General features: G+C 33.0%; 2 protein-coding genes across 6 annotated transcripts; one reads left to right on the top strand and one right to left on the bottom strand.

The window, feature by feature from the left end:
* Positions 1-41,581: 41,581 nt before the first annotated feature.
* LOC124364357 (2',5'-phosphodiesterase 12-like) lies at positions 41,582-106,293 on the bottom strand. 3 transcript variants are annotated; one of them, XM_046819756.1, is made up of 9 exons: positions 106,158-106,293; positions 104,965-105,768; positions 99,815-99,954; positions 96,090-96,249; positions 95,779-95,911; positions 93,482-93,637; positions 90,540-90,660; positions 85,395-85,546; positions 83,302-83,443 (listed from the first exon to the last, which is right to left on the bottom strand). In XM_046819756.1, the coding sequence occupies exons 2-9, from the start codon at positions 105,741-105,743 to the stop codon at positions 83,333-83,335; spliced, it is 1,752 nt and encodes a 583-aa protein (XP_046675712.1). In that variant the 5' UTR covers positions 105,744-105,768; positions 106,158-106,293; the 3' UTR covers positions 83,302-83,332. The 3 variants fall into 3 exon arrangements, with proteins under 3 accessions (XP_046675711.1, XP_046675712.1, XP_046675710.1); XM_046819755.1 differs by lacking the exons at positions 83,302-83,443; positions 85,395-85,546; positions 106,158-106,293 and adding exons at positions 41,582-41,720; positions 43,855-44,006 and having other exon boundaries at positions 104,965-106,114; XM_046819754.1 differs by lacking the exon at positions 106,158-106,293 and having other exon boundaries at positions 104,965-106,110.
* A 6,336-nt stretch (positions 106,294-112,629) lies between these two features.
* LOC124364356 (homocysteine S-methyltransferase YbgG-like) lies at positions 112,630-135,239 on the top strand. Of its 3 annotated transcripts, none has more exons than XM_046819750.1 (6): positions 112,630-112,788; positions 117,277-117,434; positions 121,244-121,393; positions 131,020-131,291; positions 132,037-132,248; positions 134,834-135,239. In XM_046819750.1, exons 2-6 carry the CDS (start codon positions 117,284-117,286, stop codon positions 134,988-134,990), a joined length of 942 nt encoding a protein of 313 aa, XP_046675706.1. In that variant the 5' UTR covers positions 112,630-112,788; positions 117,277-117,283; the 3' UTR covers positions 134,991-135,239. The 3 variants fall into 3 exon arrangements, with proteins under 3 accessions (XP_046675706.1, XP_046675708.1, XP_046675707.1); XM_046819752.1 differs by having other exon boundaries at positions 112,643-112,748; XM_046819751.1 differs by lacking the exon at positions 112,630-112,788 and adding an exon at positions 112,869-113,009.
* The last annotated feature ends 8,940 nt before the right edge of the window (positions 135,240-144,179 follow it).

Here is a 144,179-nt window from a genome sequence, read left to right as displayed (position 1 = left end):
GATTCCTGTTTTTCTCAATAGTTAATAGGTAAAATTTTAAATTCCTTAATTGGTTTAGTAAAATAATTAATTTTTATTGTTATATACATAGAGACAGTGAAAAGGCCTTGGAATATCATGTTAAAAATGTTTTATTATTCATATGTGACAATTATAAAATGTAATTCTCTCCCGGGACAGTCAGAAGAAGGGCAGATTCCTCGTAAATTGTCCAGTGAAATATCGTATTGAAGGATAGTCACGACAAGTTTTGGATATATTGTTTATTTAATGGCTGGTACTATAAAACGATTAGGATTATTTTTTTTTGTAAATAAAACATGGATAGGCAATCGCGGGACTGACCGACAGAAATGACTACTTCTTATAACGGGCTGTGAATATATATCTTGATACTAATTATTAAAAGGTTACTTTTTATATTTTAAAATAATACGATACACTCATAATACGTCTTTAACATAACAATTTTTATATTTTATACTAATTTTATACATATTTATGTGATTTTTTTTACATTTCATATAATATTAAACTGATCACTGACTCCTAAATATTAAAGTTTATTTTTATAAATTTTCATTATTATCGTTTATATTAGTTTCTATAACGTTTTCAGTATCATTTTCACTAAATTTAATAATATAATACATTTTGTTAACCCGATATGTAAAACAAATATGTATGATTTGTATTTTTATTATCAAGTAAGATTAATTACCCTTTGCTTTGGTAAATACATGTAGATTATGGACTCTAAATCTATGCATTTAATATCTGAAGACTTTTACCTCAGTTAAAATGCATTTTTTTAATACCAAGAACAATTTCTTTTCTTAAATTATTTATAAGACAGGAATGAAAGTGGGATACATCCGTGCTGGTGTTATGTTTCTCGTACTCGTGACTTGTGCTCGGGACATGCATTCTCTGCAGTGACAACGCCTGGACTAGACTCCAAGCAGAAATAATTGAAAAAAGGTAAAAAAAACTACACATATACAGTAAAACTCAATTACTGAAATGAGCTTATTTCAACGCCCGTAATAGTTCTTTATGGTCAAAACGAATAAAAAATTACCTAATAGTATTTACCACCCAAGTTACCACACCTGGAGTATAGACAAGATTACTGTGTGTAAATGTTGGCCCCTTGTAGATTGAGGGATGCACTACAGGATGGGGTAAAGATCTCTATAGGGCATTGTTGGAGTAAGCAAGAGTTGTACAATGGAAAGAAAGCTAAGGTTCCAGCGTTATCAGTGAAATACGTTTCTTTAAATTTGGAACTGAGTACAAAAATATAATCTGCTTAAAATACAAAACACTTGTATTATCTATAAAATATTATAATCAGTTTTACAGCTTACTTTACTAATTAAATTATATTTGAGTACAGTTCACTATAGTATGCAATAAACTTATATGTAAAGAGTAAGCCAGAGCCAAAACAATATTTCAATTGAAAAAAGTTGTGTTGTTTTTACAAAAACTGAAATGTTCAATTAAAAATAATAAAATATTTATTTTTAAAGCTGTCAACTAGATTTAAGAAATTTACTAGAGAATCAAAATGGTTTTACTGTTTTCTTTTTTTTTTTAACTCGTCCATTCCTGAAAGTTTTATAAAAAGTAATTATAATACTCGTCATGAAATCGAAAAGTTAATATAAAATCACTTTACAACTAATAATCACGGTTTACAAATTACGCTGTTGGAACTATTTTTTGACCGAATCAGCATCTTAAGTATCCTAAGTAAATAAATAGTTACCGCTCTATTTTAGCGTTTTTAATGAATTTATTTTATTTTTTTTTAATGATTGCTTTCTTTACAAAATAAGAAGGAGCTAGATAAGGACTTCAAACACATTTTTAATGTAAAACAAAATGGTTTTGAATCACGTAAAATAATAATTAAGAACACAAACTATTTTGTAATGAGAAAAAGCTAACCCCTTATCTTGGTAGATTGCGTATAAAAAGCTTAAATCAACCCCCGTCTTTAAACTTTGCTTGGCCAACAATCAAGGTTGTGTTAACAATCAAACACTAACAGACATAAATTTTTCGAGGTATTTCACCAATTATATATCCCCAATAAAAATTAATAACACTACTTTTGACCAATAAGTATTGATTGCACAAGCCTGCCAGTTAAGTAAGTATGGTCAGAAAAGTAAATAACTTTAATAAACATAAACCTAAGTTAAATATAGTTAATTCACTTATCTAAATCGTGTATATATATATATATATATATATATATATATATATATATATAAACACACACACAAGTAATACAGTACTTAACATTGTCTTGAATCTTAAAGTGATCAGCTTGCAATCAACAAACTATATGTAATACGCAATCAGCTTGTATTATTGTAAAAAAATACTATATTAATTGTGGCAGAAATAATTGAAAAAAGGTAAAAAAACTACACATATACAGTAAAACTCAATTACTGAAATGAGCTTATTTCGCGACTCTACATTGAATTATTTGATTAAGTATATCTTTTTATATCAGATTATATAAATATTTCCTTTAGTGTTCTGATGTTAAAAATTGATTTTAATTCTATTTTGCAACACAAAAAGTGTAAAATTGAACATTATTTCATCTTAGGACTAAATATACAATCTATAACACGTTATCTGTCAATTCTTGTTCTTTTACAACCAATAATTTTATCGAAAAGAAAACAAACTTCAGTCTCTCAATTAACTGTTTTACAATTAACTGAATCTTGTATATGTACACACAAAAAAACAAAAAACAAAAACAGGACAGATAGAGAGAACTTAAGATTTTACCTTGAAAGTCAACTAGAGAGAAGGCTGTAGAAGAAACATTTCACCTTCCTTAACAAGCTTTTCTGCTCCATCCGAGTAATTCTGCCAAGACAATGTTTTTAAATTGCGGTTCAACGCTAAGAACACTTTACTGTTCCCTTTTCCTTCTTGTATCATAAACAAATTAATATAGTGGGCTTATCGGACCTTATTTGGTATTAAACATGGTTGATAACACTGAATTATTTTCTAGCACGTATCATTATATTTTAAAAATATTGTATAAAAGTTTGAAGCCCTTTTATCAGCAAAAAGAAACTAAACTAAAATGTCTTTCTTGTTTAGGTAGAATGTAATTTTAAATATCTCATCAAGAAAAAATTATTAACTTTTTAGTTTAAATTATAACTAAATTCACTTACAATTCGACTGAAAACTAATATAGCAATTAACTTTTCATAATTTACGGCATTAATTAAAGTATGTTCAAAATTAAGAAAACCTGTTTCCAGTGTAACCCTCTTGAGTTATTTAAATGTTTTAAAAATAATTCAAAAATTAATCTGCAGGCAAAATTAAATTAAACAATTCAAAGTATTCAAACATATGATATTACTAATGGTCAAGAAATGCAAGAAGGCATCTCAAAACCTAGTAGCAAAGTGACAGTGTTTGGGTTCTTTTTTACCAGTCCCACTTACAGGTATATTCTTGGTCACTTAACATACAGCTATTTCTAATGACCCATTCTAGTAAACATCAAAACCTAGGAGTAAAGTGACAATGTTTGGGTTCTTTTTTACCAGTCTGACTTACAGGTATATTCTTGGATATTTAACATACAGCTGGTTCTGATGATCAATTTCTAGATAAAAAATTGATCAATCAATTAAAGAGCCTATTCGTGATAGGCGGTTTTGGTCTTAGTTCAAAGATACAAAATTCTAAATCAATCCCTTCTCCCGCCAACATTCAAATATCACTAATGAAAAATATGATGGACTTTGATTGGATTTTTGTATGGTATTTCAAAACTTACTATTAACACACTGTTCTCTATTATGTATAAACATGTATCACTCTTTAACCTTAACTTAGAATCTTGAGATTTGAAACGTAGCTTGGAACTGAAGAATAATACAATAATATGTTATTTTCTGCTATGCATGGAATGCGTATATTACACGAAGATGTATAAGGAAATTTTAAAGTTAATTTATTGATTGTAAAAAGTAGGTTCAGCTCTATACTCTTGGCATTGCGAAGTTTAACTGACAGAGCGTTTAGCTTTTTCCCCCTCACCACTTGATGATGAAAGTATATTTCCGTCTTTGTGTATGTTTATATGTATATATACAATATCTGTGGAATTAAATAACTTGGAAAGTTGAACGTTGTATGGAAACTTCACGTCTACTACAGCTATATATAAAGTAAAAACGGTGAACATCGGTCCTTTGGAAGTCGCTCTCCGAGTGAGTCTGTTGTCCTCTGTGGGTGAACGCGAAAGCTCCCTCGCTGATCCGAAGTCTGGCATGCGTCTGATCTTGTTTAAAGTATTGGCGAAACATTATGCAAAGTATCCCTAAGTATATGGACTTAATCGCGTCAAAATTATCTCTAACCTAAATTACCACATGAAGTGCTAATATTTACTTCATAGATAAAAAAATCTAAAATACACGTCTATAGTAGTTGCTGCTGTAAAATAAACTTTGTCTTTTTACTGCTTTACAATTTTATACCTTACTATAAGAGACCTTTAGGCCTAAATTTCTTAAGGTTAAAACTAATTGATGGCGTTTCATTGATAAAAGTTAGCAGAGCTGACATTTAATAAAACGAGTTGTATGAAAGAAGGCCGTATTTAACCCCTCTTCACTCGCTTACCCCAATTTTAATATAGCAGAGAGTCACTTTTGTCAACCTTTTTGTATTATATGTCATCCTTAATGACTTTAAAACATCGACAAGGAACTCAGATTCCACATGTAAAGTAGATATTCAAAACAAGTTCATTAACGTTATTTTTAATACTGGAAAACAAATATTACTTTTGTGTACAAGGTTGAGTACACCACACTACAATTTGCGTAACAGACTTAGCTGAGGTTGCATGCAAAATTTCAAGTCAAATCATATTTTTTAAAGACTTGCATACATGGAACATTGTAATAACATTTTTTTACTATATAATATCAGAAATATGTCTTATATAGTAGTATTAAATGTTATAAATACCATTAACTACAATAATGATTGCTAGCATACAAACAATGCCATTAAGACTAACATTGATAAACAATTACGCATTATTTAATGGCCTAGACTAAGGAGTTCCGTTAAACAGGTAGTCCACAGAGTAAAAATAATTTTTTATTAAGTACTTATTTAAATTGTTTTTAAAACATGCCTCAGTTGAAGAAGTTTTCAAACTATTCGGCAGAGCATTGAATATTTTGGGACCAACATATGACATGGACCTTTTGAATATGTTGACGTGGTGATGCAGATTGATAAGTGTATCTGTTTCTGGTGGAATACAGGCGATTATATGTTGGCAGACTTTGAAGGTTTTAAGCATCGAGAAAATATAAGCAGAAGGCAAAGTCAAAAGGTGAACACTTCTCGACAACAGTCATGACTACCCAGCACACTTTAACGGCTTTTCATGCAGTTTAAAAACTCTCCTAACAGTGCTAACTGATGCCGTTCCCCCAAAAATAGGAACAAAATATCCCCAATAAACTAACTTAAGTGTTTTAGTACAGAAAAACTATATATCAAACAATACGATCAGGGAATAAAATAGTTCATACTACTACGGAAAAATACGTTCATGGAACTATGAATAAGGAACAAACATGAAATAATATTGCCTAGAAATCGTTCTATTATCGAGCAACACGATTATGGAACTAAACTGCGAGTGACATGGAACACGTGATCATTACATTTTACATGTAAACATGTGATCGTGTAACCATGCGGTCTTAGAGCCATACTAACATGGAACAATGCGATCGAGTATGATCGAGTATACTACCACGACATCATACGATCATGAAACCACTCTAGCATTGAACCATAAAATCAGTTTAATTAGATGAAAAGGTCATAGAATTAAATTTATATCTCATCCAAATTATAAAAGCCTACAAGATATGATTACCTATTAAGGTAATCATATTTTGTAAGCTTTAGAAATTAGTTTTTTATTATTTTATTTATTTATTACTATTTTATCTTTGTAAAGCATTTATGGATGTCTTTTTATTTTTTATCTCAGCATAAAAATTTCGTACGATCAGCAGTTTACAAACAATTTACTAATTAGTTTTATTTCTTATTTCAGATATTATAAAAATTTAATAATTATGGTGGTCTTGTTTTAATTATCTTCTTAGACGTCGCTTTGGCGTTGTTTAAAACAAAACAATAACATGCAAATCTTTATTCAGTATCTCTAATACATATCAGGATTAAAAATAAATAAATAAATATCCAAAATATCTTATGTATGTCTTAATGTATGTTTTCATGACGTAATTCAATCACGTCAATTAAATTAATAACCACTTTTAATTACTTATATTAACGTCTCCTTTTACATTTTCAAAACTACTTGTCATTTTCAGTTAGTTAGTAGTAGTTAATATAATATAAATATGATTATAACATAACACTGATCATATAGTGTACATGTTAAATCTTCATACTAGCTTCATGGATACTCAAATCCAAAGTTAAACAAAGTTACATGTACTGCGTGCTTAAACATTACTGTACATGCATTAATTTACACCGCATGCATGAAACCCGTCTTTCTTTTATTTTTTTGCTGGTAAAATTTTTATTATAAGAGCGATTCCAACATCTATGAAAGTATTAACGCATTTAATGGAGGTTTTATGTTACAACTAATTCCAAGAAATGCACGATTCTGCAAAATTTGTGTTGTATTTACGGGTTTTTTAAGTATAACCCAATTTAATAAATGAAGTTCAACAAGTATTCATACAAAATATTAAGAAACTATCGAGTCTGCATGGCAGGTTATTCCAACTTTAAACTCGATCCTGTAAGCAGTTCGAAATCAAAGGTTGTTGTTAAAGCACGTGTGTTGTGCTCATCCCTGAGCCCTTTACCCTTCAAACCTAACAAGGGCAACTGCTGATTGGCTTCTGTAGCTTGTTATCGGATTACCTTTACTGTCGTTACAATAAATTATTCGCAATAGTTCGTCCTGAGGTACCTTTTCGGGGTGAAAGGACTCAAATGGAATTCTATTCACGCGTTTTCTCACATATATGCATTATAACTTCAAAGACTCACTATTTTATTCATGAAAATATGTTGTCTGTAATTCATTAAAATATCTTCATCTGGTACTGTATTTTCTTAATTTTCTGAGCATTAAGCCGATTCGAGAAACTGAAAAATGTGTCTGTCTATCTATGTGTCTGTTAGCAAGATATCTCGGAAACTAGCTGACTCTATAAATTTTAAAGTTGTACATAAAGCTACATTTCTATGTGAGGTACACCAGTACTAATTATTAGAATTCCCTTAGCGAATATGAGCGTTTGTGGGAACACATAAGCCCTGAAGCGATAAACTTAAACGATGTATTTTAATACTGATTTGATAGAATTGCTTGATAGAACAGCTGCTTTACAGATCAAACCTTACGTCATTTTGTAATTCGCTCACTTATCTTCCTGTATGAATTATTGTGAATGTAGCGCTTGTAAAATTATATTCAAAACTTAAGGATTTTATTTCGTAAAACTTCCAGTATTAGGAATTTTCGTTGGCTATATTAACAAACCCAAAATGTAAAAACAAAAACTGATTAGGCCTTTCAATGTATATCGATTACATTTCTCGAAAATGTTTATTTGAACTGGTCTGAATGTCTCACTGAATGGTGACTGTAGTGTATGTCTCAGTACATTAATTTATTTTTAATGTTTCAATTTCTGTTTTAATGGAAACATTTTTGGTGTTACGAATGAAAGAATTGAGTTAACATTTTGAATATATACATAATAAAATATAGCTATATCAATTAATAATATGCGTTCTTAAGAATAGAATAACAAATAACAATAGATATTTTATGTTTTATAGGTTTTTTTAAAGAACGGCTGTAAAATATGAAATGTACGTCAAAATTTAAAGTATTAATAAAGTAAGCACTAGGAGGGTTATAAGGTTTTATAACAAGAAACATATTTATTTCTATGAAAAATATAGTTTTTCTAAGACTCGTAGCCCTATAGATTAAAACGAATTCATGAAAACACTTTCTATTTCCTATTTGAGTAACGAAACACAATTTTGTGAAATTTCAACTTTCGGACATTGGAAAGATGGAAAAACTAAAATTATGTACATCTGGGGGTTGCGACAACATTTCAACCACTGTAGGTTTGACTGTCATAACGATTTTTATTTTTCTTATAAAAGCATAAGATACGTGTGTGTCAAATTCTTTCTAGAACAATGAGAAGTTGTAAAATAAATTATAGTTTTTATAGGGTTTTCAACTCTATCCAATTCCTATGGATGTTTTACCATGAAAATGCTTTTGTTTTTCAACTTAAGTCATGAGACATTCTGTGCCAAATTTCAACTTTTTGAGTGATGACTGAGTGAGTGATTGGGGACGTTCGCTTTTATATATAGAGATTAGCTGCTACTGATACATTTTTTAAAATAGCTTATTAAACATTATATTTGAATTTAAAATTTTATAATCTTTCAATTTATAAACAAATACAGCTAGTAAGCAAATATTAGAACTTCATAAAGTGGTTGTTTATAAGTTTGTACTTCATTTAGATGTGTTTGTAAACCGGGCTGATTTATATCTCTCAAATGTATTGTTTTATAAATGTAGTATTTTTCCTTTTTATATTGTTTGATGTAACTTGCAGTATTTAAATATAAAAAAGTAATAACCTACTACCTAAAATACGGTAAATATAAACATCAGTTTTTAAAATAAATTAATTCCATCATTGATATTTTTATGTTAAAATGCGCCAAAACCAATGTTGATGCTTAATTTTTTGATATTTCGAGGAGTTCATCTTCAAACCCTTCTCCCACGAAAATCTAAAGTCTATCTTTTCAACAGTAGAATATGGCAACACATAAAACAGATTATATGAGACATTTTCAGAAAAGTTATAAGTAAGTGGATTTCAACTGCTCTATATATATATATATATATATATATATATATATATATATATATATATATATATATATATATACATAACATTATATATATATATAACATTAAAATTGAATTCAGTAATATAAACATATAAACGTATTGAACAAACATACAAACGCTCGGTTCTTACAAGGGATTATACTCGCCCCAGTAACACCGCACTACCAGAGATAATTACGTATTACAAGACTACGTAGTGTAACTTACATAACACAGTAGCTTTGTATTTAATCGCGTTACATTAGAAGAGATGCTGCTTAAACACGTCTCTTCTCGCTGTCAGCGCTCGGTTCTTACAAGGGATTATACTCGCCCCAGTAACACCGCACTACCAGAGATAATTACGGATCTTCTCTCGTTTGTGCAGTAATGTGGGAATCATTGTGCGTAAAATGATGTACAGGCTTTTTATTTCCTCTTATAAACATTACAAAGTGCACGTATACAATCAAAAAACTAAAAAATTTAACTAGTACGTTGTTTAGAAAAAATACTGTTTTAAAAATCTGTGCCGGTTGCTACGAATAAAAGTAAGAGACACTCTCAGCACACATACAAGGCAGGAATGCCTAAGTTCACTCAGTTTAAGAATAATTTCAATAATCTAACTGATTTCATTATTGAGATGCCCCACATACAATCGGACAGAATATAAGATTTTACTCACCCATTTGGACGCTCTGCTAAATTGCATAGGGACTAATACATAGAACTCAATCGTGTCTATTGAGATATAAAGTTCCATGCTTAATTTAAAATTTACAATCTTTCTCAAGGTAACTTGTATTTACTTTTTAGTTAGGCTGCGTATGCTACTACACCATATTAGCAACCAATGGCGAAATAAAGGGTTTATAAGGAAAGTCAATGAACGGAAAAAATTAACTATAGGAAATTGTTTGGGGTACCTGGCATTGTACTTACTAAAAGATCCTCAACCCTAGGAGTGGAGGAAGAGGAGGGAGGATGTTTGAAAGGTCCCTATTTTGGTTTATTCACCCATATAGAGGTTGGTCCTACGGAAAATTTACACGTGTACAAAATTAAAGCTTGTAAAATTTTCCACATCTTTACAAATACAATCATAAAATACAAATACAATATAAATTTCATGGCAGCAACACGAGATTACGCACTGCCTTTTCTGGCCATAAAGGCTGATTTACCTTGGCCATTTTTTATGAATATATTGGATATGAATTATTTTTTTTTCAAAATTTAAGTGAGTTTATGAACTTAAATATATTTTCAACACCTTGTACAATGTACATGATAGTACGTAATTTTCAGTCATGATCAGAAGAGTGTAGGGTTGAATTGGATTGCCGATGGGGGGCGGCATAAAGAAGAGAAAATGGTATTAATGAATATAATTACGGTATAGTGTTGAAGTATTAAACGTGTCAATGTTAAATTCAGATGTGCCAACGTTGCAGACTTGCAAACGTTAGACATATCACCGGTAAGATTGTGGGAGTGAAATTTTTCATGATAATGCCATAAACGGTGGAGTATGTCATTATTCAAGCTTACAGCAATATACGAGTAGCACAGAGGGAAGATTAATGATACTCTTACTGTGTGTGAGAATGTATATTAGGTACGGACTTACGGTTTGTTAGATATATCACTGGTAAGAATGTGGGATATAAATTTTTCATGGTAATGTCATAAACGATGGAGTATGTCATTATTCAAGCTTACAGCAATACACGAGTAGCACAGAGGGAAGATTAATGATACTCTTACTGTGTGTGAGAATGTATATTAGTTACGGACTTACGGTTTGTTAGATATATCACTGGTAAGAATGTGGGATATAAATTTTTTATGGTAATGTCATAAACGATGGAGTATGGCATTATTCAAGCTTACAGCAATATACGAGTAGCACAGAGGGAAAATTAATGACACTCTTACTGTGTGTGAGAATATATTAGTTACGGACTTACGGTTTGTTAGATATATCACTGGTAAGAATGTGGGATATAAATTTTTCATTGTAATGTCATAAACGATGGAGTATGTCTTTATTCAAGCTTACAGCAATATACGAGTAGCACAGAGGGAAGATTAATGACACTCTTACTGTGTGTGAGAATGTATATTAGGTACGGACTTACGGTTTGTTAGATATATCACTGGTAAGAATGTGGGATATAAATTTTTCATTGTAATGTCATAAACGGTGGAGTATGTCTTTATTCAAGCTTACAGCAATATACGAGTAGCACAGAGGGAAGATTAATGACACTCTTACTGTGTGTGAGAATGTATATTAGTTATAAGCCTTATTCAGTGGCACTATAGCTACAAGACGTGAATCTTCTCCTTCCTATTTTTACTCCAACATGTTTTATTTTCAACAAGTTCCCTTCTCCGAAAAGTGTTCATTTTGAAAAGACATTATTTTCATAATACATTTTCATAACATTTAACTTTACAATTAAGTTACAATTATTTCATTGGTTTTTTTGTTCAATACTAATATTTAAGCATTAATGCATAGCTCGTACATAATCTTATTTATCCTACGGCTACCGTAGGTTTGACGAGTAAATGTCTATACGAAATAAACAGCTTAGGAGTATGCCTGACTGCATGCGAATCACGATTAGCAGCAGTTGCATGCAAAATTGTAAGTCTATATCTCATGTCATTCTCGAAATGTCCAGTGGACAGACAGAATTAGACAGAAAAGAAATTTTTACAGGCCTCAGGCAGATAAAACGGAATAACGTGCTTCAGTAACTCGTGCTTGAATAATACGCTCAGTAAAATTGTATCGAATGGCTTAAATCGCCCTTGAACTAATTCTTGTCCATGTAGAAATGAAGTTTAGTACAAATTGTAAAGTACACAGATGAAACCCTTAATTGGATTTCCTGCAGATAGTTGAGCTACGCAAACGCTATAACATATAATGCTCAATAATATATCTAAATTCATAGAGGGAATTAGCCATCACCAAACACAACATTGAAGATTATAACATTTCAATAAACATACATAATATAACTCATAACATAACATAACATTAACATTCATAACATAACATTTAATTTTTTTAATTTTTAAATTTTTTCCATTTATAACATTTTTTGGAAGGGGGCATATTGCAATGCGTCCTTCAGATATCAGCGAAACACTTACGTTAATAGTATGGATAGATAGTGTAAATAAATAAATAGACAAGGAGACAGAAGAGGAAATTTTCGAGACCCTTCTATCTCATCATTGCCAATGGCGTAGTGTAGCGGGTACGGCGGTAGCATCAAGCAACGTCGAGCGCGGCTGCTGCTTGGATGGGTGACTGCTGAGCAACCCTGTCCTTGCAAGCAGCCCGCCTGCCCGGCCATTGATGGTGGTTCGGAAGTCACCTTTAAGCCTTTGGTCCCCAGGTTAAGTGTTAGAGAGGGCTTATTAGCCCTAACTTCACCTGGTAAAATAAGACATTCTTTACTTTACTTTTTTACTTTTTTATCTCCCAGATATCTGAGCAATATATATATATATTGTTTATTTTATTCTGTGTTATTATTGTGTACTTGAAAAAGTTGTTAATACAACGAAATATTGTACAAGATAATTGTAGTTTTCTTTTGAACTGCTTAAGAGACTATATATATATATATATATATATATATATAATATATAATTATAATAATATAATATAAATTGTTGTTGCATGTATAGAAATTCGTTCAAATCTTTCAATTCGTTCTACAAATAGACAGAAGGGAAATTGTTCTAGCCCCTAAAGTGATAGACTTGGCCAAATCTCAGCCTACAAAGTAAGTATATTGTTAGATTTGAGGACTCATAAATAATATCATACATATTTCACCAATACATTTCAACAACGCTATCGGAATTTAATACGTTTTATTAAACCATTTACGGAATTAAAAACCACCTGACTTGAAGTATTATATTTCGTTCTTCATTTATCCAATTAAGGGTTGAAAATCTGTCATTTTGATACATTGTATTGATTTCTGTGTTCCACAGTGCCCTATTTATATTACCCATCTTTTTTAACTATGCTGGAAAAGGTTTTACCCACGAAAATAGTTTAATTACCGTTTTAACCTTTAAGGATTTCTTGGAGTACAGTAATGTATTTATTGCATTCTAAAATGCATATCAAAAGCTGTTTTGTATAGAGCATTAATTCTAAAACATGTACGAATTTCAACGGCCTTTTGGTATTTTAACGTACTTATATCAAACACAAATAACGACGTTATTACTGTTTTAAACGGTTTACTTAAACATTTTTGAAGATTTCTTTTAATTTACCAACATTACTATATTATTAAATTGCAATATTTTACTATAAATATAGGACACAATTTTTTACTAAAAGGATGCATTCTAGATAAAACAGATAAAATTGCCATGACTTTGAAGCAGAGTATAATAAAAAAACTCGGCGTTTTATACGCTACAACTGCTGAGTCTGCTGATTCCTCAATTTATATCGATCCTATCAGCACCTACAAAGCGTTTTACAGGAAGTCAGGTTTCGCAAGGTTTAATCGAGCAAGACGTTTTAAATCAAGATACTGTATCATTGTACAGCATTGTTTATTTAAAATTAAATAGTTTTCAATATGAAAAATGGGTATTGAATGAATATATTGAAATCCTGAACATGTAATTTTATATTTTAATACACCTCCGAACAATTCATGTGGCAATGATCGCAGGTCATTTTGGGAGGTTTGTATATACTAAAAGCAACTGACGTTAGCTTGAACGTTCCATCTTGATCTTTTATTACATTTTTGGTTCGTAAACAATTGCCATGAGTAAGAGAACCTTACCTAAAAGGTTGAGTTCTGGACCAATCGGAGAATTCGAAATTACATATTCTGGAAAGGTAGTAGAAGGATGGATTTTTCGTTCAAGCAATAAAGTCGTCGAGATCATATTTACGGTGTATCGAAGTGTACCAAGAGCGAGTTTAGATGTCTAGGACCGTGAGGAAATTTGAGTTAGTATAAATTATTTGGGATTTTTCGAATTTAAGATAAGGGTTCTCTTGCACATCCAATTTGATGTTTTTGCATTGGTTTTCCTCAATAATAGATTTGTAAACAATTACAATTACAATTTATTTGCAATTTGAGCGAAATCTATTAACATTTAAGATAGAATACCGGATTAACACGATTTAAGTAAATAATCGGATGAAACCTGCAAGGCAATAAATTTCCTGTTGGATCTGGATCTGGATTTTCTGAGGAAATGTATAATTAATTAGGTTTATTTTAGCTATTTTTAGCGTTACCTAGTAGGAATTTACAGTGATGAACTTGGTAAAATTTTTAAACTTTATAGTACATAGTACAGTGGATATACATAGACAATTAATTACTGAGATAGCCATTTGTACCTAGAGAAAGTATTTATTTTATTTTGATAGAAATAATATTTTTTGTTTTAAAGTGAACTATACAGATTTTTTGTTGGGCCAACTTAAATCAAGTTAACTCAAGTTTTAAATTTTAGATTTTCAATAGGATAAACTTTTAGTTCGTTTTTAAATTTATTTTAAAGTTTGAGTTAAGGAAAATCTTATTTTTTTGCCGTGGATTCCTTTTATAAAAAATGGTGATTATTTAATCTTGTTTGAATTAAATTTAAAATCTTAAAAGAACAGTGGAATTTTAATGCCAAATTGCACCTCACTTCTGACATGTATTATTTAAATTTTAATAATTTTATTAAATAAACAGTGCTATAGAAATATTATTCTTTTACTATATCCCTCCACTATATTGTAACAGAAAGTGAATTATCAGCTATAATATCACATAATGCTGAAAATAAACTAATAAAAAATAAAAAAAGATATTCGTATCCAATAATGCTATAGATGCAAAAAGTTCATCCCTCAAAACCTAGTTATCCCACGGCTAAAAATTCATTAACGGTATACCAATTCGAGCGTAGTAAAATAATAAAATTCTGTAAGAAAGTGTGAACTTAACGTCTAAAAAAACAGAGTCTCCTGATCAAATTTAGTTTAGTGATTTCACCAGAAATTGCCACAGAGGAAATTTGATTACGATGTGGATCGTCGTTTGGTTGGCTGCTCCCCAACGCATGACCGATATCCATCTTTTCCCTCATTTCACATTACATTGACCGACACAAGTACGGAAGTTCATAAATCAGGCACTATATATATAAGGTTCATTAGAACGGAAGTGATTATTCAGAAAAAATCCCCTGTAGGGGAGGCTCTTTACCACTGCAACAGTGCCAAATATCAATATGTTGTTTAATCGTGGAACAAATCAGAAACTGCCAACGATCTGGGATTTATAGAAGTAATAAGCTACTCCTTACTTTGCAAATAAGAAGGTGGAGGGTAGGAAGTGAGCTTATTTATCCAATTCTTACAGGAAGAACTAGTGAGGATTTATACAAAACATTATTTCATGAGTTTTATTTATAACATCAAGTTTTATTTAGTTTATAATTTCACAATCTAACAAACATCATGGCTGCGGCTGCTAGACTAGATTAAGACACATGTTGTATTGGTGCAATAAAGAGAACATTATGGTAAGTGACGTCATTACGATTCTGTGTAATGATCTCCATTTAAAACAATGCCAAGTACGCAGCGGCGTAACTTTCAGCAATCAAGCTGCCAGCTGTGATAGCGGCTTGTACATTCCTTTGGGTCATTTATATTCGTGGCGAGCACGGAGCTGGCCGAGGGTTCAGCTGCGTATTGTCTACCAAGTTTACTTCTCCTATACTTAGTTTAATTTATAGGTTGTTTCTTGCTTAGCTTTAATAGAAGGTCATATAATTTTAATACCTTAAACATTTCTTGCACGTCAAGAACGTAGCCAGGAAAAATTTTAGGGGGGGGGGATACAGACAACTGGTATTTTGCACCGTAATGTGCAGAGATTAAGGCTCCAGTTTCTTCCTTAAAAAGTTCTTGATCCGTTTCTTTATTGACCACGATCTTTCAGCAGTACATTTCAGTAATACTGAATTATTTAATTAATAATATTGTTATAAAAAAAGTAACTGAAAAAATTAAAATTTGGGAGGGGGTCTGTAACCCCTTTGTCCCCTCGTTGGCTACGTCCTTGTTGTACGATACTGAATTTATCTATAAAACAAACTTTTGCTGTTTCTACACATTTTTCTGGTTTAAATATATGAAAAGCAACCAATTTTAAATCTTGCTGAAGATGCTATTGAATATAAAAGGTAGCAAAGATCGAGTTTTAGGTCTAGGGTGTTTTGCATATCCCGGTAATATTCCATCCATATCAAATTTTCCATCCAGCATATCCGCTGCTTGTTACGGTCATGAGGTCAAGAGTGACTGAATATTTCTTCTTGTTCTTCATTTTGAATTTTTCGTGTTTTTATATACAATATATATATATACACTTTTTTCTTTTGTATTTTTAAGTTTTGAATTCATTTCAATATAGAGATTTTTACTTTAAATCCATTTAATTTTTTATCAGTTAAGCAATTTTGTTATTTTATTTTTAAAGTGTAAGCTAATAATTTACCGCAATTGTATCATGCTATTGTAATTTACTGTAAACGATACGAGGTTTAAAGACATTTTCATTTCATTTCCAATATGCACGTTGTGATTTTTCCTCCTGTTTCTTTTATGCATAACGACAGTGTGTCACTTAAGCGTACTATCCATGGTTTATTGTGATTTTATACTGTACTAATATGAAGATAGTTATAAAAGTGTATTTCTACCTATATAATTACAAATACTTGACACAATTAATAAATAAAGTGTCTTTTATAAGCATTCTTACACTTTAATAATATTCTTCAGGTGCTATAACACAATCTCCTTGACAATAGGAAAACATATAATAACTGCATAGCAAAATATCTACAGCTATAAATATTACCCCTGAACAAACAACATGCAATACAAATTTAAGATTTTACAATAAAAAATACTAGTCATATACACGTATGTAGCCTACTGTTCGATAAAATGCAATATATTTCTTGCTGATAAGAAATCATCGATACATGTACGTTTATATTCATTATATATCCTGATAAATTGAGATTTTCTGTTTCACAACCTCAGAGAAGAAGAGCACACTAAAGATGGGGTTAAGTCTTCTCTAAGGCATTGTTAAGGAGTCAAGAGTCAAGTGTCTTATAATAGAAGACAAAGAGGAAGTTGAAAATTTGTAGTAAATGGTACAATGCATTTTATTTACTTTTATTAAAGTATTTAATATTTATTTGAATCGTTTTTCCAATTTTTTGAATCTTTAAACATTAACTTTGTATTGAAACTATTTAAACATAAAATATCAAAATATGTTTTTTATTGTCTTTAAAGCCGATAAGAGAACACAAATTAAAAATAGGTATTCTTCTCAAAGCCATACATTTTTTCACTTTAGAAACGTAGATTTTTGTGCCTCATCACTAATGCATTGTTAATAATACAATATATCAGTTATAGTATACTATAGAAAACAGTATTAAAAAACAACTATTACGTTAAACATTCCTTTTTACCCATGGTTAAGTTAAACACCCACTTCCGGTAATAAGTGTGGGGACATCCAGTTGTTTTAGACATTAATTTTGCATCATATAATTAGTCTCAGTCGGAAGCCAAATCCCACGTTAATCATTTTATGCTGTAATCTTAATGTTTTAAGTATTATGTATGCCTTTGCGTTATTTATTATAGTCAGTTTGTGGTGAGGGGAATTGTTCAGCAGAAATCCAATGGAGAATGTGCCGTGTTTACGAAAAAAACAAAGATCTTTGCTGACACTCACAAAAACCGCCGAATGGCTTCAGCTTTCACATTTCTCGAATTGGTGAATTTGACATCCAGCCATCATTAAAAGTTTGACCTGATTCACTCACAACACCATCACTCCGGACCATTGCACATTTTCCAATGGAATTTTTCCTCCACTATACTCTTCCTTTGGCAGGAAAACAAATAAAACTCCTCAATTAACATTTGGCGGGGAATAAATACAGGCGACCATGTTCATGCGACATCAGCTCAGCCCAAACTGACTACTTGAACATGAGATGAGCGCAATCGACTACTGCGTCCACCGCGGACCTCCCACCTTATCTGGACGTCATGGCGTGACATCGGAGATTGAAAAAGAACTGCCCTTATAATATCATCAAGGTGTTATATAAGATTGTCAGCTCTGAAAGCTAAGATTTATTTACTAGTGCACACCACCTTTACTTCGGTATAACAAGTCGCTGCTTAGACTAATTGTTTATGAACTAACATTCGGTTTAAAGTTTCCCATAAGAAGTTCTGTTTTGAACATAAACCATAGTACTTTTAAAACAATTTTATTCATTGTAGACTCTTGGAGCAATTGGAAAATTCTTTAAATATTACTAAATGTTTAATAAAAACACTACTTTTTTCCAAATTGTTTATTTTTTGGACATTATAGTTTGTTTATTTTAAATATTTATTTGTGGAGTTGCCTGAAGATGAAACCTTTGGTTTCGAAAGGCCTCGTCCAAAAATAAACAATTTGGAAAAAAGTAGTGTTTTTAATTAACATTAGTAATATTTTAAATTTTACTCATGTTAAAGCAATCTTTCGCAAACCATCAGCAATTTAGATGCATTTCATGGATAGTAGATTACATGCTCTTTACTTTTCACACAGTGTTCTTTATTAATTTGTCCGTGTTTTATATTTTCCTTTGATTATTTTTTAAGATACTCTTAAGATAAATCACCATAATGTGACACGTTAGCGCTAAGATGTTGTGTACTATAAAAGAATTTCTAGGGACATTTTATAACTAAACTATGATATTTAATAAGTAAAAGGCAAATTAACTAATACAATTTTATAAAATATCCTAGCAGTACTATAGTGTTGAAATAGAAATGATTTCATTGTTTTCAGTCACTATACAATATAAACAGACTGGCTTTATACACAAAGTAGATCAGTTGATGTTGAATGAAACAGGTGTGTACAGAACAGGATTGAGGTATTGAAATATTGCTGGCCAGTGGGAATTGAATATTGCTTATTTATTTGGAAGCTAACACTACCTGACAGTGCATTCAGGGCTGTATTGTACCTGACAAACAACATGGATTTGTGTACATGATCTACTCTATTGTATTGTCTTTTCGGTTGAAATAAACAATTTTTCTATATTGCGAAAAAAACTTACATTGATCGAGGCAGAAGAATAATATTTACACTCTGAAAATGGACTTGATTCAAATGAATTACAACTCTTACACAAAATGTTTATCGTAATAACGCTATTTATAAGTCGCAAAACAGAATTTTTGACTCACAATCTTCTAATTTGTTCAGTGACTTGAATTCTCCCCGTGGTTTTGAGTTACTTCGTTATTTAAAGTAACACTAATATATCTTTGGCAATTTTTAAATATTCTTATGAAGTGCAGTTTCCATATTATTATGAATTATTTAATGGCTATCAATGGTAAACAGTTTAATGTCAAAAGTCAATTAAAACTAATCTTTGCGTTTACAATAATAATATCTAACAGTAGGTAATTAAAAATGTAAACAACATATCTTTAAAACTATTTTTTGTGGTGTATCTAATTTAAAATTAAATGCTGAATTTCATTAAAATCAGAATGTCATCTCTTCTATTACTGGTTTTAATTGTATTTTATCCAATATATATATATATATATATATATATATATATACATACTAAATGTAAACTGTTAACATATTCCAGTGAATATCGCAATATGTGGGGTTGACAGTGCTTGTAATTAACAAAATTTATCTATCAAATTACTATTCTATGCGACATTTGGAATTTATATCACACTTTGAATATAAAATAATAATTATTGTAAACCGAATCATTGTTGTGTTCTGCTATAATATATAAACAATTATTATATTTATGTTATTTATTATTTATATATATATATTTTATTTATATATATAAATTTTGAACAAAAATTTCAAGATATGCATGTGCCAGTTTGTTACGCATATAAAAAGATATTAAAAATAAACATTCGATAAGGATATCTAAAGCTTTCTTTAATAATAACAATAATAACACTATTATTTTACAGACACATTTGGAATCACTTAGAAGCTCGTAGATTTGCCTTTTGCTGAATTTAAATACATCCGACAATAAGGACCTGCCCCTTGACTATTATAAAACAATATTTACTTGATAATTTTTCCGTCCCTTCCTTCATACTCACTTGGGGTACTCACTGTTATTACATTAACTTTTTGAACAAAAGCAGAGTTGTGTGAATTCCATTTACACTGGCCAGGCAATTAGAAAGCTTTCAACAAAGTAAATGTCATCTCCAACAACCTTTACCCTTAGATAACAAAGTGTGACATCACGATTTATACATTAACATACAATACCATCAATAAATCTATGCTTCCTTTACTTATATTATACTCAGTATTGTGGTAGTATTTAGACAAAAAGACCTAAATATAAAACATTTATAAACATAAAAAAACTCTTGACATTAATTAACTAATAATTATTAACGTACGATGATAAAGTACAGGTTTAAAGAAAGGTGTAAGTGATATTATTATCATGTTCATTTATTTTTGTCTATTCTACAAAAACATTATGAGGAAATTCTGGCTTACAATATTCTTAAGATTCAACATTTCAAGGTTAAAATTAAAATATTGACTGTGATGGTTACACATTCCCGGCTGTCCTGAAGTCGGTACAAGAGTTGTCCCAGTAAAGGTATTGAAACTATAGTACATAACAGTGGTCAATTACGAAAAATGTTTAAATATTTTAGGTTTAATCTAAATAACTTTTTTAATATTTACTTATCGCCAATTATAAATGACGCAAATTGCGGCAAAAGGCAATCATTTGACTGACCAGTACTATAACTAAAACATGCACTGATAAACAGCTCATGAGTTTTTCTTCATGTTTAAATTATTTTTGGTCTCAATCTATAATGTTTTTACCAGCTATTATTATGAGTGAACCTTGCATCAGTCTGCAATGTTCATTGTTGTGTGAAACTAGCACATTTGTTATGTTTAAAATTGGTACTGGTTGAAATGTATATATATTTTTTTTTATTTCCGGAACATATATTTTTATATTGTATATCCAATAAAAGCTAAATAAAAATACATCATTACATGAGAATCAGATTTGGTTTTAATGCTTAGCAACTGCTACCAGACAAACAGTTACAATTTAGTATTTTACTCTATAAACCTAAACAACTATCAATTTAATTGCAGAACCGTAACACACTAAACATATTTATATTTTTAACACATCTATAATAAAAAGGGTTGATTTAGTGAGAATTTTGTGTTTATATCCAGTTCACATCACTCTTAGTGCAACTTCTTTAAATTTTTTACACGTTGTTATTAATTGCAGTTTCTATGTTTTGAACTATTTAATGGACTATAAATAAATTGCAAACAAAAGTTTAATTAGCTGAGCATTTAGCGTAGTCTTCTCCACCACTTGAAAGCAGATTTCTGCTTAAGCGTGTTTATGTGTATACACAATAAATCTGGAATTAATTAAGATGACAAGTGTATACTTGGTTTAAACTTCACCTCTACTACATCTATATTGAAATTGAAAACTGTAAACATCAGTCTTTTGAATGTCGCTCTCCGCGTAAGTCACTTGTCCTTTGGGTGAACGCGAAAGCTCCAAATTTGATGATTTTACATGTTACAACTAATTCTAGTAAATAAATTTGTAATCATCAATTTGTATAAAATATGTATTGTGTGTATTGCTGTTTTTCAAGTATATCCCAATCTTTGTTCCATAAATTGGAAAGTAATGAGTTCAGTTGTGCTGACTATCTTAATTTCACTTGTTGACAAAATTAAATAAATCACGTTTCATAGCTTTATATGTCTCTTAGCACTAAATAGTTAATAAATAAAGTTGAGCAAATAATCATAAAAAGTATTAAGGCACTATTATAGAGTCTGCATATCAGGTTATTCCAAGTTTAAACTCCATCCTGAAAGCAGTTCGAAATCAAAGGTTGTTGTTAGCGCACATGTGTTGTGCTCATCCCCAAGCCCTTTACCCTTCAAATCTAACAAGGGCAACTGCTGATTGGCTTCTGTAGTTCGTTATCGGATTACCATTACCGGTGTTACAATTAGTCGCTATAGTACGTCCTGTGGTACCTTTTCGGAGTTAAAGGACTCAAATGGAATTCTATTCACGCGTTTTCTCCCATCTATTAATTATAACTTCAAATACTCGCGTTATGAAAATACGTAAGCTTTGATTAATAAAACTATCTTCAGCTGTACTTGTAAACTCTTAATTTTTTGAACGTTAGTAAAGCCTATCATTCAAAAGGCTGAAAAATTCATTTATGCCTGTCCATCCGTCAGCAAGATATCTTGAAAACGAGCTGACTCTATAAGCTTGTTAAATCCAATATAAAGTAGAAAGTAATTTCGCAAAACGTCCGGTGTTACCAATTTTCGTAAGGAAAAAGAATTAATAACTAAATAGAGAAATAGTTGTTCTTCAGTGTATAATGATGAAATTTCAATATAAGGGTTATGTGAACCGGACTAAATGTATCAATAAATAGTGACTGTTAGTGAATTTCTTAGCATTTAAAGTGAATGTTAATACCTTACAATTACGACCTTCACTTAAATATTCACAAGCCTTTAAAGATTTTAAAACAAGAACAATATTTGTTTCTATCATTTTTGAGATGTATGTAATCCCTGATCAAAACTAAATAACAATTGTGTATTGTGTATCCAAACATCCCACATAGGAAAAACAAAAAGTATTTTGATTCTACAATAATTTATTTATAGAATTGTCACCTTCTCCCACGATAGCGGCTTGTCTGCTAAAATCTGTTTTTTTTTTCATCACTATGGCAACCTATGGTAATGACGAGCAGTATAGATTATGTCGTGAAATTTTCATAAAATCACAAATAGGTGAATTTTAACATGTTTATAAAATATTAAAGTTTAATTCACTAATATTATCATCAACATTCTTTGAAAAAAAAAAGCAAAGTTAACTGTTCTTAAATATACATATTTCGTGATTTTATTACATACACAAAATTAAGTACAAGTATGTGTTTGAAGCACGCTTAGCTGCTTTATGAAACAGCTTTCCTACAAGTCACGTACGTATTACAAGACTACATAATGTAACTTACATAACATAGTAGCCGTGTATTTAATCACGTTACATTGGAAGAGATGCTGCTTAAACGAGCCTCTTCTCGCTGTCAGCTCTTACAAGGGATTATACTCGCCCCAGTAATGCCGCGCTACCCGAGATAATTAGACTTATTAGACTTCCTCTCGTTTTTGGAGTAATTTAGGAGCACATAAAATTATTTTGAGACTTGTTTTAGTGCACTTTACTAACATTACATACTTTATGTTTATAATAGAAAAAGGGAAAATAATGACATTTCCGAAAAAATTGCTCACTACTCCATATTCTATTTGGAAACATGTATCAGTCGCTACAAAATAAAAGTAAGAGACACTTACGACACATTTACAAGACAGGAAAGAGTCCGCTACACCACGTGTCACAGAGCAGAGTTTGCTAAGGTTGGATTTATACATTTTAAATGGATCTCATGATTGAGATGCCTCGCGGACTGGCAGTCAGACAATCAGAAAGTCAAACTTTATATTCCCATTTGGACGCTCAGCTGAGTTCCATAGAAGGACTGACCATCATAGAACTCAATCTTGTCAATGTGTTAATGGTTTCATGCAAAATTTAAAGTCTACAGATTAAATCTATTATAGTTAGGTCACATATGGTACTATGTATATTAGTGCCGTCAACGAATAGCCAAATGTGAGTTCTAGAAGGGAAATCAATAAGTGGAAACCCCAACTACGAGACATAGTCCTCAACCCTAGAGGTGGCGGAAGAGGGGAAAGGTTGGTTCAATCCCAAAGTTTTGGGATTTTTGCATATCGCTGTAGAGATTACTCCTACTGAAAATTTACACAGTACCAAAACGTTTGAAGCCCCCTACCCCGTAGGGTTATGGAATGTTAGTGTGTTTATTTGCTAGCAACCCCGAATAATGTCTCGTAGTAGGTTATTTCGTTTATTTACATTCCTTCTAGAACCATTCGTTGACTGGACTATATGTCAAAATCTCATATAATTGTATTTAGTTTGTATACAAAATTATTTATCCTAATCGCTGAAATTTAAAATGGCGTTTAAATATTTATTATCCTTTGGAGAAAGTACTTACTATAAATTGAAACAAATTGAAAATAATAAACAATGTTTACACAGAACATTTGATTACATTATACATACTTTTTTTAATTAATGTTTTACAAGATTAGAAACTAAGATGGGATTTTTCGCTACGGTCAAGGCCAGTGGGGGGGCGTAACCCGGAGGAGTTTCGAATTAATAATATACCTATATTCATCCTAGGGGCCTTGACAATGTTCATGCAAGGTTTCAGTACAATGGATTGAATAATTTGCGCATGAAAACAAAACATACAAACAAAGGTACTTTCATATTTATAGTATTATTAGGATTAGGATAATTATTCATTTCCATCATGCTTGCCCAAAACAGCAATATAAAAATGTTTGTTGTCATGAAGCATAATCGAACTCAACATAAGGTATGTCTAAATTACGAAGCATGCAAATGTTAAGTCTATAGACGTACTCGAAATTTCGTGCGAAGAAACATAGAGAAATAAATAAAATTTATACAACTCCTCGAAAGATAGGCTTCACTAACCCTCATCCAATCACCGTAGTTATAAAATGAAGCAATTTAAAAGTTAGGATTCTTTTTCATTGATAAATTAGTATTAAACGCGTCAGTGCTAAATTCAGATACTTGCGGTTTATTAGACATATACCGGAATGTGGGATGTGAATTGTTCATGGTAATGTCATAAACGGTGGAGTATGTGCTGCAGTCAAGCTTTTAAAGCAATATAGCAACCATTAAAGATTAATGATACTCTTGCTATGTATGTGTGTATGTATATCAGTTAATGGCCTGCGGTTTGTTACATATAACACCGGTAAGAATGTGGGTTGTGAATTGTTCAAAGTAATCTCATAAACGATGGAGTATGTCATTATTCAAGCCTGCAGCAATATAGTCCCTGCGAAGATTAATGATACTCTTACTGTGTGTGTATGTATATCAGTTAATGGCCTGCGGTTGGTTAGACATATCACCGGTAAGAATGTGGGATGTGAATTGTTCAAAGTAATCTCATAAACGATGGAGTATGTCATTATTCAAGCCTGCAGCAATATAGTCCCTGCGAAGATTAATGATACTCTTACTGTGTGTGTATGTATATCAGTTAATGGCCTGCGGTTTGTTAGACATATCACCGGTAAGAATGTGGGATGTGAATTGTTCAAGGTAATCTCATATACGGTGGAGTATGTCATTATTCAAGCTTATAGCAATATAGCACCGACACCGAGTGGGGATTAATGATACTCCTACTGTGTGATACTCCATACTCTTATTTATTTGAATTTATTCAAACACTAGAGTATATTTAACGAGTGATCGTCCATACTAACAATGAGGGAGAAGTAAGTCGGACTGAATGCATAACATGTTTCGTGGTAGTTCCATGCAATCTAGTATAAAGATTAGTATAAAGATGCAATCTTCCAACAATTAGTATAAAGAGGATACTAATTGTTATGTTGTTTTTACTGTTAATATTAGATAATTTTTATTCTGACATTATATGGATAAGTAATTACTAGTTATTTTTATATTGGTTATATTTTTTGTATTCTTATTTTTAGTTCATTTGTAGTTTCAGGCACCTCGGAGAGTGGCCAGCATGTAATTTAATGCAAACTGAACTCTAAAAGTAATATTAAGTTTATTTTATTTTGTTAATCCTAATCACGCTACTGGACATGTGATTAGGCTATTCCTAAGATTTTATTTTTGTACTGTTTTTGTAATTTTGTTAAGGAATAAATCATTATTCTCATTATTCTCAATCTTTCAGGTCTGTAGTTTCATTCTCGGTATGTAGTGTGGACAGACGGACAGTCAGACATATAATGAATGTTTATAGGAATCGTGTTGACAGAAGAGAATGTTTTCCAACCTATTGACTAATACGCTTCAATAACACTCAGCAAAATCGCATGGGTGGACATAACACCATCACCGTACTCATTCTTGTACAAAATTTAAAATTTTTAGATGAAATCTTCTTGTGATATTTTGAAGATAGTTAGCCCACGCAAACGCTCAGCCAAATCTCAAGAGGGAATTTCCTATACCAAACAGGACGTTGCGTATGCAGATGTGAAGATACATGTATAATTCCATGGTTCAAGTCGTTCTTGAGATGTACAGCGGAAAACAGACAACCAGGCAGATAGATAAATAGACAATGAGACAGAAGAAAAATGTTTCAAAGATCCGTAGTTATATCTAAGTAAAATATACAAAATTTCAAGTACATAGCTAAACCTAATTCTCGAATTCTAAGGGACTTTCTTAATGTTCTACGAAAACAGAGCGTCATGCACTATCATCGTAATCGTGGTTGCACAAATGAAGCTTCATCCAGAATTAGAAATTAATAGATCAATTTGTTCTCGAGATACCGTGTGAACAGACATATAGAAAGGACATTTTTACAGCCCCTTGAGTGATAAGGCTTCGCTAACACTCAGCCAACAAATTAGGCATATTGTCGAATTTAAGGACGGACTCATTTTGATAACATCACACACCTTAAGAAAATAAATTTTAACTAAAACTTGATACTGTAATTGAATACGTTTCATTAATTACTTTACGGAATTAAAAAGCACTTGACTGAAAGTATTATATTTCGTTCTTCATTTAAGACAATAAAGGGTTGGAAGGCTGTCATTTTGATAAATTGCGTTGACCTCCGCCCAACAAAAGCTCCGCAGTGCCCTAATTATATTAACTCGTCTTTTTTTAACTTTGCTGGCAAAGGTTTTACCCACAAAAATAGTTAAATTACCGTTTTAACTACTAGCTATTTCATAGAATACAGTATATGTATGTTTTGCATTTTAAAGTGGGTATCAAAAGCAGTTTTAAATAGAGTAATAATGTCGAGAAATATAAGGAATTACAACTCCTTTTTCGGAATTTTAACACAAAGAACGATTTATTAAACGTCTTGTGAAATATTATTGAAGATTTATTTTAATTAACTAACATTATTATTATATTATAACTTTGTAATGTTTTACTACAGGTCTATACTGCAGTTTCTTATAAGAAGAGCGTATTCGATAAGAGAACTACCAAAATTACTACGGCTTTTAAAGCATAGTACAACAGTCAACTCGGCGTTTTATACTCTACAACTGCTGAGTCTGCTGATTCCTCTATGATAACAGTGTCAGCAGCAGATACAAAGAGTTTTACAGGAAGTCAGACTTCGCATTTAATCAAGCAAGGTGAATTTAATCAAGATACTGTAGTATTCTGCTACTTTGTTTTTTAAAATTAAATAAGTTTCTACAATTTACAAAGAGTAATGAATGAAAACATTAGAATCCTGAAGAAAGTTTGGTAGTCGCAAATTATTATTGTATGGACAGGTTTAAACATGCTATGTATTTCTGCAACAAGGATCGAAGTACCTACAGATCAGAGCTATGCATAAATAAAAGGCAGTTCACTTAGACAGATCCGGCTTCCACGAACTTGAATTAACGTTGAACGGTCCGTCTAAATTCATGCATTATATTGTTGGCTCAACGAGTGAGAGAACCTTGCCTGAAAGGTTGAGTGCTGGACCAATCTGAAGGCTCAAAATTACGTATTCTGGAAGGAAATTACAAGGAGGGAGATTTTTCGTACCAGCAATAGGATCGTCTCGGTCATTTTTGTAGATGTGTTCAAGTGAAATAAGCAAGATAGAGTGAAATTGGATAATCAATGACCGGGAATTTATTTCCGTTTTTTCGAATATAAGGATTCTCTTACTCGACCAACTTTTTTGCAGGGTTTATTATCTTTGATGTTTAGATGTGTAAACATTTATTTGCAATTTTTGTGAAGTTGATTCATAATTTAAGACATAATACCAGATTAACATGATTAAAGGTGGATAATAGGATGAAACCTGAGAGGCGAAATACCTTGGTGGATCTGGAAAGAAATTCTGAAGACCTTAATATTAAATTTAGTTTATTTTATCTATTGATGTCCTTTAAAAAAACAAATTTTAAATTATATAATATACATGAAAATTATAGTGATGAACTTGTCAACATTTGAAACTTTATAGTACATAGTATAATGGGTGGATGGATATACAGGCATTGTACGTAGACGTTTAATGACTGATAAACACTTGAATCTAGATAAAGTAGGTAAAAGGTATTTTCTTACTACCCACATCCTGTCCTAAGGTGTGTGTGTTGCAATGAAAATCTGCTGCTTCTACGCACGAACTCCTTAGCTGAAGAGACGGAACGAAGGCGAAACAGAAAATCCGCAAATATGACAAGAGCGTTAGCTCAAAGACTAAGTTTGTATTGACACACAATCCAAAAGCGTTTAGACGTTTTTATAAGCTAATATTACTAACTTCGGTTGTCATCTTATTTTAACATTGGATGGTAACACTTAGACTAGAGCCTTCTGTAACAGGCACTACCAGTGATCAATTTTAATAATCGATTACTACATTGTCAAATGTTATAAATCGATTACTAGAATATTCGTTGTCATTTAGGTAAAGTCTATTTTTAATAATGAAACATTTTTTATCCAAATTCAATATGTCCAAACAACAAAAAGATGCTCCAATCTAGCACTAATTACAAAGCATTTAAATAAAAGGAAGCAAACTAGAAATATCTACGAAAATATAGTGTAATTATTCAATCTTCCCAATTTTTAATCCAAATGTCGAAATTTTTACTGTTAATCCATTAACAATTTAAACTTTTGCGTATCAAGAATAATATACTCAGACATTTCAATGTTCTTGGAAGTCCCTTGATAAAGTATAATATTGCTACAATCCTTGTAGAAATCGTTGTGAAAATCTCTAAAAAAAGATACGTTTGCACAAAACCAGCCACCTAGGTATAATTGAGTTTTGTCTTGCTAATTTAATTGTGGTTTCTTTTATGTTTCCTTTTAAACACGAATTTTAAAAGTCCTGACGATAAATTAATATTTAAGAAATTATTATAAAGTGATTGAGTATAATAATCAATTATTTAAGATCACCCGTTACCGAAGTTTCCCCTTAATGTTAAATGACAAAAGAAATATTGTTAGATAACCATTCTAGCAATAATATCAAACCAATGTACGTAGTCTAAACGAGACACAATACGCTTTTTACCCAATAAAGCCATTTTCTTTATACTTGTGATACATAAAATTTATCTTTTCTTAAGGAGATTATAATTTAATTTTCTTGTATTTTACTCAATTTCATAATATTTCTTCATATTTGGCTTTGTGACTTTGAAATATTTCTAAAATTTTGTTTTAATAGTAAAGAGCAATATGTCTCGATTGAGAATATTTATATTTTACAATTTTTGAAAGATACTTGATAGGCCTACATAACATTGCATGTACAAGCGATTTGAAGTGAGGTTTATACTTCTTGGATAAAATAACTCTGAAACATGAGTGAACATACCACTAGTTTCCAGGTTCAGATCCCAAACCCAGCATTCTGGCAAGTGACCTTATATTGCGTCCAAAGTGGAAGTGGTAGAGAAAAATAGTTACCAATCAATTACCACTTTTGGTAAAAACAAATGGTGCAAATTTTCACGTAATATTTAAATGCCGAGTTTCCAGTCTGCGCTACTAATTAGCAAGTCTTTGAGATATTATAAACTGACCAAACGTCGAGTTATTATTCATAAATTGAAATAATTACAATTGTTTCAGCAGATTTTATCAATGCTTGTTGTTTTTTTCCTAACAACTAATTGTATGAATAAGAAAACTTTCAATCAAAATAAACTAAATAACATTTTTAATATCTGGTTTATACAATACCAAATTGCTAGGTTTAATCTGACTAAATATTTCTTACACATCGCCCCATTTGTAAGGGCGTGATTTGTAATCTTCTTGGCCTTTGCTTTCAACGTCTCGTGTTCGTATGATTCACTGTCAAGCCCTACGACTAATGTCACCATAATCTAGTTCCTTGAATAATTAATGCAGTCAGAGTATTAATGTCTTCTGCCTTAACGAGACCTTAATGACAGTCGACACGTAACTGCATAGCATTAGTGCAAACAAAGACGCCAAACTAAGTCATAACTAATTTATTACATATTTATTTATTTAAAAGGAAGATTAATTTACAAAAATTACTTGTCCTGACGGAACTTGAATCGTCAATTACCTAGTAATCATACTGCTATCTACCTTTTTCTCAATCGTTTTTTTCTCAATTTTTTTTCAGTTGTTCTCTACTAGGTTGTTTTTCTACGCATTTAATTTCCTCCCAAGCGAGTAATTTTGTGAGGAAATCTTGTAGTGTCCATACAACCAGTGACGTAACTATTATACCTCTGAGAGTCCTAAAAATAAATAAAATATTCATATAACAATAATATAAATTGTTTTAAATACAGCATTAAAATGTAATTATTTTTAATTAGGCCTATATAATTTACTCAAATTTAGATTTACTCGGATTTTCTTCCCCGACCCCCTAAACTACTGGCGTGGTGTGCTTTTCAATCACATTCACCCCCCAAACCAAGTCTTAGCTACGCCACGACTTAGAAGCCGTTAAAGTTATATGGAGTCGAGTGTAATAAAGGAATAAAATCCTGTCAGAAATTGCAGGAAACGCCTGAGAAAACAAAGATTCCTAACCAAATTCAGTTATGTAATTTTGCCTTAACATACCACAAAGGACATTCGATTACGGTTTGGATCATCGCTTGGTTACCTGCTCTACAAATCAGGACTGATTCCGGCTTCCCCCAATTTCAACTACCAATGAAAACACAAACACCCCCCAGACATCTGAGGGGTTTTAGACTTCTGGTCTTGTACATTGACCGACAAAAGTCATGTTAACTAAAGTATCTCCTAAAACACGACTTCTCGGACTTCATAACCAGGCTTTGGTATGATTGATAATGGAAAAAGCGCCATGTTTCAGGAATTTCCCCACCTCCGAATCTGGGGGCAGCGGTGACTTCTCAGACCTCAAACGCCAAATGAGGAGACACAGCCAATCCTTCGTTGGAAAAAACATTCGAGAGGAACTTGGGAGCAGAGTGAAAAGGTTTATTTAAGTTTTAGTTCATAATGTATGTGGGTTGAAAAATAAGATTAGTGATTTCTTTTTTGAAAGCTTATTAATAGTTATGATTTAGTTTTTTGTTAGAAACTTTTATTACATAGAAAGATTATAATATATCCTCGTTTTCAAATACAAACTACATTTAACATTTAATTTAGTTTTATTGGGTCATGGGGGCATTGGTGAAGAACAATATTTATCAAAATCAATCATAGGATTTGAAAATTGTGCTTTAAATCGCAAAGAAACTCAAATAATGTAGTAGTCAATAGTACAGGTCGCAAGCTATTACATTTATTGGATAATGAGGAACTTGTGAAGGAAAAAGGATTTTTCCGGACATTTTCCATCGTTCAGTGAAACAAAACATAAGTAACACTTCGTTTCGAGATCTGAAATCTGACTCTTCTTCAGGTGAATAACTAACCTAACACATAATTACAAACTAGGCTAAATTAAACAAATCATACCAGAGCGTTGTGGCATGCCTAAGTCAGAGATCACAACCATTATGTTGTATGTCAACTTCATTTACTTTAAAACATGCACTGTCCCGCTGCCCCAGACGACTCAAAGCCCTCTTTTGTTGGAAGAAAATTCTATTAAACAATGCTGTATTGTAATAGATCCAGAATTCAAGGCATTATCTAAGCCTCGATTCAAATAAGCCAAAATAACACAGTTTGAGAACTTCTTGTGATGAAAATGAGGAAAAGCACCTTAGGGCAAATGTACACAATAACGTTGCTGAGTTATACATCCACTTCCGGTATAAGTTTGGTGGTAACCGTTAGACAAATTTGCCTGACTAAACCAAGAAGCCAAATTCCTGCGAGGTGTGTCCACAAGTATTAATTTTGGGTTAAATATAATTTTAAGTTATTAAGCCGAGAACTAATATTGTAAATATTAATCTCAGTGAATAATACAGTAATATAGGACTATGTGTTGTTTTTAATGGCTGTATAGTTATTAAGGCGGTCAGCGGTTCATACTTGATAAATGTCAGTTCATAATATCATCGGAATGTAACAATACATTTTTTCCAGTTCTGAAGGATGATTTATTTACTCGTGTACAACCCCCTATACTAATTGTATGCTAAGACTAATGGTCTATTTATATTTAATTTAGAGTTTCCAATAAGAAATTCAATTTGGAATATAAATAATAAACCATTAGTAGTTTAAAACAATTCTATTCGTGTTAACTGTAACTATATCTTTTCCAAATCAGCACATTAGATGCATAACGTAGATAGTAGATTAAATGCTCTGGACGTTTCAGAGAGTGTCCGTCTTTATTAATTTGTGATAGTCATCTTTTATGTTTCTTATAATTAATTACTCTTTAAGATACTCTTAAGATACATTACTAACTACTTTATCTATAATTTGATATCAAACATTGAAATGCTACACACAGTAATGAACCTCCCTGTATTTATAAAAATGATACTATGGTATTTTAACAACTAAAGTATATTTAATATGTAAAAGGCCCATTGACCAATAAAATTGTATAAATCTCCTATCAATGTCGTAGTGCTTAAATATAAATGTTTTTATGGTTTTCAGTCAATGTACAGTACAAAGAGACTGGCTTTATACACAAAGTAAATCAGCTGATGTTGAATGAAACAGGTGTGTACAGAACAGGATTGAGATATTGAAATATTGCTGGCCAGTGGAAATTGAATATTGCATATTTATTTGGAAGCTTACACTACCTGACACTGCATTCAGGACTGTATTGTACCTCACAAACAACGTGAATTTGTTCAAATGATCTACTCTATTGTATTGTATTTTCTGTTGAAAAACACCTTTTGTCTGTATTGCTAAATAACTTATATTGATCATCTCGAGTACAAGTGTAGTTATTTAAAATTAAATTGTTTATTTATTAGAAATAACAAATTGTGTATGCATACCAATATTTGTTTGGATTTCTTTCATTACTTATAGATGGTTCTTAAAATATTTCATGTAATTTTGGAAGGAAATATCCTTATTTACATACATTTACTTAATTAATTACTTCAAAATCCGTATTTATTTTACAAGTGTCATCATGTATTTAATAAGAGACATATAGTGTTCTGCTGACTGGGAGGTTTATTGAAATGGCCACTGCCAGACGATATAGCTGGCTGTCACCACAATTCCCACACTCCTTGTTCACATAAACCCGCGATATTGTATTGCCTTCGTACTAGCTCAGATGTTAATTGCTGCATAACTCTTGCAAACTGCCCTAGCCTCTTCGTATAATGGATGTTTTTTATTGTGATGTACAGATCCAAACAAAAAAAATTATGAATTAAAAAACTCAATTGATTAAACATAATATGATTATCTTCTATTATGTGCTAGACCAAAAATTATTTTAAATATTTTAATGTAGTTAAAAAATTATTAGAGACAAAATCTAGAGACATCCCTACTACAGCCAATCTGTAATCTCAGAACATGTTATAAGCATATTAAGAAAGGCAATAATTTGCAGTATATTAGTATCCAAAAGGATGGTTAGTCTATGACAAAAAGCTTTAGATGTAAGGATATGTCACATTGAAAATAATTTTGGAGCTGAGGTGACAAGAAACATTCATTTGCAGGTTTGCGTGATCTTAACCAAATTGCAGCTTTGAGGTGTTTTAAAATGCTAGCTTTTGTTCATCGGATACTCCGTGGAACATTGTGTCGAACATTGTAAATATTACGTATACAAACATTGATTTGAAATGTATACTTCACTCAAAAAGTGACAACTTCCAATCATTGTACTCTACTTCCAGTTTATTATATTTCTGGTTGAGTACACAATACACGTGTGTCAAATTTCTTTCTAGGGCAGCGGGAAATTGGAAAACAAAATATAGTCTTCTAGGAGATTGCTAACCTATTTCAGCCCCAATGGATAGTTGATCTTCATGAAACAATTTTAATATGTCTGTAGAGATCTTAAGCTATGTATATTTCAAATTTAATTGTTATAGGCCATCAGGAAGTTTAAAAACAAAAATGTGGTTTTTCTAGGGATGCAACGCTTTTAAAATCCCTATGGATGGTTGAACTTCTTGAAAATGATTTGGTATTTCTTTATAAATTATGTAAAGAATTCAAATTTCATCTTTCTACAGCATTGAGAGATTGTGTACCAAGGAGTGTGATGACAAACTTCCAAACCAACCAAATAAATAATTTTTTTTAAAGTAGCACAAACAGTACCCAAGATTGTAAAATAGGACGCAAGTGTGGGGTGCATGTCCAAAACAATTCTGCAAAACAACAAATTCTACTAAAAAAAAACCAAATTCAAATTTTTGCATCAGAACTCTCAGGCCACTACAATTAAAACTGATATTTTAAATCTAGCTGATGAAGTAACGCCACAAGCAATAGTTATTACAGAAGATCACTTTAATAATGACACCGTTCAACAATTTCGGCTGTAAAACTATTTTGCTTGAGTAAGCTTGGGTAATTATTTTGCTCGAAGTCAATGTAAAGGTGAAAGTGTTGCTTTGTTTGTGAAGGAGGGAATTAAATATGAAAGAGAATGTAATTTAGAAGATTAGATTATTTAGAATATAATAGATATATATAACAGATAGAAGATTTAGATAATTTAGATCATTTTGAAGATTTTGAATTTGCTTCCATATCAATAAGAACAGAAAACAAAAAGAATTTTGATCGGCCTCTATAGATTCTCTAATAGAGACATTGATAAACCAAATTACCTTCTTTAGCTATTCTTTTTTAAAACAGCAGCTCTTTCATTATTGCAAATCCTCGCAGCCACTTCTCCTTCTGTAACAGCAGTTAACATCATCAACGCTGCTGGGCCGTTTGACCCTCTGCAGCAGAAGCACTGCCACTCATCACCGCTAAATAAACAACAAAATTATTCAATATTTCGGCAACCAAAATGGAGTCTTTGATAGTATTTCCTTCTACAGTCAGTTCTATAGAAAGTACAGACTTTATATTTTTGCTTTCTTTGTTGATAGTACTCCAAGCAATTTTGAATTTATTAGACGATTTCATTTTTTTATTTACTTCATAAGCCATAGCCGCCTTAAAAAATGTCGAAAATGTTTTGTAGTTTTTTAAATGCTCATTGTTGATATTTTTTTTTAACATAGATCTTGAAACTAATATTCTGGGTGTAATCCAACTTGATTTTTTGTGTTTGAGCTATTTTTATAAGAGGACACGCAATACCCACATAGCAGCCTACTACAATAATCCTTTATTAAATGCTCCAAACATTTTATCAGCTCCAAAACAATTGTCGGACAATCCCAAGTCTCGCCCTTAATGCGCATAACATGGAAATATTCTCGGGTCGGGTAGTAGTCTGAGGCGTGAGAGTGGCTGGTGCACGTTCATTCGAGGAACCAGCTGGACATCATGGTCAGAGACAGCCGTGACAATCCACAGATACATACATACATCCACAGATGAAATGTTAGTGACAACATTGTCAATTACGGTGGCAGTGGTAGCCGTCACCCTTGTTGGCGAGTTCACAGGCCATTGCAGGTTGTAAGTTTTCATCAGATCCCCTAATCATCTTGTTTTAATACCAATTCCATTAAATACATCTATGTTAAAATCACTCATAATAACGAAAGAGCTGTCGTTTTGAAAAAGAATTTGCAAAAAAAGGTTCATTTGGTCTATAAAATTATCCAAAATTTTCAAAATGAAGTGTTTTATTTTTTTAAACATAGACGATGGCAATTTCCAGAAATCCTGTTGCCTACATTGTCGTAGTCTTTAACCTAAAACTTGTTACCATGGAATATTCTGTGACTCTGTCGACAGAATACTTAATTATACTTCCCTGGAATCTCTTCATACTCTTATACAGTATTAAATTTAGTAATTTAGTAGTGAGTGTGTGTATATGTGTGTATAATTAAGTTTTAGGACAACAATATAATATTATTTTTGTAGGAATTTTTAGTGTTATCTATGTTGTATACAGTATAAGTAATAATTGATTTATTCATGTTTAACAAGTAGTATTTTGTTTACAACTTTTTGAAAAGTTTATTATTTCAATTTGTTTTATTTACATACCATTTTCACACTTAATACTATTTCAATTTTATCAGGTATCAATTATTTAGATGTTCATTTTATTTTACTCTCTCTCCTATTTTATTTTAGTACCACTGTATATATTTATTATACAGTGCAAGGCTGTGTGTATTTTGTTCTCTTCGTATCTAAACATGGAATATTTGTTTATTTTTTTCATAGTGATGTATTGTGTTGAAATGAAAGGATTGTATGAATGTGTGTGTATGTGTGTCTGTAGCAGCGTGTCTGGTGGCGGGGCGGTGCGCGGCGGTCGCGGCTCAGCTGTGGGGATGTCGGCGGCTGACAGTGACTCCGACCCGGCTTCTCCTTCACCTCCCCCATCCACTCCTCCGCCTGATACCGCTCAAGTCCTGCTACATGAAGTGTCCCCTTATCCCAAACAACTAAAAGCTGCCCATATTAATGCTCAGTCATTGAGGGGGCACGTGGACGATATCATGTGCTATATTTCGGCAGCAAACTTTTGACATTATTTTAATATCAGAGTCATGGCTAAAGCCGAGTATTCCCAGTAGTGAGGTATCAATAAGTGGATACGTCCTCCACAGAAACGACAGAATCAATAAAGGGGGTGGAGGTGTTGCGGTATACACCAGACAAACTTTAAGGGTTAAATTACTGGATTGCTTCACCTCAGGAGTACTCGGCTAGACCAGAATATCTGTTTTTAGAAATTGGATTGTCTGGTTCGGATGCCCTACTTCTGGGAGTTTATTACCAGCCCTCCTAAGAATTGGACATCTGACTGACTTTGAGGATGTTCTCTTGCGCCTGATGCCGTGCTACGGTCGTTGTCCTAATCATGGTGACATGAACACTGATTTACTCATGAAAACACAGAACAATGATTACAAACAACTGACGACTATGTTTAACTGTTGCAACATGACTATTGTACCACTGGACGCTACACACCACACTGCTGAATCCCACACCCTCTTAGACATTATAGCAGTTAGCGATCTTAATGATATTGTTCACAAAGGGCAACTTCCAATCCCTGCAGTTTCAAATACACGATCTTATTTTCTGTGTGCTTTCCTATAAAACGCCTAAGCCTTTTTGAAAGATTCTTGAAATATAGGGATTTTAGGCGTTTGAATGAGGATGTCTTCCTAGAAGATGTACTTCAAGCAGCATGGCACTCTGTAGAAACTCAGTCGACCGTTAATGAAATGGTTGCCACATTAAACTCATTTGATTCTGTCACTCTTCAACAAGCATGCTCCAATTGTTAAAAAACGAGTGAATAAAAGGCGCAGTGCCTGCTTGGCTCACTCAAGAAATTTTAATTTAATGGCTCAACGAGACGCAGTCTACCGGAAAGCCAGGAGGACTGGTGATGCGGTGGCCATGGATCAGTATCGCCGACTCCGAAACAGGGTTAAGCAGAGCCTTCAAAATTCTAGATTGAGATACATCAATACGTTATTTGCTAATAAGAAACAGACTTCAACGATCATGTGGCGTAATGTGAAAAAGTTGGGCTTTGGCAAGCAGCCCTCTTCAGTCCCAGTCCAAGTTCCCTTGAATGATTTAAATGATTACTTTCTCTTAATTTCTCAACCAAATAATAATGTTGCTCTGCAAAATTACATAAACCAACTACAAAGTCTGCCCCCCACGGAGCATGCATATCCTCTATTCCAATTTAAGCCAGTGATGCAGTTGGATGTCCCGCATGTAAATCAACAGAATCAGTACCAATGCAACTGGTGCTGATGACATATCAATTCGACTGGTGAAACGTGTGTCTTGTTCGCTATACTTCCATCTCTTACTTTAATTTTTAATGAATCTTTGCGAACTGGTATTTTTCCTGATATATGGAAGGACTTCCCAAATCCGTCCACTAAACAAGATCCCATCACCTGCTTTTCCGCAAGACTACAGGCCTATCAGCATCTTGCCTGCTTTATCTAAAGGTCTTGAACGAATAGTGCATTGCCAAATTACTCAGTTTCTACAATCGCAAAATATTCTTAACATTTATCAGTCTGGATTTCAAACAGTATCACAGTACTGAAACTGTGTTATTGAGAATTACAGATGACATCGGTTTGCCATGGATCAAAGGCAGGTGCACTGTATTAGTACAGTTTGACTATTCTAAAGCTTTCGATACTGTTAATCACACTTTATTAGTAGAAAAATTGAGAGACATATAGGATTTTCCACGAGGTTCTTACATGGATGGGATCTTATCTAGGTGGAAGACAGCAGTGTGTGTTATGATTGATGACATTAGATCTGACTGGAAGCCTGTTACGTGTGGTGTTCCACAAGGATCCATTCTTGGCCCTTTACTTTTTTCACTATATGTTAACGATATAAAGCAAGGTACTGACACATACGAAGTTTCACTCTTATGCTGATGACTTACAGATATATGCTCACAGCAATGTTAGTAACATTAACCAAACTATTGAAAACATTAACTTGGACATTCAACAGATTGTACTTTGGGACTGAAAAAGCACGGACTGAAATTCAACACTCGGACAAAACTAAACCCATAATAATTGGGCATTTTAGACTTTTGAATACAGTTTGACTTTAACAATGTACGTGAAATATTGGTTAAACGGAGAGGCTGTGGCATACTGTAGTAGTGTCAGAAGTTTGGGATTGACAATTACGAAAAAGTTTGGACTGGACTGACTACGTTGTAGGTACCTGTAAAAAGATATTTGCAGCAGTTCATACGCTGAAAAGAATGCAACGATTTCTACCACACCACATAAATCTTTTACTGATTAAATCACTCGTATTTCCCCACTTTCCTCTACTGTTGTGCCGTGGTTAATGACATGACTGTGGTTTTGAATAATAGATAGCAGAAAACCCAAAATTATTGTTTACGATTTTTGTTTAATATAAAGCGAGATGAGCATATCTCACCTTATTATGTACTAATGTCAACGTTAAAATTGCAAGATCTAAGAGCTTTCCGAATCCTAATTTTACTTTTTTCTATCCTTAAAACCGGGTTTCCAAAATACTTTACAAACGATTTTGAGTTCATTGCTATTGGAGAAGGCGTAAGGAACACCCGCACTGGCTCGTCGACGTTGCGAATCCCCCACCACAGAACGACTGTCTTTAATAAATCATTTGTAGTGTCTGCTTGCCGTTTGTGGAATTCTCTTCCAGATCCTTTAAAATCTTTGGAGAGCCGGGATCGGTTTGCTTCGGCTGTTAAGTTGTATTTTTTGCAGCGGATGTCCGCGGCCGTGGTGCCCGAGGATCGCTAGTCATGGTTTGTTACAGACAGAATGAATGAATGTGTGAGTGTAAGTAAATAATTTTTATAAAAATAGAATGTTTTAATTGTAATGTTGTATATTTTGACTAAGTTTTTGTTTAAAATGTATCATTAATATTATTTTATAATCAAATATTAGTTTTATACACAGTATAAATTTAAGAGTGCAATCTTGTTTTTTTTTTGTTAAGTGATTTGTTGTTAGTTTTAGAATTCATTAGCAAAATATTCATTTTATTTTATAAACGCTGTTGATTTAATTTTTATTTTGAAGATTACAAATGGCTTGTACTTACATTATACTAATAATCAGGTTAAGTGTAAGAAAGGACTATGTAGTCCTAAACTTCGCCTGAAAAAAATAAAGAGAATTTTCATTTCATTTCATACAGCGTGAATAAAAAGTCAGGAACCCACTCTCTATTTTGTTTTAAAGTTTATATAAGGAAATATCCTTTGGGTAGTTGTGGAATGTGGAAAGGAAGTTTCATTTGTTGATTTTGAAAATAATTGTGTCCCCCAAAACTGCGGAATTTGGTGTTAACTCAGAAATTTCAATTGTGAACTCCTCTTAAGTGACCCCTCATTTTGAAGAGCATCAAAACTTAAAGGATTGTGAAAACTAGAAATCGCTATATCTTTCCCATCAAAATAATAATTTTAATTAAAACTTTGACGACCTATTATTTTGTATGGGAAAGAGAGGTTCTTGAGAGGAACTTACATTAAATTTGTTTTAATTGCCTCCAAAATCCCGCATTTTTTGGGGACACAAGTTTTCAAAAACACCAAATGAAACTTTATTTCCAAATTCCACCACTATCTAAAGGATATCTCCTTATATAAACTTTAAAACAGAACAGAGGGGGGATCCTGACTTTTTATTCAATCTGCATAAGTCTAGCATAGTACAAACTGGCAATAATTGAAGTAGACTAATTAACTATAGTAATTCTCTCCCTTTGTTATCTTATCTAGAGCAAATCAGTTGATTTGAAGTATTGAATGTTAGCTTACCAGTCTAGGAAAGATAAACATGCTCCTTCTACCCTATGTAAATTCTTAAGTTACTCTTAAGTTTATTTACTTAATAGTTATTTTTATTATTATATATCATTGGAATCAAGACCAATTTTGGTGTTGATATTAAAATATTTGTTGTATTGACCCATCCCTAATGAAAATAGTAATAGTATTTTTCAGAATCATACTATATTGTTCTTTCTTAGCAAGAAATAGCAAAAAAAAAACCATTGTCAAGACCACAATTTTGGTAGGTATCAAGAATCTGAATTTAATTTTGTTTGGAATCAGCCCATCATTACTTTTAACAATAATATTCTAGATTGTTGAATCTCAATTGGACATGCAGTTCAATTACTCTTTGTTTATTTTAAAAAAACTCAAAAATGACTAGGCAATTACTCATTTTAAACAGTCCGGTTATGTCAATACAACACAACAGCAATTGTTTGTAACAGCTAAGTGGAACAATGAAAATAGAGACAGTAAAATAATGCTTAAACATGATTAACAAGATAAAAATAAACTAAATATCACAAAACGAGTAGCTTATAATGTTGAATAGCTGTGTATAAAATGTTACTGACATAAGGACAATAAGAAAGTCAGTAAAAACATAATTTCATACATACAAAATTAACTAAAATGTTAAAGTAACTTACTTTATATGAAGTCAATCAAAAAAATATTACAGTTAAAGACACAAAAATATGTGAGATATGGATAAAAAATTAAACAGTTTAAAAAAAATAACAACGTATATATTTTTTATCAGGGTAGCCAACATAAATCAGCGATAAGAGCTACATGATCTGATGGAAATACGACACTCGGAATGGCAGTGTGTTGTCGTAACTCCTCCTCGGATGGCAGAGGAACCACCTGCACAGACAAATGTAGCATTTATTAGTTGAATCTACAAACAAACAGCGTCAGATTTTAAATTCAATATCCATCAACTACAATTCTCTATGAGAATATTACTGATCTCATTAGAAATCAACCTTCACCTTGCCATGTACAACATCAGAAGATTTTTATTTTCACCAGATTTATTGAGTCAGTTGCCATTTGTCTTCTTGTTCAATTTTTAGTAATTGAACGTTGGGTTTAAAGCGTTGAATTTATGAACACATTTAGATAGCTAGCTCAAAGATAACTAATTACAATTACTTACATAACATTTTCAGTAGGTGTTCACAACAATATGGACAGCAGATTGCTTTTCAAATTTAGCAATTTTGACAAAAGTTTGCATTTAATATTAAAAAATTAAATGTTTCATTCCTGTCCTAGCAACAAATGATAAAACATTGTGTACCCATACATTGGCTGGTTTGGCAGGGGGTGGGAGAGGATAGAGATCTTGGTGAAATTGTGAAATCAGTACTGTTGTGTCAGTGCCTTCAGAAAGTAATACAGCGCAACAGAAGTAGTGCACTTACTATCAATAACTATACTGTCTATATTACAATTCCTTATCTGACTTTAACAATTTCCGGCCTATCCTGAGAACACTTATGCAGGATGTGACAGATTTCACTATAAAACTAATTTTATTTTAATTACAAAACAAAACACATCATTTGTTTTCAATTACTCAAAGAAAAAGTAGCGTAGTTGCATATGCTAGTATTTGTTGTGAATTACAGACCATTGACAGATGGTGTGCGTGAGGAGCATCTGCGCTTATAGTGCATATGCAGATGACCGAGATGCAGCAATGGTAGCCTGCATATGAACTGAGAGCATGTGTGCAGCTCCTCACACACTCATTCACTTGCATCCTAGCATCATAGTCTATCACTGGTTCAAAATTCACAGTGCACAAACACTAGCATATTTGACTTCAATTTTGTTCTTTTGTTTTTGGGTACTCCGAATCAAGTGAAACCTTTTTAAGTCAGTGAATACTTGTTAATTATTTCATGTAAATAAATGGCACCATCTTTGAGCTAGCTACTTTTTATCAAAACATAAATAGATTCACAAATACCACAAAAAAAGACTATTCACGAGTTAAAACTCTTTGATTTTGTATAGTAAAATGTTACATAAATCATTTCATGTATTTAGCACTAACTTCGTTTGTAAAAAAGTGAAAATATGAACATGTGGTTACATAGTACAAAATGTCAGATTTTGTCAGTATAGAGTTTGTTCAAAAATATGTGTTGTTTAAAACCATTTTTTATGAAAAATTTTACAAAAACGGAAGCGTAAAAGTTCTTTTTTTTCCCCTATACTGTCAGCTAAGAATATCACCTTTACAACATCTTTTTGTGTTTAAGGTGCTAAGGCTCTTCTATTTAAGAAGTGGTAATACAGGCACAATACATTTAATGTATAGAACGAGAAACTTAGTACAAAACTTTTTTAGAATTCTTTTAAATATGTTGGGCCGAAATACTTTAATCAACTGCCTTCTGAAGTTAAAGACTGTAGCACAGTAAAATTGTTTAGTATTAAGTTGAAAAAATGGTTATTTGAAAATAGTAATATCAGTTTCTTAAACAATAGTCTTGTATAATTATTTATTATTTGTTGGCTTATTTATTGGTTTCTCGTCGTTACATTTATTTTGTTAAACTGTAAATAGTATGTGTATTTATTTATTACCTCATTATTATATTATTTATTTGTATATGTGTATTATATTTATTTTTATATTTGTTGCTGTTAAATGTTTAATGTTCGTTTCCTTAATATAGTAACAAGACAAAGTTTTAATATCTAATCAATCAAAAGTACATTAGTCAAATAAGGCAATTTGTAATGATAAGATTAAGTACATTGATTAGCATGCGGCATGGAGTGAGCAGTCTATAAAGAAGAGTTTGGACTCTCGCTAATAAACATTATTTTTCTATTATTGCGCTGCCACACTACTGGATGAAGTGGCAGTGTATATTCCTAGAATGTAGATTGTTGCTGATCTGTATTTTTGTGGAGGAATAAGCTCATTATTTCATTTCATTATTTCATAGTAGGATTAACATTAGGACTGTGTACTCACAGCTTCAACCTTGAGTCGATCTGTCTGGTAGTAGATGTAATCTAGGCAATCTGCGAACCCGACAGTGAAGTTGGTGTACTTGGGTGTCCCGCAGGCACTCTGCATCTTGTACGGCTGGCTGAGGCTCAGTTCCTTCACCTCCTCCTCAGGTTCTAATTTTAAAAATAAATATTTATTACTTGTAAGTTATCCACAACTATTTTAAGATTGTTTCCTGATGAATCCTCTTCAGAAGACACAATTCTATGAGGGATTTCCTAAAAGTTATTAAATTAGATAGTGAACGGTTATAATAGTTATATGCATTTACATCTCTTGGCGATGCCAAGACCATGTTTCCCTCTAGAAAAAAGGTGTAAAGTTGCAACAATAATTGACAGACTGTAGTATTCCTCTTTATAAAACTCATAAAAAGTACTGATGATTTTAGAAATTAATAAAAAAGTCTTTAATTCTAATACCTTACCACTTCCATCAAATATACAATGCAGAAGTACTGATGATTTCGATTTTTGACACAAAATCATTGGCTTTCTTTGCTCATTAATTATTATGAACAGTCCTCTTAAATAATTGATGCTCACTAACAATGACCCATATGAATTAACTTTTCTCCATCAGCATAAACCTACATAGCTCAAAATAAACTTCTGATGCAGATTCATTTTTGTGAATGAAAAGAGAATACACTGCTAATACTACAACTAGAATCTCTATTGCAATTGGCTATAATAGGACAATTATCACAATACCAGCACACCCTTACAAAATAAACTGCTATAGGACTATCTTTTGTTACGCTTTAGGTTGAAAGGCAAAAATAGGGAAACTTATTTTTTTAATATCCCTCATATAAAACAATATACTTAATATGTAGTACAGTACACCCCCTTAGGTTGGACCAAAGCCAATCCAACATTGTGAAATCCACTGTACCTCTACAGACTCCAAGAACAGTAGGGTTACACAAAATAATAATGTGTATATGTACTATTGAAAACAGTTAGATCCAAGGAGTAAAAAAAAACCAGCTTTTTGTTAGCCTTTATGGTCTTTCTCACTATGGGAAAAGAGGCAAGTTGCTGACCCTGTACATCAACTCTAACCATGCCATTATTGTAGTGAATGACACATCATGGTTTTACTACTTCAATAACCTCACCCACACTGACAACTTGTTTAGCGACTGCCATTTCGATATCATTATGGACAATTAATTTTACAAGACTTTCATCAATTTCTTTCCACATTCTATATGAGCATAAATTTTGCTTCCAACTAAGACAACACAGGTCTTAATTTTCTGAATTTGTCATTGGGATTTGTAAACACATAATCCAGGAAGTACATATATCAGGAAATTTATCTAAATCTTTTCAATCTTTATTTATGTATGTCATTACTTATGAGAAGATTTTTGTCTCTATTATTATCTTGTGCTCCAATACATTTGATCAGAGAGCTTCCTTACCTGCCCTATTATCATGTATATATATATATATATATATATATATATATATATATATATATATATATATATATATATATATATTATCATCCCACATTCTTATCGGTAATATGTCTAACAAACCGCAGGCCATTAACAAACATACGTACAAAAACAGTAAGATTAACATTAATCTTCTCTCAGTGCTATATTGCTATAAGCTTGAAAAATGACATACTCCACCGTTTATGACATTACCATGAACAATTCACATCCCACATTCTTATTGGTAAAATGTCTAACAAACTGCAAGTCTTCAACTTTGACACATCTGAATTTAAAATTGACGTTAATTAATTCAATTTTCTCTTCTTTTTACCGTCCCCCATCGGCAATCCAAATTAACGCTCACACTCTTTTGGTCATGACTGAAAATTACGTACTATCATCTACATTGTACAAGGTGTTCAAAATATATTGAAGTTCATAAACTCACTTAAATTGTAAAAAAAAATAATTCGTATACAACATATTAATAAAAAATGACGTAGGTAAATCAGTTTTTATGGCCAGAAAAGGCAGTGCGTAATCTCGGGTTGCTGCCATGAAATTTGTAGACGGATTGTATTTGTATGAACTAAAGATGTGGAAAATGTTATAAGCTTTAATTTTGTACACGTGCAAATTTTCCGTAGGACCAACCCCTGTATGGGTGAATAACCCAAAATAGGTGAATAACCCAAACAATTTCCTATAATTAATTTTTCCGTTAATTGACTTTATTTATAAACCCTTTATTTCGCCATTGGTTGCTAATATGGTGTAGTAGCATACGCAGCCTAACTAATAAGTAAATACAAGTTACCTTGAGAAAGATTGCATCTGTAAATTTTAAATTTAGCATGGAACTTTATATCTAAATAGACACGATTGAGTTCTATGTATTAGTCCCTAAGCAATTTGGCAGAGCGTCCAAATGGGTGAGTAAAATCTTATATTCTGTCCGATTGTATGTGGGGCATCTCAATAACAAAATCAGCTAGAATCTTGAAATTATTCTCAAACCGAGTGAACTCAGCCATTTCTGCCTCGCATGTGTGCGAAGAGTGTCTCTTACTTTTATTCGTAGCAACCGATACATGTTTTCAAATAGAGTATGGATGAGTAAGTATTTTTTTCTAAAACACCGTAACAATTTTTAATTTTCGATTATACACGTGCACTATGTAATGTTTATGAAATGGAATTAAAAAACCTTTAAAGAATTTTACGCACAATGATTTTTAAACTACTCCACAAACAAGATAGGGTCTGTAATTATCTCGGGTAGCGCGGTGTTACTGGGGAGAGTATACGAGTAATCTCTTGTAAGAACCGAGCGCTGACAGCGAGAAGAGACGGGTTTAGGTAGCATCTCTTCTAGTGCAACGCGATTAAATACAAAGCTACTGCGTTCTGTAAGTTACACTACGTAGTCTTGTAATACATAATTATCTGGAGTAGCGCGGTGTTATTGGGGCGAGTATAATCTCTCGTAAGAACCGAGCGCTGACAGCGAGAAGAGACGGGTTTATGTAGCATCTCTTCTAGTGTAACGCGATTAAATACAAAGCCTCTGCGTTCTGTAATTTACACTACGTAGTCTTGTAATACATAATTATCTGGAGTAGCGCAGTGTTATTGGGGCAAGTATAATCTCTTGTAAGAACCGAGCTCTGACAGCGAGAAGAGACGGGTTTATGTAGCATCTCTTCTAGTGTAACGCGATTAAATACAAACCTGCAGTGTTCTGTAAGTTACACTACGTAGTCTTGTAATACATAATTATCTGGAGTAGCGCGGTGTTATTGGGGCGAGTATAATCTCTCGTAAGAACCAAGCGCTGACAGCGAGAAGAGACGGGTTTAGGTAGCATCTCTTCTAGTGTAACGCGATTAAATACAAACCTGCAGTGTTCTGTAAGTTACACTACGTAGTCTTGTAATACATAATTATCTGGAGTAGCGTGGTGTTATTGGGGCGAGTATAATCTCTCGTAAGAACCGAGCGCTGACAGCGAGAAGAGACGGGTTTATGTAGCATCTCTTCTAGTGTAACGCGATTAAATACAAAGCCTCTGCGTTTCTGTAATTTACACTACGTAGTCTTTTAATACATAATTATCTGGAGTAGCGCAGTGTTATTGGGGCAAGTATAATCTCTTGTAAGAACCGAGCTCTGACAGCGAGAAGAGACGGGTTTATGTAGCATCTCTTCTAGTGTAACGCGATTAAATACAAAGCTACTGCGTTCTGTAATTTACACTACGTAGCCTTGTAATACATAATTATCTACAGTAGCGCGGTGTTATTGGGGCGAGTATAATCTCTTGTAAGAACCGAGCTCTGACAGCGAGAAGAGACGGGTTTAGGTAGCATCTCTTCTAGTGTAACGCGATTAAATACAAAGCTACTGCGTTCTGTACGTTACACTACGTAGTCTTGTTATACCTGATTTGTAAGAAAATTGTTTCATAAATTAGCTAGGCGTTCATCTAATGAAACATTTACTTGTACTTAATTTTGTTTATGTTATAAAATCACGAAATATATTTTAAGTACAATAAAACTTGCTTTTTTCAATACGTTTTAATGTTTACATTACTGAATTAAGTTTTGATCTAATAAAAAACAGCTTAAATCCACTTATTTATAACTTTTCTGAAAATGTTGCATAGAATCTGTACTTGTTGCCATATTCTACTGTTGAAAAGAGAGACTTTATATTTTCGTGGGAGAGGGGTTTTGAGGATGAACTCCTCGAAATTTCAAAAAAATTAAGCTTAACATTGGTTTTAGCGCATTTTAACATAAAAATATCATGGATGGAATAAATTTATTTTCAAAACTTACGTTTATATTTCCCGTATTTTAGGTAGTAGGTTATTAGGCCTACTTGTTTTCATCTTTAAATAGTGCAAGTTACATAAAACAATATAAAAAGGGGACATACCAAATTTATAAAACAATATGCATGTATTTATAATATAAAAACAATATATTGCAAAGACTTTTGAGAGAAATAAATCAGCCCGGTTTACAAACACTTCTTAATGAAGTAAAAACTTATAAACAACCGCTTTATGAGATTCGAATATTTGCTTACTAGCTTCATTTGTTTATAAATAGCATAAGCAAGAGTAGAAAAATGTGAAATTCAAATATAATGTTTAATAAGCTATTTTAATACTTTTATCAGTAGCAACTAATCTCTATATATAAAAGCCAGCGTCCCCAATCACTCACTCAAAATGTTGTAATTTGGCTGAGATAAAAAATAAAAATAAAAATCGTTATGTAAAGTCGATTTTTACAGTGGTTGAAATGTTGGTGCAACCCCCCAGATGTACATCATTTTTGTTTTTCCATCTTTCCGAGGTCCGAAAGTTGAAATTTCACAAAATTGTGTTTCGTTACTCAAATAGGAAAACGAAAGTGTTTTCATGAATTCTTTTCAGTCTATAGGGTTGCGACTCTTAGAAAACTATATTTTTCATAGAAATAAATATGTTTCTTGTTCTAAAACCTTATAACTCTCCCAGTGCTCACTGTACTACTTTAAATTTTGGCGTATATTTCATATTTTACGGCCGTTCTTTAAAAAAACCTACAAAACATAAAATATCTATTGTTATTTGTTATTCTATTCTTAAGAACGCATATTATTAATTGATGTAGCTATATTTTATTATGTATATATTCAAAATGTTAACTCAATTCTTTCATTCGTAACACCAAAAATGTTTCCATTAAAACAGAAATTGAAACATTCAAAATAAATTAATGTACTGAGACATACACTACAGTCACCATTCAGTGAGACATTCAGACCAGTTCAAATAACCATTTTCGAAAAATGTAATCGATATACATTGAAAGGCCTAATCAGTTTTTGTTTTTAAATTTTGGATTCGTTAATATAGCCAACGAAAATTCCTAATACTGGAAGTTTTACGAAATACAAATAAATTTTGAATAGAATTTTGCAAGTTAGCGCATTCATGCACAATAATTTATACAGGAAGATAAGTGAGCGAATTACAAAATGACGTAAGGTTTGATCTGTAAAGCAGCTCTTCTATCAAGCAACTCTATCAAATCAGTATTAAAATACATCGTTTAATTTTATCGCTTCAGGGCTTATGTGTTCCCACAAACGCTCATATTCGCTAAGGGAATTCTAATAATTTGTACTGGTGTACCTCATATAAAAATGTAGCTTTATGTACAACTTTTAAATTTATAGAGTCAGCTAGTTTCCGAGATATCTTGACAGACAGATAGATAGATAGACAGAAAATAAATTTTCAGCCTCTCGAATTGGCTTAATGCTTAGAAAATTAAGAAATTACAGTACCAGATGAAGATATTTTTATGAATTACAGACAACATATTTTCATAAATAAAATAGTCAGCCTTGAAGCTATAATGCATATATGTGAGAAAACGCGTGAATAGAATTCCATTTGAGTCCTTTCACCCCGAAAAGGTACCTCAGGACGAACTATTGCGACTAATTTATTGTAACGACGGTAAAGGTAATCCGATAACAAACTACAGAGTCCAATCAGCAGTTGCCCTTGTTAGGTTGGAAGGGTAAAGGGCTCAGGGATGAGCACAACACACGTGCTTTAACAACAACCTTTGATTTCGAACTGCTTACAGGATCGAGTTTAAAGTTGGAATAACCTGCCATGCAGACTCGATAGTTTCTTAATATTTTGTATGAATACTTGTTGAACTTCATTTATTAAATTGGGTTATACTTAAAAAAACCCGTAAATACAACACAAATTTTGCAGAATCGTGCATTTCTTGGAATTAGTTGTAACATAAAACCTCGCATTAACTGCGTTAATACTTTCATGCATGTTGGAATCGCTCTTATATAATAAAAATTTTACCAGCAAAAAAATAAAAGAAAGACGGGTTTCATGCATGCGGTGTAAATTTAAGTAATGTTTAAGCACGCAGTACATGTAACTTTGTTTAACTTTGGATTTGAGTATCCATGAAGCTAGTATGAAGATTTAACATGTACACTATATGACCAGTGTTATGTTATAATCATATTTATATTATATTAACTACTACTAACTAACTGAAAATGACAAGTAGTTTTGAAAATGTAAAAGGAGACGTTAATATAAGTAATTAAAAGTGATTATTAATTTAATTGACGTGATTGAATTACGTCATGAAAACATACATTAAGACATACATAAGATATTTTGGATATTTATTTATTTATTTTTAATCCTGATATGTATTAGAGATACTGAATAAAGATTTGCATGTTATTGTTTTGTTTTAAACAACGCCAAAGCGACGTCTAAGAAGATAATTAAAACAAGACCACCATAATTATTAAATTTTTATAATATCTGAAATAAGAAATAAAACTAATTAGTAAATTGTTTGTAAACTGCTGATCGTACGAAATTTTTATGCTGAGATAAAAAATAAAAAGACATCCATAAATGCTTTACAAAGATAAAATAATAATAAATTAATTAATTAATAAAAAAAACTAATGTCTAAAGCTTACAAGATATGAAAGCTTAATAGGTAATCATATCTTGTAGACTTTTATAATTTGGATGAGATATAAATTTAATTGTATGACCTTTTTATCTAATTAAACTGATTTTATGGTTCAATGCTAGAGTGGTTTCATGATCGTATGATGTCGTGGTAGTATACTCGATCATACTCGATCGCATTGTTCCATGTTAGTATGGCTCTAAGACCGCATGGTTACACGATCACATGTTTACATGTAAAATGTCATGATCACGTGTTCCATGTCACTCGTAGTATAGTTCCATAATCGTGTTGCTCTATAATAGAACGATTTCTAGGCAATATTATTTCATGTTTGTTCCTTATTCATAGTTCCATGAACGTATTTTTCCGTAGTAGTATGAACTATTTTATTCCCTGATCGTATTGTTTTATATATAGTTTTTCTGTACTAAAACACTTAAGTTAGTTTATTGGGGATATTTTGTTCCTATTTTTGGGGGAACGGCATCAGTTAGCACTGTTAGGAGAGTTTTTAAACTGCATGAAAAGCCGTTAAAGTGTGCTGGGTAGTCATGACTGTTGTCGAGCAGTGTTCACCTTTTGACTTTGCCTTCTGCTTATATTTTCTCGATGCTCAAAACCTTCAAAGTCTGCCAACATATAATCGCCTGTATTCCACCAGAAACAGATACACTTATCAATCTGCATCACCACATCAACATATTCAAAAGGTCCATGTCATATGTTGGTCCCAAAATATTCAATGCTCTGCCGAATAGTTTGAAAACTTCTTCAACTGAGGCATCTTTAAAAACAATTTAAATAAGTACTTAATAAAAAATTATTTTTACTCTGTGGACTACCTGTTTAACGGAACTCCTTAGTCTAGGCCATTAAATAATGCGTAATTGTTTATCAATGTTAGTCTTAATGGCATTGTTTGTATGCTAGCAATCATTATTGTAGTTAATGGTATTTATAACATTTAATACTACTATATAAGACATATTTCTGATATTATATAGTAAAAAAATGTTATTACAATGTTCCATGTATGCAAGTCTTTAAAAAATATGATTTGACTTGAAATTTTGCATGCAACCTCAGCTAAGTCTGTTACGCAAATTGTAGTGTGGTGTACTCAACCTTGTACACAAAAGTAATATTTGTTTTCCAGTATTAAATATAACGTTAATGAACTTGTTTTGAATATCTACTTTACATGTGGAATCTGAGTTCCTTGTCGATGTTTTAAAGTCATTAAGGATGACATATAATACAAAAAGGTTGACAAAAGTGACTCTCTGCTATATTAAAATTGGGGTAAGCGAGTGAAGAGGGGTTAAATACGGCCTTCTTTCATACAACTCGTTTTATTAAATGTCAGCTCTGCTAACTTTTATCAATGAAACGCCACCAATTAGTTTTAACCTTAAGAAATTTAGGCCTAAAGGTCTCTTATAGTAAGGTATAAAATTGTAAAGCAGTAAAAAGACAAAGTTTATTTTACAGCAGCAACTACTATAGACGTGTATTTTAGATTTTTTTATCTATGAAGTAAATATTAGCACTTCATGTGGTAATTTCGGTTAAAGATAATTTTGACGCGATTAAGTCCATATACTTAGGGATACTTTGCATAATGTTTCGCCAATACTTTAAACAAGGTCAGATGCATGCCAGACTTCGGATCAGCGAGGGAGCTTTCGCGTTCACCCCCAGAGGAGAACAGACTCACTCGGAGAGCGACTTCCAAAGGACCGATGTTCACCGTTTTTACTTTATATATAGCTGTAGTAGAGGTGAAGTTTCCATACAACGTTCAACTTTCCAAGTTATTTAATTCCACAGATGCCGTATATACATATAACCATACGCAAAGACGGAAATATGCTTTCATCATCAAGTGGTGGGGGAAATTACGCAAAACGCTCTGTCAGTTAAACTTCGCAATGCCGACAGTATAGGGCTGAACCTACTTTTTACAATGAATAAATTAGCTTTAAATTTCCTTATACATCTTCTTAGTATAATATACGCATACCATGCAAAGCAGAAAGTAGCATATCATTGTATTGATCTTTAGTTCCATGCTACGTTTCAAAGTTCAAGATTCTAAGTTAAGGTTAAAAAGTGATAAATGTTTTTACATAATAGAGAACAAAGTGTGTTAATAGTAAGTTTTGAAATACCGTACAAAAATCCATGCAAAGTCCATCATATTTTTCATTAGTAATATTTGAATGTTGGCGGGAGAAGGGATTGATTTAGAATTGTGTATCTCTGAACTAATATCAAAACCGCCTATCACGAATTTTTGATCTAGAAATTGATCATCAGAACCAGCTGTATGTTAAATATCCAAGAATATACCTGTAAGTCAGACTTGTAAGAAACAACCCAAACATTGTCACTTCGCTTCTGAGTTTTGATATTTACTAGAATGGGTCATTAGAAATAGCTGTATGTTAAGTGACCAAGAATATACCTGTAAGTGGGAATTAGTGGGAATTTAGTGGGAATTATTGGGAAATTAGTGGGAAAAAGTGGGAATACTTGTAAGAAAGAACCCAAAAATTGTCAATTTGTTGCTAGGTTTTGAGATTTATTTCTTGCATTTCTTGATAATTAGCAATAAATGTGTTTCAATACGTTGAATTATGTAATTTAATTTTCCCTGCGGATTAATTTTTAAATTATATTTACAACATTAAAATAACTCAAGAGGTTCACACTGGAATTCTTAATTTTGAACATACTTTAATTAATGCCATAAATTATTAAGAGTGACTGTCATTTAATAAACTTTATTACGTTAGAGTACTTAATATAAATTGTTATATTAGTTTTCAGTCGAATTATAATAGAATTTAGTTATAATTCAAACTAAAATGCTAATAATCTTTTCATGATGAGATATTTTAAATTACATTTTGCCTACACAAGAAACACATTTTCGTTAAGTTTCTTTTTGCTGATAAAAGGGCTTCAAACTTTTATAAAATCTGTTTAAAATATAATGATACGTACTAGAAAATAGTTCAGTGTTATCAACCATGTTTAAAACCAAATAAGGTCCAATAAGAGATTATATTAATTTGTTTATGATACAAGAAGGAAAAGGGAACAGTAAAGTGTTCTTAGCGTTGAACCGCAATTTAAAAACATTGTCTTGGCAGAATTACTCGGATGGAGCAGAAAAGCTTGTTAAGGAAGGTGAAATGTTTCTTCTACAGCTTTCTCTCCAGTTGACTTTCAAGGTAAAATCTTTAAGTTCTCTCTATCTGTCCTGTTTTTGTTTTGTTTTTTGTGTGTACATATACAAGATTCAGTTAATTGTAAAACAACTTCCTAAACGACCAGATAATTACGGTAAATGTGCATATCAGTTCATAAAATACGAAAAAAGAAAAACAGTTGCAACATTAGAAAAAAAATTGAAAGACTGAAGTTTGTTATTTTTTCGAGAACATTACTGGTTATAAAAGAACAAGAATTGACACATAAAGTAATATAAGTTGTATATTTAGTCCTAAGATGAAATAATGTTCAATTTTATAATTTTTGTGTTGCAAAATAGAATTAAAATCAATTTTTAAAATCAGAACACCATAGGAAATAAATATTTATATAATCTGATATTAAAAAAATATACTTAATCAAATAATTCAATTTTGGGTCGCGAAATAAGCTCATTTCAGTAATTGAGTTTAACTACATATGTGTAGTTTTTTCCTTTTTTGAAATTCTTTCTACCAAAATTAATATGGTATTTTTTTACAATAATACAAGCTGATTGCGTATTACATATAGTTGATTGCAAGCTGATCACTTTAAAATTCAAGACAATGGTAAGTATAGTAGAGAATTTATAGCATGACCGGTGACTTCGAGATGCGCCGTAGGCAAAGACGGAACTAAAGTGGTGGGGGGTGGAACGGCTCAGTCTCTTGCCGTATTTAGCCTTGTGAACTTCGGTCTCCAGTCTTCTATACGTGCCGCCCAAAAAACATTCGCTTGTGCCAATTCACGAGTTGTAATACTATTTGTGAATTAATTGCGTTGTGCTCATTACGTTTTAAGTAAAGAGTTTGAGATGGATGATAATGTAAAAAGTAAAATTGGAGGTAGAAAGGTTATACACGGCCAAGCAAGAGAAGTGCTTCCCATTTTATGAAACGGGAAGCAGAAACCAACATACTTATAAATTTGAAGAAAGTTCAACAGCGTGTCGTAGAGGCAACTGGAATTTCTGAAAGTACGCTGAGACGAATTTTGAAGGAGGAAAAAAAATAAGTCCCAATTGGCAATTCTTTTAGTACGCCCAACAAAGTAAGAAAACGCAAACATACTAAAAGTAATCTGGACAATTTTGATTTAGGTGTAGTTCGAAGAACAATAAATAATTTTAATCGACAACGGGGTTTTGTTATGTTAACTATTGCGTGTGGATCGTTGGCGTTATTGTTATTTTAAGTATACATAATTAAATTAACTTGATACAAGTTGGTAGATAAAACTGAGTTTTTTCTTATTCTACTGTGTTTATTGACAAATTAGTTTAACCAGTTTTATATTAATTTTTAATTTAGCAGCTAGGCTATGTCAGTTGAAAATTTTGTAGTGTATAATTGTATCTACTATCGTAAATCCTGAAGCTTACACGGTTAGTATATGATAAATTGAATTTTAATGGCTATAAAGCGTAACAATTACAATTCTGAACTGTTGTCGTCGTTGGAGATCAAGAATAATGTAAATTCCTACTCTTTCCCAATTTATGAGAACCCTTTCTTACCACCAGGTATCTCTACTGCGAACTCATTAAGACGGGTGAGCTATGAACACAATTTCGGCAGAACATAGTCATTGTTAAGATCACGTACATCCAGTCCCAATATTTCTCCTATAGTCCCAATATTTCTCCAAAGGTCTCCTATACTAAATTGCTCATCATAAAAGACCACCGTGGTAAGAACATAAGGGTCTAGAAATGTTGGCAAACACTACAATATTCGGCTCCCGCCACCACTATGAGCCGGGAGCCGAAAACTCTCAGTAGGGTTAGTAGCACCGTATTCCCACCCCTACTTTAGATTGTGCCCCCACGCGCTCAACTCCTCCACTCCTCACGCGCATCCCACCGGTCATGCTATAACTTCCCTAGAGTACTGTATTACTTGTGTGTGTGTGGGTGGGTGTGTGTGTGTGTGTTATATAACTATACGATTTAGATAAGTGAATTAACTATATTTAACCTAGGTTTATGTTTATTAAAGTTATTTACTTTTCTGACCATACTTACCTAACCGGCAGGCATGTGCAACCAATACTTATTGGTCAAAAGTAGTGTCATTCATTTATTTATGGGGCTATGTAATTGGTGAAATACCCCAAAATATTCACGTATATAAGTGTTTGATTTATGTTTATTAAAGTTATTTACTTTTCTGACCATACTTACCTAACCGGCAGGCATGTGCAACCAATACTTATTGGTCAAAAGTAGTGTCATTCATTTATTTATGGGGCTATGTAATTGGTGAAAATACCCCGAAAGATTCACGTATATAAGTGTTTGATTGCTAACAGATCATTAATTGTTGGCCAAGCAATGTTTAAGGGGAAAATGGGTTGTTTTAAGCTTTTTATACGCAATCTACCAAGATAAGAGGTTAGCTTTTTCCTCATTACAAAATAGTTTGTGTTTTTAATTATTATTTTACGTGATTCAAAACAATTTTGTTTTACATTAAAAATGTGTTTGAAGCCCTTATCTATCTCCTTATTATTTTGTAAAGAAAGCAATCATTAAAAATAAAATAAATTCATTAAAAACGCTAAAATAGAGCGGTAACTATTTATTTACTTAGCATACTTAAGATGCTGATTCGGTCAAAAAATAGTTCCAACAGCGTAATTTGTAAACCGTGATTATTAGTTGTAAAGTGATTTTATATTAACTTTTAGATTTCATGGAGTATTATAATTACTTTTTATAAAACTTTCAGCAATGAACAAGTTTACAAAAACAGTAAAACAATTTTTATTCTCTAGTAAATTTCTTAAATATAGTTGACAGCTTTTAAAATCAATATTCCACTATCTTCCAGCATTTTAGTTTCTGTACAAACTACATCATTTTTCAATATTAATATTGTTTTGGTCCTGGATTACATTTTATAGATATGTTGTATTGTATACTATAGTTAACTGTACTCAAATAATTTAATTAGTAAAGTAAGCTGTAAAACTACTTATACTATTTTATAGATAATAAAAGTGTTTTTTTATTTCAAGCAGATTATATTTTTGTACTCAGTTCCAAATTTAAAGAAACGTATTTCAATGATACGCTGGAACCTTAGCTTTCTTCCCATTGTACAACTCTGGCTTACTCCAACAATGCCCTATAGAGATCTTCACCCCATCATTCAGTGCGTCCCTCCCTCTACAAGTGGCCAACATTTACACACAGTAATCTTGACATACTCCAGGTGTAGTAACTAGGGGTAAATACTATTGGGTAATCTTTTATTCGTTTTGGCCATAAAGATCTATTATGGGCGTTTTATCAGCTAACTTTGTGTAATCTGGGTTTAGTAGTATTTTCTGTCGAGAGTTTTCATGTTGCCATCATTCACAGATTTACTATTAAAAATTAATTAATATTTCATATTTGAATTTACACTGTGAAAGTGAAAATTACAAGGAACTATATAGCCTGTGTTACATTTTAACCATTTATGTTACATTCTTTCTTAGTAAACACCGTTTACATAAACCCCTTTATTTTTACATTAAAACCATGTATTTCTAAAATATTTCAGTGAATATGCCTGACATATATTTATACTCGCCTGGAAATCATACATAACCCTGGTCGCCTCAGAGTGTCGTTATTATTCTCTGATGATACGAAATGAGTTCAATGAGCGAGATAAAAATAGTAAGATAGATAATCAACAAACCAGGATTCATTGTTTAAAGTTGTGTTATTGACAACAGAGCGTTTAAAAAGATAACAGGATTCTGGATATTTGCCACCGTTATGTATTACAAAGTGTAGAACACGACATTTTGAGAATAAAACAAATATCTAGACATTTTAACTGTCTAGATATTTTTGTGACTTATTTAATGGACATTTAGTAATTGGTAAGCTTTGTAAGAGCGTTTTAGCGTTTGAAAAAACTCCAAAGGCATGTGGATGCGAATGAGATACAACTTGTACCTCATTAAAAAAAACGAAGCAACAAGTCTTTGATAAAGAAAGATATAGAATTAGCGTGTTTAAGTTTAACAATGATTAATAGAGATTAAGATCTATCATCTTGTCTTATCTAGCTCGTTCTCGTTTAAATACTCTAGTTTATATAACCTAAGGATTATGATGAATTAATTTGACTATGATAGATGCGGGATGATTAAGGATGATTCGCATTTTATTGCAAATACAAATGGAAATGAAGGGAAAAGGGATGCAAATGTCAGAGGAATCGTAGGAATCAAAGAATTCTTCTAGCACTTGTTGTTTAGCTAATAACCACAATCTGGTTTTTCTTGAAAGCGATGGATAACTGATTTCTAAGTAACAAATTGATCTAAAAAAAACTAAAAAAACATCGGTATTTATTGTGTTATAAATTTATGACATAATTTGCTAATTAAAAAAAGTCCGTGAAAACACATTGGTTAGTAGAGTGAAACGCCGCCAACCGCATCAGAATACGACGATCCAGTCAGAAATGGCAGCGCATAATGTACTTCACAATGTGTACCTAAAACAACCCGCCATTTCTGATTGGATAAACCTTTCGAGTTGCGGTTTGCGGCATTCAACTCTACTAAGTGAGCTCTTTCAAATGAGGTATCACTCGACCCATGCTTCAATTTAAGCTTTCCATGTTTTCCTCTGTGGGCCGTCCCCCCATGGTTGGCATGTCATGGTAATAGCAAGGAAAAATAGTTTACATAGCCATATGACACTGTGCAAAGTTTATAGATGTTATCTCCTATGGTTTTTAAAATATTAAGCCGTACCCATACTTTTCAAACACCCTGTATATTCACAGCCCGTTATAAGAAGTAGTCACTTCTGTCGGTCAGTCCCGCGACTGCCTATCCAATTTTTATTTACAAAAGATTAATCCTAATCGTTTTATAGTACCAGCCATTAAATAAAAAAATATATCCAAAACTTGTCGTGACTATCCTTCAATATTTCACTAGACAATTTACGAGAAATCTGCCCTTCTTCTGACTGAGAGAATTACATTTTATAGTTGTCACATATGAATAATAAAACTTTTTTACATGATATTCCAAGGCTTTTTTCACTGTCTCTGTGTATAGGGTAACAAAATAAAATTTATTTTTTTACTAAACTAATTAAGCAATTTAAAATTTTACTTATTAACTATTGAGAAAAACAGGAATCACTTCATGTTTTTGAAATAATTCACTTTTATGTTTGATAGTAGGCTACCCTTTACTTAACTAGCAAACTTTAACTCAGTAAAGCTGGTTGTAGCTGTTGATGACACTGTTATCAGTAGAAGGATCAGCAGACTCAGCAGTTGTAGAGTACAAAGCGTCGACTTGTTTATTATCGTACGAGACTTCCTTTGAGATTAAGACAGTCTTAGTTGTTCTCTTATCGTGATGTCGTGCTGTTGTGTTATTTGAGCTACGGTATTTCCTCCAATTACAGTAATAATTTTATTACTGTTTATTTAAACTGCAAATTGCGAAGAACGAATAATAAAATATGAAGAATAAATTGGTATAGTATTGTTCGACTTAAAATGCCCATAAAAAAGGAACTTTCCACTTCATTTAACTTTGAGATTAATTTATTGTGTAATCTATATATTTTATAAAATGTTGTTAATCACCAATTGTAGAATTGGTTATGAATGTATAGTTGTCTCTCATTAAAAATTATCTTTTTACTTCCAACTCGCTGATTTGTTACTATCATTGTTTCAGGTTTTTAAACTTGGTTTGTTTTTAATTATTTTATTTTATTTTTGATTTATTACTTACTAATAAAAACTTAAACTTTGATGTGAAATAGAATCACCTGATGTATTGAACGGTATGAATATAACGTTACTAATGAAGAACTTTTTACTCGAGTTATTTACAAATGCAACGTAAATGACGGTAAGGGAAATAAGGTTTTCCTTTAGGGTATTTATTTAACCCATTGATCTTTCTATTTATAAAAACTTGTAGCTTGTATATAATATAACAAAGCGGTATTTCATAGTCTAAAGTAAATTAATTAGTTTGAAATTCCTTCTGAGAAGCTGTTACTAGTAACATATTGATTTAAGGGATTCTTGTTGATTTCTACGTAAGGGTGATCCTTAATCATGTTTTGTACTCTTAAATAATATTTACTTTTATCTAGTATAAAAATTATGTTACTTTGATCTGCTTTCAGATTTGAAGCTTCTTATTTTTTATGCTTTTATTACATTATTGTTATTTATTAAGACGTATTGAGGTGATTGAAAAAACTCGGAAATGCCTGTATAACTGAAAGGTATTATAATTAACTAAAGTCACCTAGAACTTTGTCTATCAGGAATGAACTGCAGGCAAATTTAAATCCTTCAATAATTATTTCAGATTTTGAGGAAACGTTGTGTGTACATATATGTGACTAAATTGTATGTAGGCCCTACATATATGTTTAATGTTATGTTGTAAGAACAAGACAAATAATATAAAACATTACACTTCGTAATTACTTTAAAAAAATTACTAACTCAGGGTAATCGGATATTTTATGAACCGCCACAGCCATATAATTTAATTGAATTTGAACTTAAATAGCATAAAACAACACCAATAGATGTGTAATAAATTTGTAAACAAAATGAGCACAATCAGATGACATTATAAATGTAATATAGTAACCAATGAGGCCTAATAATACGAGGTATAGACTTGAAAGTTTGCATACGACCTCAGAGAAGCTTCTAATACGGCAAATGGTGTAACGTATTCTTTCATTGTTGTAAAAAAGGGAGTAAAGCCACTCAAATGTGTAGAAGAAAAGTAGCGTGAAGCGATTGACATTGGCCGACGGCAAAAAACACGGGTAGGGGGGAGGACCGGCAGGACAAAATATAGCCTGAAATAAAGTAACTGTCTCCAATATATCAAGCTCTCTGGGGATCTTTCCGCAACAATTATTTCCTACCAAAAGGCTTCCTCTCTTGGATGGGTCCGGGAATTGCAAAATCGTATTGACAATTAAAGCAATACATATATGTAACATTGTTTTGTATGATAAAATGAGTAAATTGAAATTCATAAGATAGACAAATGCATTTTTGAAAAATAACAGAGAATATTTCTTAATGGCATGGACAGAAATCAATCATAAAGTTATTTTCCGCTCTAGGGTTATATGGTAGTTAATTGGCTATCCTCTTTTGCATACTTAGTAATTTTAAATTAAATGCATCCTAATTTTTCTCTTTAATTGAAATTAGAATAAATCAAGACGAATGCTGAGTTTACGTATACTTGACCCTCCGCTTAGTGCAGAGTCTGTGATCTGACACCTCCAATGACCTCTTGAACCCTGGAATGTGTGTCCGTCTGAAGGGATCCAACAGAACGAAACAATAGAGTACTTTAGCAATACCACTTAGTGCTTGCCATCAAGTTTCAACATCATAGACAAATAATCTACAAAAGAGTTCCATTCGGATTACCCGGAGATACTGAGAGTTCTACAAATAACCTATTCGTTATGTGTACAATCCAGTTCAGTTTCACAACTGTTAGTTAAACAATGAAATGTTGAATTTGTAATAAAACTATTTGTTGAAACAGTCTAAATTTGATTTATTGTTATTGATAATAAACGCTATACGTGTTGGAACACATTGGAATAAATGATGAGGAACATTTCAGAACATTAAAAATTAAATATTTGAATCGTAGCTGAGTACGAACAATAAATAAAAAGTCATTCCGAAGTCTTAATACGCTTGGATATATTCCACACTGATTGAGACATCAATGCACAACCTTCACCATACTTATTAAATTATTTGTTTTGGATTTTTTGAGAACAACAAAATTCATCCCCTTTTTGAAAGAGGGGTAGAAGGGGGTAACTTTAGATTTTCAAACTGCAAAATCTTGTGACATGTAATATTAAAGGGTTTATTCAATACAAACACAATGACACTAAGAAAGCACCTCTATGCCGTTTCTAGCAAACGTTTTGGGCAAATAACGCAAAAAGCAATAATCTGTAAGTACAATGCCAATGTTTTGCGCATATCAACACAATGCATGTGTGATATCTTTTAGTAAGACTTTGGGGAGGGGACAGCTTACCCCTTATAATTAGTATAAAATGTTTCTGGTGTGTATAGTTTTGATAAGAGGTGTATTTTTCTAGGTGACAATGTAAGGAATGATGTACCCTTAACTTTTACTACGATCGTCGTAGATACGTTTTATTCATGTCACTGTGTTTATTTTGAATTTAACTTTCAAATGATATGTCACAAAATAGGGATTGCAATTAGAAAATTTAAAGTGACCCCCCTCTATCCTCCTTTGAAAAAGGGGGGAGGGGAATATGTTTATCCTTAAAAAAGTCATAAAAAGTATTTAAATAATTATGGTGAAGATTATACATCGATATCTCAATCCGTTTGAAATATATCTAGGCGTATCAGGAAATTAATTTACACCCTGCATAATTTTGGCCCAATGTGAAAATAATACATGAATTAGCTATATTGAATAAAACGTTAGTGTATGAATAATGTTTTCAGTAGATATAAATGTATGCTTGTGAGTTTACTTATAGATAAGAATAAAACTTTGTTACAATGTGTCCAGTTTGCCCAAGAGCTCTAGAAAAATCTGTCTCAAACTTGAGATTGTGACGCAAATATTTTGTTTTGATTTTAATCAAACATGTAAATTGTGGAATAATAATAATAATAATTGTGGAACTATTTCACACAATGGGTAGTGTAACAGGGTTCGGTGAGGCAGCGTGTGAAATTTCAACAGCCATAGTATATAATGTTTCTCTAGCAAAATATGCAATTTGTCACATCATAAAATGTCTTATGTTTGTACTTAGGTGATTTGGAAATTAATTTATACTGCAATTTTCTCATTTCCATTATGTTTACCGATAAGACAAATATAAATATTTTAAATAACGTTACCTATGAAGCGTAACGCAACAAATCAAGTGTATTAGTTTCTTTCAGAAATATCATGCGGACAGACTGAGAGAAATGAAATGTTTACAACTCCTCGGTTGATAGAATTCGCTAATGTTCAGCCAAGAAGAGTTATGATAGTAAAAGCCTTTTCTAAAAATGTATACAATCAGTTACAGATGGGCGGAATCTACAAAATCAAAGTAATCAGCCCTTCAGGCTCGCACTGGTAATTGAATATAGTTATTAGGTTCTGCTTCATTGGCTCGGAAAATATTGCACCGACATGCCTCTAGAGTAGAGCCACCCGGTTTAACTTCACTGTGATATTTATACTGTGTGTATAAAGCAGTAGACTAAATATCTACAGTATCATGCATGATTCAAACATACATTACATCTGATCACGTTCTCTCCTAGTAGATATAGTTTATATTTTCGAAAGTAACATGCGTTCAATGTTTCATCCTCTAGCTATTCTCAGCACACCTATTTTCTCTACGAGTTATTAAAATAATAGACAAATGTGTTCTCTATTAGTTATTAAAATAATAGACTAATTTGTTCTCTACGAGTTATTACAATAATTTACTAATGTGTTATACTACGTGTTATTAAAATAATAGACTAATTTGTACTCTACGAGTTAGTAAAGTAATAGACTAATTTGTTCGATACGAGCTATTAAAATAATAGACCAATTTGTTCTCTACGAGTTATTACAATAATTGACTAACGTGTTCTCTACGAGTTATTACAATAATTGACTAATGTGTTCTCTACGAGTTATTACAATAATTGACTAACGTGTTCTCTACGAGTTATTACAATAATTGACTAATGTGTTCTCTACGAGTTATTACAATAATTGACTAATGTGTTCTCTACGAGTTATTACAATGATTGACTAATTTGTTCTCTACGAGTTATTACAATAATTGACAAATGAGTTCTCTACGTGTTATTAAAATAATAGACTAATTTGTACTCTACGAGTTATTAAAGTAATAGACTAATTTGCTAAACTAGTCATACGAAATAAATTATTGCGTCGAATACATGGTACACATAAATCAATATAACTTCATATAAAATCACATAAGTAATTTTCTAAAGACATTTTTTTTTCTTAAAATATTTTTGATCTTTCTTTTGTAAACAAATATTTGTTGGTTCTCTAAATCTAAAATAATAGTGGGGTATTTTATTTTAAAATAAAATGCAAATACATTTGTAGTTTGAATTATTGGTTTTTAAAGGTAAACATTTGGAAAACCTAATTATAAATTATAATGATATATATTCGTAGGAATTAGGTTAATACACAAGTATATTTATTAACTTATATATACCAATTTAATCTAAAAATTGTTTTATGTAAAAGAATTTTAGGGTATCTAAAGTAGTAATAAGATAAAACCTTGCTCGCTTCAGGGAATATAATTTGTTTTATGGAGTTGTTTGTTTGGATCCGACATTTGATGGAGAAAAGCCATTGAACCGCCCGTAAAACCGAATGTCAACAGAATCTTATCGTAATACAAAAGAGAAAATAATACATATAAATGCTATCGTAATCGTATTTGAAAGTACATATGATGAAAGGATGACAATTAATCACATGATTAATAATTATATCTTCATGATTATATTAATCAGTTCTGTAACAAACTGTTGTCACCGTCACTATACACCACGTCATTCTACAGTCACAGTGATCTTCAATCATCAGTGAATAAATGGGACAGCTGATTGTTAAGCATGGCGCACACTGCAGACGCGCCGCGCCGCGCCGAACCGCGCCGCCTTTTGGAAAATTCCCGCTGACCGTCGCACATACTGGGCGCGCTGGGCGCGCCGAACTCCTTCCCTCACCACAGCTGCAGTGCTATCAATTAGTGTGCAGTCGTATGGTTATGTTGTGTCCGTTTTGTTTAATAATTTACACGATGAGCAGCTCTGAAGATGAAGATCTGTTTTTTATTTTGTCTTCTTCAATCAGAGGGGAGAAGAGACAAAAAAACAATGTGGGTTCATCCTATAAATGAGAAAAGGAAAAAAAATACGGGGAATTTCACCACCTTTTTCCCCCGATTTATTAAAGGACAAACGTAAATTTTTCCAAATATTTTAGAATGTCCCCCGAAAAGTTTTATGAGCTATTGACATGCTTAGGCCTTTCATTGAAAAAACAAGACACATATTTTAGACCAATACAAACAAGACCAGTTTTTCACCTGAAGAAAGGCTTGCGGTTTGTTTAAGGTAAGTTATTAACTAAGTCTTTATTAAATACAAAAATATGGATAAACTTACAATAAAGTCGTTTTTATTAAATATATGCAAATAATGTTTTGTAAATTTTAATATTTTTCTGAAACCACAATTTACTCATTAATTTTTTTTCTTCTTCGGTTAGAAAACATAAACATCAAATGTGTTTTCAGCAATAAATTATTATTTAACAATGTATCGCTGGTCAGGGCTTTTTTAATAAGGAATAGGGCTATTTGTTTCAAAAATGTAATGTATTTTATCTGTAAGAAAGCATAGTTTCAAAAATAACAACACAAATTATGCATACACAGTACTTCCTACATATTACAATAAGTTTTATCATGTGATGTTGTATCACTTGACCGCTGCTGAGTTTGAGGTGTATGGACAGTTACTGGATCCATCAGGTGAAACCAGCAAACCGTCCCTCTTGTGCCCCTGGGTATTGTCCCATCTGACCAATAGGAGTTGGTAGTTGCGGCATATATTGGGTAGTCTGAAAAGGAACTAGTGCTGGTGGGTGTAGGATCTGAGCGTAGAAATGAATGAGCGGTGTTATATGACCCAGAAATGGCGTCTCCGCCGCGGAATAATTCCGCTGCCAGAACTCTTGGGAGAAGTCGAGCGGAATTTTGTTTCCGCTGGGGCGGCGCGGCGCGGCGCGGCGCGTCTACAGTGTGCGTAGGCAGCGGAACCATTTTCTTAGCCGCGGTTATCTTCGGGTGTCTTCGTACTACCTCGGCCATCGTCGGTGAGGTATAACAATCGACGTAAAAATCTAACATTTCCAGAATAATTCATGATGCAGAGCTAGAGGCCATTTCTGGGTCATATAACACCGCTCATTCATTTCTACGCGCAGATCCTACACCCAGTATTGCACAGTTCCTTTTCAGACAACCCAATATATGCCGCAACTACCAACTCCTATTGGTCAGATGGGACAATACCCAGGGGTACAAGAGGGACGGTTTGGCTGTTTCACCTGATGGATCCAGTAACTATTCATACACCTCAAACTCAGCAGGGTCAAGTGATACAACGTCACATGATAAAACTTTATTGTAATATGTAGGAAGTACTGTATGCAATAATTTGTGTGTTATTTTTGAAACTTTGCTTTCTTACAGATAAAATACATTACATTTTTGGAACAAATAGCCTATTGCTTATTAAAAAAGCCCTGACCAGCGATACATTGTTAAATAGTAATTTATTGCCGAAAAACATTTGATGTTATGTTTTCTAACCGAAGAAAAAAAAAATTTATGAGTAAATTGTGGTTTCTGAAATTATTAAAATTTACAAAAACATTTATTTGCATATATTTAATAAAAACTACTTTATTGTAAGTTTATCCATATTTTGGTAAATTTAGTAAAGACTTAGTTAATAACAAACCGCAAGCCTTTCTTCAGGTGAAACTTGTCTTCTAAAATGTGTGTCTTGTTTTTCAATTAAAGGCCTAAGCATGTTCAATAGCTCATAAAACTTTTCGGGGGACATTCTAAAATATTGGAAAAATTTCCGTTTGTCCTTTAATAAATCGGGGAAGAGGTGGTGAAATTCCTCGTATTTTTTCCTTTTCTCATTTATAGTATGAATCCACATTGTTTTTGTCTCTTCTCCTCTTCTGATTGAAGAAGACAAAATAAAAACAGATCTTGATCTTCAGAGCTGCTCATCGTAAATTATTAAACAAAACGACACAACATAACCATACGACTGCACACTAACTGATAGCACTGCAGCTGTGGTGAGGGAAGGAGTTCGGCGCGCCCAGCGCGCCCAGTATGTGCGACGGTCAGCGGAACTTTCCAAAAGGCGGCGCGGTTCGGCGCGGCGCGGCGCGTCTGCAGTGTGCGCCATGCTTTACACTACACTGATACATCAGTCATTTTATCATTTACTGTACCTATTTATTTACGAGTATTTATTCCAACGGATACCCCAATTACTGCTTGATTTGTTATAGGAATATTTTGGTGTCCTATTTATTTATAAAACATTTATATTGCAAATGTTCATTTTAATTAGTTATTACATGTATACGAACTATTATTACTATGTACGAATAAATCCAGTAATTAAGTATAAACTCGCATAATTAAGTTATACATATTGTAAGATTTTGGGCCGCGATACAAAATGCATTGTATCACAGTTTCACTACTTAACGAAAATTTTGATCTAAATCTGTAAAGTTCTTTAGATACATTTACTAACTGTGTACCAAAAGTGCAAACTGTTAAAAAATGTTTAGTAACTAATAATAGTTTGTATAAGTTAAACATCCAGTGGACAGATATCACGGTTACTTTACATGACATCGAAACTCCAATTATGAGGATAAACATAGTTAATTAACAAGCAAATCGGAAAGTGGTGTTTAATTTAATTAGTTTAATTCTAAAACCAACTTTCATTCCGGAAACAATCAAACGCCCAATAGGATTAAATTTAAATTGGAATACACGATTTGTCATTGCTGGACTATTCGTTTCTGTCGTGAACACTTTGTAACGCTAATTAAAGCAAATCAAAATGTGAACTGTGTTAATACTCGTATTACAGGTACTTTTAAAGATGGGATTAAATTAATAAAAGCACTATAATGCATTTTTTTCAGTATTTAAGTGTTTTTGCTGCTTGAAATATAAAACGATATTATTTTTAGAAAAATAAATGACAATTTTTATAATTTATCCTAGAGTATGCGACACACTGTAATATTTAGCTATTTTTTATTGTGTATACTAAATTGATTTATTAACATTTCATTTAATGATATTTAATGAACACAAAGAACATGTTTTAAGAACATGGTTTTGTGCATGTTATAAAACACAATTGTTTGTACAATAAACTTAACTAGAGGTCTAAGGATGGCATACTTGGTCAGAAAACCAAACCTACTTTGCATTCCTTGTAAGGCCCAGCGAGATACAAGTTAATTTATCCCTCAGAAAAATAAATTTGAAATGTGATATCTTTTTGAATGAGCTATTTGTAAAAGTATTTTACAAAATAAGTTGGGCAGGTTTAAGTATGTTTACTCTGTCTTACTAAGAGAACTTTTAGCAAAGTATATAGTATTTAGATAATTATTGCTTAGGACTGTTGACCTAGGGATGGATGATTTAACGGATGTCCTTGAAAATATAGAAAATACGGGTTGAGAATACACTCGAAATTAATTAATTATTTTGGAACTAGGATGGGCTTTATATAAGTTAAAAAGGTTTGTTTATTTTAATTTAAAAAATAGGAGTACACTACGCCATATATGACGTAATAGGCTTCGTTGAGGTTGGATGTATAATGAGAATGAACCTCATGTGATTCTTGAGATGTCCTGGGGACAGACATAAAATGCAAAAAATTATATATATATATATCGTATGGGGGACAAAGGCCATAAATCCATAAATATCCATAAATATTTAAATAAATATCCATATATCCATAAATAAATAAATTAAAAATTACAATTATTAAAAAGTACGTAAGAACAAAGTTCTTGAGTCATAAATTAAAAATAATATTAAGATCTCCCGTCACAAAGCTAAATCCAAATTACTGAGCCAGTTTAGAGACCCATCCTCTAAACCACTCAGACCAGCCAGACCACCAGAAAACAATCGCAAAGGGCAGTCGTTTACAATGTGCTCCATTGTCTGAGAGTTTGCGCCACACGTCTGGTCGTCAGTAATACCCCACTTAAATTTCCAGTGATTGCTTCTCCCAACCCCAGTTCGAAAACGATTCAATAAAACCCATTCCTTTCGAGGAATTTCCAAGCCACCCGCTGCTTTCGTAGAATCGGATATCAAGAACTAACTAACTAACTATCAAGATATCGGATACGCAGAAAATTAATGTATACAGTCTCAAGAATAAATTAGAGAAATTGTGCCAGACTACTGAATGGTTTCAATGACTCTCAACCAAAACCCATGGATGCATATCCACCCCCATAGAACTCAACTTTGCATGTATAGAAATTAAGCCTAATGGAAAATTTTAAATCTGCACGTTGGTTCTTTCTCAAGATATAGTTCGGATAGACAGAAAGGCAGAAACGAAATTTTGCACCTTATCGTGTAAATAGGCTTTGCTAACGCTCAGCCAGTAAGTAATAATCATTTCATTGTTTGATTGTTTTATCGAGATAGAATTTTACTTCTACATTTTAGGCCTATTAAAGTAATTAAAATTTATTATAAATCTCAATCGTTATTTCTGACTAACGAAATATAATTTTACTTCCACATTTTACGCCTATTAAAAGTAGTTGAAATGTATTATAAATCTCAATCGTGATTTCTGACTGACAATTATGAATAATGCAATTAAAAATACAATTACTTCTACGATAGTCTAACATTTGTGAATTTAGATAAAGGAAGAGACCAGATGAGGGATCTTGGGTGCAACATACTTAATAAGAATAAATATTTTATGATATATTATTTGAGCCCAGATCTTGATAATAAATCATGTCTGACATTTGTGATTTACAAACGAGAATATATCTCTGATTGTTTGTCATGTATCCAGTGAGGCTTGCTAGCATGTAATATATGTGATTTTTTAACTACCCTCAGATAATTATATTTAGAAACCTTAGAATCGTAAAACGTTTTATGATGGGTTTCAAAATATTTTTACATTTTTCTTTAAATAATCTTGTAAGTTTTTATTTCTGAATTTACCTAGATGAATTCACCAATCTACCACAAATAAATGTGTGAGAAGGGTTTGCTGGATCTCTTTAAATTAAGTTGCTGTCATCATTAACAAACTTTAAACCGAATATTGGATGGAGTTAATGAAAATTTTATTGTTTGAGCACATTGCTCTTTAAAACACCTTAATTAAAAATCTGTAAATTTTAAGATAGACAGTAATATAACAGTATGTAGTTTTAAACTATATAATAAGATTATTTACACAATAAAAAATAAACAGTAATTTAGTAGCACTATGTAGTTAGTACTTAGGTATTTTATATCAAAGTACTATCAATTTAAAAGTTATAACAATGCTGAAGTTTCATAAAAGTAAACTAGAAAACGTCTGCATACATTTGAGGAGTTCTAAAACCCACTGCATTATCTGGTGACAGAGAAAGTAAGATTTCTTAACTGGAGTATTAGTAGAGTGTTGAAGAATTGAAGAACCTTTCAGGTTAATTTACAAAGTCTATTTCTTTAAATTACTAGTTCTGAGCATTTCAACTTTCCATAGACCTAATAAAAAGTGAAGAAATATTACGGATAGTACAACTAATTAAAAACCAATACCTGTAAAATAAGTGGAGATGTATGGTTTTTAGACTAAAAAATCTGCCTAATTCACTAATCGATATGGCTGAATTTCCAGAAGAATTTTTTCATTTTACCATCATGACTCTCATATAACCAAACCAATCTTTTGAGAACATATACATTACATTTTTTGTAGTAATTATTCAAAATACGGACATTTAGCTCCGGGATTACTTACTGGCGTATGACTAATAATGTATTGTGTACCCCACAATTTTGATAAAAACATAAGATAGCAAAAATAACCGAAAACATTTAAAACAGATATGCCTATCTTATTAGATTAGTAAGAACAAAAAAATGCGTTAAAACTTATGGCATTGCCGGAAGTCGACTGCTGGTATACTGATTATCGTCTATAAACGTTAACTGTAACCTAAGAGAACATTCAAAGACTAATTAAGTGTATATACTCTACCAAGTTCTTATGATATTTCCCCAGGAGGGCTCACTGCTGGCTGGTTTATATACTGGGCACAGCAAAAGCCAATGTGTAACTCAAATCTCGGCAACATTATAGATGTTGAGGAGCGGCACATCACTAACCGCAGTCTCGAGATAATTAATGTATAAAGGGAGGTCGTTAGGTATGGTTTCCCGTTAATGATGATGTTGATGGGCTGCCTTGATGTTATAGTGATTTCCTATTGGGACAGGTTGTATTAGAGCTATCCTTGCCTCCATCCAAAAGGACATGCCTGAGATATTGCCTTCATCCCGAGGGATCTCGACAGGAGGAGTCCACACCCATCCCAATCATCCTGTAACTCTGGAAGCAGCGTAAATGTCCTTTTAGGCCTAAGCAAAAGGTTTAGGACCTTTTAGAAAGTTTTATCATATTCTTTCCCTAAGTGATTGATATGCTTCACAAGTGGATATGCCACTTTAATTATAAACCTGTGAACTTTGTTAAATTCTTTCAATTTCGATTTAAAAGGATGGCTGCTTTGAAGAAATAAAAATATTTAGAAAATAAGTAAATTAAGTTTATATGCAGTGAACTATTTCAAGGAAGCGAAGAAATCACAAGAAAAGTAAGAAGTAAGTAAATCCCTCGTTGTACGTTACTTGTACAGGAGCAGAAAAATATTTTGCATTGAATAAGAACACAACTTAGGTTTTCTTGAAATCAATAAAGATATACGTCTCCTAATAAATGAATAATATATAGTCAGCCTATCTAGTCTTAAGTTGGTCGAAAAGGTAGGGTATCAATATGAACGGTTATAAATTTTACAAGACCGTATATTTTAAGTCCCACGCACTTAAAATATTGTTGTAAACGTAAGTTAATGTAAAGTCACCATTGGCTAACCATTTATAGGATCTGCAAGTTGTAACGTTTTTTTCTTTATCTGATTGTCTAAAGATAATATGACTATTATGTATGTGCCTAACGATTTATAAAAAATATACCAAAGACATGCAGCCAGAGAAAATATATTTTAAACCTTTTTGATACCTTCTTATTTTGTCCTCAAGTAAAACTAGCGTGGATGATTAACGATTTATTTTTAAAAACAATTCTCTTATTGATTTAAAAAAAAAAAGGAATAGGTTATGTGCCATGCAAATTAGCTCTGGGATCCTAGACTTTACGCCTTTAGAATTATGTATTCTTAAACGTCATATCTTAAAGTTTCTTTAAAACCTTAAGAAGAGGGTGAATTCCATTCCTGAAATTTTATCCCAGCTTGGCCTTTGATTGATACCACGCCAAATGGCTTACCAGTAATTATTTCTGGACATCACTGGAAAATGTTTTTTGTAATAACATTCCAAATGCTAAAACAAAATATTAAATTATGTTTCTCCCAAGCCTGAAGAAGAGGGTGAATACCATTCCTGAAATTTTATCGCAGCTTGGCCTTTGATTGACACCACGCCAAATGGCTTGCCAGTTATCTCTGGACATCACTGGAAAGTGGTTCATATAAAATCATTTCAAATAATAAAATACATATTAAATTATTTTCTTTCAAACCTGAAAAAGAGGATAAATACAAATCCTCGAAACGTATTATCTTTTTTGTAACATCTAACGATAGCATATATCCGAAATCCCACTATCCTTTGTCAATAACTAATGTTCAACTAAGAATTATGTTGAGTAAAAGAAGCAGATACAATTTTAGTGATAACTTAGTGGAGTATATTCATATATACACTTATATAAGTGATACAATAGTGAAGGCTAAACATAACAGATACAGTTAACGACCCAACAGCTATTGTAGTGCAGTTGTGTAATTAACTTTTTGTCGGAAATAACAGCAGCGCTACGTGCTAACAATCTCAACATTGTTAATCTTTCCTTAATGTGAGCTCTAGTAATATCTTAACTGTTTTAGAGAGTCTTCAGCCTCCAGCAATAATCTTTTGTCTCTGGCGTAGAATATTTTACGGAAAATGGTTTATTCATATTCACGACGTACTGTCTCGTACAACGATGCTACTGTTATTACTTTATTACATCTACACTAAATATTTCTAGAACTATTTTATTAATGCCATATTCAAATACTCTGATAGTAGCGACTATTTATCAGCCTCTTATCTAGTTGTCTGATATTATTAGTACTTCATTAGCAATTCAAATTTCTAGATATATTTTATTAAATTAATTGCATCGCTCTCAATCTTTATTTTATTAAAAGACGTGTAAAACACCTTAGCAGCATTTTTACGCTTTACAAATAAGTTTAATTTTATATGTAAAATATTACTAATAACTTTTATTGGAAATCCAATTGTATTAGCTGAGCGACAACTAAAGCTTTTATTTTATGTTGGTTGGAAACATGGTGAGGGGGGGTTTTTTCTCAATGCTTATTTTTCTAACGTTCATACTATAGTGCCCGAACTCACTGAGAAAATACCTTCTTACAGGAATTTACACTTTGGAAAATTGCAAACAATTGAGAGTATCCTAAATTTATTGTTTTTGTCCCCCACTAGTGCGGGACAAAAACCACTAGTAGTCTAAGCACATCTCGTCCATGTTTGTTCCGAAATGTCAAAAGGTTCCAACGTCTGAAAAGGTGTCAAAGGGAACTCAAGCCATTAAAAAAGTCTAAACCCAAAACTCCATTCTATATTGCTACACGAATCCATGAAGTAAATGTTTAGAAACCAATAAATGCTTTTCTGTTGCACTTACTGTGTGATGAGTATTTCTCAACACAAACGAAGAATTTTTAAAAGATTCGACATGTTTATATGCCATGTATAATTGTCACACACATGTGTATACTTTATGTGACTACATATAGACTATACAATTATCAAAATAATGCAGTTAGTTTTGTTCAGCAGTATATGTCCAAGGGTATTTTCTGACGCTGTATTCATCTTACTAAAGAGAGAATGACAGACATTTTTGTAAACGTTCCATAACGAAGGTTAATTTCTAAAAGGCGAAAACCATTTTACGGTGCTTTAATGACAAATAAAAAACAAGTTAATAAAAGTTATTTGTTAGTCAATTGTGTGGTTGAATTACGTTGTCTAAGAGAAAATTATATTCCAGACAAACCTCGTTACTTTAGCGGTTGAGTTTCTTTACGTTTCTCTCTACAAGACTATTTTGTAATCTACATGATTTATTCTTTTTCCTTATTTTTTTAACTCTAACAAATTTAAATTGAAAAGATGTTTTGCACAATAATGTAGTACAAGACAATTTAGTACTAATTTTAAAGCATTACAGCTGGAAGTGTAATCTCCATCTTGAATAAAATGTGTGATAATATAGAACAATACAAATTTACAATATTGTAATTTGAAAAATCATAAATTTTAAAATGAAATTACAAATAATTAGTCAGATACCAAACAACAAAGAACGAACGTGAGAAAGAACACAAGTGTAGATCGTATGTCCATTTTCTTCGTATTTTGTCTTTGTGATAACTGTTGTTAAAATGATCCTAGAGACTTATAGTGTCTTCTTGATCCTAAGAAGAACTCTATAGATTTTGAAATCAAAAGGTCAAATGACGGTCTATCTGTCTGTATGTCTGTTCGTCAAATCTATAAATATACACATACTAAAATTAAACTATCATTACATTACCACAATAAGCAAGAATTGTTCATTAACCAGCCGCCATTTATTAAATTTATTTCTGGTGATAGTAAAAATACCACATACATACATTTCATAAATGTATGTAGGAGCAAAAACGTTATATTCAGGGAAAGTTTAACACTTTTCTAAATTAAGGTCTGTGGACGGTAATTAAATTTCTTGAAATGTCAACATGGCCTATTCTGGCCCGGAGCTATTAAACTTGTAAAACTTTGAGAAAACAGAATGTTTTACCAAGTTCAAAGAGATTCGCTAACAAGCGATGGTCCCTAGAAACTTGTCAGTGCTGAGATAAATTAAGGATTCATGTTCTAATAATAAACCTATTTACGATTTAGAAAATTGGTTCATTTTTATTGTAATCAATGACGGAAAAGTTTCTAGTAACAATAACTTAGTTGTGAAATATAATACCTATCTCATTATTTATACGATACGTTTTTTATAATATCAGTTTAACTTTCAAAACTACAAATTTGAGCTTGGCACAATTAATCTTTAATATTTTGTCCACAATTTATTAAACAATCTGATCTTGGCCGTCTCACGACCGCGGTACGAAGCTGACAGGGGTTGGAAGCGGTCAGCTGTTTACTGGTTTGGTTGAGGTTCTTGTATTATTTGTCTCCATTTTAAAACTGTGTAAGTTTGTGTTAATCGCAGCTTCCACCTTTTACCATTTGAGGACCGACATCCTTAACTGTGCTAAGATTAATCAAGTGAGACAGCTGATTAATATTATTGATTTGTGATTTGCGTCTCACTAATCAATATTTACATCGGCCGATTATTTGATGTTATTTAGTTTTGAAATTCTGTAGTTTGTTCTTTTATAAAATCTGCTCGAAATCGCGTAAGATTGTCGTAGGTTTGTAGTAATATGTTGTAAAACTAAACACAACACTAATTATTAAAACTGATATACAGAATATAGGTCACAATACGTCTGCATTCGTCGAGCAACCTCCTACGACTGAATCCGTCCTTTTTGTATTAAGTGCATGTTTTAGAGTTAGTGAAGTTGACACACAACATGGTGGATGTGATTCCTACCTTAGGCGTATCACAACGCTCTGGTATGAATTGTTCATTTTAGCCTAGTTTGCAATTATGTGTTAGGTTAGTCATTTACCTGAAAAAGAGATCAGATTGCAGATCTCGAAACGTAGTGTTACTGATGTTTTGTTTCACTGAATGATGGCAAATATACGGAAAAATCCTGTTTCCTTCACAATCCATCCATCGTCAAAAATAAACTTCAAACAAAGGAATGAGGGACATGTTGTTTTGAATGGTAGGACTTTAGGACACTAAAAATGAGAATATACATTTTTAGGGGTGATGAGTTGCTCTGTAATCGATTCTGCTGTCTCTCATACATACATACAGTTCGAGGACTTTACCTGCGCGCGTGACCTTGAGTGTGTGGTGATAGTCGGGAGGGGTGGCAGGGTAGCGATATGCGCTACGTCTCGAAAACATATCCTGTGACTCATGAGCAACAGCCTTCTTTCAGGAATCGTATTGGCCCAAATAACTTATCACACTCGCTAAAATCAGTCTGTTTTGTGACAGTGTTGAGTGTTGTAGTAGCTTGTGCTTCGCTTTTATAGATAGTTTCTATTGAGTTCCACCTAAGTCGAAAGTCAAAGGTGGAACTATTCATAGTCAGGATCATGAAATTGTGAGTAATGTTTATACATTTATGAAGGAAGGGGCAGACCATCAAACTGTTAAAATTCCGTTGTCAAAGGCTCGCCAAAGAACTGCTGCAGCAACTGGAGTGTCAGAGCGAGTTGTGACTCAAATAAACAGTGAGCTTAAAAAGTTGAAGGTTAGTAACCTGTGTGAGGCAAGTTTTACTACTCCAAACAAAAACCGTCCACGACGTAGACTGCAAAACTATTGAGAGAGGCACTAAGGGACAAAATAAATCTCCAGGGTTGTGAGAAAAGTTTAGGTAGGTATTAAAGGACCTGGAATTTACTTGGAGAAGGACAGCAAACAATAGGAAATTATTAATTGAAAAGCCACAAATCCAAGAAAAAAGGATAACATACTTGAGAGCATTGAAAAGTTACAGGGAGCAAGGACGCCCAATAATTTATTTAGATTAATCTTATATACTATTGTCTCACGTATCTAACCAAACTTGGTCTGATGGCTCAAATAAAGTGTTACACGTGCCTTTAATGGTTGTATAGTTATTAAGTCAGTCAGCGGTTCATACTTGATAAATGTCAGTTCATAATATCATCAGGATGTTACAATAAATGATTGCCAGTTCTGAAGGATGATTTATTTACTGGTGTACAACCCCCTATACTAATTGTATGCTAAGACTAACGGTCTATTTATATTCAATTTAGAGTTTCCCATAAGAAATTCAATTTGGAATATAAATAATAAACCATTAGTAGTTTAAAACAATTCTATTCGTGTTAACTGTAACTATATCTTTTCCAAATCAGCACATTAGATGCATAACGTAGATAGTAGATTAAATGCTCTGGACATTTCAGAGATTGTCCGTCTATATTAATTTGTGGTAGTCATCTTTTATGTTTCTTATAATTAATTACTCTCTAAGATACTCTTAAGATACATTACTAACTACTTTATCTTTAATTTGATATTAAAAATTGAAATGCTACACACAGTACTGAACCTCTCTGTATTTATAAAATGATACTATGGCATTTTTACTACTTAAGTATATTTAATACTGACTAATGAAATTGTATAAATCTCCTATCATTGCCGTAGTGTTTAAATATAAATGTTTTTATGATTTTCAGTCAATGTACAGTACAAAGAGACTGGCTTTATTACACAAAGTAAATCAGCTGATGTTGAATGAAACAGGTGTGTACAGAACAGGATTGAGGTATTGAAATATTGCTGGCCAGTGGGAATTGAATATTGCATATTTATTTGGAAGCTAACACTACCTGACACTGCATTCAGGGCTGTATTGTACCTCACAAACAACGTGAATTTGTTCAAATGATCTACTCTATTGTATTGTATTTTCTGTTGAAAAACACCTGTTGTCTGTATTGCTAAATAACTTATATTGATCATCTCGAGTTCAAGTGTACGTTATTTAAAATTAAATTCTTTATTTATTTGAAATAACAAATTGTGTATGCATACCAATATTTGTTTGGATTTCATTCATTACTTATAGATGGTTTGTAAAATATTTCATGTAATTTTGGAAGGAAATATCCTTATTTACTTACATTTACTTAATTAATTACTTCAAAATCCGTATTTATTTTACAAGTGTCATCATGTATTAAATAAGAGACATATAGTGTTCTGCTGACTGGGAGGTTTATTGAAATGGCCACTGCCAGACGATATAGCTGGCTGTCACCACAATTCCCACACTCCTTGTTCACATAAACCCGCGATATTGTATTGCCTTCGTACTAGCTCAGATGTTAACTGCTGCATAACTCTTGCAAACTGCCCTAGCCTCTTCTTATCATGGATGTTTTTATTGTGATGTACAGATCCAACAAAAAAAATATGAATTAAAAACTCAATTGATTAAACATAATAGGATCTTGTATTATGTGCTAGCTAGACCAAAAATTATTTAAAATATTTTAATGTAATTAAAAAATTATTAGAGACAAAATCTAATCCCTACATTCATCCCTACTTCATCCAATCTGTAATCTTAGAATATGTTAGAAGCTTATTAAGAAAGACAATAATTTGCAGTATACAGAGTGTCCAAAAAGTCCCGGGTCGGTTAAATATTTTTCAAAATATTTAAAATAGAGCTACAAAACCTTACACAATGTTACTGGACATAAAAATCTACTTTATCACATACTCAGTGATCCGCTACTTCCTCAGGGGGGCGGCCCGCTAGGAGTCAGAAGAAAATCTTAAATGTAAGCATAGGTTGATATGCATATCTAATAAAAGGTCTTTATTAATAGAGTACATGGCCGTAAACCTGATCTCAAATGGATAACCGAGTCAAAAATTACAGCCGATCAAAGATGGCTAGAGTTTGCAACTTAAGGTTAATGTAAAAAAATACACATCTTTGAACGGCTGTCATTTTGGACCGACCCGGGACTTTTTGGACACCCTGTATAAGTAACCTCAAGGATGGTTAGTCTATGACAAAAAGCTTTAGATGTAAGGATATGTCACATTAAAAATAATTTTGGAGCTGAGGAGACAGGAAACATTAATTTATTATTGATTCTTTTTTATTCTTGATTTTGATTCCATATTGATTCTTTGTGTCATCAGCTGAGCACAGCAGTGTTTGCCCTAAGAAGAATAAAATCTGTAAGTACCCCAGAAGCCACCCGAACAGCTTATCATGCAATATTTGAGAGCAGAGCCCGATACGGAATTGTACTATGGGGAGCATCCTCAAACAACAACCTTCAACGAGTCATGGTTCTTCAGAAATGGGCGGTAAGAATAATGGCTGACATTGCACCGTGGGACAGCTGCAGAGATGCATACAAAAACCTACATTTACTGACCATCACATCTCTTTACATACTTGAAGTCATCATGCTTGCTGCTAACTTAAACTTGACAAGAAACAATCATCACAGTCGAACCACATGACATGGACTTGACTACAACTTACCTGCTCACAGGACCGCTCTGTTCGCAAAGAAACCCTCATATGCTGGAGCTAGACTATATAATGCTTTACCTATGAGCTCAAGACAATTGAAAAAAAAAACTAAAAAAGGACTGTATTCCTGGCTTGTGAAAAAATCAATTTACACAATCAATGAATTCCTTGAACATGCAAATAGCTGCAACAACTATTAAAAACTTACAAGGAACTAAAGACAATTTATTTCCATTACATTGTCTTGATTTTCATTTATATTATTTTGTATTTGACACCTGATCTAAACTTGATGTTTATGAATAAAGCTTTCTGTATTCTGTATTAAGAAAATTGCAGGTTTGCGTGATCTTAACCAAATTGCAGCTTTGAGGTGTTTTAAAATGCTAGCTTTTGTTCATCGGATACTCCGTGGAACATTGTGTCGAACATTGTAAATATTACGTATACAAACGTTGATTTGAAATGTATACTTCACTCAAAAAGTGACAACTTCCAATCATTGTACTCTACTTCCAGTTTATTGTATTTCCGGTTGAGTACACAATACACGTGTGTCAAATTTCTTTCTATGGCAGCGGGAAATTGGAAAATAAAATATAGTCTTCTAGGAGATTGCTAACCTATTTCAGCCCCAATGGATAGTTGATCTTCATGAAACAATTTTAATATGTCTGTAGAGATCTTAAGCTATGTATATTTCAAATTTAATTGTTTTAGGCCATCAGGAAGTTTAATAACAAAAATGTGGTTTTTCTAGGGATGCAACGCTTTTAAAATCCCTATGGATGGTTGAACTTCTTGAAAATGAGTTGGTATTTCTTTATAAATTATGTAAAGAATTCAAATTTCATCTTTCTACAGCATTGAGAGATTGTGTACCAAGGAGTGTGATGACAAACTGCCAACCAACCAAATAAATAAATTTTTTTAAAGTAGCACAAACAGTACCCAAGATTGTAAAATAGGACGCAAGTGTGGGGTGCATGTCCAAAACAATTCTGCAAAACAACAAATTCTACTAAAAAAAAACCAAATTCAAATTTTTGCATCAGAACTCTCAGGCCACTACAATTAAAACTGATATTTTAAATCTAGCTGATGAAGTAACGCCACAAGCGATAGTTATTACAGAAGATCACTTTAATAATGACACGGTTCAACAATTTCGGCTGTAAAACTATTTTGCTTGAGTAAGCTTGGGTAATTATTTTGCTCGAAGTCAATGTAAAGGTGAAGGTGTTGCTTTGTTTGTGAAGGAGGGAATTAAATATGAAAGAGAATGTAATTTAGAAGATTAGATTATTTAGAATATAATAGATATATATAACAGATAGAAGATTTAGATAATTTAGATCATTTTGAAGATTTTGAATTTGCTTCCATATCAATAAGAACAGAAAACAAAAAGAATTTTGATCGGCCTCTATAGATTCTCTAATAGAGACATTGATAAACCAAATTACCTTCTTTAGCTATTCTTTTTTAAAACAGCAGCTCTTTTATTATTGCAAATCCTCGCAGCCACTTCTCCTTCTGTAACAGCAGTTAACATCATCAACGCTGCTGGGCCGTTTGACCCTCTGCAGCAGAAGCACTGCCACTCATTACTGCTAAATAAACAACAAAATTATTCAATATTTCGGCAACCAAAATGGAGTCTTTGATAGTATTTCCTTCTACAGTCAGTTCTATAGAAAGTACAGACTTTATATTTTTGCTTTCTTTGTTGATAGTACTCCAAGCAATTTTGAATTTATTAGACGATTTCATTTTGTTATTTACTTCATAAGCCATAGCCGCCTTAAAAAATGTTGAAAATGTTTTGTAGTTTTTTAAATGCTCATTGTTGATATTTTTTTTAACATAGATCTTGAAACTAATATTCTGGGTGTAATCCAACTTGATTTTTTGTGTTTGAGCTATTTTTATAAGAGGACACGCAATACCCACATAGCAGCCTACTACAATAATCCTTTATTAAATGCTCCAAACATTTTATCAGCTCCGAAACAATGGTCAGACAATCCCAAGTCTCGCCCTTAATGCGCATAACATGGAAATATTCTCGGGTCGGGTAATAGTCTGAGGCGTGAGAGTGGCTGGTGCACGTTCTTTCAGAGTAACCAGCTAGACATCATGGTCAGAGACAGCCGTGACAATCAATGATACATCCACAGATGAAATCTTAGTGACAACATTATCAATTACGGTGGCAGTGGTAGCTGTCACCCTTGGCGAGTTCACAGGCCATTGCAGGTTGTAAGTTTTCATCAGATCCCCTAATCATCTTGTTTTAATACCTGTTCCATTAAATACATTTATGTTAAAATCACTCATAATAACGAAAGAGCTGTCGTTTTGAAAAAGAATTTGCAAAAAAAGGTTCATTTGGTCTATAAAATTATCCAAAATTTTCAAGAAGTGTTTTATTTTTTAAACATAGACGATGGCAATTTCCAGAAATCCTATTGCCTAAATTGTCGTAGTCTTTAACCTAAAACTTGTTACCATGGAATATTCTGTGACTCTGTCGACAGAATACTTAATTATACTTCCCTGGAATCTCTTCATACTCTTATACAGCGTGAATAAAAAGTCAGGAACCCACTCTCTATTTTGTTTTAAAGTTTATATAAGGAAATATCCTTTGGGTAGTTGTGGAATGTGGAAAGGAAGTTTCATTTGTTGATTTTGAAAATAATTGTGTCCCCCAAAACTGCGGAATTTGGTGTTAACTCTGAAATTTCAATTGTGAACTCCTCTTAAGTGACCCCTCATTTTGAAGAGCATCAAAACTTAAAGGATTTTGAAAACTAGAAATCGCTATATCTTTCCCATCAAAATAATAATTTTAATTAAAACGTTGACGACCTATTATTTTGTACGGGAAAGAGAGGTTCTTGAGAGGAACTTACATTAAATTTGTTTTAATTGCCTCCAAAATCCCGCATTTTTTGGGGACACAAGTTTTTAAAAACACCAAATGAAACTTTATTTCCAAATTCCACCACTATCTAAAGGATATCTCCTTATATAAACTTTAAAACAGAACAGAGGGGTACAAACTGGCAATAATTGAAGTAGACTAATTAACTATAGTAATTCTCTACCTTTGTTATCTTATCTAGAGCAAATCAGTTGATTTGAAGTATTGAATGTTAGCTTTCCAGTTTAGGAAAGATAAGCATGCTCCTTCTACCCTATGTAAATTCTTAAGTTACTATTTACTTAATAGTTATTTTTATTATTATATATCATTGGAATTAAGACCAATTTTGGTGTTGATATTAAAATATTATTATATTGACCCATCCCTAATGAAAATAGTATTTTTCAGAATCATACTATATTGTTATTTCTTAGCAAGAAATAACAAAAAAAACCATTGTCAAGACCCCAATTTTGGTAGGTATCAAGAATCTGAATTTAATTTTGTTTGGAATCAGCCCATCATTGCTTTTAACAATAATATTCTAGATTGTTGAATCTCAATTGGACATGCAGTTCAATTACTCTTTGTTTATTTTAAAAAAACTAAAAAATTACTAGGCAATTACTCATTTTAAACAGTCCGGTTATGTCAATACAACACAACAGCAATTGTTTGTAACAGCTAAGTGGAACAATGCAAATAGAGACAGTAAAATAATGCTTAAACATGATTAACAAGATAAAAATAAACTAAATATCACAAAACGAGTAGCTTATAATGTTGAATAGCTGTGTATAAAATGTTACTGACATAAGGACAATAAGAAAGTCAGTAAAAACATAATTTCATACATACAAAATTAACTAAAATGTTAAAGTAACTTACTTTATATGAAGTCAATCAAAAATATATTACAGTTAAAGACACAAAAATATGTGAGATATGGATAAAAGATTAAACAGTTTAAAAAAATAACAACGTATATATTTTTTATCAGGGTAGCCAACATAAATCAGCGATAAGGGCTACATGATCTGATGGAAATACGACACTCGGAATGGCAGTGTGTTGTCGTAACTCCTCCTCGGATGGCAGAGGAACCACCTGCACAGACAAATGTAGCATTTATTAGTTGAATCTACAAACAAACAGCGTCATATTTTAAATTCAATATCCATCAACTACAATTCTCTATGAGAATATTACTGATCTCATTAGAAATCAACCTTCACCTTGCCATGTACAACATCAGAAGATTTTTATTTTCACCAGATTTATTGAGTCAGTTGCCATTTGTCTTCTTGTTCAATTTTTAGTAATTGAACGTTGGGTTTAAAGCGTTGAATTTATGAACACATTTAGATAGCTAGTTCAAAGATAACTAATTACAATTACTTACATAACATTTTCAGTAGGTGTTCACAACAATATGGACAGCAGATTGCTTTTCAAATTTAGCAATTTTGACAAAAGTTTGCATTTAATATTAAAAAATTAAATGTTTCATTCCTGTCCTAGTAACAAATGATAAAACATTGTGTACCCATACATTGGCTGATTTGGCAGGGGGTGGGAGAGGATAGAGATCTTGGTGAAATTGTGAAATCAGTACTGTTGTGTCAGTGCCTTCAGAAAGTAATACAGCGCAACAGAAGTAGTGCACTTACTATCAATAACTATACTGTCTATATTACAATTCCTTATCTGACTTTAACAATTTCCGGCCTATCCTGAGAACACTTATGCAGGATGTGACAGATTTCACTATAAAACTAATTATTTTAATTACAAAACAAAACACATCATTTGTTTTCAATTACTCAAAGAAAAAGTAGCGTAGTTGCATATGCTAGTATTTGTTGTGAATTTACAGACCATTGACAGATGGTGTGCGTGAGGAGCATCTGCGCTTATAGTGCATATGCAGATGACCGAGATGTAGCAATGGTAGCCTGCATATGAACTGAGAGCATGTGTGCAGCTCCTCACACACTCATTCACTTGCATCCTAGCATCATAGTCTATCACTGGTTCAAAATTCAAAGTGCACAAACACTAGCATATTTGACTTCAATTTTGTTCTTTTGTTTTTGGGTAGTCTGAATCAAGTGAAACCTTTTTAAGTCAGTGAATACTTGTTAATTATTTCATGTAAATAAATGGCACCATCTTTGAGCTAGCTACTTTTTATCAAAACATAAAAAGATTCACAAATACCACAAAAAAAGACTATTCACGAGTTAAAACTCTTTGATTTTGTATAGTAAAATGTTACATAAATCATTTCATGTATTTAGCACTAACTTTGTTTGTAAAAAAGTGAAAATATAAACATGTGGTTACATATTACAAAATGTCAGATTTTGTCAGTATAGAGTTTGTTCAAAAATACGTGTTGTTCAGAACCATTTTTTATGAAAAATTTTACAAAAACAGAAGCGTAAAAGTTCTTTTCCCCTATACTGTCAGCTAAGAATATTACCTTTACAACATCTTTTTTGTGTTTAAGGTGCTAAGGCTCTTCTATTTAAGAAGTGGTAATACAGGCACAATACATTTAATGTATAGAACGAGAAACTTCATACAAAACTTTTTTAGAATTCTTTTAAATATGTTGGGCCAAAATACTTTAATCAACTGCCTTCTGAAGTTAAAGACTGTAGCACAGTAAAATTGTTTAGTATTAAGTTGAAAAAATGGTTATTTGAAAATAGTAATATCAGTTTCTTAAACAATAGTCTTGTATAATTAATTATTATTTGTTGGCTTATTTATTGGTTTCTCGTCGTTATATTTATTTTGTTAAACTGTAAATAGTATGTGTATTTATTTATTACCTCATTATTATATTATTTATTTGTATATGTGTATTATATTTATTTTTATATTTGTTGCTGTTAAATGTTTAATGTCCGTTTCCTTCCCTACTGGATGAAGTGGCAGTGTATATTCCTAGAATGTAGATTGTTGCTGATCTGTATTTTTGTGGAGGAATAAACTCATTATTTCATTTCATTATTTCATAGTAGGATTAACATTAGAACTGTGTACTCACAGCTTCAACCTTGAGTCGATCTGTCTGGTAGTAGATGTAATCTAGGCAATCTGCGAACCCGACAGTGAAGTTGGTGTACTTGGGTGTCCCGCAGGCACTCTGCATCTTGTACGGCTGGCTGAGGCTCAATTCCTTCACCTCCTCCTCAGGTTCTAATTTTAAAAATAAATATTTATTACTTGTAAGTTATCCACAACTATTTTAAGATTGTTTCCTGATGAATCCTCTTCTGAAGACACAATTCTATGAGGGATTTCCTAAAAGTTATTAAATTAGATAGTGAACGGTTATAATAGTTATATGCATTTACATCTCTCGGCGATGCCAAGACCATGTTTCCCTCTAGAAAAAAGGTGTAAAGTTGCAACAATAATTGACAGACTGTAGTATTCCTCTTTATAAAACTCATAAAAAGTACTGATGATTTTAGAAATTAATAAAAAAGTCTTTAATTTTAATACCTACCTTACCACTTCCATCAAATATACAATGCAGAAGTACTGATGATTTCAATTTTTGACACAAGACCATTGGCTTTCTTTGCTCATTAATTATTATGAACAGTCCTCTTAAATAATTGATGCTCACTAACAATGACCCATATGAATTAACTTTTCTCCATCAGCATAAACCTACATAGCTCAAAATCAACTTCTGATGCAGATTCATTTTTGTGAATGAAAAGAGAATACACTGGTAATACTACAACTAGAATCTCTATTGCAATTGGCTATAATAGGACAATTATCACAATACCAGCACACCCTTACAAAATAAACTGCTATAGGACTATCTTTTGTTACGCTTTAGGTTGAAAGGCAAAAATAGGGAAACTTATTTTTTTAATATCCCTCATATAAAACAATATACTTAATATGTAGTACAGTACACCCCCTTAGGTTGGACCAAAGCCAATCCAACATTGTGAAATCCACTGTACCTCTACAGACTCCAAGAACAGTAGGGTTACACAAAATAATAATGTGTATATGTACTATTGAAAACAGTTAGATCCAAGGAGTAAAAAAAACAGCTTTTTATTAGCCTTTATGGTCTTTCTCACTATGGGAAAAGAGGCAAGTTGCTGACCCTGTACATCAACTCTGACCATGCCATTATTGTAGTGAATGTGTGTCTTGGTTTTACTACTTCAATAACCTCACCCTCTCTGACAACTTGTTTAGCGACTGCCATTTCGATATCATTATGGACAATTAATTTTAAAGGACTTTCATCAAAGACTACATTTCTGTCCATATTGTACATGAGCATAAATTTTACTTCCAGATAAGACAACACAGGTCTAATTTTTTCTGAATTTGTCATTGGGATTTGTGAATACATCATTTGGGATGTGCATATCTCAGGAAATTTATCTAAATCTAATGTATGTCATTACTTATGAGAATATTTTTGTCTCAGAGAGCTTTCTTACCTACCCTATTATCATGTATAGGACAAAGTAAGCTTTTAACTCATTCCTAGCCACACGGTTAATCATATTTCTTTTTCCTTCTGATATCTACCAAAAATTTTTGGGTCTAATCATTGGTTTCACTCAGTATATGAAAGTCCACATGAAAGAAACTTGTAGGAATTCTGTATAACATTCAAGTTGAATAGGATTTATTCCAAGCTTTCTGGTATAAATTATTTGACTATATATTTGAACTAAGGAAGAAGTGCTAACTGTCAGTTGTGCAAAGTTTCTGAAGTGATTGATATTTGTACGTTACCTCACAATATAATTTGACAGATCTAATAATCCATCAGTGCGGTAGTTACTTCAATTCGACATGTGGGTGCAAAGAAATAGAGCTCGTAAAACGCTATAAATACCTAGGAGTTGTTTTTGACTCTCGCTTAAAATGGTCTGAGCACGTTGATTATGTCCTTAACAAAATTAGAAAGTATATTTATGCATTTAGGAAACTAAGTGAAATTTTAGACGGAAACGAGATAAAATTAGCGTATTATGCTTACGTTGTCACTTCTTTCCTTCGGTAACATTGCGTGGGGCGGTGCGTGTAAAACGCTTCTCGAACCTCTTTTCATTACGCAAAAGAGTATACTAAAGGCAGGGTTGATGAAAAATGTGCGTTATCCAACTGAGTCTCTCTTTCAGGAATCCTCCCTACTTTCACTACGACAGTTATATATAAAAATTTACTAATTCACATCAACAAAAATGCTAATACAATATTACCAGAAATTGTGCACTCTTACCAAACAAGATATTCAGAACATGTTGGTATTAATGTAATTAGATTAGATAAATCCTTTTCAAAAACCAATTCTTACTATATTTCACATATTCTATTTAGAAACATATGTAACAAATTTCAGCATTTAAATTTATTTGAATCAGGTAGTATTAAAAATTTAAATATAATGCCACAGAACTATTGTTACAAATTGGAGTCCAAGGATCCGAGACTTTAATTCACTCAGACTGGGGACCAACCCGACCTTGACCCCTCCTCATCCCCCGGCGCTCGTCATATCGTATGTGGTCTTAATTCTTTTTGTCTAATACAATATTATCTCTTATCTCCTTCATCACACAACTACATTTCTACATTTTTTGCCTTAAAACACACTGGCACGTAACAGTAACACTTTTTTTTGACATCTTGATAACATACACTTTTTAGTACAACTCTAGCCTACGCACAGGCTGCTTGCCCATGTAGGCTAATTTCCATTTAGAATATATATTAATATGTAATAAATAGTTTACTTAAATTATATAAATAATATTATCCAAATACTATACTTAAAATTAAATTGTTTTATTTGATCGCCACTTAGTAAGTATAGTAAAAGGGTAAATTACTATTTATCAAATGTAAATAAATGTAATATCTATGTGTATATGTTTTTGGAAATAAAAAAAATGTTTCTATTCTATTCTTGTTTTCTAGCTGTTCTAGGATTCATCAATGTATGGGATATTTTTTGGGTCATTGCCCTCCTTTTTCATTCCCACAATTCTTTAGGCCTACTTCTTTTTTAGGGTTATCAGCTGTCAATCTACCCCTTTCCTTACCTCTACCTCTTCTATTACCATCCTAACTGCATTCCCTGGTCTAGGCCTAACTCCCTGGGCAACCTCTTATTTCTGTCCATCTCTTTCATCAACATACTCTAGGTCTCGTATCTTAACTTCATCATTATCAAATCTCTCTCTACCTATTTCCCTTTCAACGAGCCACTTTCTCATTATTTCGTCGATTTCATCCTACCCCAAATAAACATCTGGTCTAACCTCTTCTTCACAGTCCAGGTTTTGCTCACCTTTTTCGTTGTTCATAAAGCCACCCCATCTTCACTTAAACTGTCACTACCGTCACTAGAATCATCTGATTCAACTAATAGTCTGTCAATCTTACTTGAGAAAACACGATCGAACTTATTACAAGATCCTGCCATGTTCGCAAAGTTCAAATTACCACAATAACAACAAAACAGAAAGGACATGAACTTCAACCAGTACCGTGTTTGTTTACTCAAACCATAGATTATACTGCAGAAACAACATGTCTTAGAGATATTCAATGGTAAAATAAAAACTTTTACAAAATAATAAACCAATCGATTGTTGTACCGAAATATAACATTGTATCAAAAGGATGAAACACATGAGGTTGGAGATCTTTGAGTTAGTAGTAATGAATACTTAATATTGTAAAGTTTAATTACGGCAAATAAAACCTACAAGCGCCAATTTTTTAGACGTTAAAATAAAATTATGACTTCCCACTTTGCTGCCAAAATAGAGTTTAATAAATAATTTAAATAATATCATGGAGGCGGGCCTTGTGGTTTTAATGTTCTTTGGAATTTTGCCTACAAACTTAATCAATTAATAAAACCTTAAAATTACTTCCCTTCACATTGATGTCAACTCACACACCGCGGTGTCAGCATCACGGCTTGGCATTGCAGCTGTAGTTACAATGGGAAGTTTGAATCAAAGTAGTCCTCAAAGAAGAATCATTTTAGAACTCAAACTCAATGATGAACTAAAAGTTGGACTCAAACTCGCCTAAAATTAAATCGCAACGCTATTTGCTATTTATCAACTTATAATCACGACTACATGGTCTGGTCAGAAGGACATCAACATAACTTATATCTGTATTAATATGTAGCAAATAAAACATCATCATTGGTAAGTTACATTACTATTTGTAAATTTACCTTATAATAAATTTAAAACAGATATCTAACATGAAAGGGCTAATTTATAATACAAAAAAATGTAAATTTTGCTTACAGACAAGTCATGCGAGGTGGTATCCGGTAAGCTGTCCAACGGCTACAAGTTCAAGAGGGAAAACATTACTCCAAATTCCAAAATATAGTATTATACCTAGATTCTCGTTTTTTTTTTTGCGTTAATACATTTTTATATGTATAGTACATGTTCTTTTGTTTAATTTTAATACATAAACTTTATTATTTCAGCCCATAATAATTTTTAAAGGAATATTTATTTACGGTACCGTCTCGCGATTGGTGTTTTTGTACCACGTCGGCTTCAGTTGACGTTGAGTCAATGACAATATTATTTCAGCGCACTCTTGAGCTACCCTCCCTAGCTCACTGGAACTTTCATTGTCTGAACATTGCTATAAAACCTAACTTAATGAAAATATATTTTATTATTTTTATTTTTAAGTTAACATTTTATGATATCTCTAAGGTTATGATCAGTTGTATTTAATTTGATTTATGTTTTAATATTACGATATTAGTAGAAAACGCATCCTGTAAATTTATAAATTGTTGTATTACAATATTGATATTGATGGTACAATTTAAATGCTGTTATATTATTAAAATGTTTTTGATTGATATTGTTATTTAGGATATAATCGAATTTGATATTTATGTCAAAGTTTACCGTTAGGATATTATCTACCTATGGTGTTGCAAGGATTCAAGTAAAACAATACTTTTAAAGAAATCCATTAACAGGACCTTACCATGAACCTTTAGGCAGTACAAATACTCTGAAAGAGGTCATTACATTAAGAACTAAGAGGGAATCGACTTTTTCAAAATTCCTTTTACTTTTGAATCCCATAAAATATGAATCGTATGTTCACCTTCAGAACTTATTTAAATAAATCAACTTACTACTTCTCCAGTCAACGAAGTCAGCTGGAACATGATTTTCTGTCATAAGTTTGTAGATGCCACATTCAGGAACACTATTGAAATCTCCACAGCACAAAAGTGACACGTTCTTTCCTGGATTCTAAAATCATAACAGTAAATCATAATTGAATTCAGAGTATTAGTAATGAAAAATTCCATATTATACTTTTTACAACATAAATCTGATTGATCTTTCTTCAGTCTTTACAAGTTGTAAAGATTTTCATGGCTTGTTAAAGGTTTATCAGAGTGAACAAAATACTCTGCTTAATAACGGTTTCACGGTTGTAAGTTAGTTAGGGATTCTGTTTATAAATATCAATAAATGGGCTGCAATGGCTCCCTGCATAGAAACAGATTGTTGTTTAGGTGATAGCTCCCCAATTGATCAAAACAATGTAAGATACTGCTCTCGGACACAATTGACATTGCGTGATCTTGGCATGGAGTCACCCGGCTGATTCTTGGTTATGAATCGTGCATGACGTCATCTCAGAGAGAGTTGCTTGTTTTGAGGCCAAGCACATCTTTAAAACATTTATTTAAGTGTCATTACTCCAAGGTGTGGACCCTGTCTTCCTTGTACCACTTCAAGAGTAATTGAGGATTTTCCCGTGCAATTGTCTATTCTTGCCCTCAATGTCTGATGACTGATTTCTGTGCACTTTATTTTGTACTCCCCCTTGTTTATTTGCCTACATAAAGTTTCGACCCTGTAACAGTTCGTTTGGGAGGAGGAAATATTCATGTTTTTGTACTGTGCTTTGTGTGACAAATGAAGAAAACTTAGAATAATCCATTCATTTATAAAATAAACCACTTCTCTTATATGTATACCTCAATCTCAATAAAGTGTTTCAATTCGATTGTGAAATATTTACTATTTTTCACAACACGGATTGATTAAACTAATTTATTCTATCTCTCTACACATCTTTTATTATTTTTGTTATTGTCCTTCGAGTCTGATTTTAAGAGTTGATATCGTTCATATTCCAAACTTTTTAAATCAGCCACTATTATTGTCCAATATGGCAGTCTACTTTATTTTTTCTTTCGGACCATTTTATTATTTTTTAAGAATAAATTAATTTTAATATTAAATACTCTTTATAAAATACTATTTTATTCTTGACAATAGTTGAGGGAACATTACAGCAAAAAACTAGACATTATAAATTGTTTTTAATTTTAATGTTCTATTACTTATATATGTACAAATAATGTTTAAACAGTTTTATGGTCATATGTTTATTAAAACCATATTTTATTGGGGGTTTAAAGGTAAAACTGCATGATCATTTGAATTCTGTGCAGTTTCCTTAGTAGCATTTGTACATATAAAATGTAATAAATCTACAATGTTCTGTGTATGACCACACCACAAAAAAAAGCAGAAATAAGTATTAAAGTACTTAAATGTAAACAAAGTGTTAAATACCTATTATCCGTATTATTTTTAGTTGCTATGGTTTCATGTTTTGTTGTTTCCTAAAAATTTAACTTTCTCATATTTTCAGCACTGTAAACACTATAACTTTGAAAGGATACCAGGACTTTGAACATTTGCCATCGTTATATGTTGCAAAAAGTATAACACCACATTTTGAAGATTGTTATCTATCCTCTTAAGTCAGGTGGGGGAAGATAATCCTCAAGTCCCAAGCACAAGTCACGAGTACGAGAATCACACCAGCATGGGCAAAAGTGAGATACTCTCGCATGCTGGTGTGATGTGTGAGTGTGATTCTCGTACTCGTGACTTGTGCCCGGGACTTGCATTCTGTGCAGTGACAACGCCTGGACTGGACTCCAAGCAGCTTTTGGGTATGTTTCAAACCTTTTCTTTTTTCTTTCTGTTCTTTATTTTTGTATGTATTAATACCTTCCCCAACCTGACGAAGAGGATAGATTCCAATCCTCGCAATGTTGTGTTAAACCTGTTGTAACATATCATGATGACAAATATTCAAAATCCTATTATCCTTTCAAACCTTCCATCATCAATAACAAACTTTAAACAAAAAAAATATAACTTTTTGATCCAAAATAATATTTAAAATTAATTTATCTCCAGTTTGTAGAAGGTAATCTTATTTTCAAATAAAAAATAATGTATGGAATTATCTTAATTTAAAAAATGTTTGGATAAAAACATGCATATTCTTTAAATCTTGTCATCAAGGGTGAGAGGGGGAGAGAAAAATAAACAATTTATAATTTTTCTTCGTCTAATGACACTAATTGAGCTGTAAATTAATTTTTGTACTACAAAAAAAGTATTTGGTTTTGTGTAAACTGCGCACTCAAAAATGTCAATGTTGGAATCCAGTGTCGACAGCGAAACTGAATATTAAATTAGAGCATTATCATCCACTATTATGAAATGTAGGTATTGCAGAATAGTGAAAATAAAAAACCTGACTTGTTACAGGAACATATCGGAATGTCTCAAAGTAGGATTAAGTGAAACTGACAAAAAATCAAGCCATTAAAAACAGTGTATGCATTAACATAAATTATTATATTCCAAAAAATAAAATTTCATCTAAAACAAACTGGATGGTTTGGGTATGATTCACTTTTGTAAGCAGTACACAGTCACTGGTACTATTTCGACAAACATTGGCTGGCTAGTGTGGATACAAAACAAGAAGTATATATGTATAAGAAACTGTGTCGGTAGACAGTCAGCTGAACGTATGCATATACAGTTGTAGATGTGGAAGAGACTTAGGCAGTAAATGCATTAGGTACATTTTACTACACTAGGTGAAAGTACAAAAAAACCTTTAAAACCACAAAAAACCTTTAAAACCACACTCGACTATTAACTTTGTGCCTTATTTGTTGTGTGCATTTTCATTTCACCTTGAAGAAACCATGGTTTTGATTCATAGGTGGACTATAGCACAACTCACTTTAGCTTTAATGCTGTCAACAATATCTGACAGAAATGCGATTAGTATGCCTCCCTGCAGTAGTCGAATGTGATCAGCATCAGGGTGGAAGTAGAAGTGAGTATTTCCAACCACTAGGATCTCTCCAGGCTTCTCATTGTTCTCCAGTGTTAGAGCCTGAAAAATAGAGAAACTTTTGTAAGAGAAAATTGTAATGGCAGTGAGAAACATAATTTCTCGTATTTGATTGAACACCAAACGATTTCAGGAGTTGCCCATTAGTTCAGCTCTTTAGAAACAAGAAGGCTTTTTAAAATTGTCACTCTAGAAGGAGAGGTTAAACTAGAAATTTTTATTTCTTGTAAAACAAACTTAACATCCTGGAACATTCCAAATTAATTCAACAAAAACTGTATAACAACGTGACTTGCATTAGAACTAAACTAAAAAAATGTTTATCTCTCTAAAGTATGAGAGGATTAAAAATCTTGTAACTTGATAACTAAGACTTTCTTATTTTTACTTCTCAAAATATGTTAATACTTTGTACCTGGAAGTATAGGTCTAGCTGGGAGCACAGAGCTAGCCACCAGCCCTTGGGTGTAGCTCGGACCTCGTTATCTCCTGATTCAAACTTTCTAATATGTATATTGATTGTTTAGGTGTTGTTTTACGGTGGAGAACGGAGCATGATAAAAGAATCAGCCTATCTACCATATAATTCCAAGAATGTTCCCTCATCTCAAGATGTGGAGCTAATGGTGGAGTATTCTAAAGTTGGCAACCAGCAACTCCTACTACACTGTGATACCAACTTTGATTCTCTTCTCCAGTATCTCATACAGTCAATTCCCGATTCTCTGGGGGTGAAACAACCATGTTAAGGATTAATCAGGGTAAAAAATTTAAGTGACAACAAAATAAAGTTAGCTGTATGGTCAATGCAAATTTAACAGAGTGGCCACTCAAAACCATACATGTATCCAATACGGGAAAAAGCAAAGATAAAAAATAAATACAACATATAAATAAACAGCTCTACTGTGGGACAGACTACAGTCCATCATTACAGGTCCGAGGTTTGCAATGGACGAACTTTCGGTTCATGACAATGTTTTCACCGATACACAAAGTCGTTCCATCTAATACTTCATTGAATACTTTCATCTGAACTCTACTTAATTAAATTATCCTTTGAGGGGGAGCAAGCCTAAGAATACCATGCTACTTCAAAGTAATTTGCAGAGATTTAGGGAGATAAATATACATTTAAAATTACAAGTCATAACCTCTACCTTCTCCTTTTAAATAATGGAAATGGTAGATTATAAGATGAGCTTCCACAATATGTTCCATGTACGTAAACATGTATGGATGTATTTACATGTATAGAGAATCTATTTATGTACAACAACGTACCAGGTATATATAAAATATAAATTAGCGATCACCTGTTTTCCACTGAGCACCTAAAGTCCACGCATAGAACCAGAAGACATGGCCTTGACAAATACAGGCATAGAAATATGAAGTTGTGTCAAGAGTTGCATGCGAGAACGATTATGCAATCTTGAAAACAGAACACTAACTTTGGCAACTTGTATTGATCCCAGATTTAGGAACCTAGTTTTTAAAGATGAGATCAAAAGATGTTGATAGAGTCGATAAGGTGATAAGAGTGTTCATGGACTTGCATAAGGCATTTGACAGTGTCTGCCATACAAGATTGCTACATAAGTTGACTATGCTTAGTATTCAAGGGAAGGAATATGATTGGTTCAAATCATACATACAAAATAGACAGCAGTATTGAACACCTAAATAACAAAAATAATTTTACAATTAAATATACCTCAACTCTAGAACAAACATTCTTTAGGGTGCCCCAAGGATCAATATTGGGACCTCTGTTGTTCCTCTGCTACCTTAAAGGTATTCCAGAGTTAGAAAAGTTGTGTTTGTATGTTGATGATGCCACTTTGAGAGTTAGTGCCTCATCAAAGGAGGAACTCGAAATGTCAGCCTTCCTCAGTTTGTCAAATCTAAACTACCACATCATCTGAAAGACATCCCAGGATCTACAAAGAGAAACCTACGGTGTTGGCTGCAAAGACCACACATACTACACACTTGATGAGTTCTTCTCATGGAATCATAAATCTTAATTATATCTCTCATTTAATAATATAGGGATTGTATTGTTTTTAAACCTAAAAATTGAAATTTTTTTAACTAACCAACCATTTGACTCCCTAATAACAAAAATTTAACAAAGAAATAAACATTACAAAAGTTTTGATCAGTGTAACTTTACCCACCAAGGCAGTTGTGCCCAAGCCTGTGATCCTTTCTTTTAGCTGAGTGTTTTTCTCAACAGTTGCCAAGATTCGGGAACAGTAACTCTTGTTAACCAGTTCCTCTCCTAGAATCACCTCTTGGGTATCCAACAGTCTGTAACATGAGACAAACAACATATGATTACCAAAGCCACCTATTGCTGGGTATCAGATTTCCATTTCAGCATTTTGAAAAAGTTAACGAAACAAATTGTGGAACATGTAACATAAACAGATGCTTTTAAGTTCAAGCAGTTGATATATAAAAGGTAGCAAAATTCATATGTACTTGCTTAAACTTTGACGGTGAATAGAATGTAGAAACTCCTTCTCTGATTGTGGACTTTTTAGCATGGACTCCAACAAGACCTTGTTCTCCCAGCACAGGCACTAAATCCGACTCAAACAACTTGGTCTCTACCTCTTGCAAGCACACAAGATCCGCATTGTAACCTAGACAACATGTTCTGTAAAAACACAACAAAACAACAACTTTGCAGAATAATATCTAACGTAACCTAGAATACAGAATATCCATACAAAATGTATTATAGTTGAACGAATAGCCCAAATTAAAGCACCATCCATGCATTAAATATTGCTTAATGTATTCTTCAAGCTTTGAATTTAAGAATACCTTGCAATTTAAACAGGTAAGGGAGAAAAATTAACGAATTAACAGCAGGATGTGACATAAGATTTGTGGTTTTCTTATAATTTGAGGTTGAATCATATACAGGAAAATATTGTAAAGAAACTATAAATAACCTTAAGAAAAATATCAATAGGGAAATATTGCATAACAACATTTTAAATAAATCAAGCTTGAGTAACATTGTGCAATACTAGTTTTGTAATATTTATCATCCCTAAGTTTCCTTATTTTCAAGTTGTTTTGCTTTCATTGTGAAGCTCGTAATTTCATCATTGGAGCCGCGATTAGATTGGAGATTGTTGTATATTTGGTACCAAAATATTGTTGATATTACGGTAATGAAAATACTTTGACGCCACATATTTTGCATAGTACTTGAGTTTTGGAACGTTTCCATCATTTCACAAAGTGAGTTTAGTTTTATTTGTTTTGTGTGTATACAAGGTATGGCTATTAAATAACAGGACTGACGCTGCAGTGGAACGAGTGCGCATGCGCCAACCAACAATGACCAACAGCTGTGTAGTTTGAGACTTCCTCTTCAGAATGCAGTTAGTCTCGTTTCTGTAAACAATATCGTTGTGTCATAACCTTCATTTATGTAAGTGTTGTTATTTTGTATTGCTGGAAAAATGGTTAGCGTAATAATAGAACAACGAATTGTTATTAAATTTCACGTTAAACATGGAAAAACCACTACAGAAACCTATAATTTACTAAAAGAAGTGTATGTCAGTGAATGTTTATCGCGGACTCCTGTTTTTGAATGGTTTAAGCGTTTTCAAGATGGTCGACAAGACGTGGGAGATGATTCGCGGCCAGGTCGTCCTTCAACATCAAAAACGGAAGACAATGTCGAAAAAGTTGCTAATTTGATTCGGTCTGACCGACGATTAAGCATTCGTGCAGTTGGTGAATCTGTAGGCATTGATAAAGAATGTGTACGGCAAATTTTACATGACAATTTGAACATGCGAAAAGTGTGTGCAAAAATGGTACCAAAAATTCTTACGATTGATCAACAAGCAGCTCGTAAAAATGTTTGTACTGACACTTTGAATGCCATTGAAAATGACCCAAATTTATTGGAAAGAATAATAACATGTGATGAATCGTGGTTTTTTTACTTATGATCCATGCATTGGAAGACCTCAACTTCACCGAGAGCCAAAAAAGCAAAAATGAGCAAGTCAAAATTTAAAGCAATGATGATTGTTTTTTTCGACATTCGTGGGATTGTGTACCTTTACTGGGTTCCTGAAGGTCAAACAATTAATCAACATTACTATCTTGAGGTACTTAATAAACTACGTGAAAGAGTAAGAAAAAAACAACCCGAAATGTGGAAGGACAAATCATGGACTTTGCACCAAGACAATGCGCCAGCTCATTCCGCGTTATCTGTCAAGCGGTTCCTGACCAAGTACAGCATCCCAGTGTTAGAATATCCACCTTACTCGCCAGACCTAGCACCATGCGACTTTGATCTTTTCCCTAAGGTGAAATCTGCATTGAAAGGTACGAAATTTGAATCTGTAGAAGCTGTTCAAGAAAAAGCGGCAAGACTCCTGAAAGAGTTGACAGAAGATGACTTTCAGCATTGTTTCCAACAATGGAAAATTTGCATGGAGTGTTGCAGGGATAGAGAAGGGGTGTATATTGAAGGTGATAATAAGTAATTATGTTTAAAATGAAAATAAATTTTTTTACAATATCAGTCCCGTTATTTAATAGCCATACCTCGTATGTATGAATGCATTAAAAATGTATACAGGGAGCGGCAAAATTATCTGAAGGTTTTTGTAAGTACCTTCTGGTTCAACGTTAAAACAGAAGTCGACAGGCCGTCCAAGGACAGTCCGAACACCGGAGAATATTAAACAAGTAAGAGGAGCAGCTGTAGAAGGCAGTCCTCAGCGGCCGGCCCATAAACAAGATGCTGCTTTAAGCATGTCTGACTGCTTGATAAGACGAATATTGCATTTTGATTTGCATTTCCACCCATATAAAATGTTTATTGTCCATTAGCTAAAGCTTAATGGTTATACAATGCGGAAAGCATCTCCAGAGCATATGATTGATTTTGTAACGTCCGATGAAAATTTTTAATGATGAGTGACGATTTTATCTAGACGGTTATGTTGATAAACAGTACTTTCATTGTTGGTTTGCTACAAATCCTGAACAAATGCATAGTCCCAAGGTTACTGTGTGGTGTGGTGTAACAAAAAGTTGTGTCATCAGGCCATACTTTTTAAAGAGGTTGGTTCAACAGTTACAGTCAATTCGCAATATTATCTGTTAATGTTACATAGCTTCATAATCCATGAAGTTCAGAGAAATCATTTAGTGCGCAGGAGGATGTGGTTCCAGCAAGATGGGGCAACTGCTCATACAACTAATGAGGTGATAAAACTATTTTAGGGGCAATGGCCGAAAAAGAAACAGAGGACATAATTTTAAGGTCGTCATCTTCAAAAATGTTGGTGACAAAGAAGTTCAAAATGAACTCTTTACACTGTTTCGACATCAGAGACAACTAGACTAGAAAATATAGTGCAATATAGATGAAAAGGTTCTCATTGTCTCATCAAGTGCACAATTGAGTGACCTACAATGCTTTAAACATGATATCTAAGCACGGTGGAGCAACCAAGTTTTCTACACATAACGTAGCTATGGTGAGAAGGGTTGATTCAATATGAATGTTGAGTTTAGCTCCTCTTAGTCTGTCTCAGCGTCAGATTCCAAATGCTGCGCAAAGAGGAAGGCAAACTGGAGGTAAACTAAACTTCATTTACTGTAAATAAAATTTGTATTATCATATTCAATAAATATGTCAAAAACCACTAAAACAGGAGAACACTCAATGTTGGGAATCTCTGTAAGCTTTAACTCATAGTGGCCAAAAGGTTGAAACAGCCTTTATTTTTATTTCTTTAAATCCTTTTACATAATCATTTAAATTAAAATATTTTTCTTCAGATGTAAAAAAGACTTCACTTTGTCTTGAAGAATAGTCTGAAGTAATGTAAGCTTGACATTATGGACACAGCAAAATTTAATAGATTAAAAACGTATAAATAATACTTTTCAAATAATTAAGTGTTCATTCAAGAGTTGTCTATATATATAGAGTCCTGGCAAAGCAAGTAATTTTTGTGATTTAATGTTTATTGAAATTAAATTCGTCTATTGCCATTTATACAAATTTAATCAATTAATATATATACATAGTACTAATACTTATATCATTCTATTATTCATTTTTTGTAATACTTGTACTACACTAAATCTTGCTTATATTCAAGTATGGCTACAAGTTTAGATACTGCAAATTACATTGCTATCAGAAATACTCACCAAGCAACTCTTTCAAGATCAACTGCTTTCTGTAGTCAATATTCAGAGCATATGTGGGACAGTAGCCGAAGAGTTCACTTTGGGCGAAACTCGTGGAAGAGTACACATCTGCGAGTATATTATATGACACAACCCGAAATCTGGAGAATAACAAACATATGTATGTATGTATACTGATTCATCAATACATTCTAAATCACCAAATTTTACAACTAAACCTACAACTGAAAAAATCTATGACAAACTTTTGACTTTATTGTATTTTTCTGAAAGTTATGAATGAAACCACATAACAAACAACATTTCAACAAGACTTGGATTTTTTTTATTATATTTTTGTTTATTTTCTGATTGTTTAATGTACATCTGTAATAACATCAAATGACGTGTTGGCCCAAGTTCAGAATATTCTGATTCTTTAAATACCTGACTCTCATTATTATGATTGATTTAGTAAATAAAATCTGTATGTGGTAAAATAAATATCTAATTGAATTTTAAAATAATTTGGAGCATGAAAGAAAATAACTAATTGAATTACATTACTCATTGAAGAAACATTAAACTTTGGATTTTTTTACATTATACATTTTATTTTACAACCCTTGACCATCAGCCGCTCAGTGCCGCCATCTTCTGAGAAGCGCCCTTGGGAGGTAAGCGTGTTTTGAATGTTTTCATTTAGAATCTTACTCTACATTCATTTACTAAGATAAATTTATAATATTTCTTTTGTTTTGTAGTAAATTAACCCTGAAAGTGCTGACTATATTCACTTATAGTGAGTGCTACACGTTTTTAGAAGTTTTACAAGCATATTTTTAAAGTAAATTATAAGTAAATAAAACTTAACAGTTAAAAGTTATTAACAGTTATTTCAAAAGACGTATGTTTTTGTTTTCTTTTTTCACATTTAGCACAGTATATTACTTTCAACCACATTCAAATAACAATCCAAATTACACAAAATAAAGACAAATTTATTACAAATACAAAAAAATATATATCTTGCACATTTTACTTTTTTGAAAAAGCACAGGAACAAAACAAGTGTTCTTTTTATCTGCTGGAAAACTCTAAAAGTCTGGCAAAGTCAAACAAATAATTCAACAGATGAGTTTTAAGACTAGAAAAAAATAAAGATAGCATGTGGATAAATACATACAACGAACATTGATGGCCAGGGGTGTTTCCATTGTAATTTCTGTTATTATTTAGGCTTTACTACTTTTACATCTATTATACTAGTATACTATACATTAATTTTCTTATTTTAAGTTGAAATTTGGCTAAAAGTGTGCAGTGGCTAAAGTAAATAATTACCAAAATTTTCTAAAGCAACCTAACCAAACCAGCTTTCTTTGCATTTCCAATATTCGTGAGACTTTAATAAGCGGCCTACACTCGTTATTCAATCGTTATTATTGAAATATTCAATATATTAAATTCGTTATTATATATTAATCGTACAAAACAAGAATTATAACACATTTACAACAAGAATTTAATACATTATAATTTTTAATAAAATAAATTTAACAGTAACATTATAAAGTAACAACCAATTATGGCTTAGACTTACACATTAGAAATAAGCTACAATATTTATAGGTTGTGCGGATAGCAGTGAGAAACCGCTTTTGTAAAGGCAGGAGCCAAACCCATGTACATCTAGAAATTTATCACATAATTTCCTCATATTCATCGTCATTTTCAAATTCTCAAATTAGTTACTTGTTGCTGTTTATTGTTTACATGACAAATGACTGTACAACTAATAAGTAGGAGTATGTTTTGTAAATAAATTGTAATATTGAATTATTCATTCGGATAAAAACAATCAAAGGAATTGATAAAAACAACCGAATAAAGAGTGTAGGCTGCTTATTAAAGTCTACCCCCAACATTTATTATGTGTTTTTTTTCTCTTTTCCCAACCTTACTTTGCAACATATTGGAGTAGGATGGGAATTGACGATAATATGTACAATAAATGTAAAGATGAATAAGAGTTTAGACCTGATATTTAGACTTTCAATTATATTCAAGAGTAATAGCCTATGGGTAGGGTACGATAAGCGGACCCGGTTTTTTATATAGAAATTTGCAAACGATATTACTTAATCATAACCATCGATGTAATCAATCGATACTGATTAATTATTTTGAACAACTTAAATAATCAACAGCTGTAAACACTTTCAAATAATACACGTAAGGTAATATTTCAATTTTACGTAAGTAACATTTGATTATTAACCCTTTGAGTGCCGGAGCATCGCTATTAGCGATCCTGCATTATATGCAAGAAATGCCAGAATCGCTATTTGCGCCTTCTGCAGTAACGCTTATATTTTATCTAGTATTTATCTAAATTGGCTCAATGACTATACATACGCATTCCAAAGGCTTCAATGTAACTTTTGATGTAGGTTTTGTTGCATTCTGGTTAGATTAGGATTTTTACGGCGGTTGTAGCGCGTCAGTCAAGTTTAGAATCGACCACTAGGCGGACAAGCCGTCACATGTTTTATTTGCGCTGCTGTTTATTTCACAAATGATATTGAAAGTTTTTAAGTGTAAATGGGTTTGTAGTGTTAGTATCTTCAAATTATTTCGTTTGTGTATGTTGTTCTAGCCTGTGTGTAAGTATAACAATGACTTGACCGTGAGTTAAGGCGATCGTAAGCATCTAGTACTTTACTCAATACATTTGTATAGTTTTTATGTTTTTTGTATTTGTTCAGTGATATTTATAAACAATGAATCGTAAAAACATTGCTGACAATGAAGACCTAGTATTGCAGGCATTAAATTTAAGCATTAGCAGTGTAGACAATACATAGAGTATTAGGTTAGAAAATTTCTAGTTTTATAGTGTTTTCAAACTTATTTATAAGTTTAAAAAAAGTTTTTATAAAGAATTAAATGGAGTATAAGATAGAATAACTAAAAGTGAAAAAATAAAATATTTCAATAACACTAAGTTGGGTACTTTGGGATTATACCGACCACACCCAGACATGAATCGTTATTTGACATTTTGCTTCTACTGATTACTAGATTAGCGTAGAACAATATTTCGTCAATATAAAACAGGAATTGTCTTATCGCAAACCCCTCCCCACCCTCAGACAGAGGTCAAAGTCGAGCGGTTTAGTAGATAACGTGATTGCAGAGTCTCGCCGCCCGTTCAGTTGGTGCGTCGCTTTGTTGTACTTCCGTGTTTTACCTCTACATTTCTCCAAACACAAAAATTCAACAAAAACAAACATTACCAAACTAAAACTAAACTGTTTATTGAAAAAACACTCAAAACTTGTTTTTATTCTTGATCACACTCCGCCACCCAAAATGCGAGTGCCTCCGGCCATCAGCGCGGGGCAGCACCTTTGGTCGACGAAAGAAAAACATCCCTCGAGATAGTACCTATCAGTAAGATATCAAATTCTAGAGGGGCTGATCAGAAATATAAATTGAATTGTAATGGAAAGGCAATTATGTACCATACAAATCATATGATGCCGCGCCCTGCCCTAATCGGGATTATCGCGAAAGATAAGATAACAGCGACAACAATACCGATCACAATACCTGGAAAAGCTTGTAATTTATTAATTAAACAGTTGTTTTTTCGTTATATCATGTTTGTTTCTATAAATTTATATTTTTGTGTTCTTCATACTGGTGTGGTCGGTATAATCCCAAAGTACCCTAAGTGGTGTCAAAATAAAAAACAAAATGTATTTGCTCATAGTTTTTGTTAATGATTTTTTTTTATTTGTATAAAAACGTTAAATAGGTGATCAATGTATTATATGTATAAAGAAAATATGGTACTTTGGGATTATACCGACCACACCCAGACATGAATCGTTATTTCACATTTCGTTTCTACTGATTACTAGATTAGCGTAGAACAATATTTCGTCAATATAAAACAGGAATTGTCTTATCGCAAACCCCTCCCCATCCTCAGACAGAGGTCAAAGTCGAGCGTCTCTAGTAGATAACGTGATTGCAGTCTCGCCGCCCGTTCAGCTGGTGCATCGCTTTGTTGTACTTCCGTGTTTTACCTCTACATTTCTCCAAACACAAAAATTCAACAAAAACAATCATTTACCAAACTAAACTCTTTATTAAAAAAACACTAAAAACTTGTTTTTATTCTTGATCACATTCCGCCACCCAAAATGCGAGTGCCTCCGGCCATCAGCGCGGGCTTTGGCAGCACCTTCGGTGCTGCCCCGCGCTGATGTCGACGAAAGAAAAACATCCCTCGAGATAGTATCTATCAGTAAAATATCAAATTCTAGAGGGGCTAATCAGAAATATAAATTGAATTGTAATGGAAAGGCAATTATGTACCGTGCAAATCACGTGATGCCGCGCGGCCTGCCGTAATCAGGATTCTCGAGAAAGATAAGATAACAGCGACAACAATACCGATCACAATACCTGGAAATGCTTGTAAGTTTGTAATTTTGTAATTGAAGAGTTGTTTTTTCGTTCTATCATGTTTGTTTCTATAAATTTCTATTTTTGTGTTCTTCATACTAGTGTGGTCGGTATAATCCCAAAGTACCGAAAATATATTTATCTAAAAAAAAAAAAAAAAAAACGCAAGACATTATACCAATAAATAAATTTGTTATGAATTTTTAACCATACCCTTGCAGAATCAGACATTTTCGCTTGGCATTTTATGCATACCATATAGCAAAATGCTGCGGCACTCAAAGGGTTAAAAATGGCAGTCAATTTTAGAAAACTACACAACATTGCTTTGAAAGATGATAAGACATGTTTTACGTGGCTTCAACATGTTGGACTCGTAGCGAAAAACGCATAATGTGAAATTTGTGGGAAAGAAACTTGGAACTGTAACTGTGAGAGGAGCCAATATGGTCGTCTTCAGTATTCCTAATTTTGGTTATAATAATTTGTTTCATCACTGTAAATATTAAATTCATATTTTAATTTAAAACAAATGATTGTTATTGAGGGCTATAGATACTTTTATATCAATTGACAGTCTAGGATTTGAGAGATGCGAATATTAGGTATCGATGATTAAATTCTTAGATATAAAAAAACCGGGTCCACTTATTGTACCCTACCTTAACCTATTATTAAAAATCATAAGTTACCTCTGATGACTTGAACTTTGACGTGTGTACGCATGACGATTCTCAAATGGACAATAACCAGGTCCAGCTTCAACAACGGTGTTAGTTTCACACAAGACAGGAGGACCAATAGCAGTAGCATTCTTAGGAGTGCACTCTAATCTCAATTTATGACCAATGTCAGCAGTAGCAGGAATATAAACAAAACTTTCTCCAACAACTGACCAGTTGTTCAAGTCTTCCTTATTACTGGATTTCTGTGATGGGGATGAAACTTTATCAACACTTTTGTTTCTTGACTTCATCCAAATGAATGATGATAAAGATTTGTCTATGTATTTTGTCTCAAAGCAATTTGTGTATACTGGGAACCCTGCCATTATACTTGTGGGAAGAGTCATCTGATCAATCCAAGGTGAATTAATAGCAACATTGTAATCTATTCCCATCATTTTTAGTTTTAAAGAACCAAAAGGGTACTTGTTTGTAAAAAACACATCCTTACACAATTCAGAGTCAGGAACTGTATCTTCACCAGAAAATAGTTGAACAACGACGTTGGCAACTTTTTTGTCTTCATCATTTTGTTCTTTCTTTCGTTTTTTCTTCAGCTTTATATCAACAATTTTTTCAAGATTTACAGTTACTCGTGCCAGAAAACACTGAATTGTTTCCTCGGAGCGTCTTTCAAAATTAAACTGTCTGTTGACATTAACAGATTCATTTATATATTGGAAGCTTACTTTAAATTTATCAGATCCAGTAATTAAGTGAACATATGCTGTTTTTGATCCAGACATATTAAGTTTATTCTTGTGGATGAACCTGAAACTCATCAAATTTTGTAAACATCTGAAATCATTAGCAAAGTACTTAAATCTGAGAAATACCATTTCAAGAGTCACTAAGAAGAATCTTATTCTTATACGTATTAGATCTGCGTTAATCAATCTTGTATTATAAACAAATAAAAAAAACTGTTAAAAAGTAAAATATTTCAATGTATAGCAACACAAATAGTGCGTTATAACCTAAAACTCCACTACATAATATAATAAGATCCACTTAATTACAAATATCTCATAATTTAGGTGTAATCTAGATAACATATAATAGCGTGCACTTCAGAACTTGAAAACACTTCATATGAGCTATCAAAAAGTATTTTAGAAAACAACAAGTTCCTTCAAATTTAAATAATGTAAACACGTTACCTCCACTAAGATAACCAATACACCACAATGGAGGACAGAACAGACGACGAGAGACCACACTACCTTGACGTACTTTTTTCTTCGTGTTGTAACAGTAACGAGTTTTGGCTTGACATAAAGTCATGATGCCTTCAAATTTACATTAGCAATTCATTATAAATTAAGCGTAATTATTAAACATTAAATTAATGCTTCGTTCTAATAACCTTTTCTACGTAGGCAATGTACTTTACAGGAACTTTGAAAGCGTATTTACGTTGCAATAATTTCAAACTCAACATCTCTTTATTCCGAAAACAATTACATATTAAGTACATGTAATGTCATTGATTTCCTTTACATTAGCTATTTATACTCTAATAGTTTGATAGGTACTTGGTCTTCCGATCATATGTTAGTTTGCTTATTTAAACCCATACGTGACAGATACGGCCAAATACAAAATAATTGAATCGGAAAAAGTAAGCGCTCTGTGGTGTAGTGGAAGCACACTCGCCTGAGAAGTGACAGATCCGGGTTCGTGTCCTGGCGGAGCAAGTACTTTTTGTGATTCAGTGTTTATTGAAATACATACATATCTGATTTCTAAGATCGCCGTATAAAAATCTAGGAATCTGTTATGATTAATTGAAGACAATGGTACCAGATTACTTGTTGCGTGGTTGAGTTAGATGATAAGGTATTTTATTTTAATTAATTTCATTATTTTTGATAGTGTTATATTTTTGTTTGTATAGTTAATTTAGTAAGTTCATTGTTTGTAGAGATGTGCTAAAAATAGGTTACTCCGCAGTTACCGCTACAAGTACTCTCAACAACCGGTTACAAATATTGGTTACATAGTACTCGTCAGTTACAATGTACTCAGAAGTTACAAAGAATGCATCAGTTACTAAGTATTCCAGAGTTCCCCCGTTACAGCGATTCACCAATTCCACATGCACATGAGTACAGGTGGGATATTATGTTACCCTTTTATTAGAGTTACTTATGACAGTACTAATATTATGAGGTACATTTCTAAATATTACATACAAAAACACAATATAAATATAAGAACACGGAACCAACTGTAACAATAATATCAACAGGAGCAATAATAATAAAATTGTATAATTAAAAAATCTTTAATTTCACTTGAACATAAAATACATTTAATAAAACAAATCAAAGTACCTTTTTATCTTGAATGATGCAGGATAAAAAATTTTCAAGAAAAAGTTATTTTGTAAACTGCAGGGAGAACCACTAGTATCGTATTCGTAGAGACATAGAGTAACTACACTTAAACGCTGCCACTTACATCTAAAAGTTACTAGTTTTAGTTACTTACTTGAAGTATCTGTAACTTTAACGTTAAAAACGTGATTGAGACTAAGTACGTAACTGTAACGGGAAAGAGTACTGTAACGGAGACTGAAGTTTTAGTAACGGTTACTTTTTGGATAAATATATAGCTGGTACAAAGTAACCGCTACAGGAGTCCCGTCACAATCTTTAGTATATTGAGTTTCGTGAAGTTTAACTTTGGTAGTAGTGATGGGATAACCGAATGGATTTTATAACCGACTAACCAGTCAGTTATTTTAGAGAGAGAGAGAGAGAGAAGAGAGAGAGAATTACTTTATTTACAATCTTAAAGATTGAAATAGTGTCAATAATTACAATATAATTTCCCCATATCAAATTACATTTTTTTTTTTTCACTAAGTACGCCAGTTCAGAAATTCTTCCACAGAGTAGAACGGGTGCAGCTGAAGCCATCGATGGAGTACTCTCTTCAGCTTCTCTGGACTGGACCTCTTGATCTCTTCAGGTAAACAGTTGTATAGCTTGGCTCCTATGTAGGAAGGCTTTCCCTCGTATCTTCTGCTATGATGAGATGGCAGGTTGAAATCACTGGCATGGCGTGTGAAGTGTCGGTGTACATCTCTATTCCGTGGTGGACTCATTTTACAGGCCATTATTATGACTTCCAGGATGTAAATATTAACCACTGTTAAAATTCTCCACTCAAGAAAAGCAGGTCTGCAGCCGACCCTCCACTCCAAACCAGCCATCATCCTTACAGCCTTTTTCTGCAAGACTAGGACACGATTCAGATTTTTTTGAGCGGTGCCCCCCCAAAGCACTATACCATAGCGTATGTGGCTGTCTATGAGAGCGGAATAGGTCATTTTAACCGCTTCAGTTGTGCCGGTGGCCTTAATGCGCCTTAAAGCGTAAATACCACTGCTCAATCTCTTGCACAGGGCGTCAATGTGTTCGTCCCACTTAAGGTTGGCATCTAATATGATTCCAAGATGCTTTAAATTATCAACGGAGAGGATGTTTGGGAGGCCTGATATGTCGTCCTTATCTTTACCCATTATCAGCTGTTTAGTTTTGCTTTCGTTGAAAACCAAGTCGTTACCCGAACAGTACTCGATGGCTAGGTTGAGGGAAATAAATGATTTTATTTCAAGGTCTTCAACAGTTTTGCAGGATGTTACCAAGACAGTGTCATCCGCATACATAATTGCCTTGCTGAAATTCTGAGTGTATATGGGAAGATCCAGTGTAAAAAGTATAAATAATACGGGACCCAACACCGAGCCCTGGGGGACACCTCGGCAGACGGGTAGCATGGACGACCTGATATTTGCACAACCTCCGTTTGACTTTCTCTTCAGTTCAACAAGTTGTTTACGACCTTTCAGGTAGCTCTCAAACCAAGCCAAAGCCCGACTATGGAATCCAATTGCTTCAAGCTTGCTGAGGATTACGTCATGACCGAGGCAATCAAAGGCCTTGCTAAGGTCGAGATAAAGACCAATGATGTTTTCACTATCCTCCAGGTGTTCATGGAAATCCTCCACTAAGTCCACCAAAGCTGTCGACGTTGATTTTTTCTTGAGGAAGCCATGTTGATTTTCAAGGTGAATGTCGTTCTTGTTCAGATGATCCTCAACTCGGACTAGGACCACTTTTTCTATTATCTTTGAAAACGTGGAGACCAGGGAAATCGGTCTAAAGTTTCCAAGCTCATGTTTGTTTCCATTTTTGTGCAGTGGTATGACCTTAGTAATCTTCAGTCCACTGGGAAAGGAGCCACAGGAAAGACTGAGATTGACGATGTGAAGAAAGGGGGTCAGTAGCTCTTGCAGACAATGCTTTACAATATTGGAAGAGAATCCATCTAGTCCTGATGAGGGCTTGCTCCTCATTGTAGTGATAATCTCGGCAAGTTCTTTCTCTGTCGTGGGTGTCAATGCCGTAAGAGGATATGCAATGTTTAACTTAGGGGCTAGAATATGTTTTTCTGATTTTTCCTGGTTATTTTTTAAAGTTACTTCAGCAATGGACGTGAAGAATGCATTAAAGGTATTTGCGACCTCCAATGGATCGTCCACCCTTTGGCCGTCATCTAGCATCACATACTCTATATCATTGGTACTATGGTTTTTATACTTCCTCTCACTGTTTATAACCCTCCATATTGCTTTGGATTTGCAATTGGACTGGGTTATAAAGTTGGCTGTTGCCTCCTGCCTTAGTTTTCTTAATTTCAAGTCGTAGGTCTTCTTGAGTTGGCTAGCAGTCTTCCTGTCGTCTTCGCTCCCAGTGTGGATAAAGTTTTCCTGAGCCCGAAGGAACGTGTCTCTCATCCGAGCAGCTTCTTCATCGAATACGTGCTTGATTGGGTTTTTCCTCGTTGCTCTTGAAACTTTCATAGGACAGGTCGCGTCGAGAGCCAATGTTATGATAGACAGAAATTCGTCAAAGGCAGCCTCTACATTGTCCCTCCTCAGAACGTCCAGCCAGTCTTCATCCGCTAGTAGTATCTTCAAGCTATCCAGGCTATTGGAGTTTATTATTCTGCCAACGGTCGGTGATGGGGTTGTCCTAGTAATATCCAGGGCCAGTTCACATATCTGGCCAGTGTGGTCTGAGATTCCCGTTGTTATGACGTGGACAGCAACATCCTCATGTAGATCATTGGAAACACAGCAAATGTCGATTGACGAAGCCGAGTCCTTGGCAATCCTTGTAGGTGGAAGATTCAGTCTCTGCACATCAAAAGTTGCCAGGACATCTTCCAGTTCTGTCTTCTCTGGAGACGATTCCAAGCAGTCGACATTGAAATCTCCTATAACGACAATTGATGTATTAGGAGATACCCATTTCTCCAAGATGGTAGATAAAGTCTGTAGTGCAAGGAGCAAAGATTCCTTGTCTCTTCTTGGCGGGCGATAAACACCGAGAACATGAATATTTTCTTTCCTGTTCAGGCTAATTGATATAGCAGAAGCTTCGAATATCATTGGGATGCTTAGATGTTCGACGTCAAGTGAAATAATGGTTTCACCTACAATTTTTTCATGTTTAAATATCGCTACACCCCCCTTGACAACGTTTGTTCTACAAAATGCGGATACAAGACTATATCCACATAGCCGAGTGTTTTCCATTGTTCTTTCATCCTGGCCATGCTCAGTGAAGATCAGCACGTCAGGAGAAATTGATTTTAGGAGGTGGTTGAGACGGTCAATTTTGTTGCTGATTCTATCTGTGTTCTGGTGGAAGATCTTTAATCCAGGATATTTTGCTTCTTTCTTGCTGAACTTACGAAGTATCTGGGGCCTCGGATTTTCTGTTTCCACTCTTCCATTTTTCCATTTTTTGGTTGGGTATGACCCAAAAAAGGAACTACGGGCATAGGACTTTTTTGGAAACCAGAATGTTCCACATTGTTTAATACCTGCAAATTTGGCGTGAGACGTTTTGAGGTGGTAGTTTGTAGTTTCTCCGCGATATCAGCTAAACTGGATTTTGTCATCTGGTTCTGGTTACGCATGAATTCATCTAAATTGCTGTTAAAAAATTCTTCAATGGATTGACCTTGGAGCAGAAGTTTAGCTGTACATGGCGGTTTCTTTTCGATAACTTTATTCAGATGCTCGAGAGGGCCAGGCGCTGTTTGGATTGGAGCTGCTGGGGGGTCTTCGGTCATCTCCGCATATGTATGCGGGACAGGAATAACTTTGGTTTCTATGGCCGATATTCTAAGTTCTAGTACATTATGCTTAAAAGCAAGTTTGGTCAAATTTTTTTCAATGTCGTTCAGTTTAAGGAACTGATTTTCAAGCATTTCGTCTTTATGGTCGTTCTTGAAGTTTGAGTTTGTGGTATCAACCGATGATTTAGAGAATTCTTCACAATTTTCAAAGTTGCGTTTTAGTTTTAGAATTTGGCTTTCTTGTTCCCGAATGATTCTCGTTAGGTCCAGGTCGTGTTCTTCGAAGATATTCTGCAAGTTGGCCTTTTCTTGTTTTATCTTGACTATTTGTCGCTGGCTATCTTCGTAAAGGTTGGAAAGGTCCTCAAGTCTTGATCTCAGATTGTCATTTACAAATAAAAGGTTTTCAATTTCCAAGTCTTTGGCTGTGCCACTGTTCTCACTTTGCAGGAGTTTTGCCTTTAGAGCACTATTTTCACTCAGCAACGCATTGCCAATTTCACCCGCCAACCTTAGTGGGTTGTCACTCTCAATATAGCTAGCTAGGTCTTCCTCAGCATGGCTCAGCTCAAGAGTAAGTTCATCAAGGGTTTTGCTCGAAGACTTTATGGTAGGTTGCATTTGGGATAGTACAGTAACATATTGAGGACTATTTGGAGGGTCTGGTTCATCACAGAATGGACAGAACCAAGTTTTATAGCCTTTAACATTTTTAGCAATCTTTGTATAATCTTTTTGTCGTTAATCGGTTATTTTAGTCGAATGAATGATTACCTTTTAAATTCAATCCACATTTTAGGGATGGGGTGGTGGGGGAATGAACCATTCCTGTTGAGACAGGTACGCGGCGCGGCGCGGCCAATTTACTCACGGCCGTACTTAGCTTTGGCGAGCCCTGGTAAAGATATTCGGTCGGGCCCCGTCGTGTCCCCCCACCGGACACAGTCCCTTCATATAGACGTGTGACTGGCTCCGGAAAAAATTGTACGAAAACCCGGTCTGAGTTCGGACCTGAATATACAATCAAAAAATTCCAAGCAAACCCGCACTGGCACAACCGTAATTGAAAAAGAAATTCTCTAATTAATTGTATTATTACTTTTTTCTGTGCATACGTTATAGTCATAACATTTTAAAATGTTATATTATCATATATCATTTATAACACTACAAGATAATTACCGTTCAAATTGCAAAATTATAATTTATTTTAATTACGAATCACCAAAGTTAACCGAAAGTTAATCGCTAAAGAACGATATTTCAGTAATAAAAACAAGTTATTATAATAAACGAGCAATTCAAGTATAGACTGTCTGCACAACCAGTTAACTTGCAGAAAATTATTCGGTAGAAAAACTTATCTAAAGACTAATTTAACTGGATGCAGCAAAAATAACCGACTAATCGGTTAAAATAAAATAACCGAACTAACCAGTTATTTTCATTCAGTTATTCCCACCACTATTTGGTAGCTTTGTTTTCATCTGTTAGTCGTGTGACGTGCATGAGCTAAACGAGGAGTGAACTAAAATTAATTAATTTTAGTCACTATCACCTCATTGTTTTTGCCTTTCCGACATCAATATTGGGTAACTTCAGTTCAGTCGTGCTACTTAGATTAGTCTTGTGGTAAGAGAACTGTATAATCATTATCTATTTTACTCTATGGCGGGAAATATCAGTTTAGCATATTTATTTTGAATTTTTCTAATGTCACATTGGTTTACATCTGAAACTTTAGCTTAGTAAGCTTATTTCTTGTGAAATCAGTTGTTAAAAACAAGTAACTATTAAGTTCTACCTTCTAATAATTGAAAAATTCTTCAACGGTAGGACATAGACGCATAGACGTAAGCTTCATAAATATTACGTCAGATATGAGTGTTCTAAAACAATCAAATATTTACATTTACACAACAAATGTCTTAATGTTTACTAAAATTTAGACTATAACAATATTCAATAGGGGTGGAGTATGATATGTGGATATGTTTTTTATAACAAAGCTGTTCAGTAATTATACACATGATATAGGCATAATAAACCAATACTAGTTAATTTGAACAATTACCAACATTACCTTAACCAACTGTTAAATACAATATGTTTTAAAAGTGTTGTTAATAAAAAAGGTAGTTAACTTTAGAAAACTAAATAAAATAGCATTGAAAGATGATAATGTGATTTTGTAAGTTTCAAGATGTGGTAATTCTAAGCAATATATGGGTCAACCTCGATTTTTCTCATATTACAATATAATGTTCCAATAGTCAATTAGAAAAGGAAATGACTAGAATTTCTTGCCGGAAAGCAGTTATAGGGAGCAGGCAAGTCATATTACAATATAATGTTCCAATAGTCAATTAGAAAAGGAAATGACTAGAATTTCTTGCTGGAAAGCAGTTATAGGGAGCAGGCAACCGCGAGAATTACCTATTAGTGATCAGGGGCACTGACGTGATCTGGGCTTCAAATTTGGAACTACTCGAGTTAATTTTTTTTTCTAAAAGAGCAAGCAGCGCGAAGCGCTGCGCAGCGGGCAAGCATCGTGCGTGATCTTCGTCTATACTGAATTGATTCAGGCCAAAGGAATGACACAGATTCCTTTACCAGATTTTTACGGAGATTTTGTATTGGGCGGATTATATTGGTTTACTTTGCTTTCCAGCATGTAATTATGTGTTTAAAATTGTTTTACATACATTACCTACATTATATTGTAATATGTAATAACAATTTATCAGAAATTTTTAATAAAAAAAAGGATCACGCATTATGCCTGCCCGCTGCGCAGCGCTTCTCGCTGCTTGCTCTTTTAGAAAAAAAATTAACTCGAGTAGTTCCAAATTTGAAGCCCAGATCACGTCAGTGCCCCTGATCACTAATAGGTAACTCTAAGCAATATATGACCGTCTGGCGGTTGCCTGCTCCCTATAACTGCTTTCCGGCAAGAAATTCTACTCATTTCCTTTTCTAATTGACTATTGGAACATTATATTGTAATATGAGAAAAATCGAGGTTGACCCATATATTGCTTAGAATTACCCAAGATGTTTGTTTTTTAACAGGTTTTCTTTCTTTTTAATATAACTTTTTCCTATCATCTGTCCTAATATCCTGTTTACTTTGTATGGTTCTTTTATTATTTTATGTAATTATATAAAGATGGCTTTTATTTAATATTTCAGATATGTTGATATTGATTGACAGTTCAGTTATTGGGTACGGTCCAATAAGCGGACCCGGTTTTTTATATCGAAGAATATAATCATCGATACCTAATATTCGCATATCGAATCATAGACTATCAATCGATATAAAAGTAATAACAATCATATGTTTAAATTAAAATGTGAATTTAATGATAACAAATAATAAATGAACATAACCAAAATCAGGGAAACTCATAACTTTAACTAAATGAAACAGAACGAAAACGTTTTTACTAAAGTTGTGTCCACCATTACCTTCTTTTTTTGCATCTGAAGACGACCATGTTAGCTCCTCTGACAGTTACATTTGTTACCTTTCCACAAATATCACATAATGGATTCTTAGGCACTAACCCAACATCCTGAAGCCATAAAAAACATATTTTATCGTCTTTTAAAGCAATTTCGTGAAGCTTCCTAAGATTGACGGCCATTTTAATACACAATGTTACGTGAAATTTAAAATATTACCTTAATTGTATTATTTGAAAGTGTTTACAGCTGTTCATATAGATTATTTAAGTTGTTAAAAATAATTCATCAGTATCGATTGATTATATCGATGGTTATGATTAAGTAATATCGTTTGCCAATTTCGATATAAAAAACCGGGTCCGCTTATTGGACCCTACCCCAGTTATTCGATAAAACTGTAACGATGACTATACTAAGCCATATAAAACCAGATCTATTTATCGTACTCTGCTCTGCAATAGGCCTATACTATTAAAAAATGTTTATGATTATGATTATAAATATGGCATCTCTTCATGTATCTGATTACAGGCAAAGAGTAATGTTAATTAAGAACAATAACTAAGTCCTCAAAATGTCAAGCAGTGCAAACAATTTTGAATAGCAGTGTAAATTTAAAAAATCCTTATTAAAGCTGTTGTCTACCAGAGCAGAATTACATTGGTTATAAATTCTACAACCCGAGGTCGTACCGTATCAAATCATCCAGTGGTCTGGACCTTGACCTCTCATATATTGATGATTTTTTTTTATATATCGAAATTGTACCTGTTAAGACTTGTAATATTTTGGTTTTTGAGTAACATGCTTGTAAAAAACCACAAAAAGGTTGGTTTTGGTAATGTTTTATCATATTTTAAACAATTTAGCTAAAAACACATTAAAGTTAAAATCAAATTTGTGGCTTTTTTCCATTTTAAATGTGCTTTAATTTAATATATCACATTACCATGTTTCAAACATTTTGAAAGTTTTTTTAAATCTGTCCACTGCAGGAAAATCCAGGTCCAGTTTTCTGGACCCCCTCAAAATCTTTCTCTGGCTACGTTTTTGTTGATGTGTCTACTTTTTACATAAGTGTTACCTGGCATCTCTTGGTTGTGGTTAGAAGAACGAATAAGATGGATCTTTTGAGAGGAAAATATTTTCTCCATATACTTGTTATTTTTCGTCTCAATGCATCCCTGCCACCATGAGTTTTCATGTCCTACATTGTATTACTTTAGAGCATGTGTGAGAAATACTTACACTTATGGGCTTATTTTTCAGCCTTATTTAAACGCTCAAGTTTAAACCAGGAAAAGATAAACCCAGAAGTTTTCCAGAAACAACTGTGTTCTCAGTCCAATCCAACAGCCTATTTTGAAAATTTTAAATTCAAAACTTATTTTGTTTTGCATTGTTTCATAATGTCACATATGTTACCCAGTGCTGATTCCACTGCTTAAAGCTAGTCTTGGAGTCACTTTTTGTAACCTTGAAAAGTTGCTGTGTTGCATTTTCTTGCATCTCTGCTACATCTTGAAATTGGTATCCTTTTTGCTAACGTTTTATCTAGGGTAACAAAAATGTCAAATAATTTTCAAAACTTGAGATCTTGTGCAGCCTTTATTTCTACAAGTACTTTAAATCTTACTTAAAGCACTGATCTTGAACAGCCTTTAACAAATTAAACTATTTTGTTTTTCTGTCAGTATGTATAGACCACACAGACCAAAGAAATACGTAGACTGGTGATTTTCATGTAAGAGCCATTACAGAACTTGAAACCGAACCACACCCATTAATATTTATTGAGTCTGTCGATATCATTATCATCACCTGATTCGTCATGAAAAGTTTTTCTCTTTTTGTCCTTTTACATTGTATATCATAGGCGGCAGCCTTATTTTTGTACAGCTCAATGCGCTTTGTCTCATAATGATTTCGTAAACCTTGAACATATTCTTTGAGGTATCTGTATAAATTGTAAATTACTCCAAGATCTGTGTTATGTTTCACATAGTGTTGCTTGCTGCACTCTCTGAAAGTAAAAATTTCTTATGTTTGTCAATGAAATTGGAAATACAAGCTGTAAATGCTATTTTGATAACTATAGTTGTAATGGGTTTTGTAAATAAAATACTGATACCATATCAAAACTGTTGAAGGAGAAATTACACTATAGTGATATGTTTTTTGTCTGTACATGATGTATATGGTAGTTAATGAAAGGAGCCTATATATTTCATGAATTTTGTTTACAGAATTATTTTGAAGACAGAACAAATTTAAAATAATGCAATTAAATTAAAAATTTGATTGCATAAAATATTTTAAATACACCTATTTTTTATTTTTTTAATGAACCACCATTTTTGAACTTACAATACAGAATAAGTGAGGTACGACACTCAGTAGTAACTTTTTTAGTAGTAACTCATGCATTTTCTGTCCATTCCTCATGAGTGGCACTACTCTGACCTGGCTTTCACTATCCCCTTGACTATGCCCAGTCTACATATTTCTTTATTTTGCTTGTTATAGACCTATAAACTTCCAGATGTGTATGGGGTACAAAAAAGTTTAAACAAGACAACTGTTTTGCAGTGAGTTGTACATATAATTTGTGTAATATATTCATAGATTAACTTGTAACATTTGTTGCAGATTGAATATGACAGACTTTGTGTTATTTGATGGCGGCTATGAAACTCAGTTGAGGAAATACGTGGGCTCTGGCTTCGAGGGTCATCCCCTCTGGGTCTCCCGCTACCTGACGGAGAATCCGGAAGCATGTCGTAAAGTGTTTCAAGACTTCATACAATGTAATTATTTTATCAAAATAAGATGGTAATGTTTAATTAATTGACGTAGTTTTAAAATGTTATTCAAGGATTTATTGGCACACCAAACTCACGTTTTACTATGTAGTAAAACAGCTTATTTATTTGTATTTTCACGAGAGCAAAAATTAAAATTTCTGGCAATATACAATTAGTAAAGCAATATCAATGCTCTGTTGATAACCAAGCAAATGGTTATTAACAGGCCCGTACTTAGACTGGTTATGTCGGATAATTTTACCAGGACCCGGACACTCAGGGTGTCTGGGCCAGGCCTCGCCACGCGTCTATTTGAAGGGACTGTGTCAACGGACGAGATAACCCAATCTAACTGTAACTTACTACTGAATCTTACTATAAATAAAAAGAAATAATAAGATGTGTCAGTGGGATAATGGTGGGGGGAGGGGTTTATTTGTGTGCCTATAAACAAAGATTTTGATTTTGAATTAAACATTGTGTACTTTATGAGATGCTTTAAATTTACTGTAAGTTTGCCTAGACTATTAGTGTGTATACTCTGAATCTAATTCAAATTTGAAGTATTAGGGGTGTTTTGAGTCTAACATTGTAATTAAGGATTAAAATTTAAATTGTACCCAATATTGTAATAGGTTTTCAAATTTTTATTTTATATGAAATCTTGAATTAAAGAACATGCTTGTAAATTTTGGGTAAGTTATATTTTTACATATAACTGTTCTTTGCAGGTTACTATAGATAATCATATAACTAATTATTAAAACTGAACTACATACTACAGGTGAACCGAGGTGGTCGGTCGGCGAATGCAGACCTACTATGACCTGTATTCTGTAGTTCAGTTTTTAATAATTAGTGTTGTGTTTTGTTTTTACTAAGTGCATGTTTTTGAGTTAGTGAAGTTGACGTACAACATGTTAGTTGTGATTCCTGACTTATGCATGTTACAACGCTCTGGTATGATTTGTTTATTTTAACCTAGATTGTAGTTATTTGTTATATTAGTTATTCACCTGAGGAAGAGATCAGATTCCAGATCTCGAAACGTAGTTACTGGTTTTTTTTTTTATTACTGAACATTGGCAAATGTTCTGAAAAATCCTTTTTCCTTCACAATCCTTCCATCGTCAAAAAAAAACTTGGTAAATATTAAGATCAGCGACTACCGCTCCGATCGCCGTAAGGTTTTTCGTACTAACACAGGTTAACGTAATTTCACCGAAAAAAATAGTCCCGATTATCGCTAACATATAAAAACCAGTTTTACGGCAGTACAATGTTGGCAATACAAAACACATAAATAACAAGATTTTCGACTATCAAACTAAAAAAAATGGCCGACCATGGACGTTTTGATGAATTGACAGTAGCCACGTGACAAACAGGAAGGTTTCCGATTGGCCGGACGGGTCACGTGACCTATAGGACGGCTTCGATTGACCGCCAGACGTACACAAATAAACCCACATGGACAAGGAATAATTAGTGAAGTTATTGACATGGCTTGCGATGGTTCTTGTCACACGCTAAAAAGACCCTAGCTTGCCTATTCAAAATTCAGATCACGCGATGCTTGCCCGCTGCGCAGCGCTTCACGCTACTTGCTCTTTTAGAAAAAAAATTAACTCGAGCTTGCAAAGTCCAAGCCCAGATCACGCATGACTGCTTACACACACAACACTCAGACAGAACTAACGCAGGTTTCATTACAGGCAAAAGATAAGCGGCGCGCGTTTATTACTGATAAGATAAGACGAGTTTATACTAGAATTAGTACATGGACTACTACCCTACGAACTAATAACACCAAAAAAAACGAATAAATGCATTGTCAGTCAGGTTTTTCAAATTTTATTTTTTCCAAAATTTTTTTGGGGGGGGGGAGTAAACGGCTACGGCGATAATCGGGACTATTTTTTTCGGTGAAATTACGTTAACCTGTGTTAGAATGCAAAAAATTACGGCGATCGGAGCGGTAGTCGCTGAGCTTAAGATTTACCCTTCAAATAATAAGAAATATTAGATTTGGAAAGAAAAATCTGTTAATTAGGTGCAATTTATGTTTATTCATTTATTGTTATATTATTAGAGATATAAAATACACATTTTATCAATATGACATCATTCCATGTACAGTCTATGTACTTTTAGGATTAAAGTTGTTTTTAGTTCAATTCAACATTGGATTGTGATTTGCACTTTCCCTCCACCCCATTATAATTAACGTGTATTATCAAAATGATGTTTAAACTTAGATTTAATGTTATCTGTGATAACATTTAACACTTTAGATAGCAACATTTTCAATGTCAGAGGTTTTAATGTTGTAATTTTTAAGAAAAATCTTGCCTGAATTTGTACAGCTGCTTTTGTTTTAATACACATTTTGCATTATTAATAATTACATATATAAGTATGTAAAGAAGTGATTTAAATATTTTGGGGAATTGTTAAAGATAATGATAAAGTTTTTTTATTGCACACACGTTTGACAGGTTTATAAACAAAGTAAAACAAATTGGTACATAATTAACCTAAAATTCACATTAGTGCTATTTTTATCACTAAATGTAACTGTTTCTTGTGTTAAGCTAAAAAGTTCTTATCACTTTTTGAATCTAAACTATTTTAAGTATTTATTGAATAAATATGTTTCTTAAGAAAAAGTTTTACAGTTGAAACAGATTCTTATAAAACACAGATAATTAATTGTCCATCATTATAACCTTTTAATGAGCTACATTTATGTGGTACCGGTAATGAAGTTTATTTTGAAGAAACTTTTCTTGCTAAAATATATTATATTTTTCTATTTTTTGAGTTGATACAGAGGAAGATTCATTATGAGTTCATTATGATCTGATAAAGATGGATCAATGTTGTATATTTTATTGTGTCTAAACATTTCTACTACTTACTCGATTGTTAAAGCAGCTTTCAGTATAAGGTGGTATTCTGGTAGGATCTCTGGGACCTCTATTGACTTAAAAATAAGACCAGCAATTAAGTCATTTTCAAGAATACTCAGTAGAACTACTAAAGGATGCCAGGCCTATTTCAGTTATTGTGTTTGCAGTGTTGTACAACAATTTTTTGTTAAAATTACAAATATTGAAATATTTTTATAATGTTTTTACCTTTAGCAGAAATATAGATTTCCTGCTTCAAAACTATAAAACAAATCTTAATTTAAAATAAAATGTACTTTTAAAAATTAAAAAAAAATAGAAAATATTTGCTTTTTGAAATAGAAAAGAAAACTGACCACAAACGTAAAAAGTTCACTCTGGTTGTTTACAACTTCCAAATTTATTAGAGTAAAAGCGTAAGTAAAAAAATTATCACGGTATAAATGTTTCTGTGAACGTCCATATAAATAAAAATTAGCATTCTTAATAGTTTTCGCAAGATGCATAACTTTGGTATTTCTGGGCAGTTTTTCAAAAGTACGTGTATACTGACGTTTGCACTAAAATGTTAAATGGAACAACTCTGTAATATTGTATAGCTTATAGTTACTCTGTACAGTGCCACCAGCAGGGGTTTTTCAATAAAAATTCCTTAATTGTTGAAATAAGGAAATGGGTAGAGTAAAAAAAATTACTAGTAAGAAAAATATCTGTCTTCACATATTTCTCAGAATTCCCTGATTAATTCGTCTTAAAGTTCATCTGTTGTTTCAGGTTATAGGTCATGTTATCAAATAAAATGTTCATTATTGCTTTCTTTTAGATTAATAATTCTATTTATACAATAATTTTCTCCTAAATGAACATGTTTTGATGCATACGTATGGCATTTTGTTAAAGGTGGATCGGAAATGATTCTTACGAATACGTACCAAGCCACGATAGATGGTTTCAAGAAACACTTGGGTTTAGATCGAAAAGAGACCCTGGAAATGATTAAATCAGCAATCACGATCTGCAAGGATGCAATAGATATTGAGAAACAAAAAGGTAAGAAACTTAACTGTTGGATCTTGTGGTTTACATGGTTACAGGTGTGATGTGAAACCCAAGTAGGCTAGGATCATCCAATTAGTAAAGAACATTCGTACATAATTCAGTTAATCCTAGATTTGTGAAATAAAACAAATGTTTGCAAAGTAAAATTAATTGTTTCTTTTTAGATTAATATATTATTTTTAGATCATAAATTATGATTTACTGAGTTAAAACAATGGGTGAAGTGAATAGAGTAGTAGTTGCTTATATTTAATATTTTTATCATATTACTTAACTAGGTTTGATGTGAATAAAAAGGTAATATTAACTGCTAGTTCTTCGGGCTAGTTGTATCATATAATGTTTAACCCTTTGGTCCTTTATACTTGTTAGTTTGTACCAGATTGTATGTTTATGAAAACACTGTACTTGAAAGCATGTCAACAAGAGTAATATACTGTTAAGATTTAATAATAATAATAATGTTAATAATTTGCGGCTGCAATGGTCAGCATTTTAATTAAACACTAAAACTAGGAACCTTTAAGACACCACAAAAATATTTTCAATATATATTCTACAAAAAAATTACATATACATAATTATTTTCCTTATGAAAAATCGTAAACTTTGTAGAACAAAAATATTTTTCACTTTCCACACCAGAAAATTATAATTCTATAAGATTTTGTAACAAAAATTTAAAATTAGTTAAATGTTGTTCACCATTTATATTATAAAATAATGTTTTAGATGCATATTTGCAGTAAAACTGAAGATAAAAATTGTACACACAAAAAACCAAAGTTATGTATCTGCTGAAAAAATACTGTTCGTTGTTTCATCAATTTTGTAATCAGAACTGTCATTTTGTTCTTGAAAAATATCTCTAATATTACTTAAATAACATGGTTCAGCCGTATTAAGCTACAATTAACTCCAAATAACAGCGGAACAACACTTTCTAGCTATAGGGCTAAGAAGTAAACAAGAAACACAGTCATCTGAATAGGTGTTGACACACGTATTTTAATTTCAGCCAAAACTTAAGCAACACAACTCTTATGTTTTCCATTATTATATTTGTTACAGAGAAATAGCTAAAAAATCGGTTTGTGGATATTTCAAAAAAATGCATTAAACATTTGCCAAGTAATAAAACTTATCAATTAAAAGATGCAAAAATTAGTCATATTTCATGACTATATCAATTCCATGATATCAAAGTGTGAATTTAAATTATATTTTTGTATTAAAACAAATTCTTTTTTCTAGCAAAAGCATTAAAAAATTGCATACACTATGATAATGTTAAATATTTAACAAGACAGATGTACACTAGACCTGGTGTCATGTAAGTAATAGTCTTTGCTGAATTTGCACGAAATATTTCAGGTATTTTCGTTCTCAAGATATTCTGTGGACAGACAGAAAGACAGACAATCAAATAGAATAGAAGTTTTTCCAGTCTTTGTAGTGGCTTTAATGGCACTCAGCCACATCACAATCATCAAATTCAATCTTGTCTATGAAGAAATAATTTAAATTCAACACATGAAATTATTTTAAAGTCCATAGCTGAAATAATTCAAGATATATTTTGCAGAAAACAGTCATACAAAGTGACACATAGACAGACATACAAAATAAAATGGTGCCATCCCTCTTAAAAATAGCGAAATGTACAATATTTAATGTTTATCGCTCAATTAATTCTTGAAATATATATCCTGTGGAAATATCCATAAAGTTCTATGTAGGTCATCATCTAAAACGATCTTGTCTAGATAGAAATAAAGCTTTATACAAAATGTCAAGTCAATAGATCACTTTGTACAAGAGAAATCGTGCGGAGAGAAAAACAAATAGAAGCAAAATTTCGCCAGTCTCCAGAGTTACATTCAGTGGTAATTAAACGGATCAGCCTTTATTTTTCAATTGTTTTTGTATGTTTTATAGTAATTTTTACTTTACAGGGCATCTGTAAATAAAAATTTATACAAGGCATATTTAAAAATCCGCTGCTGCAGTTGGTGGCCCACACTTGTACTTTAGCAAGTCACAGACACAATATTACGGCAAAAGTCTATTGTTTTTACATCTGTTAATGCATATTTCAAACGCACCTGTAAATTGAGAATCCTCTCAGCTTTGAAGTACTTACTGTTATTTGTTTTATTGGCGCTAAAGTTGTGAAAAAAGTTGAATTTCACTGCCAGAACTGTGAAGTGTATGGAAAAAACATTATGGGTATTGAAATAGCATTCAAATGGATGAGAGCTTTTTAAAATATGGCTGAAATAATGTTCATTGTAAGTGGATGGTCCTCAATAATATCAAACAAGTTGGTACAGAAAGTGAATGAATAAGTGAAAATGAATTCACAATTTTTTTATTATTACAGTAATTGTCTCAAGTTTCAAGAAATGTTCACAACATTTTTAATGAATGATTAAACTATTGAGAAACATGTTTTTCCGTATGATAATGTCCTTCCACATTTGGCAAAACGAATTCAAGATCTCATCACAAACATTTTGATAGGAACAATTTGATAATCACTGAAACAACCCCAATGTAGCGTCTAGTGGCTAACATTTATTTTTTTTATCAGAAGAAGCATCTTGAAGATCAGTGGCTCAGTGATGACAATGTAGTCAAAACGATAATGTTGCAGTTACTGTTAAATCAGGTGGTAATCCTTTATGATGACAGTGTACAAAATGTTGTTTTTTTGTTTGATACGTGACTTAATATTGATGGCAATTACGCAGAAAGGTAGATAAAAGTGTGGACTTTCATATAAAATTGTAACAAAAAGTTTATTTGAATTTTTGTTTACACCAAAAGAGTTAATTTGAGAACAAACAATTGTTATTTTGTTAAACAAAAATAAAAAGTATTATGTTATAGTGTTTGTTTTCAAATGAATTAAGAGTTATAATGAGAAAAGAGCTTCTAGAATGTACCAAAACAGTACTTAAAAAAAAACACGCCTTATATTATATCTTTTGGTGTTAGATTTTATTTATTTATCAATTTCCAATAGACAGAATACATAATTTCAGTCCACAATTGTTTTTTAAAATTTGTGTCATAATTTTACTCTTGATGCACTGAGATCAATTGTGATGAGCTTTATTAACGTAACGTAATCTTGAGATGTAAAACGACAAGCTGACCAACTGTCTTCTTCTGAGAAAACACATTAATCAGTATTACGTAACACATTAGTCACTCAATTAAGAGACCATTTTGATAGATTAAGCACCGCACTATATTAACCGTCCTCTATGTAATTTAAAGTGTATGACAACACTAAAATACCTCTTTCTATGCTTAGATTGTTATGTAAGAGGTAAATAGTGAAACTAGAAAGTTATACATGCAAATTTAGGAGAGACTGTGGATGAGAAGGTTAAGTTGTTACTTGTTGGATCTGTGATGGCATGTATTCAAGTCCTGCCATGATGTGAGCATTTAGGTTCTAATATCTGATCGTCCCTATAAATCTTATACACAATGTAGTTATAGACTTTTAGTTTTTTTGGCTGAGCTTTAGCAAAGAATATCACTTGTGGGGCTTGAAAAAACTCATTTCTGTCTGTCTGTCCACACGATATCTAGAAAAGGAACTGAGCTACAGTGGCGCACCCTGGGGAGGAGCCACAACCCCCTTCAAGATGATGAAAAAGTTAATCACTCTCACATTGTAACCATAAAAATTAATAATTAACTTAATTTTATGAACTAAACTTTGAATGAGTAAATTTATTTCTAAAAATTATAATTTTAGTTGTATTGAAGCACAAAATTACCTGTCACAGTAATGATAACAGTAACTAAAACTCAGATGTCCCCCTCCAAATATCAGGATTGGATCCGCCCTTGCTGATCTATAGACTTGAAATTCTGTGAGGAACACTGATGATGGTGCATGTCACTCCTATGGTATTTGGCTTAGTGTTAGTGAATATTTTTACATTTTTCTTATGGGTAACCATGACAGCAACAACAAAGAGTCAGAATAAATTAATTTGTAAGAAAACTCAATTGTAAGGGAACCAAACATATGACAATTAACACATGTAGCCTAACTGTCTCAACACATACAACACTGATGAATAGACTTATTACTTAAAAACTTTTATAAAAACCAATTTGATGAATACAAATCTGAATGTAACATATGGCAAGATGTATCAAGGCAAGTCAGAAGTCAGAATATTCTTTATTACAATTTCTTTAAGAAATGCAATGGTGTCAAAACAATACTGTATACAAACATGAGTATTTTCATAAAAATGTAATACAATATAATATGTATACTTAAGTCCAGGTTGTTTGATAAAATTCGTCCATTGAGTAGATTGGATTGTCCAACAAGAAATTCTTCAGTCTATTCTTTAGTGTTGCATCAGTTCCCTGTCTGAAGTCTTGTGGTAGGTGGTTGAGGATCTTTATACCGGCATATATTGGTTGCTTTGCAAAAAGAGAAGTTCGATGAGCTGGGAGATTGAAGCGGTTTGCATGTCTTGTATTATAGTTGTGAAGGTCGGTTCCTTGGGCTGGTTTTTTTATTGATGCATAATGAGCCACCTCACAAATGTACATTGCATATACAGTCAAGATTTTGAGGTTCTTAAAATGTTCTCGGCAGCTCTCCCTAGGTTGTAGGCCTAGTATAGTTCTTACAGCCCTCTTTTGCAATATTAAAATCCTGTTCATGTTAGTCTTGGTAGTTCCACCCCATGCAGCTATACCATACTTTAAGTGGGTTTCACAGAAAGCGTGGTAAATTATTTTTGCTATTTCTGGAGTGCCAATTTGCGTCATTCTTTGTATTAAAAATATACCAGTATTCAATTTTTTGCATACATTGTCAATGTGGGCTGTCCAGGTAAAGGAACTGTCAATGGTAATGCCCAGGAAGCATGCACTCTCTTCCACTTCCACCTCAGGTAATGCTGGGTCCTCCCTTCCTCTTCTGCCAAACATAATTTGCTTAGTTTTCTGTGTGTTTATAACTAAGTCATTTTCATTGCAGTATTGAGTGGCTAGATTTGTGGCAATAATTGCACTTATCTGAAGTAATTCAAATTTCATTTGTACTGACTTTAAATTTTGCATTAAATTTCAGTTGTACCAGAATGAGTTCTATGATACATCATTTTTGTGTCGGGCAACTTCTTTTTTGTATTATTATCTGTCCAAAGGACATCTGAAATAAAATGAGCTATAGATTTTAAATTTTGCATGCAACTTTAGTGAAGCCTGTTACGACACGTTGCGTGGTGTACTTCTACCTTTACTATACTTAAGATATCCTGAATTTTTGAGTCTCAAATCTGATTCAGAATCTTAAAAAATCAATTCCCAATTCTCAAAGTCAGAATCCTAGTAGCTTCTTTTACACTTAGTAGGCCCTACTGTTACAGCAAAACCATCAGCAAATCAATTTCTGCCATTCTAAATACTTTGGGACTCAAATAATATAAAGAGTAATTTAAGAATGCCAAACTGTATATTAAAGGGATTTGCAGATTTTCAGATAAAAAGTTATATTTTAAGACCCAAGTCATATCCCCTTCTTTATACTTTAATTTGACAGTATGACCTTCCAGAATATTATGCCTTTAATCTGCAAATAGTATGAGCATATATTTGTATTATTTATAAATTTTATATTAAACTTAAAATGTTGGAGAATGTTCAAATCACCCTTTGTCCACCAACTACTTTTGATCATTTGAAAATAATTAAAAGTAATAAAATATCAACATATACTTTATAGAGGAAATATTTATAAAACTTGCTTCCCCTTGAATAGTTCTACTTTGTTTACGAACAACTGTTCTTAAAAACATGTTTAGCATTTTTATTGCAAAACAGCTAGCAAAATATTATTTAGAATTTGGTGGATTTGAGATTTGTCTTTGACACATCACTAATCTACATATTATATACATACATATTTCAAAGCAAATAATGATGTTAGGAATTAATAAGAATTTATGTGATAGGACAGTAAGGAGATGTATTTCTTCATATTTTTACTAATATATTTATTTGTTACCCCATTTCTGTCTGTACGTGTTACCCTGTAGGATAATTGGGGTGTTAAAGGCGGCATATTTTGAAGTAGTAGGCTTAATCGTGATGTAGTAAGTAATGGTCATTCTAAGATTTTCTTTATCATCAAAATCACATCAAAAACATTGAACATCAGAAATGTGGCGGCCAATGGAGCAGGGTCTAGAATTCGGAGAGTAAGAGCATTTTTCTTGGGTATAGTATGCTGTAACGTGAGTATCTGTGAACAATGTCATGGCATTTGTTTAACTGGTTGCTGAAGCTTAAGTACTATCTATTATAGACTGTACTGGACTATTGTGATCTAAATATAAATAGTGCTAAGTATAAGTAAATAAAGATAGTTTTAGTTTTTTTCTGGTTTTATTTGTGTTGGGAAAAAAATAAATATCATATAAATCTAATAATAATTTGCAGTGCATTACTGCATAATCATAAGCACTATTTTTCTTCTAAATAATATTAAAAAGTAAGCAGTCTTTTTTAAAAATTTCACTTCATTTTGATTTAATCCTGTGTACTAATTTTATGAAATTGGCTCATAACTTAATTACTTAAAAGCTAAAAATTATGCACAAATCGTCAGGTATAGATCTCAGAATTTTATTAATTTCTATTTCAGTATTTTTTTAACTTTGTACCTTGTACAGTAAGGCCCTAAAGTTAAATCTAAATCCAGTGTGTATTGGTGAGTATATCATGAAAGGTTGCACGGATATTAAAGTAATTTCAAAAATGAAAATGAAATAAAAAAACAAACGTTTTTATTTAAGCAATTATATAAATGTTTGTGTTATACAATTTTAGCTTTATTGCATGTCTAATAGGAAGATAACTGTTACAAATTATAATTTTTTAATTGCATTGTTTTGTTAACATTATTTGACAGTTTGTGTTACAAAAATCTAAAATTGAAGCATTTTAGAAAGCAGAGTAGTAACTATGTATTGTTTCTGTTGTTCATTAGGTAAAATAGAATAGTGCAAAATGGTTTCCAAAAAATATAATAGATTGCTGTATATATATATATATATATATATATATATATATATATATATATATATATATATATATAGAAATCAAAAAATTCAAAAACTTTTGATTCAGCAAAAAACCAGATGTCTCTCAGCCACTGTACAGGTGGGACAGTCCTATTGTTGAGTTTGTGTAGTTTTCTAACATGGTTGACCCAGTCATTTTCTTGACGTTAATATTGCTAAGAAATTAACTAAGAGAGTACCAAGTGATGTTTGAAGTGAATTATTTGATAAAATTACATATCACTATATTTATTACATTACAAATAGTAGAGAAGTCTCCATCATCATATTTGACTTGTGATCAATCATTACAGTTCACAGAAACACCCAGTGCATACATTTTCATATTTGATGTCACTTTCGAGAATAGCTGTTTTAGAGATTGGAAATGGAAACAATCATATCTGCCTTGTCCAGAAATAAAGTATCAGGCCCGTTTGCCCGTTTATTCACACATAGTTCCTGGACGTAATTTGAGTTCTACACCAATAGAACATTGCTCAAGGTATAGTAGAGAATTTATAGCATGACTGGTGACTTCGAGATGCGCCGTAGGCAAAGACGGAACTAAAGTGGTGGGGAGTGGAGCGGCTCAGTCTGTTGCCGTATTTAGCCTTGTGAACTTCGGTCTCCAGTCTTCTATACGTGCCACCCAAAAAACATTCGCTTGTGCCAATTCACGAGTTGTAATACAGTTTGTGAATTAATTGCGTTGTGCTCATTACGTTTTAAGTAAAGAGTTTGAGATGGATCATAATGTAAAAAGTAAAATTGGAGGTAGAAAGGTTATACACGGCCAAGCAAGAGAAGTGCTTCCCATTTTATGAAACGGGAAGCAGAAACCAACACACTTATAAATTTGAAGAAAGTTCAACAGCGTGTCGTAGAGGCAACTGGAATTTCTGAAAGTACGCTGAGACAAATTTTGAAGGAGGAAAAAAATAAGTCCAATTGGCAATTCTTTTAGTACGCCCAACAAAGTAAGAAAACGCAAACATACTAAAAGTAATCTGGAAAATTTTGATTTGGGTGTAGTTCGAAGAACAATAAATAATTTTCATCGACAACGGTGTTTTATTATTTTAACTATTGCGTGTGGATCGTTGGCGTTATTGTTATTTTAAGTATACATCATTAAATTAACTTGATACAAGTTGGTAGATAAAACTGAGTTTTTTCTTATTCTACCGTGTATATTGACAAATTAGTTTAACCAGTTTTATATTAATTTTTAATTTAGCAGCTAGGCTATGTCAGTTGAAAATTTTGTAGTGTATAATTGTATCTACTATCGTAAATCCTGAAGCTTACACGGTTAGTATATGATAAATTGAATTTTAATGACTAACAAAGCGTAACAATTACAATTCTGAACTGATGTCGTCGTTGGAGATCAAGAATAATATAAATTCCTACTTTTTCACAATTTATGAGAACCCTTTCTTACCACCAGGTATCTCTACTGCGAACTCATTAAGAAGGGTGAGCTATGAACACAGTTTCGGCAGAACATAGTCATTGTTAAGATCACGTACATCCGGTCCCAATATTTCCAAGATTTCCTGTATTGAATTCCCCATCATAAAAGTCCGTCACCGTAACTTCAAAAGAGTCTAGAAATGTTCAAATATTCTCAAGGTCTCCTATACTAAATTGCTCATCATAAAAGACCACCGTGGTAAGAACACAAGGGTCTAGAAATGTTGGCAAACACTACAATATTCGGCTCCCGCCACCACTATGAGCCGGGAGCCGAAAACTCTCAGTAGGGTTAGTAGCACCGTATTCCCTCCCCTACTTTAGATTGTGCCCCCACGCGCTCAACTCCTCCACTCCTCACGCGCATCCCACCGGTCATGCTATAACTTCCCTAGAGTATCTTGTTTTTATTGGTGGAGGGTTTGTACCAGTAACTACCAAGTATTAATTTTTGGCATAAATAAAAAAAAACTGTTCATTCATTAATCAAGTACATACTTTTGTTATGCAGTTCTAGCATACCTATTGTCGTTTTCATCAGGTTAATTTTTTATTTCATGTTTTTAGACTGTGTGTAACATAAATTGTGTTCCCCAACCCAACTATCTTATTAACATAGTTTTAGTGTATATAATTATAGAATATATATAGTAGAAAGTCCATGTTAAATTCCGACTTGCTCACCGAAAATGGGAATACCTAGTTGCCGACAATAACTGTCGTGCAAATTTCAAATCCATCTATAAATCCAATTTACAAAAAATGACAGTGTTTAATTTAATGTATAAATGTTTACTCCAGTTATTCAAATATTGTCAGTCTCTATTTAATAAATATGTGTACAATTAAAATTATTGTCAGTACGATAAAGAACCTGTTACTCATTTCTTTGGATTTGCCAGAAGTTCATTTTAAAGGTCATACAGTGTTTCTGAAATGATTGATTCAACTTGCATAACTGTGCATCTAGACAATTGTTTTGTAATGGTTTCATTTATCATTGAGTAACTTGATGTTTTATTGCAGGTAATAAAAATTCAGTATCAATCGTTGGGTTTGTTGGGCCATATGGGGCACACCTCAACAATGGCTGTGAATATGCAGGAGGATTCTATGCCGACGATATGACCATTAAAGAATTGGCTGACTGGCATCGTCCGAAGGTTGAGGCTCTGATAGAAGGAGGTTGTGACTACTTGTTGTTCGGGACCATCCCTTCTCCTAAAGAAGCAGAAGCGATTATTGAAGTACTCAAGGAACATCCTGGATTTAAAGCCATTTTATCATTTTCTGCTCAGGTAATAGTTTAGTGTTCTACAACATTACATTTTAATCAGATGCATATTTGGTCCTTATCGATGCAAAAGGTTCTGAGTCAAACTGAGGAGGATCATTGTTTGCATATATTAGCTCTCACAGTTGTAGTTGTTGAAATGGACAATGAGTAATTTGATCTGCTCTATATGAAAGAAACAAAACTAAAAATTAAACAGTGACAAATTTTTGCAGACATCCGTACATGCTCAGTTGGATAAAATTATTAGAGAGGAAATCCTTAAAACAAAGAATAGTTCAATGAGTATAACTATTTTAGTTAATGTAGTTTAACACAGTGACTGCGGCGGACAGTCTTGAAGTTAAAAGACAAGTTTACGTTCTAGCTCAGATGTTTAAAACATGGTGATTTGTCTTTAGTAGCCTACTTTGCTTGAAATTGTAAATGACCTGGACTTATGCTGTAATATTGTTTAATGGCTCAATATAATATTTAATGATGATTAAAGCTATAAGAGCTAATTGTTATTCCAGCACCATTCTAGTTCTGAGTGTGTAATGTTATCACTGAATATTTTAAGGAGTGTTCCCTTTCAAAGTTTCTTCCACCAGTTATGGTAAGTTTATTGCCTAAGTGGGGATGTCAAATTAAGAGATTAAGAGTCAGAATGATGCGGTTCTTTGAGGATCATGTAAATACTCTTTGCTGATGGCTACTTTAAAAAGACTTAAACACTTGTTGGAAATTTAATTTCATGGTTGTTACAGAACGAGAAGACCATTTCCCATGGAGAGAAATTGTCAGAGGTGGCTAAGCGGTGTTGGGAATTGGCAGCTGATCAGATTCTCGCCATCGGGATCAATTGTCAGCATCCACGTTTCTCGGTACCTCTACTGAGCTCAGTCAAAGAGGCCAATCCGGACATCCCTCTGTTTGTGAAGCCAAACACAACTGAAATATTCAACACGACTACCAAAGAGTAAGTTTTTGTGAAAGAACTCTTTAAGAGTATCCTCTAGCGTTTATTGTAGTGTTGTAAATCCCCATTATGCAAACTCCTGCCAGAGTGCAAATCCATTAGTTATTGCTTTTACTATTATGCTATAAATACAAAGTAATTGGGGACATAAATGGACCTACAGTTTGTGAGTCTGGATCTGACCTTGTTTTTTATGAACTTTAATTTACTAAAGGTAGATCCACAAACACAAGTGGATGTGAATATGTAAAGTATAATTTCAGTGCATGCCATCAAACTAAAAAAACCCATCCTTTTTTACTTTTCCAGAACTCAGCTTGAAATTTCATTTTTTGTTTTTCTTCACAGAAAACACTTAAGCACAGTGTCTTGCTGAAGATCTATTAACTTGTTTTTCAAGTCTCTGGCTTGATATCCAAACACGGACAGTTGAGACACATTACAAGTTGTTATTGTTAATGGATTTTAAAACAAACAAAATTAATCCTGATATTCTCTGAAATCACTAACCTGAAAGACACCTCTTCTTTGAGGTCTGACAGAAGTTTTACCATCTCATAAACGTATTTTGTTTCTTCTGGATTTTCGTCAAAAATGGTTTTTACACTAGGACAACTGGAGAAAACATTCTACAAGAGTTTTTCAATGTACACAGAAAGTTTTTCTCCAGACAAAAAACCAATACTTTGCAGCAAGACTTTCATGATAGATTATGCCATGAAAACTTACTAAGTTATTATTTCGTAGGTGTTTTTTCAACAGCTGAACAAGTCCTAAATTTCGCCCTGTCATTGATGGACAGCCACCTGTGCAAACAGGTTAATTATTTCTTCAAGTATTCTTCTTCAACTTCCATTACATATTTAATCTAGCCAGCCCAATATTTCCTTGCAACTATTTTAATGGCGTCAGTGGTAAGTTCCTTCAACCAAGTTCAGCTTGGGAACCTGTAACATTTTCTTTCCCCCATTTTCTTTTTACTTACTTTACGTAAGTTCTATGGGGTTCTTCTTCTTCTTCTATAGGGCGACCTAGTGCTATACACTTAAGCCTCAAGGGCCTTATGTGCATCCCAGAAGCACACCATGAGGCCTACCAGTCTATGGTTTCAGCAGTTCCACAAATCGCAGAAAACAACCTATCAAGTCCTCCTGGGGAAATTCACCACCTTGTCCAAACTACCAAAGATGGCATACCGCTCTCTTGCTATTGCAGGACAATCAAGGAGGAGGTATTCAGCAGTTTCCTCCTATTCATCACACATTCTATAGAGCAGATCGTCCCAAAGGTTGCTAAGGGGTTAATATCACTCATTTATGGCGGTAGTCTGATAAAATTATAGCCATGACGTTAAGCAGGGTGTCAACCTTATACACTTTTTCAACTGGTTTGTGCTTATTACTTCATTTGATCCAACAAGTTGACCTTTTTCATGTCCATGTAACATTGAACTCCCTGCATGCCTCTGAAGCCACTGTATCATCTCATGCTTAATTGAGATTTTCATTGGAGGTTTATAAACTTGTATGTTATGTTAAAGAGCGTTGTTCATTACAATAATTACTTCACGAGAAAGCAAGATCAGGAGTTTTTCTCCTGTCGAAATGCTGCCTGAAATACAAGGTCTGTGTTGTCCAGAAACCCATCACTAGAGCCAACGTGTATGATGATAAGTCCGTTATCTCCTGTGTTGATAGTCAAGACACCAGTTACATTTTCACTTTGCCAACATTTCTGGAAAGTTAGATTTGAGTCTATCCAACTTTTGTCCGTAGAAAATATTTTCCTGTTGTCACTCCTCAGCTTTTTGATATCTTAACTATCCAATTAACAATGTCTGGAAGTTCAATGAGTATTTTGCGCCTATCAGTACATTACTGCCACTTAAAACCAATTTCGTGTACAATTATACACCGGTTCTCTTTTTCCAAGGTAAATTGATTTTGTCTTTCACAATAGGGAATGAGGATGGGCTTTTTTGTTAATTTAGTGATCATTAAGTGATATTTCTAATTACGCATTTGTTACATTTGTCAAACCTGTTGATTGTAACATTATGATGAGCCGCACATTTCCTTTTCTTTCCTGGGGTTGGTTGACAAGGCCAAATTACAGGATTTTTATACTCACGTATAATTTTATAAATATTTCTTAGGGATTTAGATGTGTAAAAAGCAGCCCTTTCAGTACCTTTCTTTGATGGGAACATTGATTGTTTGTAGATTCAATATCACATTTAGCTATGTCAATGGCAATCAAAACATTGTGTGCTTAAAGGAATACAATAACCAGCGTACTGTAACATATTTAACATTACTTATTATTATGCTTTGTAGTAAACAAGCTAGAGGTGTATTAATACACGAGAATATTATTCAAACCAATTACATACTCTTTAAAAAATATGTTGCGCCAGCGTGTTCTGTTAACATGATAGAGTGGGTGTTAATAAACCTTGCAGTGACTCTTTTTTTTTATTTAATTGTTATAGTAAATTGTTCACTTTTGTAAAGTGAGTTAAAATGAGACTTCAGAAAATACTGTTGTCTGTAACTCTTTTCACCTTAGTGAGTTTTTGATTTCAGATGGGAACCTGCAGATTCGGGAAGAAGCCTGCAAGAATACTGCAGGGACTGGTTGGAGCTGGGTGTAAAATATATCGGAGGCTGCTGTAGAACTACAGTTGATGACGTCAGCAGTTTTAGAGAGGAGATCAGAAAATTTAAAATGAAAAATGATTGATGTTTTTGTTGTGAGAAAAGATTGAGCTAAATATAAATAATAATTTTAGGTTGTTTTGCTTGTTCATAGTTCTGATTACATAACAAAGGTTGCAATATTTTTTATGTAATTTAATTCATTTTAGAAATAGTTATGTGTTTCAAAGAATTTGTTGCAATAAAGGAATCAATATATTCTGTATATTTGATAAAATTGTTATAAAAATGGACCAAATGGGTGTATCTAAAAATTATATTTTTATTTTAATAAGATAAGTGTTTTATTACCCTATCACTTCATTAAAACCAGTTTCTTTTTCTTTTTCATAAGTTCTTTGTGCATGGGCCTATTAATATAACAGAGGTAGAGAAAGAATATGAAGGCAAAAATACAAACTGGATTCCATTCTTGGACATGCAAAACTGAGAAGATCATTCAGACCTTCTATCCTGTGTTATAAATGCTAGGTATTCACAACTATTGGAAAATACTTGCAAGTCTAAGATTGACTCTAGCTAATTGAGAAAACATATTTTGTATGTATGAAATGTATATTTACTCTTTACTTACTACTGTGTCATTGGTACTTTAGGTGATACTTTACCTAGCCAACACACATGATGATCCAAAATCAAGATGATGTATTTTCAGTGATGACGTCTATTGATTGGATGATCCTCATATGTATGTATACATTCTGGAACATGTGATGCCATATGCCCCTTTATCGGTGATGACTTCATCTTTGTACACAACAATGCGTGTCCACACAGTGCTCTATGGACTACCTCCATGAAGTTGGAAAAGCTTCTGTTGGATGGCTTGCCAGAAGTATGACATTAATTCACTAGAGCATGAATGGGACGAGATGAAAAGGCGTGTCCGCACTGGATAGTAAAACCATGGCAACATGGCTCAGCTAGAAACCACTGTAATAGACGAATGTAATACTATTTCTCAAAATCCTGTCAAAGGAGTGGGAAGACAATATATGCAAGCCATTATAAATGCGAGAGGTGGCAATACAAGATACTGATAAAACAGCTTATCAATTATCATTCTACTGAGTTGCGCTTTAATAATTATTAATTTTTGTTAGATTTGGACTTATTTTAGATTGTTTAATCTTTCTTACTTGATAATGAAATAACATAAATTCTTTCTTAGTATTTGTATTGCAATTATTTATTTCTATTTTTTTGTGCAATTATTATACTTTGAATTTTTTAACCTCCTAATCAAATCTAACCCAAATATTAAGATAAGCTTTGAATTAGCAGTGATTATCAAAATTGTAAGAAATCTGGGTGTGTGATAAATTTGTCCAGGAGTGTATTTATATCTTCAGTGTCACTTCATTGTCTTTTAATGAATTTTTTTAATTTAAAACAATATGTCTTTGCGAAAATCATCATCAGCGAATAGGTTTTCACATTATATTCCTATAAGTCTGACACTGTGAGGAGCTTTTCATCAATCCAACGTTCACTGGCTTTGAACTGCAGGGGTGCACCAACAGGGGGGGAACTGTCCCCCTAAGAGCAATTTGTTTCAAAATAATCGATTGGCTGATACTCTATTTTCGACTAAAAATAACATTTATGTTGGAACTTTGAATTTAATCATAATCAAATTTATATAAATTAAAACATTATAACTATTTAATTCACGAAATACACAGCACTGCATATATAATCAATTTTCTTCTAAACACTAAATGTTTGAATTTCACCGACACGCATCAACTACGAAAATGAGGTTAGTTCTAGATTTTTCTTGTGGCTCTACCTGTACCCAGTACTTTCAGCAACTGAGTACAATTTGTTCTCGTATTGATTTTGAGTCATATGTTACAAAGTACTTCTAAAATTGTATAGTAACTGTTGTGAGTCAGAGTACTTTGTACTGGGAATGGCGATTAACATTAAAGTATCTGCATTGTAAAAATATCTGAAACAATAACCTGTACCGGGTACTCTCGGTTTTTTAAAACTCATTATCTCGGGACATATCAGGTTCTATACCCCCGACTCCCAGGTGTTGCAGACACCCCCCAGAGAAGATTTCTGGGTGCACCACTGGTGAACTCATCTTTAACTTGAGCACATTTGTGGAAATCAATGTCTATTATTTGACAAACTCAGAGAACGTTATCCGTTTGCTGCTTTCTTGACAAAACCATAATGTGTTTGCCATCTTTGGTAGTTTGGACAAGGGTGGTGTATTTCCCCAGGAGGACCTGATAGGTTGTTTTCGTCAGTTTGTGGAACTGCTGAAACCATAGACTGGTAGGCCTCGTGGTGTGCTTCTGGGGTGCGCAAAAAGCCCTTGAGGCTTAAGTGCATGGCATTAGGCCACCCCATAGAGGAAGACATTGGCTTAGGGTAAAAACATAGTGGAGCGGCGAGGCTAGAGTGTAGCGGAGAAGGGAGCTGAGAGGGTTGAAAAGAATACATGCAGTTAGATGCGCTGAATCATAGTGGAGCGGAGAGGGGTGCTGGTTCAAGTCTCGACACGCTAGCCTCTCCTCTCAGATATTGATACCCGATTTCTTTGCTCGAGGGTTCAGTCGAGCCTCGTTGGTCAAATCAACAATAAGTGCAGCTGTTATGGATACTGAAACATTTATTTTATCAGTGCGTGAACGCAGTGCTGTCTGGGACCAACAACAATCCAGCAACCATAATAGATTCATCCTCGATCGTATGTGGAAGGAAATATGCCAAGAAAACAACTGTACAGGTACGAGAAATTCATTTATTAGAACACAAACAAAACATTAAAATTATTGCTCATTGTCTTTCTTAAATTTGATGGGGTTTTCCTGGAAATATGCCTTGAATGTATCACGTAAAAGCATTGCTGCAGTTAGGTGTCGGCCCCTTCGTCTTGGCACAGGTTTCGGTATCGCCTCGAGTCTTTTCACCAGGTATTACCTCACTCAAATGTCTTTCAAATTCTTCTCTGTCAATTATTGTATTTTGAAGAACAAAAACAGCTTTAACTATGTGATCGGCAGTCTCGTGTTTAGCTTCAATACACTTTGCGAGTATTCTCCATCTTAAATACAATATTCCGAATGTACACTCAATTGTTTTTCTCGCCCTTGAGTGCCGAAAGTTGTATGCAGTTTTTTCCATCGTTAGGTTGTCAGCTGGGTAAGGTTTTAATAATCGAAGGGATAGAGGATAAGCTTCATCGCCTAGAAAAACCATAGATGTTTTGACGTATGTCTCTGGTAAATAACTATCATCTGGAATATTTAGCTGATTATTTTTAATTTGTAAGTACATATCTGAAGCTGCTAGTGTTGCTCCATCGTTCTGTTTACCGAATCCTCCAACATCGATCATAGAAAATCTGTACTGAACGTCACAAACACCTTGTAAAGGTGTGCACATTTTCAGTGCACTATTCTCATACAACACAAAATCGTCATCACTGACTGAAGACATTGAAAAGTGAACAACTGAAGCCTCTTGATTCACCGCGTTGATCGCCGCCGTACTATGTGCATGTGAAGCACCGCTAGCATCGGGGGTCAAAACCCTCTCAGCTACCTTCTCCGCTACACCCTAGCCTCGCCGCTCCACTATGTTTTTACCCTTTCTCGGTGTTTTACAACTCTTTATTACTCCTGTATCCTCAATGTTTAAAGTTAAACTTCCAATATATTTTGTATCTTTTCTGCAGTCTCGTCTTCAGTGAGGCCAGCATATATTTCCTTTGCAAATTACGATGTGATTCTCCTGTGTTCTGTCTCTGTAACAGTAATTTTTCGTTTAACGATAGTGTAACATGATTACATTTCACCCTTGATGTAACTAACATTCATTAGAAATACTTATATGTACTGATAAAACATTGAACACTGTCAAGAAAAACACCAAAAATTGCTCACTGGATGAGCGAGTATCATACACAGATACTATGTACCGGGTCAGTGTTGTAAGAACACTATTGACATGAAACAATGCACCGTAGGGATTATTGGATGATAAATCATAAACAAATAAAATAACACTATGACCTCAGATTTAGGATGTACCCCTTGTAACTCTGGCCTCAAACCAGCAACCAATCCTTCACAAAGTGGTAGCTGGACTACCAGGCCTGTTGATCTCCCAGCTAAATCAGTTACAACAACCCAACCAATTGGCCGTTTTTTTCAAACAGAATAAATCCCAGGGTGGAGTTGGGAGTGTGAAGATCTTTACCGCGAGTTCAATTACTTAGAAAACCCTGACACTACTGACAACCTGCTCCACAAATGGAAAAACAAAAAGAAAGAAATGAATAAGTACCGTAGAAACCCTCAATTTTACTAAAAGAAGCCTGAGTGCTTGATTATTGATGAAACTTTCGCCAGGGAAACCTATATCTAAATCTGTGTTATTACAACACAAAAAAGCATATTTTAGCTCAATTGAAAACAAAATGCTAATCTACAGATAAATACGTTACAGATGTAAAGAGTTGTTAGGAAACTTCCTTGGAGGTTTCGAGAAACTTTACCTTGAAAAAGCTGGATGTGGCAATAACAGCTCTGTCAGGAGGGAAGGAAATCTGAATGGATGACATCTTTTCACAATTCTTGAAAAACACTGGCTCAAAAATACGACTTTGGGTGAAATCCCAATATTTTTAAGCAAAGCAAGCTGAAAACTATTGCCCAATTTCACTTTTAATCTTGCGTAACAAGATGATTGAAAAACTGCTTTTCTCTCAACTCAGTCCTGACACCCCCTGTTAAGCAAGCTGGGTTCACACGTGGCTGTAATTGCTACAACCAGGTTTTTATTGAAGGGGGAAAATCGAATGTGGGGGAATCTAAGACATAAATCAAGGCTTCTTTTTTGCCTTATTGGATATTACAGCGGCTTATGACATTGTCTGGAGTAAGGGCCATCTTTACAAATTTTACAACCATGTTCCGTGCCATGTTCTTCTCAGGAATAAGGAGAGCCCTTCTAGAACCCTAAAAGGTGGTATACTTTGGGGGCTAGTTCTTACTCCCCTGCTATTTAACGTATACACCACTGGCCACCACTTAACACAGCCCAGGAAGTTTATATACAGATAAACACGTTCTGAGGTTTTAGCTCCATAGCTGGAATCATTCGGAGCTATAGGAACGTATCGTTTTCGGTCTTGGAGGACGATTCACTATTCGGCCTTGGCGGATTCGGTGCTAACGGACTCCACCTCCACGGTTGATAATTATGCTCCCATCTAGGTAAACAGGTTACCCATCTACTATGCTAGCAAAGAACACGTAGAACTGTTCTGTAGTTCGTTCTTTCAGTAGTTTAAAGGAAAGCTGTTTGTTGGTTATACAGTGGCGTCGGGCCGGGGGGGCACGTGCCCCCCCCCAACATTATGCAAAAAAAAGAAAAATATAATATAAATTATCTTTAAATTACGTATAATGTATACACTAAAAGTTACGAATGAATAACTAATATAGATCCCCCGTTAGTCTATTTTTCTGTATGCATCTAATTTGATTCTGTGTGTGTAAAGTATGCGCGTGTTACAACTAAATTTACAAGTGCCGGTGAGCCGACTCTGGCCGGTTGCGCCCGAGCTGGAGCAGCCGATCGAATGCACCCGAGCCCAGCCGACGCCGGCCGAGGGCCTCCGAGCATTGACGACGCCTGGCGGAGGGATATCATACCAGCTCAGTGCGCGTGTGTTGTGTTGTGTAGGTGGTCGCCACGTTTTATTCGTTCAATAAGCTTATTGTTACTAGCTGAGCTGCTATTGTTTTGTGTAATTTTTGCGGATGTTCGTTTGTTATCATGTCTAAGAAACAGTCCTCTGTACTAACATTCTTTAAAAAAACTTGGAAATTCAAGTGAAAGTGTAAATGAAGATAGACATTTAGCGGGAAGTAGCACTGGAGGTAGCGTTGGTGATGAATCGCCATCTTGTTTACGCCCAGATCGTGATGCTACATTCCAGGGCGAAAGTAGAGATCCTTCATTGGGAGTACAAAGTGCAGATATTGCAAAAGGAGCATTTCAGCCTGTTGATTGTTTTAAGGTAAGCAAAGATTCAATCCAAATCGAGGCAGTTCAAAGAATCCTGGTACAGTGAATTTAATTGGGTCGAATATAGCCCCATTAAAGACGCTGCATTTTGTTACCCATGCCGACTATTTTGTCAAACATAAGTCTGGTCGCGGGGAGGAGTCATTCACTAAACTGGGCATGAACAATTGGAAGAAAAGCTTTGGAAAAATTCAGGAAACATGAGAATAGTGAAATGCATAAAAAATCTAAACAGTTTCTCAATGAGTATAGAAAAGCAGGAAGCACGGTAGCAGATTCGTTGTCCTCGGCACATACTAAAATGGTTGAGATGAATAGGAGGTATTTAAAATTCATAATTGAAAACATCCTATTCCTTGGAAAAACAGAATCTTGCCTTAAGAGGACATGATGAGAGTACTGCTTCATTTAACAGGGGGGAACTTTATAGAACTGCACAACTGAGATCTACTCAAATGGAGGAAGGAATCCAAACATTAATGAAATCCCCAGTCCATTCATACAAAAGTGCCCAGGTACAAAATGAGATAATAGATTGCATAAAAAGTGAAATGCTTCAACAAATTGTCCAAATGGTGAGTGAGGCTTTGGCCTACTCAATTATTTGTGATGAAACTACGGATATTTCAACCCGTGAACAGCTTAGCATTTGCATTCGATACATTACTAAAATAGATGGACACATTAAAATCAATGAAAGGTTTTTGGGCTTCGTTGATGTGTCAGACACTACTGGTGAAAATTTACATCACACTATTAAACAGTATCTGCAGCAGTTGGGTATAAGCTTAAATAAAATGCACGGCCAGGCATATGATGGAGCTAGTAACATGAGCGGCAAATTCAAAGGTGTTGCCTCAAGGTTCCAAGAAGAAGAGCCTAAAGCTTTGTACAAACACTGCCATGCCACACTTGCTTGATCTGGCTGTTCAGAGATTTTTGTGAAGAAATAAGACAGCTTCGGAATTGCTTATCCATAGTAAATCACCTGTATAACTTAATTAATGCATCAGCTAACAGGTTTTCAATATTTGAATCAATATGTAAGCAAAGCGGAGAAACAAAAATGAAAAGACTGGTGAGCTTGTCTCGAACTAGATGGACAGTTCGACACAAAGCAATCCATGTAATTCTAGAGCAGCTCCCTGAAGTGTACGAAACTTTGGAAGTTATTGCAAACGATGTATCAAATCGTAAAATTGCAGCCGAAGCTGATGGTCTAGCCAAACAAATCAGCACATTTGAATTTGTATTCAGGTTTAAAAAACTATTGCAACAGCGTTTTGAGTCAGACTGATATACTCTCCAAAGAACTGCAGAGTGAATCTCTTGACATTTCTAAGGTTTTTTGCAAAAGTTGAATCAGTCATTGACTGTTTAAAACTGGACAGAAATGATGATGGCTTTATTCAGATGTGGAATGAGTCAGAAGAACAGTGTAACAAATATGGTATGAAAGGTTTGTCAGTTGAAAGGCCTTCACTACCACGCAAACGGAAGATTCCGAAAAAACTTGAAGCTAGTAGTAGCTCTTCAGATGCTGCATTTTCATCAATCACCTGAACCTGAACCTGAACAGATGTTCAAGACTGGCATTTACTTTGCTGCTTTAGACACAGTAATTGTAAACCTGCAATCTCGTTTTTCCAAGAACGATTATGATAAAATCAACTGCATTGCCCCAGTTACTATTTAATTGGACCGAAATTGACAACAACGCTGTTATGGCAATCCAAAAGTTTTATAACTTGTCTTTAAGTTTCTTCTGTACATCTTAAGTTTTTTTCACTGTTATGCAAAAGAACAATTTTGTCAAAACAGACAAAGCAACCACAAGAATAACGTTCCAAGAGTTGGCTGATTTTTTTTATTGAGAATGATCATCAAGCCAGTGCACCAGATGTTTGGCAGCTACTAGAAATATCACTTTCGTGGCCTATCACAACAGCAAGCGCAGAAAGATCGTTTTCTACACTACGAAGGCTAAAAAACATTTCTTCGAAGCACCATGACAGAAGACCGCTTAAGTGGGCTTGCCCTGATGTCTATTGAGCAAGAATTGACGTCTGAATACATGAAAGATAAAAAAACTAGATCTGTTAGTTGACAGATTTTCAAATCTAGCCGATAGGAGGCTAATGCTTCATTAGAAGTAACGAAAATTGGTTCGTTGAAAACCATTACTGTAGTTCTGTTCACCTTAAAACTTTGTCTTGTACACAAATTTGTTTTTGTGTTATAAATGTCCTTGCAGTTATGTCTAGAATAGAATAAACTTGTATAATTTGAAATTGAGTCTTTTTACAATCCATCAATATAGTAAATATTGATTAAAACCAATGTTTAACAAAAATACACATATACTTTACTTTAGTTCTTAAGTGGTAGTTTTCAAAAACGTTTCCACGGGACCAACCCCCCCCCCCCGGAGACCCCGTGCCCCCCCCAAATTATTAGGTCACGCTACGCCTATGGTTATATGTCAAAATAAATAATAAAATAAAAACTTATCACTACCAGTTTTTAGTCTATTGCAACACAAAATGTTGTCTTGTAAATATTTTTGTTATGTAGTAAATATATCTGTTTTCAATATTAGATTGGAATTAACAACTAAACCATACAATAATTATAGGGAAATCATTCCATAATATGCAGTTAATAAAATTTTTGGAGGACAGATTTTTGAAAGATGATTGATGACGTGTTACGAGACACCTTGGAACATATGTGATTAATACGTTCATTCAAAGTCAGTTCCTTATCCAGGAATATTCCCAAGAAATGCAATGAAGCTATGACTTTATTGCAATATTCTTTATGCACAATTTCCCATTTGTTCAAGTTTCTTTAGAAGTATTTTAAGGTTAAACATACCGGAATATGTTGCAAAATGTATCCGATTGATACCTGAACCTCTGTGGACATACGTACTTTTCTTTCTTTTAATTTTTAAAACTGCTTTGTAAACTAGACTATCATAGTTTATCTCTTCAGCTAAGCGCCACCCTGCCGTGCCTCCAGGCAGTCTTTGATTCCGCATAGCACAGTACTAATGTACTTATCTTTACTGCTACGTATAAGCATCTACGTCGACCACTGCAGTCAATAGCATTTCACACAGTCAGAACAAAATCGCAAGGTAAGTCCAAGACCT

This window comes from Homalodisca vitripennis, chromosome 6 (assembly GCF_021130785.1).
Source record: "Homalodisca vitripennis isolate AUS2020 chromosome 6, UT_GWSS_2.1, whole genome shotgun sequence".
NCBI classification, from domain to species: Eukaryota; Metazoa; Arthropoda; class Insecta; order Hemiptera; family Cicadellidae; genus Homalodisca; species Homalodisca vitripennis.
The sequence above is the reverse complement of the archived record's forward strand: the minus strand, read 5'-3'. Positions and strand labels throughout refer to the sequence as shown.

Excerpts from the sequence above, each read along its gene's own strand:
- LOC124364357 (XM_046819755.1), bottom strand. The coding sequence starts at position 105,836 with ATGGTATTTCTCAGATTTAAGTACTTTGCTAATGATTTCAGATGTTTA. Across the intron at positions 96,250-99,814 it reads GATCTTGAAAGAGTTGCTTG|GTTACAATGCGGATCTTGTG; the intron begins GTGAGTATTTCT and ends CATGTTGTCTAG. Across the intron at positions 41,721-43,854 it reads ATCGACTCAAGGTTGAAGCT|GTGGTTCCTCTGCCATCCGA; the intron begins GTGAGTACACAG and ends TTGTCTGTGCAG.
- LOC124364356 (XM_046819750.1), top strand. The coding sequence starts at position 117,284 with ATGACAGACTTTGTGTTATTTGATGGCGGCTATGAAACTCAGTTGAGG. Across the intron at positions 121,394-131,019 it reads AGATATTGAGAAACAAAAAG|GTAATAAAAATTCAGTATCA; the intron begins GTAAGAAACTTA and ends GTTTTATTGCAG. Across the intron at positions 131,292-132,036 it reads TTTTATCATTTTCTGCTCAG|AACGAGAAGACCATTTCCCA; the intron begins GTAATAGTTTAG and ends TGGTTGTTACAG.